This window comes from Lycium barbarum, chromosome 3 (assembly GCF_019175385.1).
Source record: "Lycium barbarum isolate Lr01 chromosome 3, ASM1917538v2, whole genome shotgun sequence".
NCBI classification, from domain to species: domain Eukaryota; kingdom Viridiplantae; phylum Streptophyta; class Magnoliopsida; order Solanales; family Solanaceae; genus Lycium; species Lycium barbarum.
Genome location: NC_083339.1, coordinates 91,995,625 through 92,139,803, shown reverse-complemented (window position 1 = coordinate 92,139,803; position 144,179 = coordinate 91,995,625).

Genomic DNA, 144,179 nt, shown 5'->3' with positions numbered 1-144,179 from the left:
ATAACCACCAGAAGTAGTAATATTTTCATAAGCTTGTTGTGATTACAACTGAAGATATGTTAGAGAAAAATTCTCTACATTATATGTGTGCCTCAATTTGCTCCTGAAGTAGCAATATTTTAAAAGAGATTCTAAACTATCATAATATAATATGCTTAAGGCACGTTCAAATGATTATGTTTCATTCTTGAAGAATGAACACTTAAATGTTAAAACTACAGATCAATTCCCTGAAGTGAATGTGACAATATTTAGTAAAATTTATAAATACGGGCACACTCTTGGTTGTGAAGAAATCACGATTCACCTCCAGAAGAGGTAGAATAATTGAGAAGAAATATTTCAAATATTCTATGCTTTACTCCCGAAGTAGTAAACTTATAAATCTGCTCCCGAAGTATCAAACTTTGAACTCTACGCCGAAAGTTGTAAACTCCGAGCTCTACTTCCGAAGCAATAAGACTCTAAATTCTACTCCCGATAGTAGAACTTTGAAGTCTACTCCCCAAGTAGTAGAACTCTGAAAGTTACTCCTAAAGTAGTAAATATTCTGAAATCTACTTCGAAGTAGTAGAACTTTGAAATTTACTCCTGAAATAGTAAGACCTTGAAATTTACTCTCGAAGTAGTAAAACTTTAAACTTTACTCCTAAAACAGAAAGAATTGGTAAAATACTTGAATTCTGAAGCAAAGTTTTATTGTCCTTGAACAAAATAATGAGCTATAGATTCGTATATCCAACACATTCAAATAATCTGGTTTCATTTCCCGAAGCGAATGAAGATATATCACAACCTATCTCCTGTAGAGATAAAACACAAGCAATATACATGTTATTTTAGTGGTATGAAATTAAGACATTGCAACATGTACCTTTCGTACATCAAAGCATATTAAAGTTTCATTCTATGGCAAAAGGAAGTAGAGTAGAATGTTTTCTACTATAACCACATTGATGCATTGTGAGTCCTTGTTATTGATTTCCTTGAAGGAAATAAACATAATGTATTACTTCCTGAAGGATGTGATTACTATGTGGTTGCTACTTTGATACAAAATATTTAGATGTTAATGGCTAATCTCCTTGAAGGAGATATTTAAGATACTGAAGTTTAGAGTTTAACGTTTACTTTTTGTAATTTATAGTTTAACATTGTCTTTAAACTCTCATTTGATTATTGTTTTCTTTCATGACACCAGTAGTGTCTAACCAAAACTTCTTTCGTGATACTAGAAGTATCTAAAAAATATATATATATTTGGTAGTAGAAATTAATGATCAAGGGCTCTAACAGAGTTAATTGTTTATCTACAAGTATCATGACACCAACGGTGTCCAAATAATATCTGATTATGATAAATAAATAGAAGTCTCACGAAGAGCTTATATATGATAGCACCATTCATCCTAAATTATAATTATTACGGTCAGAACAAAAATTGTAGTAAACCTGAATTTTACTGACAATAAAAATGGTTATCATATTGATACTATAAATGATTGGAATATTAAATATCTTCGAGTTACTACGGGTACGAAGTACGTATATGAAATGTTACCCGATCATGATAAGATCACATACCATGATAAACTAGAAGTTTATTAATATACAATCTCATGCAATAGTAAACCAGAAGTTTATTAAAATAATAGCACTATCATGGTAAAGTTGACGTTTACTAGTACATATAATTTTATCAAGTGACATGACCATTTCGACGGTCCTGATTTAAATCTGGTGTGCTAATTCAATATTCGAAATATATTGAAGAACAAGAAGATTCTTCAAAATTTCTTTTATTTTGCTTGTTCTCATGATAAGTTGATTACACCAGCTAATGTTGGGACTAAATCCCCTAAATTCTGGAAAATATAAAAGGTGAATGTGGGCCTGTTCACTTGCAATATGATGTCTTAAATAGATGCAACTATGAGACGGTCACATGTAAGTTTATTGTCGATTGGCAGTTTGACATTTACGAAATTGCTTGCTCAAAATAATTGAGTTCGAAGCATAATTTCCAGAATATGTAATCAAGACAATTCATCTTGATAATGCTGGTTTATATCTAAGCTAGTTTGGCATTGAATGCCTCCATAATATAGCTAAACCATTGCTTATGAGAACAGAGCTCCAGATTTTGATCTGAGATATGATATATTACATACAACGACACTTGTATGCTTCAGACCAATAAATTATGATAAATTCTCTCCTCATAGTTGGTTCAGGGTCATGAACTAGATATTTTCATCTTATAGCTTTTGATGTGCGGTATATGATTAATGGATATACCATGATGCACACAGATGGATTTCCCAAAGAAAATGGGATATGTGTTAGTTTTTCTAAATACAGTTGAGAAATGTATTATAAATTATCATCAGTATGATCCTCAGATAATTCAAGTCAAATGTTGGAAGCATTTGCTGACCAACTTGTCACGACCTATTTTGCCTAAGCCGTGCGGGCACTTACCTTCCCACCTCGGTAAGCGAACCCTCAATCCAACAATGAATAAATACATAAAAGAATGAAATTAAGCAACGGAATAGAATAAATACGTAAGTCTTACAATATATATATATATAAGTAGTAGAATATTGCGGAATAATAATAACACCTCCAGGGTCTAGTCTGAATAACACAAGAGCATCTAAAAGGGGAATAATACAAATCCGAAATACTAATACATAAAGTGTTTATGTCTCTGAATAGAATAAGACATAAAGATAGAAGTCTTCAAGGCAGCGGACGGACATGCTCACCCTGGAAACTCGAAGAGAAAGCTGAAGCGACTATCAGCCACACGTCACGGAAGTGGATCCGACCTGATACTCTGCATTCATAAAAGAATGCAGCAAGTGCAGGTCCGTACAAAACAAAAGTATTGATAGGCATCATCGGCCAACTAAGCACAGCTAACACAATCCAGATAATAAAGCAGATAAACCAACAAGTATAAGTCACAAGTAATCTAATTCAAGTACACGTCATCGCCTAAGTGAAGCTTCTAATCCCAAATGTGCCAAGTCTGAATATATCAAGTCTGAATCCAACATCACAAATACAACACTAAACATCTCAGAATCAAGCCATAATGCAATGCCATGCCAATGCTGTGTACATATGTACTCCGGACGGAAATATCGACGTCTCGGTAGCACAACCCAGTGTGACTCGCGAAGTCTAAGCGCCACCCTTCCCGGATCTTTGCCCAACAGATAGACGGGACCCCAGATCTTTGCCCAACAGATAGACGGGACCCCGGATCTTTGCCCACTGGGGGTCCTCACTGGCACCACTTTGGGGGACCCGCAGGGTTCATGCACTATCAACGATTTCGAAACTAAAATCGGATATCGGCCATGCAATCAACGATTCTGGAATTAATCATCGGACATCGGCCATCTCACGTCACTAAAGTAAAAGAGTTTTATCAAATATCAATTTCACTCCATCAACGATTCCGGAACTAACATCGGACATCGGCCATCTCACATTTTCATCAAGTATCAACAGTATCACAACAGTGTATTATGAAAATGAGAGTGCGTGCAATGCATGAATCAACATCAATAATCATGCTCAATATCACAAGTACCAACAGTGGGTACACCAACAATATATCTGAATCACAAGTACCAACAGTGGGGTACTTGTTTTTCAGCGATGCCTGTGAAGAGGAAAGCTACAGCAGCCCAGAAGGGCAAGACAGTGGCCGGAAGAAGGACTAAACGGGAACCACCGGCAGAGATAGAAGAGGGCGAGTCCTATAATGAGGTTCCATCTCGGACCACTCCTACTCCACCCATTTTAGAGGACGGGAAGGGGCCTCAGCTCCAGCCCCAATACCTCCAGTTCCTCCACCAGATGCGTCAGGCCGGGAGATGAGAGAGGCTATCCAATTGCTGACTCAATTAGTTGCCGCTCAGGCTCAGCGGCAGGGTACGGGCCATAGTGATAGAGCGGTCAGTGCAAGAGCTCGTGATTTTATTAGCTTGAACCCTCCAGAATTCTACGGATCAAAGCCGGATAAAGACCCGCAGGGCTTTATAAATGAAATGCTGAGAACGTTGCGGATAATACATGTTTCTGATACTAAGTCAGTAGAATTGGCTTCCTATAGATTGTGGGATGTGGCTGTCCATTGGTACAACACTTGGATGTCTTCGAGAGGGGTAAATACACTTCCCCTGGCATGGCAAGAGTTCGTAGATGCCTTCCTCCATCATTATTTGCCACCGAAGGTTCGACGGGCCCGAGCTGACAGATTCTTGAATCTCAGACAGGGGAGTGTGAGTGCTCGAGAGTATAGTCTTCGGTTTAATTCTTTGGCTAGGTATGCTTCAGCAATGGTAGCCGATATGAGGGACCGCATCCATCTATTTGTGAGTGGTTTAGGGCCACATTTGATTAAGGAATGCTTGACGGCCTCGCTTCAGGATGGGATGGATATTGCTCGTATTCAGGGCCATGCCTAGAATTTGGAGGAACAGCATCAGCCGCAAAGGGGTGAGCGTGATTTTGATAGAGGGTATAGTAAGAGGCCTAGATCTTCCAGTGCTACTAGCGAGTTCAGAGGGGGTCAAAGGCAGCGGTATTCCAGGCATTCAGGCCAATTAGTGGCTAGTGCACCTCCTCGATTTGCAAGCAAGAGATTTAATCGCCCTATTTATTCTGGACCAGGTCAGAGCTCCAGGGTTTTGGGGTCCCAGTATAGAGGCGATCCGAGCCAGATGAGACCACCGGTACCACGATGTAATCAGTGTGGTAGACTACATTCGGGACAATGCTGCCTGGGTACAGATGTTTGTTATGTTTTTGGTCAGCTAGGCCATGTGGTGTGAGACTGTCCATTTTGAGGTGGTAGGAGTGGGGTCCAGCCTACTGGATCGGCAGCTGGTTCTTCATCGTCCATGCACTCTGTCAGGAAAGGTTCGCAGGCACCATCAGGTCGCGATAGAGGCAGGGGAGGAGCATCAAGTTCGAGCGGTCCTCAGAACCGTATTTATGCACTAGCTGGGCGACAGGATATTGAGTCCTCCCCTTATGTTGTCACAGGTATATTATTAGTATTCTCTCATGATGTATATGTATTGATTGATCCGGGATCTACTTTATCATATATCACTCCTTATGTTGCTGACCGTATCGGGGTGAAACCTGAGCCGATCAAACCTTTTGAGGTGTCTACTCCTGTTGGTGACCCAATAATAGCTAGAGAGGTATATAAAAACTGTGTGGTTGTAGTTTGTGATCGACACACCATGGCTGATTTGATTGAACTGAAGATGGTAGACTTCGACGTCATTATGGGTATGGATTGGTTGGCTTCCTGTTATACTAATGTCGATTGCAGAACAAAAATGGTTCGTTTCCAGTTTTCAGGAGAACCGGTTCTAGAATGGAAAGGTAATATAGGGTCTCCGAGAGGTAGGTTTATTTCCTTTCTCAAGGCAAAGAAGATGATTGCTAAAGGATGTATATATCATTTAGTTCGGGTTCATGATACAGAAGCAAAGCCACCAACTCTTCAATCTGTTCCGGTAGTGAATGGGTTTCCGGATGTGTTCCCAGACGAGCTTTCAGGTCATCCACCAGAACGGGATATCGATTTTGCCATTGATGTGTTACCGAATACCAAACCTATATCTATTCCTTCTTACAGAATGGCTCCTGCAGAATTGAAAGAGCTAAAGGCACAATTGAAGGATTTGCTCGAGAAGGGATTTATTAGGCGTAGTTCATCACCGTGGGGAGCACCTGTGCTATTTGTAAGAAATAAAGAGGCTCTTTGCGGATGTGCATTGACTATAGACAGTTGAATAAGGTGACTATCAAGAATAAATATCCACTTCCAAGGATCGATGATTTGTTCGATCAGTTGTAGGGTGCCAAGTTGTTTTCAAAAATAGATCTAAGATCGGGGTACCACCAAGTGAGAGTTAAGGAAGAGGATATTTCGAAGACAGCTTTCAGAACTAGATATGGTCATTACAAGTTTCGGGTAATGTCGTTTGGATTGACTAACGCCCTGATGGTATTTATGAACTTGATGAATAATGTGTTCAGGCCTTTCCAAGATCTATTCGTGATTGTGTTTATCGATGATATTCTGGTATACTTTCGATCGGAGGCGGAGCATGCAGATCATCTACGTACTGTTCTTGGAATTTTTTGGACTCAGGAACTATATGCCAAGTTTTTTTTTTAAGCAAAGCCACCAGAAAGGTGGAAATTTATTGATAAAGAAAATATGTACATATCAATCCAAAAGTGATTGATCAAATAAATAAAAGCAACAGAAAGGAAAATCAACAAGTGGAAAAAGGAAATACAGATTTTAGTTTAAAACAGACTATTAACAACTATTGATCCAAGGGCCTTGACTTGATAACATCTATCACACCTTCAAAGTCTCACAGGTGGCATGTTTCAAATCAGTTGAATCATTCTTCAGGCCACTTAAATATAGTTGTGATCTTTTGTACAAACCAGCATCTGTATGGAAGCAAAAACCACTCTCAGCTTTGAACCATTGTCAAAAGAGCATGAATCCTAGCCTGGACATGTGTAGCATCCATAACAAGAAATGACACCTTAATATAGTTACTGTATCTGTCCATGCTAGTTCAGACAGCATTTGAATATGACTTTTCTACATATCTTGCTTATCAGCCTGGTGATCTTTCAAAAGCTGTACTTTTCTTTCAATGTTCAAACTGTCTAGCTTAATCCTTTGCATGAAGCCAGGTCTCTATGATACTTGATCCATAATTAGAACAGTCTGCTACTTAGATCATGAGCATCACACCATTTATATTAAGGAATGAGCATGCCAAGCACACTGATACCACCCTAATACAGATGTTGTGAATACTCACAATCAGTTGGCAAACTGTACTCAGTAATAGTTATAGTTCTGTTGTCAATCTGGTGCTTTGTCTTGAAGGGTTCTTATTCTCAAGTTTGGAATTCCTCTCTTCTCCATATTCAGACTTAGCTTGACTTGGAAATTCCTGAAAATTATGAAACTGAACTGAACCTGCAAAAACAAAAACCAAGTTAGTTAAAAAATCTGCAAGCCCATTTCCTTCTCTATGTATATGCTCCACATATACTCTTTGATCATCCATCATCCTCTTGATATCATCCACCAACATTGAAATGCTTCAAGGGACCTTCCATTCAACATTTAATATCTTCTTCATGTTCATGGAATCAGTCTCTATGATCAATGGAAAAAGCTGCTTTTCCATACAATATCTCTGTCCCATTCTAATAGCCTCAGCCTCAGCCACAATATTTGTTCCATCTATCAAAATTTTAGCAGCTGCATATACCAAATCTACCTTTTCATTTCTTATACAAAAAGCATCAGAACTTGGTCCTCGATTTCCTTTAGCAGCTCCATCAATATTACACTTATATGCTCCAGATGCAAGTCTCCTCTATTTAATAATTCTGCATATAACAGTAGGCTTATATCCTTCAAAGAACTGAACAATCTGATGCCATATAGTTGGAATATGCAGCCTAGGAAACTGAACTTTACATAACATATGAATGTTCATATTTATGTCATATAGCACTCTATTCAGATTCATAGTACCACCATGAAGCCTATTGTTTCTCCACTTCCATATTTGCCACACAATAAAAGCAGGCACTGCTTTGTATATAGTTTTCATTTTGAAATGGCATTTTGCTTCCCACCAACTTCTTATAGCATGTTTGACCTGAACACAATTCATGCTCAATCCAGCCCCCATATTGAAGTATCTACATACCTTTGTAGCCAAATCTCCATACAGAAACAAATGATTTATAGTCTCCATCTGAGCATTATGACAACAACAACACTTTGAAACTAATGGAATGCCAATACTTGCCACCACTTCATCAATTGGGACTTTAAATTTCCACAATCTCCACATGAAGAATGAAATTTTAAACGGCACACCTTTGATCCACATATTTTGAAATGGCACTGTTACATTAGCTTTTTGTCTCAGTAACTGCCATGCACTACTTACTGTAAACCAGCCTGTACTTGTCATCATCCACCAGGGTCTATCCCATTCATTTGATGCATATTTAATGTCAATTTCCTGTATTATATGCTGCACAATATCTTCAGGAAACAGCTACATGAGTTTGCTGATATTCCATCCTCCATCTGTCATAAGTTCAGAAACATCTTCAGCATGCTCATTAATTTGCCAGGACTGGGGAACCACATAGCTAAGAGCACCTAGCTTAGTCCAATTGTCAAACTAAATGTTTGAACTTCCAATCTTTGGCTCCCACCAGATTTCCTGTTCTATACTTTCCCTTGCTTCCAACATCATCTTCTAGACTTGTACCCCTCCCTTCCATTGAACCACTTGAGGAATTTGTTTTTTTTTTTTTTTGCAGTATTTATTCCACATGAAATTAGCCCAGAGAGAACTAGTGGTTCTAAACTTCCACCAGAGTTTAGCACATAAAGCTTTGGATATGTCATAGATAGACCTGAAACCCAAACCTCCTTCATGTTTGGGAATGCACATGTTAAGCCAAGCTGCCCAGTGTCTGCATCTTCCTTTCTCCTTATTATTCCAAAAGAACCTGGCAAAGATCCTGTGTAATTCCTTTATAACACATTTAGGAGGCCTTATAGTAGATAAAACATAAATTGGGATACTTTGAAGGACACTTGTAATCAACACTGCTTTTTCTCCATAAGACAGTAACTTGCCTTTCCAAGTTTGTAACCTGTCTTTGACTTTCTTCAATAATTCAGTATAATCCACTTTCCTTTTCCTGGCATGAGTAATTGGTACTCCAAGATATGTAAAAGGAAATTGTCCTCTCACAAATCCTATTACTGTTGCAACCTGCTGACTTAACTCATGTGATACTTTGCTGAACATATAAAAAGAACTTTTCCTCTTGTTTATCAGCTGTCCAGATATTTTCTCATATTCCTGAAGAGTATCCATGATCATCTGTAAAGATTGGTTATCTGCTGCATAAAAAATGATTGTATCATCTGCATATGCCAGATGATTCAACTCAGCACTCCACTTTGGGATCCCTTAACCAACAAAACCAGGCTGGTCAAACAAAGAATTTAGTGCCCTTGAAAGAACTTCTGCAGCTATAATGAAAAGAGTAGGAGAGAGTGGATCCCCTTGCTTGACACCCCTTGTAGAATGAAAGAAACCATGTGCCTGGCCATTTAGGAGAACAGAATACCAATTATTTGCCAACAGCCTCCATATAAGGTCGATGAAAAATGGAGAAAATCCCATCTTTCCCATCACTTTACAGAGGTACAACCATGAGACCCTATCATATGCTTTTGCCATATCCAACTTAATCACAACATTTGATGGTTTTCCTGTCTTCCTTATATCAGTTACAATTTCTTTTGTCAATAACACATTCTCAATTATATTCCTGCCCTTAACAAAACCAGATTGATTTGGAGAGATCACCCTTGTAAGTATCTTGTCTAGTCTGTCATGAACTACTCTTGATATGACCTTATTGATAAAGTTGCTAAGACTTATAGGTCTCATATCAGAAAATGCCTCAACAACATTCTTCTTTGGCAGCAAAACCAGATTAGTGTGAGTGATTGACTTGGGAAGAGTCTGCCCTTCAAAGAAAGCTTTAACAACACTATATACATCAGCCTTGATCACCTCCCAACACTTCTGATAAAATACACCAGAAAATCCATCAGGGCCACAGGCACTGTCCCCATTTAATTCAAATACAGCCTTCTGTACTTCCTCCATAGTTGGATGATCAACAAGTAGTATATTATCCTCCTCTCTGATCAGCTCTGGAATATGATTAAAAATTGGAGAATCTTCACTAACCTCCTCATGAGTAAATTGCTTATGGAAAAAGTTGACAGCTTCAGCAGCAACACTATCAATATCCTCAAGCCAATTACCAGCATCATCTTTAATCCTCCTAATCTGGATTCTTTTTCTTCTTCCTTTTACCAGACTATGGAAATATCTTGTATTCTTATCACCTTCAGAAAAACAGTCCATCCTGGCTTTTTGCCTCCAGAATTCCTCTTCATAGTGAAGATACAACTTAAGTTCTGCTTGTGCCCTTTGCATGACCATTCTATTTTCTTCAGATGGATTACCCTAAAAAAACTGCTCTTTAATCTTAACTATTTCCTCTCTGATTACAAGTTGTTTAAAAATGTCCCCAAAAAGTAGTCTTACTCCATGTACTTAAAGCAGTTTTCAGTTTCTTCATCTTGAGCTTAAATGACAGAAATACATCATCAGTTAAGACTGTTTCCCATTGCTGCTTAACAAAATCAAGAAAAGTATCATGTTCCACCCAGAATTTGAGAAATCTGAATGGTTTGATAAACTTTTGCACTTGATCTCCACATGATACAAGTAATGGTGCATGATCAGAACTAGTCCTTGACAAATGTTCCACTTCTAAGTGTCCAAACCAATTTTGAAATCTATCATTATGAACAATCCTGTCCAATCTCTTAAAGATGCAGTCATTACCAGCCCTACCATTCCACCAGGTGAAAGGACTCCCTTTGAAAGGCATCTCATACAACTCACAGGAATTCAGACAAAAGGCAAAATCTTCATATTCTTGTGGCAAAACTGGTAGACCTCCTATTTTTTCTTCTTCATTCAGTATAACATTGAAATCTCCACCAACTAGCCAAGGAGATGTCATATTACTAGCCAAGAGGTATAAACTATCCCACAACTGCATTCTCTCCACTTCAGAACATTTAGCATACACCATTGTAACCACCATATCTTTGTTGAAATCTTAAAACTGCAGCTTTACAGTAATAGATTGCTCAGTATCCAACAGAACCTCAACATCAACAATGTGTTGCACAAAGAACCAGATTTTTCCATTACAGTTGGAATTAGCATAAGGCATTCCAAGTCTCCTCCTATATTTCTGAATTTGTCTCTGATGCTGAAAAGGTTCCATCAGAGCTACCAAAAAGAACTTGTGATGCTTATTTAACATTTGAACTCTATGAAATGCTTGTTGGGACTTCACTGATCTTATGTTCCAGAATAAAGTTTTAACAATCATTTAACAGATTTCTTATTGTTACTCCTTGTTGAATACCTCACAGTTTGTGGAACCTCAGAATTTTGCTTTCTTTCTTTTCTTGGCCCTTTGCTTTGTGATTTTGGAGATAATCCTACTTCTACACACATCTGCTGTAGTTTCATATCAATAGCATCACCATCAACATTTTCCTTCTTATTGTTGACTAATATCAACTTATCATGTTCCTCCTGTAAGTTGTGAGAGACTACATTATGTAAAGCTTTGTTAGGTGATAACCTTACAGCAACATTCAGAGGCTGCATATCTCTAATATCAGGAATAATGGCCAAAGCTAAATTCCTTTGTTCTGCATCAGCAACTTTCCCGGAGAATTCTGGAGGATTACATGTCAAGAACTCACGAGCCCTGGAGCTTTCATACCTGTCCGAACGACCACCCCCAAATCCATGCCTACGAACCTGCTCCGTCATCAGTGTGGTCAATAACTGAACCGCATCTCGCATAGCCCTGTCCTCTGCCCCTGGCTGTGGAGCTGGAGGCTCGGGCACTGGAACCCTGGGAGCTCGCGGTGGAGCCGTCTCCTGATCAGCAGCTTCTGCTGCTCCGATCTCCTCCGGTAAAGGGGGTGTAACAGATCCGGCTGACGGGGGCTCATCCTCAAGTGCTAGCTGCGCAATGGCCCTGGTAACTCTCTGGTCCCGGCTGGTTTCTCCTACCTCAACCCCCGCTTTGCCCTTCTGGGCAGCTGTTGCTTTCCTCGGAGGCATCGCTGAAAACATAACAAATCGTCAGGAGGGGATCATCCTACTAATACAGTTCTATCGCACGATCTAAGATCCAAAGAAGGGTAACATCCTAGATGTCCTGTAGCCTCCTGTTTATAGATGTGGTGCACAACACACCGATAAACAAGACTCTACTAGACACGGCCTGTAGACATACGGAGGACTAACCGCTCTGATACCACTTCTGTCACGACCCAACCCCGTAGGCCGTGACTAGTACCCGATCTGGGCACCCAACCACATCTATCCAATGCTATCTCAAAGGTTATCGAACGCATTCAAGTATAAAGCAGAAGCCGTCAAGGCTATATTTCAAATTTGGATAATTTCCAGAAAGATTTTGGCAGAGTTTCCTTTGTTTTACAGACTATCCAAAATAACCCTGCGCACAGAAAATACCAACAAAGGCCACACCGGCCAACAAAGCAACATATAAACGTATGCGGACCGGCTGCCGCGGCGAATGGGGTCACCCCAAACACTACATATACACACATCCGTACAGAAAGACCCTAACCCACAAACATATCTACAGGCCTCTAACAGACATACAGAGTCATATGACGGGACAGGGCCCCGCCGTACCCGGAGTTGCCATACATACAGAATATACAGAAGACAGAAGATATATACCAAAAGTACACGCTCCGGATCAAAGGAGCTCTCCAAAATAGCAGAATCTAAGCCCTAGACTGGCGGCGTGTCTCCAAGTGCGTCTGTACCTGCGGGCATGTAGCGCAGCCCCCGAAGAACCGGGGGTCAGTACGAAAAATGTACCGAGTATGTAAAGCAGAAACATAACAAACATAATCATAGTCTGAAACGGAAGTACAGAAATATAGCAAACGGAATCGTAATCCAACGAACAGACAGAGATATACCGGACAAAGTCGTAGTCCAGGCAGACAGACGGAAGGATACCGGACAGAATCATAATCCATACGGACAGACAGAATCAGAATCCAATCAGACAGACATAATCATAATAGGGCACAAGAACGTGGTCGCCACTCCTGCCTTTGGCGCCACAACATATCATATTTCAGAAGATTTCACACCTTCGAACATCTCCGTCACATAACACATCATATCATAATCACGGTAACCCCGGGGACAGATCACACGCCGGGAAACCAGACACATCATACTTCGTAACATATACACGGTAACCGGGGCGACATATACCACCGTACCCCGGAACCGGACACATCATACTTCGGAATTCATACGTGGGACCCGGCCCCCGACAAGGGACTCGGCGGCCCATCCGCACGATATAAACCGGCCCGGGATCCGGTGAAAGGAATCATAGCACATGCACGAACTGATTAATGAGAAACCATATACATACGGATCATTATACATACCCAATCAAACTGAAGTAGGCCAAATGGCGAGTCAAATCAGAGTATTCGGATAGCATTCATAATATGCGCCTATATCCTACTTGGGAAGGCAGGACAAATTTTTACCAGAATTGGATTTCCAGATATCAAAGCCATTTTGTAAGATTTATATAAAAAGTAGTCATATCGTGATCAGAATGATAGTCCAGATGTTACTTGTGAAAATCGGACAGAAATGAGACAATTTAGATCATACAATAGGTATCGGGGCTCCGTGGGCCCACCTCGGACCAACTCGAGGCGACATACGTAAATTACTGATAATGGACCTTATGAGGTCATCCACAATCATATGGAAGTATTCCGACTCCGTTTAGGAAAGTTTCGTACAAAAGTTCACTTTGAAGGCATTTTATAAGGAAATGGTTACATTTGTACTGAAGGAATTGGAGCGGATTTCCATCTCGAATTCCGAGGAACGGAGTCGTATTTAAGGCTCGCGGCCGAGCCTATTACATCCAGAACATGCCTAAGAATAAAGGGGAGGGCTTTACATACCTCGATTGTGCCTTACGCTCGCTTGGCTTCCACTCCAATTTCGTCAAAAATCTAGAAATAGTCAAGTTTACCAATTGTTAATTTCAAACTTTTCAATAATCCAAACTTGTTACATACTTGCCTACCGAAATTTCGGCAGCATTTCCCATATATATATATATCATCCCCGAGACTTAGCTCGGCTTAACATATCAACACAGCAACCCAGAACAACATCAATAACAACAACAAGCATTAAAACACACAATATGGCATCACTAGCCATCTTTCCGGCATAGCATAACATCTTCCATTCCGACCTTACATTTTCAAACTAATCTTACTATTTTCATATTCATCACTTATTAAGATCATTACAACACGATTCGGAGGCATATCATATCGTTTTCACCAAATATACATACGATATACGCAATATACAAGTTTCCTACTAAGGGCAGATTTCGCCCACAACTTCCAATCTTTAACCTAAACATCCATAGCATATCCTTATCTTCCAATTCCATTTACAACCATAACAACTTGCATTCTTACAATTTCATTCTCATAATCACATAAACTATACTAACATCACCTATTTTCCGACAACCAATTAACAACACTTTTTCTCATTTTCATCACAAGATTACCACACAATTAACATACTAATTATAACAAATCCATGTTCCCTCCAACATATAGCACCACACGGCCACACACATAATTTTTCCAACTTCCACTAAATTCTTTCAACTTTCAATTCCAATACAAATTCCACCATAACCACAACTAGATTACAACATAAAAATTCAACTCATTATATCCATACATTAGCATACATACACGACCACTTTCATACAAACACACCCACTTTGCAAACTTCCATAATTTTACAAGTTCTTCTCATTTCTACATACTACAACATAAATCAAACTTCATAACATAAGAAAATGGATTGATTCTTACCTTTTCTTCAAGTTCTTCACTTGCTACAAAAGTTGTCCTCTTGGCAAGATAATTATACCAAGTTGTAGAGAATCTTGCACTTGGTAAGATTACAACAAAATTACAATTCTTGAATCAAGATTGAAGCTCCAAGAATTTTTTTCTTTTTTTTTTTTTCTTTCTTTCTCTCTAGGGCCGAATTGCTCTTCTTTTTTTCTTCTTGATTTTTCCTTTGTTTTCTTGAAGCTTCTAAGGCTTAAGCTCCCTTATATAATTAATCATGTGATTAATTATCATGGGTTTGGGCCAAGGCCACCATGTGGCCGGCCACCACCCCTCAATTTGGGCCTAAATTTTTCATTTTATCTTTTGAGCCCAATTGATCCAAATTCTTATTTCAAAATTCCCGAAACAAATTTTCGAAATTCCAATTTTTGCCCTTGGCCTTCTCCAACACTTCCACACCAACGTACTCATAACCTACACATTCATACCAAGCAAGGTCCAAATATGGCCTTATTCATTACAAGTCAAGTTATCTCAAATTTTTTGAATATGCCAAAAATGCCGGATGTAACACACATCTTCTTCAGTGACATGCTCCTCATGACTATTACTGAGCCTACTAACATCAACATCCTCTACTCCTTGGTTCAATACCTCAAATTTGTTTGATACCTTAACTTCTTTGTTTTCATCATCCCTCCCAGTTGAAATCACTTGTAATGCCCTTTGTTTCCACGGTAAGTTACCACAGTACCATTGTTGGTAAATATTGTTGCACTGGTTTTTTCCACCCCCTATTTCTTCTATATCTTCCTTGTTGGATCTGGCCTTGTTTACTTGTTCCAGGCTCATCTACTACAACTGCAGCCTTTACTTTGATCTGAGATCCTACCCCATTATCTGCCACCTTATTTTCCAACAGTTCTGGATGTAGCACCCAACATTCATCATTGGAATGGCTTTGTAAAAAGCACTTTGTGAAATATTTTGGTAAGTAGTCATATTGAATATTAACTTTAATCGACCTGATATCCTTTGTAACATCATCTTCAATCTCCATCCACACAGACTTAGGAAAATCTGCAAGCAAATCTACCTGCACTTTCACTCTAGCACAGTTTGGCATGGTTTTATTGATAGTAGCAGCATCTAGCTGGATTGGCTTGCCCACAGCAGAAGCCAATGTAAACAAAGATTCCTTGACAAAAAAGGTAGGAAGAATGTTTGGAAACGAAATCCAAGCAATAGCAATTGAAGTTTCCTTTTCCACATTGAATTTAGAATCATATATTAATGGTCTCTTTTGATAAGAATGACCATCTTTTGACTTCAACCAAAAGAAACTTTTTGATGATATATTAATAAAATCTTCCCTTAGATCACATCTTATCAAGACATGCCTATCTCTCAAAAAGCCTACACGACAGCTACCCTTTACTCCACACTGATGAGGTATAATAGATCACAACTCTTCTAGATTAGGCCATCCATACGAAAACTTACCAACAATGGCATATTGTAGGTTTTCAATCCTTTCCATTCGTAATACTTCAGAAGAGGACCATCTTACGACGTGTTTACCATCTATAATCTCAACCATCTTCATAGGAATGGATTCACACGCTTGCATGGAATTTTTACCAGTTTCATGCATTAGGGTTTGACGATAATTCTGTGCTGTGGACGTAGGGATTACTGTTTGTGACTACTGAGCATTGCTGGACGAAAAGAGAGGAGGGAGGAGGGAGAGGAGAGGGAAATCTTGAGGAGAGAAAGACTGACCAACCACCAGATGCGGCGGCTGGCCAGTGGCTGGAGTGGCCATAACACTGTTAGGGTTTCAAACTAGGGTTTGCATGGGAGGAGAGAGAAGAGAGCGTTTTTTGTACCGAAGTCCCTAGCCTTTACAAAAATTTGGAAAATAGTTATATGCCAAGTTTTTAAAATGTGAGTTTTGGCTAAATTCTGTAACTTTTCAGGCATAGTATTTCAGCTGATGGTATTCGAGTAGATACCCAGAAGATTGAAGCTGTGAAGACTTGGCCAAGGCCTACAACACCCATAGAAGTTCATAGTTTTCTGGGATTGTCCGGTTATTACAGAAGATTTGTAGAAGGATTCTTTTCTATTTCTGGAAAATTGACGAAGTTAACTCAGAAATCAACGAAATTCCAATGGATCGATGCTTGTGAACGCAACTTTCAGGAGCTGAAAGATAGATTGACTTCGGCTTCGGTCCTAACACTTCCAGATGGATCAGAGGGCTATGTTGTTTATTGTGATGCTTCCGGTGTTGGATTGGGTTATGTATTGATGCAATACGATAAGGTTATTGCTTATGCTTCAAGGCAGCTGCGGAAGCACGAGAAAAACCACCCGACCCATGATCTAGAGCTAGCTGCGGTGATTCATGCATTGAAGATGTGGAGACACAATTTTATGGTGTCCACGTTGATATTTACACAGACCACAAGAGCCTCCAATATATTTTCAAGCAGAAGGAGTTGAATCTACGGCAAAGGCAATGGTTAGAATCTGTGGCAAAGGCGGTAGTTAGAGCTATTGAAGGATTATGATGTGAGCATCTTATATTATCCTGGAAAAGCGAATGTAGTAGCTGATGCCCTTAGCCGTAAATCCATGGGCAGTCTATGCAGTGGTCAACCAGAGAAGAGGGAGTTAGCTCGTGAGCTTCAACAGCTATCCAGTCTACGAGTCCACTTGATGGACTCAGGCAATGCGGGAGTTACCGTTAAGAATTTATCTATTTCATCTTTAGTAGTAGAGGTAAAGAAACGCCAATATGAAGACCCTATATTAATTCATTTCAGAGACATTTCCTCAGAAGAAAAAGTCACCATTTGGGATTTCTGCAGATGGAGTTTTCAGGTATCAAGGCAGACTATGTGTCCCTAATGTTGCAGCGCTACGTCGACAGATTCTGGAGGAAGCCCAAAATTCTCATTATTCTGTTCATCTAGGAGCGACAAAGATGTACCATGATCTCAAATCTGTATATTGGTAGGATGGAATGAAGAAAGATATAGCCGAGTTTATGGTTCAATGTCCTAACTGTCAACAGGTGAAGATTGAGCATCAAAAGCCCGGTGGATTGTTGCAAGCTATGAAGATTCCAACTTGGAAATAGGAAGTGATTAATATGGATTTCATTACAGGTATGCCTCGTTCCCAGCGTAAGTATGACTCTATATGGGTAGTTATGGATAGACTTACGAAGTCAGCTCATTTTCTACCAGTCAAAACTATGTACTTAGTTGAAGATTATGCGAAGCTGTATGTTAAAGAAATAGTATGGCTCCATCGTGTTCCAGTATCCATTATTACTGATAGGGGAGCACAATTTACAGCTAATTTCTGGATGTCTTTCCAAGAAGGTTTGGGAACTCAGGTCAGACTTAGCACAACCTTTCACCCACAGACTGACGGGCAAGCTGAGCGCACTATTCAGACCCTTGAAGATATGTTACGGGCCTGTGTATTAGACTTTGGAGGTTGCTGGGATGATCATTTGTCACTCATTGAATTTGCATACAATAATAGTTATCACTCCAGTATTCAAATGACCCCGTATGAGGCTCTATATAGGAGAAAGTGTAGGTCACCAATCGGATGGTTCGAAGTAGGGGAGACAAAGTTAGTAGGCCCAGACTTGATCCAACAAGCGGTGGAGAAGATCAAGCTTATCCAGGACCGATTGTTAACAGCCCAGAGCCGACAGAAGTCTTGTGTGGACAATCGTCGCCGAGACCTAGAATTCCAAGTTAATGATTGGGTATTCTTGAAAGTATCTCCAATGAAAGGTGTAATGAGATTTGGAAAGAAGGGAAAGCTTAGTCCCGGTATATTAGGCCTTACAAGATTGTGCGTACGGTAGGTCAAGTGGCTTATGAGTTAGAGTTGCCTTCGGACTTGGAGTCAGTCCATCCAATTGTTCATGAGTCAATGCTTGGTAAGTGCGTTGGAGATCCTTCCAGAATTTTTCCTGCGGATGATGTCCAAGTTATTGAGAAGCTGTCCTATGAAGAAGTACCCATTGCAATCCTAGATGGACAAGTTCGGACACTAAGAACTAAAGACGTAGCTTCAGTTAAAGTTCTATGGAGAAACAATAACAGGGAAGAAATGACTTGGGAAGTTGAGGAAGATATGAAGTCCAGGTATCCATATTTGTTCCCATTCCCAGAAGAGGTTTAGGCAAAGACATCATTGTCCTCAGGTATATAATGCTTCTTTTGATGATTTCTTGGTCGTGTGTGGCCAATATTATTATTGTTGTTGTATCCCTGTGAGGCATTGTATATTTTGGGCTGTTGTGGTAGGATGGTAGTCATATAGTTATAGGGGAAACTCTGGCGAAATTTTTATGGAACTCATAAGAGTTTAACATTTGAGGATGAATGTTTCTAAGGGGGCAAGGATGTTATACATCGTGAATTTTCACATCGTCGTAAGCAAACTAACGTGAGTCCAGAGAGGTTATGATACCCCTATAAGGTTAAGGAAGACTTTTAATAAGTGTTAGACAAGTATTTAAAGGTTTCGGGATCAAGCGAATCGAAGAAATTACGTTCGTCGAAAATTTGGAAAAACTTGGCAGAATTTTGGACAGGAATTTTGGTCCAACCTCAAAGAGGCATATCTCCTAGAATATGAGGATTTACAGAATCCATAACCTATGTAAATTGAAGTTTAGCGAGTTTTCTTTCCAAAGCAACTGGCATATCGCATTTCTGTGAAGTACGGAGGAAAGTACGGCCCGTACATTGTAGGCGTATTTTGCAAAAATTTCCAGAAAGTTGAAATTTTTAACTCCAAAGTACGGGATGAACAGTAGCACCCACTTAGAAAGGTGCTTGCTCTTGTTTCTACATAGAGTTGTGGTGAACTTGGACTTGAAACAAGTTCTGTGAGTTGAAGTTCTTCAAATACAAGGTATGTTCTTCACCCTATTTGTATAGTTGAGTTGATGTAAAAGTTTAATACCCCTTAGAAATGAAAAGAATTAAAGTGGAGAAGTTATAAGCGTTGTAGTGAAGAAGATGACTATGGGGTGAACTGGAAAAGGGTATTTTGGTTAAATTTGAGACTAATTTGAATGTAACTTCTTAATTATGATATTATGGATGTTGTTATTGTTTTTTGGGAGCTGTTTTGCAATATGGTGGAAGTCGATAAAATAGGGGAAGTGCTGCCCAAATTCCGTTAGCCTTTTAGTTGCTCTAGTTTGAACTTAAGCATGCTTTCATGACTAACATTGTTACGAATCCTCTTGAATGTAGAGTTTGCGAGCTTGGGAGGAAAACGTTTAGTAGTTAAGAAGACGTGAAGGTATGTAAGGACAACCCTTTCCTTCAAAAGGCATGGTTCCTATGTTATGATCCCATATATGCTATCAATGTTACCCTTACTCCTAGAAATGCTAGAGGTCCTTAATTCTCAAGACTCTTATGATGACTCGATATTTAGTGGTACCAAAGCCTAAGTTCTAGATGTTTTTATGATATGATTGAGCTTACCATATAATTCTTGATTATATTCATGATAGTTGGCCTCATCTTATGTTGTTGTTCCCTCAAAGTGAGACATGATAGTGATGATGATTATGATGATGATTTTCATTCTAGAAAGGCCAAAGCTTAAGTTCTCAAATGTCTTCATGATATTATTGAGCTTGTCACATGATTACCAATTTTATTCATTATTGATGATCTCACCTTATGATATTTGTTCCTTCGAGGTGAGATATAGCGACGATGATTGTTCCACAACATAAATCGGAGGATACCGACCTTATGTCACTCCGACAGAGTTGTAGCTTTTATTTGGGCTCTCATGCATGCTTTATGTATATTTATGATATTACCGTGCCTATATAGCCGGGCAACACCACTAGTGGGCGGCGTGAGATGATTACCCCGGACGCGGGAGGCCCGGACTCGGGAGGCCCGGACTCGGGCAGTTTATATATATATATAGATATTGATAATGTTGTTTTAAAAGTGAAAGTTAGCATGCATGGTATCCGCCTTAAGAGGCAGTCAGATATACATGTTATCTCTTTATGTCATGTTTCCTTATGTCTTGATTATGTTGTTATTCATGCCTTACATACTCAGTACATTATTCGTACTGACGTCCTTTCTTGTGGACGCTGCGTTCATGCCCGCAGGTAGACAGGGAGACAAATCTAATCCCTAGGAGCTTCATCATCAGAGATTCAGGAGCGCTCCACTTACTTCGGAGCTGCAGTCTATTGGTATTTTCCTTTTGTGTATATATTTGGGGCATGGCGGGGTCCTGTCCCATCCTTATGATTTTCAGTACTCTATATAGAGGTTCATAGACATGTGTGGATAGTAGATGTTTCGTAACCTCACTAGTGCACACTTCGTATATCATTTTTTGTAGCCTTGCGGGCTTATATATATGTTTATGGGGCGGAGTTGATGATTATTGTGTAAATGAGTTTTTGTTTGAGAATTTATGCTCATTCAGGCTATGCTAATTATGAGTTAGATATGTGGTCCACCGAGATAATAGTGGAAGAAGCATGTTAGGTGGTGCTCGGTAGGCTAGCTCCAGGTACCCGTCATGGACCTTAGGTTGGGTTGTGACAGTAAGGTGCTAATCATCACCCCAATACAACATACATCCTGAATCACAACAATCAATCTTTTCAACCCGCAAACCCAAGCTATGCACTAGCTTCTTGGCCTGATAATAGTTTTCAACCACTTTGTTATCTTCAAGTAAAGCCTCTATTAGCAATTGCATCATTTGGTTATAACCTCTCTGTGATAAAATGTTCTCCATTTTAACAATTAGCATCCTAGAGACTACTGCGAGTTGAGAGAGGGAAGAATTGGGATATAATTCTGCATCTTTACCCTGTAGCAAATCATAAAATCTTTGGGACTCTGGATTGGGCTCCTCTTCCATTGAATTTTCATAAGGATGAGGCGGATCAGGTTCAATATTGCTATAAGGTTTCCAACTCGAACCTTGACCAAAGTAGGTTCAGCAGCATCCAAACCATTTGTCGGTATGAATTACGGAGTCCCAATTCAGGTTGAGTACCACCTTGCAAATCATTACCAAAAGATATCTCATCGACCACATCTTTTTCCCCTTGATACTTCCCAACAAAATAGTTCTCAACAAATACAGACTGAAAAAGTGACATTTAATCAACATCCAAGTATTTAATGTTGTGATACATGGACATCTAACCTTGTCATCACTCATGTGATTTTGTTGAGAACATACAAACTGGATAAAAGTATCCATACCGGTTACGAAACTAGAGTTTATACCCCCTCAGCCATCCAACCTCTCGTACATCCGACCACACTATAGATTATTCATGTTCCTATTGATGTTGAAATAAACAAAACAATCAAAGGTTCCTATTTTTATAATTAATACAACGAGGATGACCTCTGAAGGGAAAAATAAGTTCAAATACCTTAATGAAACAGAACATATCTTTCGTTTCTCATAAGGAAATAGAATATATTGACTTTTTTTTTTTGCTAAAAGAAATGAGAAACTGAAAACAAAACATATTGATCATTGTGCTTCATAATTAGGGTCAATAAAAGCTTTATCTGAAAACGAAATATAAACTTTGTGCTTTAATCACCTTAAATTCCATCCTTAAATTTCCCAAAACAAGACTTCAAAACAGTAGGCTTAAATAAACCCCAGGATGCAGCAAGTATAATCGAGCAAACAACTCATCACCTGTAACTTTCAATAAACTTGCTGCTTTTTGCCTCATCTTTATAAATGACTAATATCCGTGAGAAGAAATAGATACTACTTCATATCATTGTAAACAGGTTTAATAATGCTACAATAAGCAAGCTCAAGGATTGTCTGACAAAAGGTACAACATACAAGCGCTTTTGTTCCTCAAGAAATAGACACACACACACACACACACAGAGGGAGCTTACTTGACTTGATGTGTTTTTTCTTAGGGAAAACATGTTCATGAAGAAACAAAGCTCCACAAGCGACAATAACACCTTCTGGAAAAAGAACATAATTTAAGCTTGTCAAATTCAAAATTCACAATTTCAAAAATAGGGATAGAAAAATAGAACTCAAGAACTCAACAGACACAACTTAATAAAAAGGAGCAAATAGATGGCCTGGTGCAGACAAAGACTGATGTTATTCACTGGTTGACATTATTTATAGATAATAGCTGTGGATAGTTATAATAAAAAAAACATTATAACAAATACAAGAAATATCTATCCAATTTACATGGGGTTGAGAGCAGCTTATGATTTTCTCCTTGCAGAATGGGAGTTGTCTGAAACTAGAGGAACATAGGCTGATCGTAATCCACAAAAATAGAGAAAGGACTTGGATTTGATTAACTTAATATTGAAATCTCATTTTAAATTTACTAATTAGAAAATTTAGAAGAAATTTAAAGGAATAAATAAAATCGTAAGAAGACCAATAAGTGTTGTTGCAAGATCAATTATTCTCAAACAATGTTCTTCTCCTTCTACTTACTTTAGTCCAACCAATCCATCCATCACATGGAACTACTGTATCTAAAGTCAAATAGCACAAACAATGTTGATAAGGCTGAGTTTTGAAGAATCGAGTAAGAAATGCCAGTTCCCTAACATCGACTTCGAACATTGATATCAAAATTCTCAAATCACAAAAGTTTTTTCTCTCGACTTTCTGTAGATTAAAATAAACTTTAGGCTCCAAATAGTATTACCCTACTGGGTTAGCACAAGCAAAGGCAAATTCCCCTTTTCAGCAAATTTATGCTCCAAATAGAGATTCACAACACTTAACCTCCAAAGAAACTATAAATCCAACAGATTTCAAGACACCCAACTTTGATTTTAGCAATATAATAAGCAAAAAAAGATAAATTTATGCACAAAGAAGAAATACCCAAATTTCTCAACTCATATTTCAAATTTAACTTCAGAGACTAACAAGAAAGAGAAAAAGGAGAAAGAAATTGCCCATAAACATAGAAAGAAACTGAAACATACCTGTCCTTTAGATCAAAGATACAGTAGAAGATGAGTAAAGATGCAACAGAAGAAGAGGAAACACAGTAGAAGCCCTAGATTCACATTATTTTGATGTCTCTCACGATTTCTCCCTTGATGCGGTATTAGAAGCTCTTTCTCTCTCAGTGTTGTGGGGTTTGAAATGAGATGAAGTATAGATTTGTGCCCTAGGATTTATCACTCAATTTACATTTACTGACGGAATTAGCGATGAAATTTATATTATATTGCTAATTCCGTCTCTAAATATAATAACAACACGCACTAGTGTAGTCCCACAAGTGGGGTCTTGGGAGGGTAGAGTGTATGCAGGCCTTGCCCCTTCCTTGGGAGATAGAGAGGATATTTTTGATAGACCCTCGGCTCAGAATAAAGAAATAATAAAGTAGGCCAAATAAGATAAATAGACAATAACTGCAAAAAAATAGTATGTTAAGTGAAAAACAAGAGACAGTAAATAACAACAAAAATCGAAAGACAAGGAACTACAGGAGAAACACTATGATTACTAGTAAGGATGAATAAGCGAGACAACACTCTACTAACACTCTAATACCTACTAACCATCTACCCTAATCCGTGTCCTCCACAACCTCCTATCTGAGGTCATGTCCTTGGTAAGCTACGATTGCGCCATGTCCTATCTGATAAGCTCTCCCCAAAATACTTCTTGTGCCTACCTCTACCTCTCTTGAAGCAATCCATATCCAACCTCTCACACCTCCGCACTGGGCATTCACGCAGCTCTTCTTCACATGTCTGAACCATTTCAACCTCACTTCCCGCATCTTGTCTTTAATCGAGGCTATTCCCAGCTTGTCCTAAATATTTTACATTTCTAATCCTATCTCCCTAGTATAGCGACACATGTACCGCAACATCTTCATTTTTGCAACTTTCATCTTGTAAACATGAGAGTTCTTGACTGGCCAACACTCTACCCCATACAACATAGTTGGTTTAACCACCACTCTGTAGAACTTGCCTTTCAGTTTTGGTGGAACCTTCTAATGACACAAGACTCCTGATGCGAGCCTTCCTTTCATCTACCCCTCACCAATGCGATCTGTGATATCATTGTCAATCTCTCCATTTCTTTGGATAATAGAACCAAGATACTTGAAACTTCCTTTATTTTGGATGACATATGAGTCAAGCCTTACTTCAATGTCAGCCTCATGCATCATACCACTGAACTTACAATCCAAGTATTCTGTCTTGGTTCTGCTCAACCCGAATCCTTTGGACTCCAGGGTTTGTCTCCAAACCTCTAGCTTATCGTTTGCTCGTCTCATCAATCAACACTGTGTCATCCGTAAATAACATACACCATGGTACCTCTCTTTGGATATGTCACATCAAAGCATCTATCATAAGGAAAATAATAACCGACTAAGAGCTGATCCCTAGTGCAATCCCATCACAACTGAAAAGTGCTCTGAATATCCTCTCACTATCCTTATCGGGGTCTTGGATCTATCGTACAAGTCCTTGATCTCTCTAATGTATGCCACAACACACGTCTTGCCTCCAAGAACCTCCATAGAACCTCTCTAGGGACTTTGTCGTAAGCCTCTTCAAGGTCGATGAACAACATGTGAAGGTACTTCTTCCTCTCCCTGTATTGCTCCACCAGAATCCTCACATGATGAATGGATTCTGTTGTTGAGCGCCCCAGCGTGAACCTAAACTGAAATAGTCATGCCCCTCTTAACCCTCACCTCTACCACTCTCTCCCAAACTTTCATGGTGTCGCTTAGCAGTTTGACACCCTTATAGTTGTTGCAACTCTGAATGTCACCCTTGTTCTTGTACAATAGAATCATCGTAATTCACTCCATTCTTCGGGCACTTTTTCCATTTTAAAAATGACATTAAATAGCCTAGTAAGCCACTCCAAACCTAGCATTATTGCATTATTCAGAAATTCCACCGGGATCTCATCAGGCCCGGTTTCTCTTCACATATGTATCCTACGAATAGCACAATTAACCTCCTCAATCTTTATACACCTAAAATACCCAAAATCTTGACTCCTTTCTGAGTGCACCAAATCCCCCAATATAATGTCTTTGTCCCCCTCTTCGTTCAAGAGTTTATGAAAGTAGGACTGATATCTTCGTCTAATAAGGGCCTCCTCCCCCAGTACTTTGTCGCCGTTATCCTTGATGCACTTCACTTGATCCAGGTCATGGGTATTCCTCGCTCTCCTCTTTGCAAGCCTATACAACTGCTTATACCCTCCTTTTCCCTCTAGTTCTACATTTTTATGTTCGAAAGCTTTCGTTTTTGCTGCGTAATCGCTAACTTTGTGTTACATCTCAGGGATTTCGGACTTGTTGCGTTCTGAGTAGACTAACATGAGCTTAAGGTGAACATGAAGTCCCTATGAGATTAAGGAGAGTATTTGATAGCTTTAAGTGCGTACCCCAAGATCTTGATGTTATATGAATCGAAGGAACTAAGTTCGTCAAGGAAGTGAAATGCAAGTTATATTTGGAAAGGTTTTCACAATAATTGAGCTAATATTTATTTGGTAATGTCTAGAGGAGGAGCTATAAGGCTTCTTATATTGTTAATGAAGTGTTATATAAGTGTCAATAAGGTTCCATAAGGATTGGAGGTTGAACGAATCGACGAGAGAAGTTTTCAAAAACCTGTGGGTTGCACGACTACTTATACAGACTGTATAAGTTATACGGACCGTATAAATGGTCCGTATAACCATGGCAGAGAAGGGTTTTCCCATGGTGGGATTATACAATCCATTTATACGGACCGTATAAATGGCCGTATAATCGGTCAGGCAGTTTTTTTTTTCTTTCTTTTCTTTATATATATATGGACGACCCTTTGTCTTATTTTTTATTTCCACTTCTCCGAAACTCTTAAAAGCTATAGAACCTTCTCCCAAGCATATTCCACTCAAACCCAAGGGAAATCAAAGATCAAATTGCAAGAATCAAGGTATTCATGTGTTGGGAGGCTCACTAGGGTTAGTAGGCTTCAAGGGTTTCTTTGGTATTGAAGCTAGGGTTTTCGCACAAGTTGGTAACTTGATCCAAGGCTCATTCCTATGAGATAAAAGGTTAGTTTTCATGTTTATGTCATGATATCAAGCATGCTTAGTTGTTGAATAACTTGGGTGAGGGAAGAAAGTAGAAAATGAAGCTTAAATATAGATTTCATGATATTTTGAGTTGTAACTTAATTTGGGTTATCATTGTTAGAATATTATGAGCATAGTGTTGTTATGGAAGGCAATAATGATGATAAGGAAGTTTTGTATGCAATTGTGCAAAGGGTTGGTGGGAAGTAGTTAATATAAGTTGAATATGAGAATGAATTTAGAGACTTAATGGAACATGAATACTTGGTTCTGATATTATGAATGTTATTATAGTTGTTTGGCAGTTATTTTGCAGTAGGGTGGAAGTCGATGAAATAGGGGAGATGCTGCCCAATTTTCGTTAGCTCATGGGTTGTTCTAGTTTGAATTTAAGAATGACTTTAAGACCTAACCATGGTATGAATCCTTTTAAATGTAGATTTCTCAAGCTTGGAGATGAACTTTAAGTAGTTAAGGAGACGACTAGGTATGTAAGGCTAACCCTTCCTTCTTAAGGCATGACCCCATTATTGTATACCTTTATGTGAATTCCAAAATGTCTTCCAAGATGACTTCATTCCTAGAATCGCTAAGGCTCATGATTCGTGATATTCTCATGATACCATTGGTCTTATCCTATGATGGTTGATCCTCTAAGGAAGGATATAATGAAAGTGGTTATGATGATGTTGAAGATACGTATGTATATATATATATATATATATATATATATATATATATATATATATATATATATATATATATATATATATATATATATATATATATATATATTGTTATATCCCGTATTTTATACGTTTGGATATTTCAAGGTAGTCGCGGCAAAGCTAAGGGAATGACCATCTTCCAAAATTATTCTAATGTACAAGTTGGTTATGAATATTATTTATGAACATTGGTAGTATGGAAATATTGAGAAAGGTTAAGGGTAAAAAGAGAAATTCACAAAATGGTTCATGGTAATATCGTGGAAAGGCTAGGGGTAAAATGGGAATTTTATAAAAAAAATTGTCTTGAAATTTCTGGACCAAGCCAAGGCTTGGCCGTGTGTGTGTGCATGTGCATGTATATGTGGGCCCCACTCCTATATGGGTGAAGCTTATGGAGTAAGCCAAGTGGTCATCTTTGTTAATTAAAGGAAAATTCAAGAAAAGGAAAGAAAATTCTAGAGAAAAAAATGATGAAAGGAAGCATGTGCCCCTCACATGTTTGGAGGAGCTATATATATGACATATTAGTCATATTCTCCATAAAAGCTCTAGAAAATTGGAGAAAGAAATGAAACAAGAAGGAGGAGAAAAACTTAAGGAGACCATTCGGCCACCCCATGGAAAACTAAGCCATGGAAATCTGGCTCCAAAAATTTGTTTCTTCATGTACTTCCACTAATTGGAAGGTGCTAAACAACATGGAGTAATTGTTGTAGCAAGCAAACCATTCATCCTTACGATTTTCAATTCAAGTCATGTTGAAGAACTAAGTGAAGAAGGTAAATTCTAATCCTCTTTTCATGTGTTATAGATGGTTTATGTGTGTTGTTGTGTGTGAGAATGAATGAAAGTCATGAAATTTTGAATGTTGATGTTGGACCGTGTACCCCGGTTGTGTTGGAATGATGAACTAATTTTTATTTAATATTTTTGGTTGTTGTTGTGTGGATTCTATGATGATAATGAAGGTTTAATGATTTAAATTGAAGTTGGAACCGTTTGTAGGTTGTTGGAGAAGATAATTTAATTTTCATATAGTTCTTGTATTATTGTGGTTAATGTTGTCAATGTGTGGGATGTTGATGTAGTTTATAAATTTGGAAGAAAGAAATGTGTTGTCATTATTCTTGTTGAGTTTGGAAGATTGTAAGTTGGGTTGTTGTGATTAAATTTGGAAGAAGGAAATGGGTTGTCATTGGTTTTGTTAAATTTGGAAGATGTTGGATGGAGTAGTATGCTGATTGAATCGTTTTGAAAGTTATTGAATTGAATTGAATTGAATTGGATAGTGAAGTGTTGCTAGTATTGCTGTTGGTTTGGCCGAGTTGAATTCTCGGGTTTGTTGTTGATGATTTGGGCCAAGTCGTATTCTCAGGGATGGTATATTTACAGGGGAGATGCTGCCGAAATTTCGGCAGAATTATAAATGAATTCATTTGAAGGATTAAGACAAGTATATAGTGATGAATCTAATGATTGCGTCAATCTTCTTGAATGTAGACTAGCGGTAGCGAGCTTGGACAAATAAGCGTAGCTAATAGGACGCGGCACATGTATGTTAAGGCTCGTCCCTCTTCTTTCAAGGCATGATCCGATGTTATGATTTCATAAGCGTTTCCATATTTTCCTTGTTTTCAAAGGTTAGTTGCTTATGACTCTAGGGTATGACTCTTTTCCTAATAACTCGTACATGTTTTCTAAAATGTCTATACTTTTCCAAAATAAAGGTTATGGTTTTGTAAGCTTTTATGATAAAATAATGGATATGTTTTACGACGATACTGATGATATTAAGGATGAGAATATTTTTTAAGAAGACCATGACAAGAAGGATTTTCCAAAAATGGCTTCTGAAATGATCGTAGAAAGTTCTGTACTTTAAACGCTCATAACTTTCTTATACTAAATCGGATTGACCCGAAACTTGTTTTTGAGTCTTCAGAGTTGGTTTACGTATGCTGTTATTCATTGCTCGTCTCATCTTATAATAATTGTTCCTTCAAGGTGAGACAAACGACCATGGTTATTCCATAATGTAATCGGAGGTTACCGACCTTACGTCACTCCGATAGAGTTGTAGCTTTCGCTTGGGCTCTTATGCATGCTTTATAATTATATATGTATTTTTTTTATAACACCGTGCCTACATGGCCGGGCAGTATAACACCGTGTCGTCCATTGGGCGGCCGGGCAGACACACCACTATAGTGGGCAGCTTATACCCCGGACGCGGGCTTACACACCGATCCTATATGGACGGGCAGTTTACACACCGTTCCTACTTGGACGGGCAGTTTACTTACAGATTTTTATATGTTTTTTTGAAGAAAGCTAGCATGCATGGCATCAGATGTACAGATTACTCTTTTATCTCATGAATGTTGAGGCAGAAATACACCGTACCTATATGGTCGGGCAGTTTACTTGTAAATACTTATATGTTGTTTCAAAAGGTAAAGTTAGCTTACATGATATCTGCCTTAAGAGGAAAACAGAGGTACAGGTTATTTTTTTACCCTATGTTATGTTTTACGTCCCTTACCATGATCTTATGTTATTACTCTTGCCTTACATACTCAGTACATTGCTCGTACTGACCCCTCTTCTTCGGGGGCTGCGTTTCATGCCGCGCAGGTATACCCAGATGAGCTGAAGCTAGCATAGAAGATGTTCCAGCGGAGTTGGTAGGCTCCACTTATCCTGGAGTGCTGCCGAGTCAGAGTATATGTGCCATGATGTTGTGTTTGATGTTAGAGACTTTGCAGATAGAGTCATGGGTTGGGAGTCAGTCCGTCAGCGGCTCCATCAGCCGACGTGTCTTTATGTGTATACTATAAAGTTTCATATGATTACAGATTTTGAGATTAACAAAAAGAAAGTTTTTGAAAGTCTTATTATGTATTTCATGATTATTTGGTTTAGATTCTAGAGAGATTAAGTATGTGATAAGAGTCAGCGGGTTCGCTCGGCTCCGAATATGGGGTCGGGTGCCCATCACACCCTAGTAAGGTCGGGGTGTGACATATATATATATATATATATATATATATCAAAGTATGACTATTAAGAACACCGAGCTTATATGGCCGGACATGATATCTATCGCTCGCGCACCACTGCAGTTAGGTACAGATAACACTGAGCCTTGGTAGGGCCAGGTATGTATAACACCGGACCTTATCATGGTCGGGTATGTAAGACACCCGAACCTCTATGGTCGAGTATGATACTAATATATATATATATATAAGCGTATGAAATGGAAGGTTCCCTTTAGAAAAAGGGTAAGTGAATATGATGAACGTCGCTAGAGGTATAAGTGGCTCTATCATTCCATGACTCTTCTTTCTCATGTTATCGTTCATGCTTCTATTATGTTGTTGATTATGCCTTACATACTCAGTACATTATCTGTACTGATGTCCTTTTGTTTGTGGACGCTGCGTCATGCTGGCAGGTGGATTGGGAGATAGACTTGATCCTTAGGCTGCTTATCCAGAGATTGCTTAGAAAAGCTCCATTTGATTCGGGGCTGCAGCTGTTGGTACTATTCTTTTGTGTATATACATATGAGTATGGCGAGGCCCTTTGCCATCTATATTATGATGTTTCATACTCTTCTTAGAGGCTCGTAGACAGTTGTGTACAATTAGATGTCTTTTAGCCTTGTCGGCTCATATTTTGTATATCATTTTGTCAGCCTCGTTGGCTTGTATATATGTATATGGGCATATCTGTTGATGTTGATATAAAAAGTGCCTTATCCCAATGGCAATGGCATTATTGATGCGTAGAGATTGTTAGCAGGCCATGTGGCTCACCTAGATATGATTGTGAAAGTATGATTAGATGTGCTCGGTGGGTTAGCTCCAGGTGCCCGTCATGGCCCTATTATTTTGGGTCGTGCCCAAGTGGTATCAGAGAAGTTCCATCTTAGGGTGTGTCTACGAGCCATGTCCAATAGAGTCTTGTTTATGGGTGTGTTGTGAGCCACCCTTATAAACAGGAAGCTACGAGCATTTTAGGAATGAATGACCTTATTTCTTCATAAGATTGTGCGATAGAGCCATGATATAGGGATTTCTCTTCCTTTAATGGTGTGTTATGTATTTCAGAAATGCCTGTAAAGAGCAAAGCTACGGCAGCCCAAAAGGGCAAGACAGTGGCAGAAAAGTGGGCTGAAAGAGTACCACCAACGGATATAGAGGAAGGTGAGTCCCAGAATGCAGCTCAATCTCTGTCCTCTCACTCATGGCCTATTTCTGAGGAGCATGAGGGAGTCTCAGCCCCAGCTCTAGCACCACCAGCTCCTCCACCAGAGGTTTCGGGCTAAGAGATAAAATAGGCCATTCAATTGTTGACTCAATTGGTTGCCGCTCAGGCCCAGCGGCAAGGTATGGGTCATGGTGATAGTACAGTTAGTGCAAGAGCCCGTGATTTTATTAGCTTGAATCAAAGCCGGATGAGGACCCTGAAAACCTTATTGATGGAATGTTGAGGACACTTCTGGTCAAAGCCGGATGAGGACCCTGAAAACATTATTGATGGAATGTTGAGGACACTTCAGGTAATGCATGCTTTCGACGTTGAATCGATGGAGTTAGCATCATATAGATTGTGGGATATTGCGGTTCATTGGTATACTATTCGGTTGTCTTCTAGGGGAGTCAATGCACCTCTCCAGGTATGGAAAGAATTTGTTGATGCTTTCATTCGACATTACTTGCCCCCTGAGGTTCGCAGGGCTAGAGCCGATAAGTTCTTGAATCTTAGGCAAGGGAGTATGAGTGCCTAAGAGTATAGTATCCGCTTCAATTCTTTGGCTAGGTATACTCCGGCCATGGTAGCAATATGGGTAATCGAGTACACCGATTTATAAGTGGCTTAGGGCCACATTTGATGGATAAGTGCTTGACTGCGTCCCTTCAAGACAATATGGATATTTCTCACATTCAAGCCCATGCCCAGAATTTGGAGGAAAGCCAACAATCGCAAAGAAGTGAGCGTGAGTTTGACAGAGGTTATAACAAGAGGGCTAGATCTTCGGGTCCGACTAGTGAGTTTAGAGGAGGGCAAAGACAACAGTTTTCTTGGTATTCAGGCCTTTCCATGACTAGTGCGCCTCCACAATTTACGGGCCAGAGACTTGATAGATCTACTCACTCCGGGCCGAGTCAGTGTTTTAAAGCTTCAGGTTCTCATTACAGAGGTGACTCGGGTCAAGCAAGGCCACCTACGCCACGATGTTCTCAGTGCGGGAAGTTACATTGGGGCCATTGTCGATTAGGTTTAGATGTTTGCTATACATGCGGTCGGCCCGGCTATATCATGCGTTACTGCCCTTCGATTGGTGGTAGGGGTAGGGTCCAACCTTCAGGGTCGGCAGCGGGGTCTTCATCATTTATACGCCCTATGGGACAAGGTTCATAGGCGTAGTTCAGCTGTGGTAGAGGTAGAGGTAGAGGAGGCGCTCCTAGTTCTAGTGGTCCTCAGCACCGTATTTATGCTTTGGCAGGACGACATGATCTTGAGTCCTCCCCTGATGTTATTACAGGTATATTATCAGTATCTTCTCTTGATGTATATGCATTGATAGATCCAGGATCCACATTGTCATATGTTACTCCTTATACTGCTGGTTGATTTGGGGTAAAATTGGAGTCAATCAAACTTTTTGAGGTATCGACACCCATGGGTGAACCGGTAATAGCTAGCCGATGTATAAAAATTGTGTAGTTGTGATTTGTAATCATCTTACTATTGCTGATTTACATGAGTTAAAAATGGTGGACTTTGATGTTATTATGGGCATGGATTGGTTGGCTTCTTGCTATGCCAATGCCGATTGTAGAACGAAAATGGTTCGCTTCCAGTTTCCAGGAGAACAATGGAAATTAAATAAGTGTCTCCGAGAGGTGGGTTTATTTCCTATCTCAAGGCAAGGAAAATAATTGCTAAAGGATGTATTTACCATTTAGTCCAGGTTCAAGATATAAAAGCCGAATCGCCATCTCTTCAGTCTGTCTCCGTGGTGAATGAGTTTCCAGATGTATTCCCGGATGAGCTTTCAGGCCTTCCCCCAGAGCGGGAGATTGATTTTTGCTATTGATGTGCTACCGGATACTAAGCCCGTATCTATTCCTCCTTATGGAATGGCCCCGACAGAGTTGAAAGAGTTAAAAGAACTATTGAAGGACTCACTTGAAAAAGGCTTCATGAGGCCTAGTTCATCCTCGTGGGGAGCACTCGTGTTGTTTGTAAGAAAGAAAGATGGCTCCTTGCGAATGTGCATTGATTACAGACAACTGAATAAGGTGACAATCATGAAAAAATATCCGCTCCCAAGGATTGATGATCTATTTGATCAATTACAAGGTGGTTGATGTTTTTCAAAAATAGATCTGAGATCCGGGTATCATCAGGTGAGAGTTAGGGAGGAAGATATTCCTAAGACGGCCTTTAGAACAATATATGGTCATTTTGAACTCCGGGTAATGTCATTTGGGCTAACTAATGCACCGGCGGTATTCATGGATTTGATGAATAATGTGTTCAGGCCTTTATTTATTTTTGATTGTGTTCATTAATGACATCCTGGTATATTCTCGGTTCGACGCAGAACATGCAGATCATTTACTTACCGTCCTTAGAGTTCTCCAAGCTCAAGAGCTGTTTGCAAAATTTTCAAAGTGCGAGTTTTGGTTAAGCTCGGTAACCTTTTTGGGGCATATTATTTCAGCCGATGGTATTCGGGTGGATACCCAGAAGATTGAGGCCGTGAAGACTTGGCCAAGGCATACAACACCTACGGAGGTTCGTATTTTTTTGGGCTTAGCAGGTTATTACAGAAGATTTGTAGAGGGATTTTCTTCTATTTTTGTACCATTGACAGAGCTAACTCAGAGATCAGTTAAATTTCAATGGACGGATGCTTGTGAACGTAGTTTTCAGGAGTTAAAGAATAGATTAACTTTTGCCCCAGTCCTGACACTTCCTGAGGGGTCGGAAGGCTATGTTGTCTATTGTGATTCTTCAGGCATTGGGTTAGGCTGTGTGTTGATGCATCATGGTAAGGTGATTGCTTATGCTTCAAGGCAATTGCAAAAACATGAGAAAAACTATCCAACCTATGATCTTGAGTTAGCTGCAGTGATTCATGCACTGAAGACGTGGAGACATTATTTGTATGGTGTTCATGTGTATATCCATACGGATCACAAGAGTCTTCAGTATATTTTCAAGTAGAAAGAATTGAATTTACGACAACGGTGATGGTTGGAATTATTGATAGATTATGATGTTAATATCCTATATCATCCCGGGAAGGCGAACGTTGTGGCTGATGCTCTCAACCGTAGATCTATGGGAAGTTTATGTAATGTTCAGCCAGAGAAGAGAGAGTTAGCTCGTGAGCTCCAGCAGTTAGCTAGCCTAGGAGTTCGGGTAGTGGACTCGGGCAATATGGGAGCTACCATTCAGAATTCGGCTGTCTCGTTGCTAGTAGTTGAAGTGAAAGAGTGTCAATACGAGGATCCCATACTAGTTCATTATAGGAATACACTTTCTCAGAAAAAGAAGTCATCCTTTGAGATTTCTAGAGATGGAGTTCTTCGGTGTCGAGGCAGGTTGTGTGTTCCCGATGTTGCAGGATTACGTCAACAGATTTTGGAAGAAGCCCATTGTTCCCGTTATTCTGTTCACCTCGGAGCAACGAAAATATATCATGATCTTAAATCCATATATTGGTGGAATGGAATGAAGAAAGATATAGCGGAATTCATGGCCCAATGTCCTAATTGTCAACAAGTGAAAATTGAGCATCAAAATCCCGGTGGATTGTTGCAAGCTATGGAAATGGGAAGTGATTAATATGGACTTCATTGCAGGCTTACCCTGTTCTCAACGTAAGTATGATTCTATATGGGTAAGTGTGGATATATTTACAATGTCAGCTCATTTTCTACCTATCCGAACTACATATGTAGCGGAAGATTATGCAAAACTTTATGTCGAAGAAATAGTACGACTCCATGGTGTTCCAGTATCTATTATTTCTGATAGAGGGACACAGTTTACGGCCAATTTCTGGAAATCTTTTCAAGAAGGTTTGGGGACTCAGGTGAGTCTTAGTACAACATTTCATCCACAGACTGATAGACAAGCCGAACGTACCATCCAGACTCTTGAGGATATGCTACGGGCATGTGTATTGGATTTTGGAGGTAGTTGGGATGATCACTTACAGCTTATTGAATTTTCTTATAACAATAGTTATCATTCCAGCATCCAAATGGCCCCGTATGAGGCCATATATGGGCACAAGTGTAGATCGCCAATTGGGTGGTTCGAAGTAGGAGAGACTAAATTGATAGGGCCAGACTTGGTCCAGCAAGCTATAGAAAAGGTCAAGCGTATACAGGATCGACTATTAACAGCTCAGAGTCGCCAAAAATCCTATGCAGATAATCGTCGACGAGATTTAGAGTTTCAAGTGAAAGACTAGGTATTCTTGAAGGTGTCACCAATGACGGGCGTCATGAGATTTGGCAAAAAGGGGAAGCTTAGTCCCCGATATATTGGACGTTTTGAGATTGTACGCAAGGTGGGCCAAGTGGCTTATAAACTAGATCTACCTTCGGATTTGGAGTCAGTCCACCCGGTTTTCCATGTATCGATGCTTCGTAAGTGCATTGGAGACCCTTCCAAAATTTTACAAGTAGATGATGTCCAAGTCACTGAACAATTGTCTTATGAAGATGTTCGCATTGCCATTCTAGATAGGCAAGTACGAAGACTCAGAACCAAAGATGTAGCTTCAGTTAAAGTCTTATGGAGACATAATAATAGAGAGGAAATGACCTGGGAAGCAGAATAAGACATGAAGTGCAGGTACCCACACTTATTTCCACCCCCAGAGGAGACTCAGGCAGAGACGCCATTGTCCCCAGGTATGTAATGCTTTCCTTGATGTTTACTTGGTCGTGTGTGGCCATGGTTGTTAATGTTGTTGTTGTAGCCTTGTGAGGCGATATATTTTGGGTTGCTGTGACAGGATAGTAGTGCCATATTACAGGGAAACTCTGGCGAAATTTTTGTAGAATGCCCAAAAGTCTTAACATTCGAGGACGAATGTTTCTAAGGGGAGAAGAATGTTACATCTCGGGGATTTCGGACTTGTTGCGTTGCGAGTAGACTAACACGAGATTAAGGTGAACATGAAGTCCCTATGAGATTAAGGAGAGTATTTGATAGCTTTAAGTGCGTACCCCAAGATTTTGAAGTTATACGAATCGGAGGAACTAAGTTCGTCAAGGAAGTGAAATGCAATTTATGTTTGGAAAGGTTTTCACAATAATTGAGCTAATATTTATTTGGTAATGTCTAGAGGAGGATCTATAAGGATTCTTAGATGGTTAATGAGGTATTATATAAGTGTCAATAAGATTCCATAAGGATTGGAGGTTGAACGAATCGACAAGAGAAGTTTTCGGAAAACTGTGGGTTGTACGACCACTTATACGGACTGTATAAGTTATACGGCCCATATAAATGGTCCGTATAACCATGGTGGAGAAGGGTGTTTCCATGGTGGGATTATATGGTCCATTTATACGGACCGTATAATCGGTCAGGCAGTTTTTTTTTCTTTTCTTTATATATATATGGACGACCCTTGTCTTATTTTTTATTTCCACTTCTCCGAAACTCTTAAAAGCTATAGAACCTTCTCCCAAGCATATTCCACTCAAACCCAAGGGAAATCAAAGATCAAATAGCAAGAATCTAGGTATTCATGTGTTGGGAGGCTCACTAGGATTAGTAGACTTCAAGGGTTTCTTTGGTATTGAAGCTAGGGTTTTCATACAAGTTGGTAACATGATACAAGGCTCATTCCTATGTGATAAAAGGTTAGTTTTCATGTTTATTTCATGATATTAAGCATGCTTAGTTGTTGAATAACTTGGGTGAGGGAAGAAAGTAGAAAATGAAACTTAAATATAGATTTCATGATATTTTGTGTAGTAACTTAATTTGGGTTATCATTGTTAGAGTGTTATGAGCATAGTCTTGTTATGGAAGGTAATAATGACGATAAGGAAGTGTTGTATGCAATTGTGCAAAAGGTTGGTGAGAAGTTGTTAATATAAGGTGTATATGAGAATGAATTTTGAGACTTAATGGAGCATGACTACTTGGTTATGATATTATGGATGTTATTATAGTTGTTTGGGAGTTGTTTTGCAATATGGTGGAAGTCGATGAAATAGGGGAGATGCTGACCAATTTTCGTTAGCTCATGGGTTGTTCTAGTTTGAATTTAAGAATGTCTTTATGACCTAATCATGGTATAAATCCTTTTAAATGTAGATTTCTCAAGCTTGGAGATGAACATTAACTAGTTAAGGAGACGACGAGGTATGTAAGGTTAACTCTTCCTTCGTAAGGCATGATCCCATTGTTGTATACCTTCACGTGAATTCCAAAATGTCTTCCAAGATGACTTCATTCCTAGAATCGCTAAAGCTTATAATTCTTGATATTCTCACGATACCATTGGTCTCATCCTACGATGGTTGATCCTCTAAGGAAGGATATAATGAAAGTGATGATGATGATGATATTGAGGATACTTATATACTCCTATGTGTATATATATCAAAGTATGACTATTAAGAACACCGAGCTTATATGGCCAGGTATGATTGTTACACCTCGAAAATTTGGGTTGTCGTACTGTGAGTATACTAGAGTAAGTATAAGGTGAGCATGGAGCCCTTATGGCCATAAGAAGGATATTTGGTAGCTTTAAAGTGTATGCGATAGGAATTTGGAGTTATATGAATTGGTGAGACTAAGTTCGTCAGAGGAAAGTGAAGAATAAGTTGTGTTTGGGAAAGGTTCTGTAATTATCTAGCTAACGAGTATTTAGTAAGGTCTTGAGGATGAGTTATAAGGTTCCTTGAATTTTTAATGAAGTGTTAAACAAGTGTTAAGAAGGTTCTATAAGGATCGAGATCAAACGAATCGACGAGAGCATTTTTGAAAAAGGGAGAGTTATACGACCAACTATACGGTCCGTATAACTTTATACAGCCCGTATAGTGGTCCGTATAACAGTCACAGAATGCACCAGTCTTTGATGGACTTATACGGACCGTATAAGTGTCCGTATAAAATCATTACGGGTCATATTTTAGCAACTATAAATATAAGTCCCAAGTTCTTATTTTCCATTTCTCTCTCTTTCTCCACACCTATTGAAGCCTCTAGAATATTCTATACACCATACCAACACAAATTGAAGAGAGATTGAAGATCCAACACCAATAATCAAGGGAAATCAAGTGAAAGAATGTTCACTAGGGTTGATAGAAGCCAAGAACCTCTTGGGTGGTGAAGTTGGGCTTTTCTCAAGTGGAGTATTTTCATCCAAAGACCATTCCTATGTGATCAAAGGTTATTTTCACATCTAAATTCATGTTACTAAGAATATTGAGTAGTTGAAAGACTTGGATTATGGAAGAAAGTAGAGTATGAAGTTCAAATATGGAAATAGTGGGATTCTTGAATGGTAACTTGACTTGAGTCATAGTTCTTGACATACCATGAGTGTAATCTTGTTGTGAATGATGCAAATGATGTTAAAGGAGTGTTATATGAGAATGAATATGAAGTTGTGTTGCAATTATGATTATGAGTGACTTTGAAAGGGAATGTTGGGAATTGAATAATGTTTAACTTGATGAAGTTTATCGATTGTAATACCGTGGGTGTTATTATTGACGTTTGGGAGTTGTTTATTATATGGAGAAGGTTTTTGAAACAAAGGAAATGCTGCCCAATTTTCGTTAGCCCTTAGTTTTTTAGTTGAGGCCTAAGTATGTTTCGGTTATCTAATCATCGTACAAATTCTCTTGAATGTAGAATCGTAAGCTTGGAAGGAGAAAGTTAGTTGTTGAGGAGACGTGAAGGTATGTAAGGCTAGTCCCTTCTTTTCTAAGGAATGATTCCTATAACATGATTCCCTCTATCTTTTTTCTTACATTCCGGAAATTACGAGTCCATGATTACTAAGAGCTTCTCACGAGATAAAGCTAAGGGATGTGTTATGAATATGATAATGATAATGATGAATCTATGTCCAGAGATTTTAAAGCTCATGATATGATGCTATTACGATGCTCATGATTTTTACATGAATCCTTGATGTTATTCATTGTTGGTAGTCTCTCATTATAATGCTAGTTCCTCTAAGGTGAGACATGACGATTATGATTATTCCATAACATAATCGGAGGTTACCAACCTTACGTCACTTCGATAGAGTTACAACTTTTACTTGAGCTCTTATGCATGCTTCATGTTAAGTAAATGATGATGATTACACTGTGTCTCTATGGCACGGGCAGCACCGCTAAGGCGGGCGACTTATGGATGATGATGGCAGCACTACTAGTGGGCGGCGTGAGATGATTCCTCCGGACGCGGGCTAAGAATATTATTGATTCAAACAATTATGTACGTATGTTTGATTTGCTTTAAAGGTAAAAGTGAGCATGCATGATTTCGCCTCAAGAGGAAAGCAGTTACAGTTATCCTTTATTCTTTGCAATTACAGTTATCCTCTCTTCTTGTGCATTCTATACTTCCTTATTATGTTATCATATATGCTTTACATACTCAGTACATTGTTCATACTGACGCCCTTTTCTTTTATGGATGATGTGTTCATGCCCACAGGAAGACGGTGCGGATCCTTAGGAGTCATATCAGCATACCCAGGAGCACTCCACTACTCCGAAGTTGCCGCTATCGTTATATTGTTTTGTGTATATATTTGGGCATGGCGGGGTCTTGTCTCATCCTTATGTCTCAGTACTCCAGTAGAGGCTCATAGATACATATGTGGGGTAGTAGATGTCTCATGATCACCTCAGTGCATATTTTGTATATTATTTGGTAGCCTTGTGGGCTTATATGTATGTATATATATATATATATATATATATATATATATATATATATATGTTTTGGGAGATTCGGAGATTGGTTTATGACAAGTCCTATGTTGAAAATGATATATGTCCAGGTTGGGTATGATAGATAGCATTGTGAGTGGTGCTCGGTAGCCAGCTCCGGGTACCCGTCATGGCCCACTAGTTAGGTCGTGACAAAAGTGGTATCAGAGCCGTTCCGTGCTAGGGTGTGTCTACGAGCCGTGTCCAGTAGAGTCCTGTTTATGGGCGTGAAGCACGCCACACTTATAAACAGGAGGCTGCGGGGCATTTAGGAATGATGACCGTCTTTCCTTTTCATAGATCGTGCGATAGAGCTATATTATAAGAATTCCCTTTTCCCTAACCGTGCGTTATGTTTTCAGCAAAGTTGATGAAAGGAAAAGCTACAGCAGCCCAGAAGGGCAAGATAGTGGTTGAAGAGGGGACTGAACGGGAGCCGCTTATGGATATGGAGGAGGCCGAACCGCAGAGTAAGGCCCTATTTTGGTTTTCCTATACTTCGCTCACTTTAGAGGAGCAAAGGGGAGTCTCAAAATTAGCCCAGCACCCCTAGTCCCTCCGCTAGATACCTCAAGCCAGGAGATGAGGCAGGCCATCCTTTTGCTAACCCAGTTAGTAGCCGCTCAAGTTTAGCGGCAGGGTGTGGGCCATGGTGAAAGGAGTTTGAAGAAGAGGGTCAGGTCTTCAGGGTTTGATCATGAGTCTAGAGGAAGCAATTCTCTAGGCACTCAGCTCGTTCAATAACTAGTGCGCCTCCACAGCTTCCTGGACCCAGGGTTGATAGATATGCTTGCTTAGGGCTAGTTCAGAGTTTTAGAGTTTCTAGTTCCCAGAACAGGGGTGATTCAAGCCAGACGAGATTACCCGTACCACGATGTACTCAGTGTGGTAGACTACATTCCGAACCATGCCGCTTGGGTTTGAATGTTTGTTATGCTTGCGCTCAGCTAGGCCATTTCAAGCGCGACTATCCATCGCTACGTGGTAAAAATAAGGTTCGGCTTATGGGATTGACAGTTGGTTCTTCATTATCGATACGCCCTCCGAGGCAAAGCTTGTAGACACTAGCAGGCTATGGCAGAGGTAGATGAGGAGCATCCGGTTCGATTAGTCGTCAGCACCGTCCCTATGCACTAACGGGACCACGGGATCTTGAGTCTGCCCCTGATGCTATCACATGTATATTATCGGTGTCCTCTTATGACACTTATGCATTGATTGATTCGGGGTTTACTTTATTACATACTTTATTACATATATTACTCCTGATGTTACCGACCGTATTGGGGTGAAACCTGAGACAATTAAACATTTTGAGGTTTCTAGACCTGTTGGTGACCCAGTGATAGCCAGAATTATGATTTATAAGTAAGCAAACCTCCACGAAGTGAGAGTTGATTGACATAATATGTACAATGGAATTCTAGAAGGAGTGTGCAGGTACAACTTATGAGGCAAGCTGTCATAACCCAAACCCATGGACTGTGATGAGAGCCCGATCACTACTGACCAAGCACCCCTAAACTCATACTTGCCATATGCTGAATAACCTGGTGGCCCATTTCTAACTCATTTATGAGCGATAGCATCTGTTGCAAAATTTATGCAATAAATTCTGTCTCGAAAAACTCATAATTTATACAGGTGGATGTGTATACATAGGCATACATGCAACGGATGACAACACAGTCCGACATGGCCACTACATGCGCTGTACGTAAAATAGGAGACCACAAAGCTACATGATATTCCCACTATGTACAACTGTCTACAAACCTCTATGGAGTCTAGCTGTAGAAAGACAGGACAAGGCCCTGTCATACTCACATCTGTACACCTCATAAATAGTATACCAAAAGCTGCAGCTCCGGATCAAGTGGAGCGCACAGACTGCGACTGAGGAGATCCTACTGGTCTGGCTCATCCGAATGACTAGCTAAACCTTCGGGCATAAACGCAGCGTCCACAAGAAGGGACGTCAGTACGAACAGTGTACTGAGTATGTAAAGGCATGAATAGTAATATAGTAAGAGATACCGAACATGGAAAATAGCATAATGAAAAATATAGAGCATAACATGAGATAAGGGAATAACCTGTACATCTGATTGCCTCTTAAGGCGGATACCATGCAAGCTTAGCTTTCCTTGGAAAACATTTCTCATACATGCATACATAAAATAGAATTGCTGCGGAACGTGCAGCCCGATCCAAAAGCATATCATTTTTTCGCGGAACGAACGACCCGATCCATAAATATAATGTATATATAATAGTGCCGAGGAACGAACAGCCCGATCCATTTAACCATATATCCCGCGTCCGGGATGATATCATAATATACCAACTGATCAGGTGGCTATGCGTATATAACGCCTCGCCCTTTTTCCTTTCCCCATAAAATCATATATATACATATAAGCATATATAATATAAGGAGCATGCATGAGAGCCTAAAGAAAGCTATAACTCTATCGGAGGGACGTAAAGTCGGTAACCTCCGATTATATTATGGAATAATCCTCATCGCTATATCTCACCTTGAAGGAACAATTATTATAAGGTGAGATCAACAACAATGAATAAAATTGAGAAAATCATGAAATAACTCAACATTCTCATAATAACATTAAAATCATAAACTTGGAACCTTTAAACATAAAATCATCATTATCATTATAATCATCATAGAATTATTCTCATCTTTAACATCATGAGAAGCTTTAAGAATCATGAACTTCTAGCTTTTGAAAACAAGGAGGTTATGGAAACATTTATGTAATCATAACATAGGAATCGTGCTATCACGTCCCAACCAGGGGCCGCGACGGGTATCCGGGGATAACCACCGAGCACCCCTCATTCTACTGCTTATCATACTCATTAAACGTTTCTTTTATCAAAATTATACTCAAAGCAGAATGAAATTCATCTTTCATTTCAAAACATAAATACTTTTATATGCACAAGCCTTTTGGTCATTGAAATAATATATACATATATATACATGGTAGCAACCTCGTGAGACCATACTACCCACACTGCGTATCTACGAGCCTCTACTAGAGTACTAGACATATGGACGGGACAGGACCCGTCGTGCCCAAACATACGTGTACATAAAAGGATAACCATAAGAACCTCCGGAACAGCTAGCAGCTCCTACAAGTCTGGATCAAGATCACCTCCCTGTCTACCTGTGGGCATGAACACAACGTCCAAAGAAAACGGACGTCAGTACGAACATTGTACTTAGTATGAGAGGCATAAACAAATAATATCACATCAATGAAATAAAGGAAGCATCAATAAGGAACATCTGTATCTGACTGTCAAATAGAAAGGAAGTGATGCATGCTGGCTTACTCACAATCATCATCATATCATATATGCATAAATATATAAACTGCCCATCCGTATCGGATCGGTGTAATAATCATTATCCTGCGTCCAGGCCTCCCACGTCCGGGGTATCATCTCGTGCCGCCCACTAGTGGTGTCTGCCCATGTCATCTGGCCATGGTGTATAGCTGCTCGCCTTAGCGGTGACTGCCCGGCCAAATAAGCGCCGTGTTATATCATCATCATAATATGCTCATCATAGTGCATGCATAAAGACTCAAGGATAACTATTCTTTATCGAGGTGATGTAAGGTCGTGATCCCCCGATTTCCTTATGGAGCACTCATTAACATCCTGCCTCACCTTGAAGGGAATAGTATATGAGGTGAGTGTAAGCAATAAATAACATCATTGACTCTTTAGGAACATCATAGCATGAACATCTAGAACTCCTATACTTTAACTCATTACCTTGTGAAGCTATTTAGGGATATAGGCTCATATCTTCCCGGAACGTAAGAGATTCATAGAGAAGAAAGAAAGTCATGCTATAGGATTCATGCCATAGAAAGAAAGGACTAGTGTCACATACCTTTTGCGCTTAACTAATATATCGTTCGCTTGGTTTCCTTTGGTGCCCACGTTTCTACCTTCAAGAGGAATCACATTAACATTAGTTACTCGGCAATAAGAACATTTCACTATTTCTAGGGAAAATTGGGCAGCACTTCCTTTGTTTATGCTACTTTTCCCACATTCTATATCAACTCCCAACGTTAATAGCAACATTCGCAATATAGAAACAACAATCATCATTTATCTACACTTACCACAATTCACCATTTCTCTTTGATTTCTCCACAATTATGATTATAACTCGTTATCGCGTTTTCTCATATATAATACTTATTCCATGGTCTAAATGTCACTTATAACATATTCACTGTCACGACCCAACACCGTGGGCCGCGACTAGTGCCCTAGCTGGGTACCTATACGTACCCGATACCCAAATTAGCATTTTAACAAAATAATATAATAATAATATTAGTGGACGCTACAGAATTTAGCATAAAAAGCAAACTTGGCACACATAGGCTGATAAGGCCATCATAGAACAAAGTATCCCAAACATATGTACAGAACCCACACAGATATATCCACAGACCTCTACAGAACATAACATAATCATAAGACGGGACAGGGCCCCGTCATACCCAGAACAATGTACATATCCAGATAGCAGTGACAGACTGTACCAAAAGATGGGCTCTGAAGAAGAGAGCGCCCCAAAATAGCAGAAATGGGATCCTAAACGTGTGGATCAGCGAACCTGTCGTCTGTACCTGCGCGGCATGAAAACGCAGCCCCCGAAGAAAGGGGGTCAGTACGAAATATGTACTGAATATATAAAGCGGAATCACAGAAGTCAAATCATAACGGTTACAGAAAATGAGTACAAAATCCAGAGTGTCAGATGTATATTTCCAAAATAAACAGAATGTGTACAGAAACATATGTCATATCATATCCGGCCCCTTCCACGGGACTCGACAGACAGAACGTGGCCACCCTCCCGACACTGGTGCCACAATACAGAGGAATCAGAAAAAGGGGCGTGGCCCCGTATCATAAAATGTCATATCAAAATGGCCATAACAGATCATATCAGAATAGGCGGACATGGCACATCATACTCCACAGACCCATGTACGCGTATACCTGCCCCCTCACATCGGGACGCGGCGAACAATGCAGAGAATCACGCTTGACAACATATCCTGGCCCGGGCTCAGTGTGGGAAACATTGGGACATCCACGAATGGAGTAGTGAGAAACTAATGCAATTTAAAAATATCATAATGTTTTCAAAGACTCGATGAAGCGTATCAAAGCCAAACAGATCCAATGGAGTCGGACGGGATCATAATAAATGCATTTCGGATATCATAATAAATTACAGAAATATAACCTTCCCGAAGTCATTCCGAGTGTCAAAATAATTTATATGATTTAGTAGAATATTTAAAACAATATTCGTTAGGCGATTAGTAGGGTAATCAAAACATTTCTTTCAAAAATCGCTTTAAAAGGAAGCTTTAGCACATTAAGGGCAAAACCGGGAATAGTGGGCCCGCCTCGGGACAAATAAGGCGACAGGCTCAAATTATGCCCTCTAAGCTTATGGTATCACCTAAGAAGGTTCTACAAGCATTCTATGACTTTCCAAGTAATTTGGAGCAAAGTTGCATTATTTCAAGAAAAGTGTATCAAAGTAGTTCAATTCTACTGAAGGAAAAACTGAAAATTTCTCTTGCGGATTCCGAGGGCCAAGAGGTCCTTCGAGGCCCGGATCCGACCCTAACACAGTAAGGGCATGCCAAGGGAAGAATTAGGGTTGCTTTACATACCTTTCACGCTCCTTACGCCTTTCCAAACTCACTTCCCGTTTCGTCGAAAAACTGCAATTGGTCAAGTTTACCAATTGTAAGCTATGAATACCAAAGTTTCAACTTAAGGCATAATTGTCTACCGAAATTTCGGCAGCACTTCCCCTATACATATAGCAGCCCGAGAATTCAACTCGGCTATAAATCATCAACAACAACCCAAACGACAACATCAATATCAACAATGAATCATTAAAAACACAAATATCCTTCAACTAGTCATTTTTCTCACAAGTTGACATAACCTTCATTCTAACCCAAACTTTCACTAATATCAATAATTTCACATTCAACAACAATCAAGATCATCACCATATAGTTCTAGAAACATTTCATATCGTTTTCCTCAAGTTATACATTCGATATACATAATATACAACTTTCCGTCCAAGTCATAACTTATGCAAAACATCAAATCTTTGGCATACAACTTCATAACAAGTTTCCAACTTCCAAATTCATCAATGATCATCATAATTCACAACCCAACAACTTCAGTTCCTTAATGACGGAAAATCATACTAAAACGACATAAGTTTCTACATTCCAATTCAATACAAACTTATATCATTCTAACTTCATTTACATTACAAACATCACAACAACACTCTAACACACTAAACAACTTAATTCATTTCTATCCCAAATCAAGCACACCCTACGGCCATATGCTTATTTTTCCATATCAACTAAATTCATCCAACTTTCAATTCCCATATGCATTTCATCACAATCACAACTAGAATGTAACATAAATTCAACACATTATCACCACACAACACCATACACACCCACGGCTACAAGCCATATTCCAAATCCACTTTGCAAACTTCCATTTTTCCATACAATCAACACATTTCTATATACTACAACACAATCAAAACTTCATAACACAATAAAAAGGTAGAAATTCTTACCTTTTCCTCAAGTCTTCTTCACTTGGAGATAAGATCACTTTGGTGATTCTAATGCTTCCCACTCCAAAACAACTATACCAAGTTACAAAGTAACCTTGACTTAGTAGGAAATCAACAAGAAATAAATTTTTGAAGCAAGATTTTTGCTAGCCAAATTTCCATGGCAAACCCGAAACCTCCCTCTCTCTAGCTCTTGTTCTTGATTTTTTTGTTCTATGCTTATCCTAAGTGTTCATCTTCTAGATATATAATTTAAGTGCTTGGTCACATGACCAAGCACATGACCAACTAAAATGGGCTTGGATCAAGGCCTTAAGTGGCCGGCCAAGGTCCCTAATTTGGGCCTCAATTTCAATTCAATTTTTGAGCCCAATAGCTTATGAATCATATTTTGTAATTCCCGAAACTAATTTCCAAAATTCCAAAATTGCCCTTAGCCTTGTCCCACACTTCCATGACTCTATTCTTTCATGCATAACTCCTATGTTCAACCAACTATCAAATTTGACTTTATATCTCAAGAATCCAATATAATTCAAGTTTTTCCAAACGTGTGAAAACACGGGATATAACATCCTCCCCTCCTTTAGAACATTCGTCCTCGAATGTAAAATTAATCTTATAGGGTTGGAAAATACTTTGGGGGAGTTTCTGATTATAGGCAACACATAGGACATACGATTGATATTGAAATAAATTTAAGCAGGGATTTAAGGTTACCTGTGGGCATAGGGAACAAATGAGGATATTTCTTCTTCATTTACTCTTCGGCCTCCCATGTCATTTCCTCCCTATTATCGTTCCGCCACAGTACCTTAACAGAGGCTACATCTTTATTCCGGAGCCTCCTTACCTGACGATCCAAAATAGATACGGGCTGCTGCTCGTATGATAGTTGCTCCGTCACCTGAATATCATCTGCAGGAAATATTCTGGAAGGGTCACCAATGCATTTGCGGAGCATAGAGACATGGAATACCGGATGTACCGCTTCCAAATCAGATGGCAAATCTAACTCATAGGCGACATTTCCAACTTTCCGAACAATCTGATAAGGCCCAATATAACGCGGACTGAGCTTACCCTTTCTGCCGAACCGCATCACGCCTTTCATAGGCGATACCTTCAGGAATACCCAATCGCCTACCTGAAACTCCAACGGTCGGCGCCGTCTATCCGCGTATGACTTCTGTCGACTCTGGGCTGCCAACAGTCGCTCTCGAATAAGTTTCACCTTGTCCACGGCCTGCTGGACCATATCCGGGCCAATCAACTCTGTCTCGCCAATATCAAACCAGCCGATCGGCGATCTGCATTTCCTGCCATATAAAGCCTCGTACGGAGCCATCTGGATGCTGGAATGGTAACTGTTATTATATGCAAACTCAATCAACGGCAAGTGATCATCCCAGCTGCCTCTGAAATCAATAATGCAGGCCCGCAACATATCCTCCAGCGTCTGTATAGTGCGCTCGGCCTGTCCGTCACTCTGAGGATGAAAGGCTGTACTCAGGCTCACCTGAGTCCCTAGACCCTCCTGAAAAGACCTCCAGAAATGCGCCGTAAACTGGGCGCCTCTGTCAGAAATAATAGATAGAGGAACTCCGTGAAGCTTCACAATCTCCTTAATATAGAGCCTGGCATAATCCTCGGCGGAATAAGTAGTCCTGACGGGAAGAAAATGGGCTGATTTCGTCAGCCTATCAACAACGACCCAGATGGAATCATACTTCCGTGGAGTGCGAGGCAAACCTGTAATGAAGTCCATATTAATAACCTCCCACTTCCAAGTCGGGAGCTCTATCTCCTGCAACAGTCCACCCGGCTTCTGATGCTCAATCTTGACCTGCTGACAATTAGGGCACTGGGCGACGAACTCTGCAATATCCCGCTTCATACCGTCCCACCAGTATAAGCATCGGAGATCATGATACATCTTTGTAGACCCAGGATGGATCGAATAGCGAGCATAATGTGCCTCGCTCATAACCTGCCGCCGAAGGCCTGCAATATTAGGTACACATAACCTGCCTCTGTATAACAAAGTGCCGTCCGGTGAAAACTCGAACGGAGTCCTCTCCTTATCATAGGCTGTGTCCCTGTACCGAGCTAAGACAGGATCTTCGTATTGACGCCTTTTAATTTCGTTCCTGATGGACGACTCAGAAACCCCTCGAACAGAAATCCGGGTGTCTCCAGAATCGGCCAGACGAACCCCGAGACTAGCCAACTGCTGAATATCACAGGCTATCTCTCTCCTGTCTGGCTGTAAATCGGCCAAACTGCCCATAGACTTCCGACTGAGCGCATCTGCAACAACATTAGCCTTACCCGGATGATACAGAATATCTACATCATAATCTTTCAGAAGCTCCAGCCACCTCCGCTGCCGCAAATTAAGCTCTCTCTGTCTGAAAATATACTGGAGACTCTTATGATCAGTATAGATATCCACATGAACGCCATATAAATAGTGTCTCCATATCTTCAGAGCATGAATCACCGCTGCGAGCTCCAGATCGTGGGTAGGATAATTCTTTTCATGCTTTTTGAGCTGCCGGGAAGCATACGCTATAACTCTGCCGTGCTGCATCAATACACAGCCTAACCCCATACCAGAAGCGTCACAATAAATAACATACCCGTCCGGTCCCTCTGGAAGAGTCAGAACTGGGGCTGAAGTCAGCTTCTCCTTCAGCAACTGGAAGCTCCGTTCACAAGCGTCAGACCACTGGAACTTAGCTCCTTTCTGAGTCAGCCTTGTCAAAGGCGCTGAAATCGAAGCAAACTTCTCCACAAACCTCCTGTAATAACCTGCTAGCCCCAGGAAACTGCGTACCTCTGTGGGCGTCGTAGGTCTGGGCCAATTCTTCACGGCCTCAATCTTCTGTGTGTCCACCCGGACACCATCAGCTGCAATAATATGCCCCAAGAAAGCCACTGAAGACAGCCAGAATTCACACTTAGAAAATTTTGCATATAATTTCTGATGCCGGAGTACCCCTAATACCAATCTCAGATGATCTGCGTGCTCTGCCTCAGACCGAGAATAAACCAGGATATCATCAATGAATACAATTACAAACATATCCAAGAATGGCCTGAATACCTGGTTCATCAAATCCATGAATACTGCGGGGGCATTAGTAAGCCCAAAAGACATAACCCTGAATTCATAATGCCCATATCGGGTCCGGAAAGCTGTCTTAGGGATATCGGCCTCTCGTACTCGTACCTGGTGGTAGCCGGATCGAAGATCTATCTTCGAAAAACACTTAGCGCCCTGCAGCTGATCAAACAAATCATCAATCCTGGGGAGGGGGTATTTATTCTTTATAGTTACCTTATTCAGCTGCCGATAATCAATACACATACGCAGCGACCCGTCCTTCTTATGCACAAATAGTACCGGAGCTCTCCAAGGCGAAGTACTGGGTCTGATGAAGCCCTTATCCAACAAATCTTTCAGCTGCTCTTTCAACTCCTTTAATTCTGCAGGCACCATTCTGTACGGAGGAATCGAGATAGGCTGAGTGTCTGGGAGTAAATCAATAGAGAAATCTATCTCCCACTCTGGAGGAAGACCTGGAAGCTCGTCGGGGAAAACATCTGGAAACTCATTAATCACGGGGACTGACTGAAGTGTCGGCGTCTCTGCTTTCAAGTCCTGCACCCGTACCAGATGATAGATTTATCCTTTCTGATCATTTTCTTCGCCTTAAGGTACGAAATAAACTTACCCTTCGGCGATGCTGTATTACCAGCCCATTCTATAACTGGCTCCCCGGGAAATTGGAAGCGAACCACCTTATTCTGGCAGTCAACATTAGCGTAACAGGAAGCTAGCCAATCCATACCCATAATAACATCAAATTCAGTCATATCTAACTCTACCAGATCTGCCTTAGTGTCACGGTCACAAACAATTACGGAACAATCTTTATATACCTGTTTCGCTACAATAAAGTCCCCGATCGGTGTGGCTACCTCAAATGGCTCTATAGGTTCAGACATAATACCAATTTTACCAGCAACAAGGGGTGAAATATATGATAAAGTCGAACCTGGATCAATTAGTGCATACACAGACCGAGAGAAGACCAATAAAGTACCTGTAACGACATTAGGAGATGCCTCCTGATCCTGGCGGCTGGCTAAAGCATAAATGCGGTTCAAAGGACCGCTAATACCAGAAGCTCCACCACGGCCTCTGCCGCGACCCACTGGTGCTGGAAAACCCTGCCCCGTAGGGCGCATAGCCACTGACGAAGATGACGACCCAGCGGCTGATCCGGTAGGCTGCGCTGCACCACCCGAACTACCCTTATACGGGCAATCTCTCACAGAATGGCCCTGACGACCGCAAGAAAATCATGCACCGGTGGCTCTGTAGCACTCCCCCGGATGATACCTGCCACAAAGAGAACACTGAACCCTGGGTGGCCTCATCTTACCAGAACCCCTATCTGTCCGCGAACCTGAAGCCCTGGAGCTCTAGCCTGCTCCTGAATACCCTGGGCTATCGAACCTGCGACCTGTAGGATGGGGAGGCCCGCTCTGCGTCGGCTGAGATGAAAATCTGCTAGGCTGCTGCGGCTGTTGGGGCTGTCTGCCCCGAAAATTTCCAGATGACCTGGCCCTCTTGGGCTGTCTCCGATCCTGGCCCCTGTCAGGCTGGTGTCCTCCTCTGCCCCGATCCTCTATGCCCTGGGCGTGGGCCTGAATACGGGCAATGTCCATACCGGGCTGAGCAGCCAATACTAAACAGCTATCAACAAAATACCGATCCAGCCCCATAATATATCTGTGCATCTGGTCCGCCATAATAGCCACCACAGTAGGTGCATATCGGGCCAAGGAATCAAACTCCAAACTATAGTCCCGGACACTGCGGCCCTTGTGCCTCAATAATAAGAATCTATCAGCTCTGGCTCGTCGTAACTCTGGGGGCAGAAAATGTCCAAGAAATGCCTGTGAAAAATCGCCCCAAACTGCTGGGGGAGCGCCGTCCCCTCTGGATAGCCCCCATGACTCGTACCAGTTTGCCGCCACATCATATAACCGGTACGAAGCTAACGCGACTGACTCTGTCTCGGAAGCATTAATCAAATCTAGAGTGCGTCGCATCTTCCTGATAAACTCCTCAGGATCCTCCTCGGGCTTTGTCCCGAAGAACTCTGGAGGACTACAAGTCAAAAACTCACGAGCTCTCGAACTATCACGTCTAACTGCCCGGTCACCTCCCAGTCCATGCCCCTGAACCTGCCCTGCCACAAGTCTAGTCAGTAACTGGACTGCCTCCCTCATAGACTGATCCTCAGTGCCTGGCCGTGGAGCTGGAGGCTCAGGTACTGGAACTGCGGGAGCTGGCGGTGGAGCCGCCCCCCGATCTGCGGCTGCGGCCGCCCTAATCTCCTCCACGAGTGGCGGTGTAGAAGAACCCTCTGTCTGGGGCAAAGTCTCCGGAGCAATATGTGCCTGGGCCCTGGTAATCCTCTGGACCCGACTAGTCTCTCCCAAGGCTGCTGACTTGGCCTTTTGGGCCGCTGTTGCCTTTTTTTGAGGCATATCTGCAAATATAGCCACTCGTTAGGGAGGGGTCATCCTGATAACAAAGATCTATCGCACGATCTAAGACAGAAAGAAGGGTAGTATCCTAAATGTCCTGTAGCCTCCTGTTTATAGGTGTGGTGCACAACACACCGATAAACAAGACTCTACTAGACACGGTCTGTGGACATTCCGAGGACGAACCGCTCTGATACCACTTTTGTCATAACCCAACCCCGTGGGCCGCGACCAGTGCCCTAGCTGGGCACCTATACGTACCCGATACCCAAATTAGCATTTTAACAAAATAATATAATAATAATATTAGTGGACGCTACAGAATTTAGCATAAAAAGCAAACTTGGCACACATAGGCTGATAAGGCCATCATAGAACAAAGTATCCCAAACATATGTACAGAACCCACACAGATATATCCACAGACCTCTACAGAACATAACATAATCATAAGACGGGACAGGGCCCCGTCATACCCAGAACAATGTACATATCCAGATAGCAGTGACAGACTGTACCAAAAGATGGGCTCTGAAGAAGAGAGCGCCCCAAAATAGCAGAAATGGGATCCTAAACGTGTGGATCAGCGAACCTGTCGTCTGTACCTGCGCGGCATGAAAACGCAGGCCCCGAAGAAAGGGGGTCAGTACGAAATATGTACTGAATATATAAAGCGGAATCACAGAAGTCAAATCATAACGGTTACAGAAAATGAGTACAAAATCCAGAGTGTCAGATGCATATTTCCAAAATAAACAGAATGTGTACAGAAACATATGTCATATCATATCCGGCCCCTTCCACGGGACTCGACAGACAGAACGTGGCCACCCTCCCGACACTGGTGCCACAATACAGAGGAATCAGAAAAAGGGGCGTGGCCCCGTATCATAAAATGTCATATCAAAATGGCCATAACAGATCAGATCAGAATAGGCGGACATGGCACATCATACTCCACAGACCCATGTACGCGTATACCTGCCCCCTCACATCGGGACGCGGCGAACAATGCAGAGAATCACGCTTGACAACATATCCTGGCCCGGGCTCAGTGTGGGAAACATTGGGACATCCACGAATGGAGTAGTGAGAAACTAATGCAATTTAAAAATATCATAATGTTTTCAAAGACTCGATGAAGCGTATCAAAGCCAAACAGATCCAATGGAGTCGGACGGGATCATAATAAATGCATTTCGGATATCATAATAAATTACAGAAATATAACCTTCCCGAAGTCATTCCGAGTGTCAAAATAATTTATATGATTTAATAGAATATTTAAAACAATATTCGTTAGGCGATTAGTAGGGTAATCAAAACATTTCTTTCAAAAATCGCTTTAAAAGGAAGCTTTAGCACATTAAGGGCAAAACCGGGAATAGTGGGCCCGCCTCGGGACAAATAAGGCGACAGGCTCAAATTATGCCCTCTAAGCTTATGGTATCACCTAAGAAGGTTCTACAAGCATTCTATGACTTTCCAAGTAATTTGGAGCAAAGTTGCATTATTTCAAGAAAAGTGTATCAAAGTAGTTCAATTCTACTGAAGGAAAAACTGAAAATTTCTCTTGCGGATTCCGAGGGCCAAGAGGTCCTTCGAGGCCCGGATCCGACCCTAACACAGTAAGGGCATGCCAAGGGAAGAATTAGGGTTGCTTTACATACCTTTCACGCTCCTTACGCCTTTCCAAACTCACTTCCCGTTTCGTCGAAAAACTGCAATTGGTCAAGTTTACCAATTGTAAGCTATGAATACCAAAGTTTCAACTTAAGGCATAATTGTCTACCGAAATTTCAGCAGCACTTCCCCTATACATATAGCAGCCCGAGAATTCAACTCGGCTATAAATCATCAACAACAACCCAAACGACAACATCAATATCAACAATGAATCATTAAAAACACAAATATCCTTCAACTAGTCATTTTTCTCACAAGTTGACATAACCTTCATTCTAACCCAAACTTTCACTAATATCAATAATTTCACATTCAACAACAATCAAGATCATCACCATATAGTTCTAGAAACATTTCATATCGTTTTCCTCAAGTTATACATTCGATATACATAATATACAACTTTCCGTCCAAGTCATAACTTATGCAAAACATCAAATCTTTGGCATACAACTTCATAACAAGTTTCCAACTTCCAAATTCATCAATGATCATCATAATTCACAACCCAACAACTTCAGTTCCTTAATGACGGAAAATCATACTAAAACGACATAAGTTTCTACATTCCAATTCAATACAAACTTATATCATTCTAACTTCATTTACATTACAAACATCACAACAACACTCTAACACACTAAACAACTTAATTCATTTCAATCCCAAATCAAGCACACCCTACGGCCATATGCTTATTTTTCCATATCAACTAAATTCATCCAACTTTCAATTCCCATATGCATTTCATCACAATCACAACTAGAATGTAACATAAATTCAACACATTATCACCACACAACACCATACACACCCACGGCTACAAGCCATATTCCAAACCCACTTTGCAAACTTCCATTTTTCCATACAATCAACACATTTCTATATACTACAACACAATCAAAACTTCATAACACAATAAAAAGGTAGAAATTCTTACCTTTTCCTCAAGTCTTCTTCACTTGGAGATAAGATCACTTTGGTGATTCTAATGCTTCCCACTCCAAAACAACTATACCAAGTTACAAAGGAACCTTGACTTAGTAGGAAATCAACAAGAAATAAATTTTTGAAGCAAGATTTTTGCTAGCCAAATTTCCATGGCAAACCCGAAACCTCCCTCTCTCTAGCTCTTGTTCTTGATTTTTTTGTTCTATGCTTATCCTAAGTGTTCATCTTCTAGATATATAATTGAAGTGCTTGGTCACATGACCAAGCACATGACCAACTAAAATGGGCTTGGATCAAGGCCTTAAGTGGCCGGCCAAGGTCCCTAATTTGGGCCTCAATTTCAATTCAATTTTTGAGCCCAATAGCTTATGAATCATATTTTGTAATTCCCGAAACTAATTTCCAAAATTCCAAAATTGCCCTTAGCCTTGTCCCACACTTCCATGACTCTATTCTTTCATGCATAACTCCTATGTTCAACCAACTATCAAATTTGACTTTATATCTCAAGAATCCAATATAATTCAAGTTTTTCCAAACGTGTGAAAACACGGGATATAACATCCTCCCCTCCTTTAGAACATTCGTCCTCGAATGTAAAATTAATCTTATAGGGTTGGAAAATACTTTGGGGGAGTTTCTGATTATAGGCAACACATAGGACATACGATTGATATTGAAATAAATTTAAGCAGGGATTTAAGGTTACCTGTGGGCATAGGGAACAAATGAGGATATTTCTTCTTCATTTACTCTTCGGCCTCCCATGTCATTTCCTCCCTATTATCGTTCCGCCACAGTACCTTAACAGAGGCTACATCTTTATTCCGGAGCCTCCTTACCTGACGATCCAAAATAGATACGGGCTGCTGCTCGTATGATAGTTGCTCCGTCACCTGAATATCATCTGCAGGAAATATTCTGGAAGGGTCACCAATGCATTTGCGGAGCATAGAGACATGGAATACCGGATGTACCGCTTCCAAATCAGATGGCAAATCTAACTCATAGGCGACATTTCCAACTTTCCGAACAATCTGATAAGGCCCAATATAACGCGGACTGAGCTTACCCTTTCTGCCGAACCGCATCACGCCTTTCATAGGCGATACCTTCAGGAATACCCAATCGCCTACCTGAAACTCCAACGGTCGGCGCCGTCTATCCGCGTATGACTTCTGTCGACTCTGGGCTGCCAACAGTCGCTCTCGAATAAGTTTCACCTTGTCCACGGCCTGCTGGACCATATCCGGGCCAATCAACTCTGTCTCGCCAATATCAAACCAGCCGATCGGCGATCTGCATTTCCTGCCATATAAAGCCTCGTACGGAGCCATCTGGATGCTGGAATGGTAACTGTTATTATATGCAAACTCAATCAACGGCAAGTGATCATCCCAGCTGCCTCTGAAATCAATAATGCAGGCCCGCAACATATCCTCCAGCGTCTGTATAGTGCGCTCGGCCTGTCCGTCACTCTGAGGATGAAAGGCTGTACTCAGGCTCACCTGAGTCCCTAGACCCTCCTGAAAAGACCTCCAGAAATGCGCCGTAAACTGGGCGCCTCTGTCAGAAATAATAGATAGAGGAACTCCGTGAAGCTTCACAATCTCCTTAATATAGAGCCTGGCATAATCCTCGGCGGAATAAGTAGTCCTGACGGGAAGAAAATGGGCTGATTTCGTCAGCCTATCAACAACGACCCAGATGGAATCATACTTCCGTGGAGTGCGAGGCAAACCTGTAATGAAGTCCATATTAATAACCTCCCACTTCCAAGTCGGGAGCTCTATCTCCTGCAACAGTCCACCCGGCTTCTGATGCTCAATCTTGACCTGCTGACAATTAGGGCACTGGGCGACGAACTCTGCAATATCCCGCTTCATACCGTCCCACCAGTATAAGCATCGGAGATCATGATACATCTTTGTAGACCCAGGATGGATCGAATAGCGAGCATAATGTGCCTCGCTCATAACCTGCCGCCGAAGGCCTGCAATATTAGGTACACACAACCTGCCTCTGTATAACAAAGTGCCGTCCGGTGAAAACTCGAACGGAGTCCTCTCCTTATCATAGGCTGTGTCCCTGTACCGAGCTAAGACAGGATCTTCGTATTGACGCCTTTTAATTTCGTTCCTGATGGACGACTCAGAAACCCCTCGAACAGAAATCCGGGTGTCTCCAGAATCGGCCAGACGAACCCCGAGACTAGCCAACTGCTGAATATCACAGGCTATCTCTCTCCTGTCTGGCTGTAAATCGGCCAAACTGCCCATAGACTTCCGACTGAGCGCATCTGCAACAACATTAGCCTTACCCGGATGATACAAAATATCTACATCATAATCTTTCAGAAGCTCCAGCCACCTCCGCTGCCGCAAATTAAGCTCTCTCTGTCTGAAAATATACTGGAGACTCTTATGATCAGTATAGATATCCACATGAACGCCATATAAATAGTGTCTCCATATCTTCAGAGCATGAATCACCGCTGCGAGCTCCAGATCGTGGGTAGGATAATTCTTTTCATGCTTTTTGAGCTGCCGGGAAGCATACGCTATAACTCTGCCGTGCTGCATCAATACACAGCCTAACCCCATACCAGAAGCGTCACAATAAATAACATACCCGTCCGGTCCCTCTGGAAGAGTCAGAACTGGGGCTGAAGTCAGCTTCTCCTTCAGCAACTGGAAGCTCCGTTCACAAGCGTCAGACCACTGGAACTTAGCTCCTTTCTGAGTCAGCCTTGTCAAAGGCGCTGAAATCGAAGCAAACTTCTCCACAAACCTCCTGTAATAACCTGCTAGCCCCAGGAAATTGCGTACCTCTGTGGGCGTCGTAGGTCTGGGCCAATTCTTCACGGCCTCAATCTTCTGTGTGTCCACCCGGACACCATCAGCTGCAATAATATGCCCCAAGAAAGCCACTGAAGACAGCCAGAATTCACACTTAGAAAATTTTGCATATAATTTCTGATGCCGGAGTACCCCTAATACCAATCTCAGATGATCTGCGTGCTCTGCCTCAGACCGAGAATAAACCAGGATATCATCAATGAATACAATTACAAACATATCCAAGAATGGCCTGAATACCTGGTTCATCAAATCCATGAATACTGCGGGGGCATTAGTAAGCCCAAAAGACATAACCCTGAATTCATAATGCCCATATCGGGTCCGGAAAGCTGTCTTAGGGATATCGGCCTCTCGTACTCGTACCTGGTGGTAGCCGGATCGAAGATCTATCTTCGAAAAACACTTAGCGCCCTGCAGCTGATCAAACAAATCATCAATCCTGGGGAGGGGGTATTTATTCTTTATAGTTACCTTATTCAGCTGCCGATAATCAATACACATACGCAGCGACCCGTCCTTCTTACGCACAAATAGTACCGGAGCTCTCCAAGGCGAAGTACTGGGTCTGATGAAGCCCTTATCCAACAAATCTTTCAGCTGCTCTTTCAACTCCTTTAATTCTGCAGGCACCATTCTGTACGGAGGAATCGAGATAGGCTGAGTGTCTGGGAGTAAATCAATAGAGAAATTTATCTCCCACTCTGGAGGAAGACCTGGAAGCTCGTCGGGGAAAACATCTGGAAACTCATTAATCACGGGGACTGACTGAAGTGTCGGCGTCTCTGCTTTCAAGTCCTGCACCCGTACCAGATGATAGATTTATCCTTTCTGATCATTTTCTTCGCCTTAAGGTACGAAATAAACTTACCCTTCGGCGATGCTGTATTACCAGCCCATTCTATAACTGGCTCCCCGGGAAATTGGAAGCGAACCACCTTATTCTGGCAGTCAACATTAGCGTAACAGGAAGCTAGCCAATCCATACCCATAATAACATCAAATTCAGTCATATCTAACTCTACCAGATCTGCCTTAGTGTCACGGTCACAAACAATTACGGAACAATCTTTATATACCTGTTTCGCTACAATAAAGTCCCCGATCGGTGTGGCTACCTCAAATGGCTCTATAGGTTCAGACATAATACCAATTTTACCAACAACAAGGGGTGAAATATATGATAAAGTCGAACCTGGATCAATTAGTGCATACACAGACCGAGAGAAGACCAATAAAGTACCTGTAACGACATTAGGAGATGCCTCCTGATCCTGGCGGCTGGCTAAAGCATAAATGCGGTTCAAAGGACCGCTAATACCAGAAGCTCCACCACGGCCTCTGCCGCGACCCACTGGTGCTGGAAAACCCTGCCCCGTAGGGCGCATAGCCACTGACGAAGATGACGACCCAGCGGCTGATCCGGTAGGCTGCGCTGCACCACCCGAACTACCCTTATACGGGCAATCTCTCACAGAATGGCCCTGACGACCGCAAGAAAATCATGCACCGGTGGCTCTGTAGCACTCCCCCGGATGATACCTGCCACAAAGAGAACACTGAACCCTGGGTGGCCTCATCTTACCAGAACCCCTATCTGTCCGCGAACCTGAAGCCCTGGAGCTCTAGCCTGCTCCTGAATACCCTGGGCTATCGAACCTGCGACCTGTAGGATGGGGAGGCCCGCTCTGCGTCGGCTGAGATGAAAATCTGCTAGGCTGCTGCGGCTGTTGGGGCTGTCTGCCCCGAAAATTTCCAGATGACCTGGCCCTCTTGGGCTGTCTCCGATCCTGGCCCCTGTCAGGCTGGTGTCCTCCTCTGCCCCGATCCTCTATGCCCTGGGCGTGGGCCTGAATACGGGCAATGTCCATACCGGGCTGAGCAGCCAATACTAAACAGCTATCAACAAAATACCGATCCAGCCCCATAATATATCTGTGCATCTGGTCCGCCATAATAGCCACCACAGTAGGTGCATATCGGGCCAAGGAATCAAACTCCAAACTATAGTCCCGGACACTGCGGCCCTTGTGCCTCAATAATAAGAATCTATCAGCTCTGGCTCGTCGTAACTCTGGGGGCAGAAAATGTCCAAGAAATGCCTGTGAAAAATCGCCCCAAACTGCTGGGGGAGCGCCGTCCCCTCTGGATAGCCCCCATGACTCGTACCAGTTTGCCGCCACATCATATAACCGGTACGAAGCTAACGCGACTGACTCTGTCTCGGAAGCATTAATCAAATCTAGAGTGCGTCGCATCTTCCTGATAAACTCCTCAGGATCCTCCTCGGGCTTTGTCCCGAAGAACTCTGGAGGACTACAAGTCAAAAACTCACGAGCTCTCGAACTATCACGTCTGACTGCCCGGTCACCTCCCAGTCCATGCCCCTGAACCTGCCCTGCCACAAGTCTAGTCAGTAACTGGACTGCCTCCCTCATAGACTGATCCTCAGTGCCTGGCCGTGGAGCTGGAGGCTCAGGTACTGGAACTGCGGGAGCTGGCGGTGGAGCCGCCCCCCGATCTGCGGCTGCGGCCGCCCTAATCTCCTCCACGAGTGGCGGTGTAGAAGAACCCTCTGTCTGGGGCAAAGTCTCCGGAGCAATATGTGCCTGGGCCCTGGTAATCCTCTGGACCCGACTAGTCTCTCCCAAGGCTGCTGACTTGGCCTTTTGGGCCGCTGTTGCCTTTTTTTGAGGCATATCTGCAAATATAGCCACTCGTTAGGGAGGGGTCATCCTGATAACAAAGATCTATCGCACGATCTAAGACAGAAAGAAGGGTAGTATCCTAAATGTCCTGTAGCCTCCTGTTTATAGGTGTGGTGCACAACACACCGATAAACAAGACTCTACTAGACACGGTCTGTGGACATTCCGAGGACGAACCGCTCTGATACCACTTTTGTCATAACCCAACCCCGTGGGCCGCGACCAGTGCCCTAGCTGGGCACCTATACGTACCCGATACCCAAATTAGCATTTTAACAAAATAATATAATAATAATATTAGTGGACGCTACAGAATTTAGCATAAAAAGCAAACTTGGCACACATAGGCTGATAAGGCCATCATAGAACAAAGTATCCCAAACATATGTACAGAACCCACACAGATATATCCACAGACCTCTACAGAACATAACATAATCATAAGACGGGACAGGGCCCCGTCATACCCAGAACAATGTACATATCCAGATAGCAGTGACAGACTGTACCAAAAGATGGGCTCTGAAGAAGAGAGCGCCCCAAAATAGCAGAAATGGGATCCTAAACGTGTGGATCAGCGAACCTGTCGTCTGTACCTGCGCGGCATGAAAACGCAGGCCCCGAAGAAAGGGGGTCAGTACGAAATATGTACTGAATATATAAAGCGGAATCACAGAAGTCAAATCATAACGGTTACAGAAAATGAGTACAAAATCCAGAGTGTCAGATGCATATTTCCAAAATAAACAGAATGTGTACAGAAACATATGTCATATCATATCCGGCCCCTTCCACGGGACTCGACAGACAGAACGTGGCCACCCTCCCGACACTGGTGCCACAATACAGAGGAATCAGAAAAAGGGGCGTGGCCCCGTATCATAAAATGTCATATCAAAATGGCCATAACAGATCAGATCAGAATAGGCGGACATGGCACATCATACTCCACAGACCCATGTACGCGTATACCTGCCCCCTCACATCGGGACGCGGCGAACAATGCAGAGAATCACGCTTGACAACATATCCTGGCCCGGGCTCAGTGTGGGAAACATTGGGACATCCACGAATGGAGTAGTGAGAAACTAATGCAATTTAAAAATATCATAATGTTTTCAAAGACTCGATGAAGCGTATCAAAGCCAAACAGATCCAATGGAGTCGGACGGGATCATAATAAATGCATTTCGGATATCATAATAAATTACAGAAATATAACCTTCCCGAAGTCATTCCGAGTGTCAAAATAATTTATATGATTTAGTAGAATATTTAAAACAATATTTGTTAGGCGATTAGTAGGGTAATCAAAACATTTCTTTCAAAAATCGCTTTAAAAGGAAGCTTTAGCACATTAAGGGCAAAACCGGGAATAGTGGGCCCGCCTCGGGACAAATAAGGCGACGGGCTCAAATTATGCCCTCTAAGATTATGGTATCACCTAAGAAGGTTCTACAAGCATTCTATGACTTTCCAAGTAATTTGGAGCAAAGTTGCATTATTTCAAGAAAAGTGTATTAAAGTAGTTCAATTCTACTGAAGGAAAAACTGAAATTTTCTCTTGCGGATTCCGAGGGCCAAGAGGTCCTTCGAGGCCCGGATCCGACCCTAACACAGTAAGGGCATGCCAAGGGAAGAATTGGGGTTGCTTTACATACCTTTCACGCTCCTTACGCCTTTCCAAACTCACTTCCCGTTTCGTCGAAAAACTGCAATTGGTCAAGTTTACCAATTGTAAGCTATGAATACCAAAGTTTCAACTTAAGGCATAATTGTCTACCGAAATTTCGGCAGCACTTCCCCTATACATATAGCAGCCCGAGAATTCAACTCGGCTATAAAACATCAACAACAACCCAAACGACAACATCAATAGCAACAATGAATCATTAAAAACACAAATATCCTTCAACTAGTCATTTTTCTCACAAGTTGACATAACCTTCATTCTAACCCAAACTTTCACTAATATCAATAATTTCACATTCAACAACAATCAAGATCATCACCATATAGTTCTAGAAACATTTCATATCGTTTTCCTCAAGTTATACATTCGATATACATAATATACAACTTTCCGTCCAAGTCATAACTTATGCAAAACATCAAATCTTTGGCATACAACTTCATAACAAGTTTCCAACTTCCAAATTCATCAATGATCATCATAATTCACAACCCAACAACTTCAGTTCCTTAATGATGGAAAATCATACTAAAACGACATAAGTTTCTACATTCCAATTCAATACAAACTTATATCATTCTAACTTCATTTACATTACAAACATCACAACAACACTCTAACACACTAAACAACTTAATTCATTTCTATCCCAAATCAAGCACACCCTACGGCCATATGCTTATTTTTCCATATCAACTAAATTCATCCAACTTTCAATTCCCATATGCATTTCATCACAATCACAACTAGAATGTAACATAAATTAAACACATTATCACCACACAACACCACACACACCCACGGCTACAAGCCATATTCCAAACCCACTTTGCAAACTTCCATTTTTCCATACAATCAACACATTTCTATATACTACAACACAATCAAAACTTCATAACACAATAAAAAGGTAGAAATTCTTACCTTTTCCTCAAGTCTTCTTCACTTGGAGATAAGATCACTTTGGTGATTCTAATGCTTCCCACTCCAAAACAACTATACCAAGTTACAAAGGAACCTTGACTTAGTAGGAAATCAACAAGAAATAAATTTTTGAAGCAAGATTTTTGCTAGCCAAATTTCCATGGCAAACCTGAAACCTCCCTCTCTCTAGCTCTTGTTCTTGATTTTTTTGTTCTATGCTTATCCTAAGTGTTCATCTTCTAGATATATAATTGAAGTGCTTGGTCACATGACCAAGCACATGACCAACTAAAATGGGCTTGGATCAAGGCCTTAAGTGGCCGGCCAAGGTCCCTAATTTGGGCCTCAATTTCAATTCAATTTTTGAGCCCAATAGCTTATGAATCATATTTTATAATTCCCGAAACTAATTTCCAAAATTCCAAAATTGCCCTTAGCCTTGTCCCACACTTCCATGACTCTATTCTTTCATGCATAACTCCTATGTTCAACCAACTATCAAATTTGACTTTATATCTCAAGAATACAATATAATTCAAGTTTTTCCAAACGTGTGAAAACACGGGATATAATATTCACAATCACAGCATACCAACATTCATGATTCATCCCAATCACTATTCAACAATGACACTATTTACACATTCGTGACCCAATTGCTATGTCTTTCCACAATCCAAGTGTTTCAACTTTTAACCACTCAAACCATATGAAAGGGTCATAAAACTCACCTTAGATGATGGACGAACAACACTCAAGTGGAGCTTCTCTTCTTGCACCAAAACCCTAACTCACTTCTCTTGAGTTTTCTTGGCTTAGATGAACTTTTAATGGGTTTCATACACTTGATTTCATGGATTTGGTGTAATTGACCATGGTTTTCCTTTGATTTCTTGTGGATGAATGATGAAGAAGGTTCTAGAGGGTTCTTGGAGAGAGGAGAATGAAAATGAAATGAAATAAAAAATGAGGGAGGGTCCTTATATTAATTCATGAAATCAGTCCCGACCGAAATGTACGGTGCGATCGACGGAGCGTCGATCGGATCGATGGAGCGTCTATCTGGTCGTCGAAGTCATCAAATTTCCAGTGAGAAATCTGTCGTTTCTTTTCATTCGATGGTGAGAAGAATGGTCCGTCAAACTGATCGACGGAGCGTCGACCTATTCGTCGATTGGTCTTCGCTCCAGCTCAATTTTACGGCACGATCGATGAAGCGTCGACTCGTCCGACGGTACAAAGAACGACTGTCGAACCCCCTTTCGCAGAACTGCGGTGAAGTTCCATTTAACGAGCTTTTATCCCTTGCCTTTAACTTCTTTGGAATCTTAATTAGAATTATTAAGTATCCCTTCTTACTTGTAGGGACATCATGTTCTCCTTAACTTACGTTAGTCCCTTCACCGCTCAGGAACTCAAAGTTCCGAGGTGTAACATTCTTCCCCCCTTTTGGAACATTCGTCCTCGAATGTTAAGTACTCTGGAATTCTACAAAAATTTCGCTAGAGTTTCCCCTGTAATATGGCGCTACCATCCTGTCACAACAACCCATAATAATTTGCCTCACAGGGCTACAACACAATAAAACTCTAAGAAAGACTTACGAAAGCTCCCGAAGATTGGGGATATAATATCTGAGTAGTGATGGAAATAGGGGTGTTCAGATACTTTAATTATTACACTTCATTTACTGCATACATACCTTATTGTCGGAGTTTCATCTTGAACCTCTCCTGGGGGTTGGAATAAGTGTGGATATTTGGATTTCATTCCCTCTTCCGCTTCCCAAGTCATCTCTTCTCGATTGTTATTCCGCCATAAGACCTTAACTGAAGCCAGTTCCTTGTTTCGAAGTATTCGTACTTGCCTGTCTAAGATGGCAATGGGTACTTCTTCATATGCTAACTTTTCTGTCACATGTACATCATCTATTGGAACAATTTTCTTGGGATCTTTAACACACTTGCGGAGCATTGAGACATGAAAAACTGGGTGAACTGATGCAATCTTCGAAGGAAAGTCTAATTCATAGGATACTTGGCCCACCTTACGGATAATTTTATAGGGTTTAATGTAGCAGGGAGTCAATTTCCCTTTCTTGCCAAATCTCATCACCCCTTTCATTGGCGACACCTTCAAAAATACCCAATTATCAACCTGAAATTCCAAGTCTCGCCAGCGATTATCCGCGTAAGATTTTTGGCGGCTTTGGGCTGTCAACAATCGATCCCGGATCACTTTGAAGTTTTCTACCGCTTGCTGAATCAATTCCGGGCCTATTAGCTGCGCCTCTCCTATTTCAAACCATCCAATTGGGGACCTACATTTCCTTCCATATAGGGCTTCATACGGAGCCATTTGGATACTGGAATGGTAGTTATTGTTGTAAGAAAACTCAATAAGGGTTAAGTGATCATCCCAGCTACCACCAAAATCTAATACACATGCCCATAGTATATCTTTCAAAGTTTGAATAGTACGCTCGACCTGTCCATCGGTCTGTGGATGAAATGTCGTTCTAAGCTTCACCTGGGTACCTAGACCTTCTTGAAAGGACTTCCAGAATTTGGCTGTAAACTGCTGTCCCCTATCTGTAATAATGGATAGCGGAATACCATGAAGTCGCACAATTTCTTTGAGATATAACCTCGCATAATCTTCTGCTGAGTATATGGTCCTGACTGGAAGAAAATGAGATGCCTTTGTTAATCTGTCCACGATTACCCATATAGAATCATACTTGCCTCGGGAACGGGGCAATCCTATAATAAAATCCATATTGATAATTTCCCATTTCCACGTAGGAATTTCCATCGCTTGCAATAACCCTCCTGGCTTCTGATGTTCGATCTTTACTTGCTGGTAATTTGGACATTGGGCTACAAATTCTGCCATATCTCTCTTCATGCCATTCCACCAATATATCAATTTGAGATCGTGGTACATTTTTGTTGCACCTGGGTGAATAGAATACCCAGAATAATGGGCTTCTTCTAGAATTTGTCGGCGCAACTCTGCAACATTCGGAACACATAGCCTGCCTTAGTATCTAAGAATCTTATCCATCGAAGTTTTAAATGGAGATCTCTCTTTTTCATGAAGTGTGTCTCTATACTGGCTCAGCTGAGGATCTTCATACTGACGCTCTTTCACTTCCACATTCAGGGACGAAACTGTGGAATCATTAATACCAATCCCTGCACTACCTGAATCAATTACGCGCACTCCAAGATTGGCTAGCTGGTAAAGGTCGTGAATCATTTCTTTTCTTTATGGAGGAACTTCACATAAACTACCTATTAATCGGCGGCTAAGCGCATCGGCTACTACATTTGCTTTTCCGGGGTGGTATAAAATATTCACATCATAATCTTTCAGCAATTCTAACCACCGCCTTTGTCGTAGATTTAACTCCTTCTGTTTCAAAATGTACTGAAGGCTTTTATGATCGGTATAGATGTCAACATGTACACCATACAAGTAATGTCTCCATATCTATAATGCATGAATAACTGCAGCTAATTCGAGGTCATGCGTTGGATAGTTCTTTTCATGCTTCCTTAGCTGTCTCGAAGCATAAGCAATAACTCTACCATGCTGCATTAACACACATCCTAACCCAACACCGGAAGCATCAAAGTATACCACATAACCATCTGACCCTTCTGGAAGCGTTAAGACTGGAGCTGAGGTCAATCTGTCCTTCAAATCTTGGAAACTGCTCTCAAAAGAGTTATTCCATTGAAATTTAGCTGACTTCTGGGTTAGCTTCGTTAATGGGGCTGAAATAGATGAAAATCCCTCTACGAATCTTCTATAACAACCTGCCAATCCCAGAAAACTACGAACTTCTATAGGTGTCGTAGGCTTTGGCCAAGTCTTTACCGCTTCAATTTTCTGAGTATCAACTCGAATACCGTCATCTGAAATAACATGGCCCAGAAATGTTACGGAATTTAGCCAAAACTCGCACTTTGAAAATTTTGCATATAATTCTCGAGCACAAAGAATTCCAAGTACGATACGTTAGTGATCTGCATGTTCTGGTTCTGTGCGAGAATACACCAGAATATCATCAATGAATACTATCACAAACAAGTCCAAGAGTGGCCTGAACACATTATTCATCAAATTCATAAACACGGCCGGAGCATTGGTCCGCCCAAACGACATCACCCGGAATTCATAGTGGCCATATCTTGTTCTGAAGGCTGTTTTGGGAATATCTTCTTCTCTAACCCTTACTTGATGATAACCTGACCTCAAGTCTATTTTAGAAAACCACTTGGCACCCTGTAGTTGATCAAATAAATCATCAATCCTGGGGAGAGGATATTTGTTCTTTATCGTCACCATGTTCAACTGCCTATAATCGATGCACATTCGTAGGGAACCATCTTTCTTTCTCACGAACAAAACTAGTGCTCCCTACGGCGATGAACTGGGTCTAATAAACCCCTTTTCAAGCAAATCTTTTAATTGCGCCTTTAGCTCTTTCAATTCTGCCGGAGCCATTCGATAAGGAGGAATAGAGATAGGCTTGGTGTCCGGCAACACATCAATGGCGAAGTCAATTTCTCTTTCTGGAAGAAGACCTGGAAGTTCATCTGGAAATACATCCGGAAATTCACTTACAACCGGAACAGATTGGAAAGTTGGCGACTTTGCTTCGGTATCATGAACTCGGACTAGATGATAAATGTAGCCTTTTGCTATCATCTTTCTTACCTTGAGGTAGGAAATAAACCTACCCTTTGGAGATGCTGTATTACCCTTCCATTCAAGCATGGGTTCTCCCGGAAATTGAAATCGAACTACTTTTATCCAGCAATCAACATTAGCATAGCATGAGGCCAACCAGTCCATACCCATAATCAGATCGAATTCTAACATTTCAAGCTCAACTAAATCAGCTTTAGTTTGGCGATCACATATCACTATCACATAATTTTTATACACTTGCCTAGCTATCACGGGATCACCAACCGGAGTAGATACCTCAAAAGGTTTGATTGGATCAGGTTTCACCCCAATACTACCAGCAACATACGGGGTAATATAGGAAAAAGTAGAACCCGGATCTATAGAGGCATATACATCATAGGAAAATATGCATAATGTACCTGTAACCACATCTGGGGAGGACTCAAGATCCTGTCGTCCGGCTAAAGAATATATACGGGGCTGAGTGGCACCTGAAGTAGGTAATCCTCCTCAGCCTCTACCTCGGTCCGCTGGAATCTGAGGAGTCTGCCCTATCGGGCGCATTGAAGAGGCGCCAGCTGCTGATCCTATGGGCTAAATCCCCACTCTACCGCTCGTCGACGGGCAATCTCGCATCATATGCCCAACCTGGCCACAGGCATAGCAAGCATCCGAACCTTGGCGACACTGTCTGGAATGTAGTCTACCGCACTGGCTGCATCGCGGTACTGAGGGTCTCCTCTGACTATAATCTTCCCTGAACTGAGAATCTGAGGATCTCGAACTCTGACCCGGTCCTGAACGAAAGGAGTAATCAAATCTCCTACCTGTGAATCGAGGAGGTGCACTAGTCACCGACTGGCCTGAATGCTGGGAATAAGTCTTCCTCGATCCCCCTCTATAATCACTGCCTGCCCCCATAGATCTGGCCCTCTTGCTTTACCTTCTATCAATATCACGATCACCTCTTGGTGGTGGCTGTCGTCCCTCTAAGTTCTGGGCATGGGCTTGTATTCGGGAAATATCCATCCCTTCTTGTAGCGAAGCCGTCAAACAAACCTTGAACAAATGTGGCCCCAAACCACTCACAAACCTGTGCACCCTATCTCCCATATCGGCCACCATAATCGGGGCATACCTAGCGAAGGAATTAAATTGCAGGCTATACTCCCGGGCGCTCATATTTCCTTACTTCAAATTTAGAAATCAATCCGCTTTAGCTCGGCGGACCTCGGGTGGCAAATAATGGCAAATGAAGGCATCGACGAATTCCTGCCAAACAGGAGGAGGCACATTCTCTTTTCACAATGCTATCTAATTATTATACCATAATACCGCCACATCTCGGAGTCTATAAGATGCCATCTCCACGGATTCAGTCTCGGAGGCATGAATAATTCTCAATGTTCTCAACATCTCATCAATAAAACCTTGCGGGTCTTCATTTGGCTTTGACCCGAAAAACTCCGGAGGATTCAAACTGATAAAATCGCGGGCTCGGGTACTAGCTGACCGATCACTTAGGCCTGCATTTTGCCGCTGTACCTGTGTGGCAACCAATTGTGTCAATAAATGGATGGCCTCGGTCACTTGTTGACCTGAAACAACCGGTGGAGGAACTGGAGCTGAAGCTCCTTCTGGTTCTTCTACATTGAGCGGGGTGGAGGAAGTATTAGATAGGGCCTCATTATGTGACTCGCCCTCTTCTACATCCGTTGGCGGCTCTCTTACTACTCGCCTGTTTGTCGTAGTCTTGCCCTTCTTTGTGGCTGTAGCTTTTCCCTTTGGCGGCATTCTGAAATCACAACACACTATTAGGGAGGGTAAAATATTATACACGGCTCTATCGCACGATCTCATAAGAAGAAAGATGGTCATTTTCCTAAATGCCCTGTAGCCTCTTGTTTATTAGCGTGGCGCGCAACACACCATAAACAAGACTCTACTAGACACGGCTCGTAGACACTTCCTAGCACTGAACTGCTTTGATACTACTTCTGTCACGACCCAACCAGAGGCCGCGACGGGTACCCGGGGCTAACCACCGAGCACCCCTCATTCTACTGCTTATCATACTCATTAAACATTTCTTTTATCAAAATTATACTCAAAGCAGAATGAAATTCATCTTTCATTTCAAAACATAAATACTTTTATATGCACAAGCCTTTTGGTCATTGAAATAATATATACATATATATACATGGTAGCAACCTCGTGAGACCATACCACCCACACTGCGCATCTACGAGCCTCTACTAGAGTACTACACATATGGACAGGACAGGACCCGTCGTGCCCAAACATACATGTACATAAAAGGACAACTATAAGCACCTCCGGAACAATGAAGTGCTCTCAAAACAGCTAGCAGCTCCTACGAGTCTGGATCAAGATCACCTCCCTGTCTACTTGTAGGCATGAACACAACGTCCAAAGAAAACGGACGTCAATACAAACATTATACTGAGTATGAGAGGCATAAACAAATAATATCACATCAATGAAATAAAGGAAGCATCAATAAGGAACATCTATATCTGACTGTCAAATAGAAAGGAAGTGATGCATGCTGGCTTACTCACAATCATCATCATATCATATATGCATAAATATATAAACTGCCCGTCCGTATCGGATCGGTGTAATAATCATTAGCCTGCGTCCAGGCTGCCCGCGTCAGGGGTATCATCTCGTGCCGCCCACTAGTGGTGTCTGCCCATGCCATCTGGCCATAGTGTATAGCTGCCCGCCCTAGCGGTGACTTCCCGGCCAAATAGGCGCGGTTTTATATCATCATCATAATATGCTCATCATAGTGCATGCATAAAGACTCAAGGACAACTATGCTTTATCGGGGTGACGTAAGGTCGTGATCCCCCGATTTCCTTATGGAGCACTCATTAACATCCTGCCTCACCTTGAAGGGAATAGTATATGAGGTGCGTGTAAGCAATAAATGTCATCATTGACTCTTTAGGAACATCATAGCATGAACATCTAGAACTCCTATACTTTAACTCATTACCTTGTGAAGCTATTTAGGGATATAGGCTCATATCTTCCCGGAACGTAAGAGATTCATGGAGAAGAAAGAAAGTCATGCTATAGGATTCATGCCATAGAAAGAAAGGAATAGCCTCACATACCTTTTGCGCTTAACTAATCTATCGTTCGCTTGGTTTCCTTTGGTGCCCACGTTTCTACCTTCAAGAATAATCGCATTAACATTAGTTACTCGGCTATAAGAACATTTCACTATTTCTAGGGAAAATTGGGCAGCACTTCCTTTGTTTATGCTACTTTTCCCACATTCTATATCAACTCCCAACGTTAATAACAACATTCGCAATATAGCAACAACAATCATCATTTATCTACACTTACCACAATTCACCATTTCTCTTTGATTTCTCCACAATTATGATTATAACTCGTTATCGTATTTTCTCATATATAATAGTTATTCCATGGTCTAAATGTCACTTATAACATATACACAATCACAGCATACCAACATTCATGATTCATCCCAATCACTATTCAACAATGACACTATTCACACATTCATGACCCAATTTCTATGTCTTTCCACAATCCAAGTGTTTCAACTTTTAACCACTCAAACCATATAAAAGGGTCATAAAACTCACCTTACATGATGGACGAACAACACTCAAGTGGAGCTTCTCTTCTTGCACCAAAACACTAACTCACTTCTCTTGAGTTTTCTTGGCTTAGATGCACTTTTAATAGGTTTCATACACTTGATTTCATGGATTTGGTGTAATTGACCATGGTTTTCCTTTGATTTCTTGTGGATGAATGATGAAGAAGGTTCTAGAGGGTTCTTGGAGAGAGGAGAATGAAAATGAAATGAAATAAAAAATGAGGGAGGGTCCTTATATTAATTCATGAAATCAGTCCCGACCGAGATGTACGGTGCGATCGACGGAGCGTCGATCTGGTCATCGAATTCGTTAAATTTCCAGTGAGCAATTTGTCATTTCTTTTCATTCGACGGTGAGAAGAACGGTCCATCGAACTGATCGACGGAGCGTCAACCTGTTCGTCGAATGGTCTTCGCTCCAGCTCAATTTTACGGCACGATCAACGAAGCGTCAACTTGTCCGACGGTACAAAGAACGACCGTCGAACCCCCTTTTGTAGAACTGCGGTGAAGTTCCATTTAACGAGCTTTTCTCCCTTGCCTTTAACTTCTTTGGAATCTTAATTAGAATTATTAAGTATCCATTCTTACTTGTAGGGACAGCATGTTCTCCTGAACTTACGTTAGTCCCTTCACCGCTCAGCAACCCAAAGTTCCGAGGTGTAACACGTGCCTTTGAAAGAAAGGGACGAGCCTTAACATACCTGTGCGGCCTCCTATTATCTACACTTATCTGTACGTACTCGTAAATCTACGTTCAAGAGGATTTGCACTATCATTAGACTCATTGTTATATGCTTATGCTAGGTCTTCATATTAAACTATTCTATATTCTGTCGAAAATCGGGCAGCATCTCCCCTGTTTATATGCCTAACCCGAAATCTTAATTCAACAACCAATAATACCAACATCAATCATAATATTCTCAATACCAAAATACTCCATAAACATTCCATATGGGTTTTATCCCATATTTCCACCAACAAAACTATTATACAGCTATCTGACAGTTCTAGCTCCGTAAATAAACCAAGATTAACATTAATAATAAGAGATTCATACCTTATTCTAACTAAAACAGTGATATCCTCAATATTCACCTCGAATCCAAGCAAAATTCCATTGCAAAACGATACTATAATCACAACTATGCGCTTCCCGAGCCTCGATTAGCTAAAATCACTCAATTCTCTCAACTTTTTATGACAAAACTACCCTTATATGTGCTGAGCTCTAAAATCTGATTTTAAAAATGGGGTTTCGCCCCTTTTATAAAGTGCCAAAGTTGGGTTGGGTCACTATAACAGTTACTGTAACTATAGCAGTTACTGTAGCACGCGTTTCTGCTCTGTCAGCCTAACTTGTAACATCCATAATTCTCTACTCCTATGTTGTATTGACAAGAGGTTGGAAACTAGACTCGATGAAATTCATTTTAGGCTTTTGAAACACCTTAAAACTCCTAATATACTAGGAGATATACCCCTCCAAATTTGACTAAAAATCTGCCCAAAATCCTGTTAATTTTTTCCAATTTTTCGTCAAAGTTATTTTCTTCGATTTGCTTGATCCCAGAACCTTTAGATACTTGATTAACATTTGTTAGGAATATTCATTAGCCTTATAAGGGTTCCATGACCTTTCCGATCTTTCGTTAGTTTACTTACAACGCAAATGGCGCAATATTTTTTTTTGAGGTGTAACATTCCTCCCCCATTAGGAACATTCGTCCTCGAATGTTAAGCTCTTAGGGATTTGTACAAAAAATTTTGCCAGAGCTTCCCCTATAATTGTACCACTACCATCCTGTCACAACCACCCAAAATATGCAATGCCTCACAGGGCTACAACATCAATACCCATATTGGCCACACACGACCAAGAAATCATTCAAAGAAGCATCACATACCTGAGGATAATGGTGTCTCTGGCTGGAGCTCTTTTATTCTCATGTACGTAATCAGAAATCAACTAGTATCCCGGTCTCGTTCTGTCCCCGTTATAGTAATCTTGCCTTATTATGTCACGGCTACTCACCATCCTGCGAATACTCTATTTTTCTCGCTCTTTATTTCCCTATTAGTGGGCAACTCCCTTGTTTACTCCTTCGATGCTGCCTCGAGCTATCCCTTCTTATACTCGTTGATCTTTTATACACACTATATTGTATCTTGTAATTCATTGGTTAGGCTCTCTGATCCTTTACAACTTCATCGTAATCCCACTTACACTGACTCCCCACAGTACTTTATTACTAATAAGTCTCTACTCTTAACGACTATGTTTCTCAAGCTATCCATCCCAATTCTTTTCCAAGATCAGCTATAACAATATCCTCAACACAATCTCTTAAGTACGTACATACGTAACGCTTCCTCACCATCTTTATTATTCCTTGTAGTAGGGTTATGCTTATAATAAGCTAATAATCATAGTTCAACTAATTCATAACCCAGAACATCTTCGAGCTCCTATCAAAACTCTTCCTTCAATTTCCTTTCTTCAAATCCCACAGCATAAATTTATAATTATAGAGCTAGGGCAAGTTCTTACATTACCACAACTTCCTCCCAACATCAGTATACTTATCTTTGACTCCCTTATACTGGTGATTAGTTAGCTAGTTGTTATTCTTCGTTGGCTTTCCATTGTTACCTCTATACCATTTTGTTGGACATAACCTCACGTTGATGGTTCATATAGTTCCATAATATACACTCTCATATTCGGTATGGTTAGCGACTCGTGAGATACTTTCCAATCTCCGGCAATACTGCTATCTTTATATTATAAAACATCACTCCCCCTCTCTTGGAGATCGCCAAGCCGCCTATCATTATTCCTTTTGTTGGATTCTTACTCCTTCCGACACTATGATTCCTTTTTGTTGTAACCTAAAGTGTCCTTTGTATTCATCATCCTTTTCACCATCCTCTCGGTAATTAACTTGGAGACCGTTCTTACTATCCTTGTCACTCTTTAGGACATGTCACTTCGTATCTAGGTACGGTACAATTTTCTCGGTATGAGGGATTTGAATCACGGTCTAGAAACATCATATCTCACATCATTTTCTTTGACTCGTTAATTCCCCTTATTTTCCTATCATACTTTCTTTCTTATACCTACCCCATAATATACTTAATTTCAATCCATTTTTTTTCCTGATACATTCTCGAACTTTGGATTTTTCAAACTAACACATTTCTTTCTGTGGAAATTTTGGGAAGGTCATAATTCATTTCAGGACTAAATCTGCTCTTCCCCCCTTTTTAAGGATGTTCTTATACACCAGTAACCTTTGAATATTAAGCATTTTTGATAATCACCTGGCCGACCTAAACAATCCTTCTACCCCTCGGTTCCTTATAATGCCGGAGTTCCTTTCATCACATGGTTTGACTTATTTCCCTTTCTGCTAGCTGAAGCCTTGTATCAGATCAAAATGCTCATACATATCAGATCTAACGCGGGTGCCTCCTTTATCGTCTTTTCACTTCTGCCTTTCATGACTAGTAATTCCCTTGGCTAATGAATTAAGGGGACATCGAAATTCGTCAGGCTCCTTATGAAGTGTCCGGCTATACCCCGCTCCTTTAGCCCTAGTCTTTTTCCCACGACTATCTTCTTAACTCCCTTGAAATTCTTCTTGCTCTGGGTTCCCAATTCCGATTTACATCTATATTATACCATTAAAAGCTAATATTCCATACCATCCATTCCAACGTGTCATCCTTTCATTCGCTTAGCTCATTTGTCCTGTAATTCTCCTCAACTACTTGTTTACATTACAGCTATGCATCATAATTCTTCCAGTGTTCTACCATTTCTTGTTCCTATCATGAAATCCTTACAAAGTACACCCTTTTTTTTTCTTCTTTCGTTGAGTCTTCATCTTCCTTTCTGACACTATAGCTGGTTCATATTCATACATATCCCCCGATATCACTCTATTTCCTTTATAATCGAATCTTTATATTACTTATCAAGGTTCTTATCCCATGTTACTGATGTTTTGCCTCTTGGCCAAACTTGTTTACTTATTATCCTTTCTCCTGTCCTTGGTGATTGTTTGATTTTCTTTAATCAATCCATTAGCGTACTTTTCTTACTTTCGTCCTCAGGACCTTCCTTGAGTCCCTTTCCTCCGAAGCACTCTTCTCCACTTGCTATTTTTATGGTATTGTCCCTGAAATTCATAAAATATCCTTTTCGAATGCAAATCCACTCTATTGTTAAATCATCTTTTAGGAAGGCTTTCCTGTTTCCGAGGTAATCGTGTCCGTATAGTTGCACATTTATCTCTTCGACTGCCCCCTAGAGCCGGAAATCCCTTGGATTTTTTTTTTTTTTGCAAAACCTGCTTATTTTCTCCCAGTTCACATCCTTATTCATTGTTACTGCCCTTCAGTCCCACTTATCAGAATCTGATTTCGAACCCTTTACATTCGTCTTCCGTTCCATACTACATACTCCATTCTTTCCGTATACTTACTTTCGAGATTCATTTGAATTGTTCTTTGCCGCTGTACTTACCTTCAAGATTCCCATCTTGAGGCTTGAGTTAACCCTTTTTAACAACATACCTCCGTTGCTTACACCTCTCCCTTTTCTCAGGGCATCCTAAACTTCTTACTCTTGTATACTCACTCTCTCCTTTTTCCCTGATGTAATTGCATCAGGACTATCCAACTTTACCTTTAGAGAGACTAATGTCACCTCGACCTGTAACACTTACCACTTGAACTTCGATACCTTGTTCAATTAGCACCTTTAACACATCACAACGTCGATTAGCGGGGCACGCAACTTGATTGACCACAGATAGAATATCGTATATACCTCTCCTAACACCTTACTTACAAAATATTGCCAATACTATTTTAAACTCGTCCTAGTTCTGCAGCTGTAATACGTCTTCTCTCTCTTTGCCAAGCCGGTCCGCCTTATCTGTCACAATCAACTGGAGTTTCCAACCGTGAGTTTCACACACTTCTAATTTCCCTCAAGCTATTCTAGTCCCTCATCCTTCTCTTATATCCAAATTTGTATGACTCTTAGTACACTTTCCAGGGGGTCACCCATCCTAGTATTACTCTCACCCCATCACGCTTAACTTTGGAGTCCTGATTGGACCCAGTGCGTTAATGCTGGTACGATCGCATCCACCCTGCTGTGTGACCTTTATCGCATGACCTAGAACAAGTTGAAGTTCTAACGGATCCCAAAAAAATTCATGTAATGCATCTCCCTCCAGATTGGAAAGATCCCTTACTTTCCTGACTGAGCAAATGCTAGTTTAGCCTTCAGAACTCTCAATAATAACCATCGATCAACAGACGGCTGTTTTCTATTCCTATATTTAAGATTCCTAGTTGTGGCCAAAACATCATAGTCGCAGTTATCCCTAAGTACTTAGGTTATCGATTCCTCTAAAACTCTCATTTGTCACCTGTTAATATTATCCTACAATAATTGTAGCTAAGGCTCCTCCTGCTCGGTCCCCGAGCCTGTGGCCCTGAATCTACTCTAGGGGCCTTCTTAGCACCCTCACTGTCTGAGGCTGATCTTTTCATCTTTATCAATCTGTGCTTACCTACAGGAAAAGGTCAGAAATAGTCTTTCCTAGACTCTGGCTCTATCGCACGATCTAAGATAGAAGGAAAGGTCAATAATTCCTAAATGCCCTGCAGCCTCCTATTTATAAGTGTGGCCGGCTTCATACCCATAAACAGGACTCTACCGGACACGGTCTGTAGACAATCCCTAGGACGAACTGCTCTGATACCACTTTTGTCACGACCCAAACCCATGGACCGTGACGAGTGCTCGATCACTGCAGACCAAGCACCCCTAAACTTGTACTTGCCATATACTGAATAACCTGGTGGCCCATTTCTAACTCATATATGAGCCATAACATCTGCTGCAAAATTTATGCAATAAACTCTGTCTCGAAAAACTCATAATTTATACACGTGGATGTGTATATATAGGCATACGTGCAATGGATGACAACACAGTCCGACATGGCCACTACATGCGCTGTACGAAAAATAGGAGACCACAAAGCTATGTGATATTCCCACTATATACAACTGTCTACAGACCTCTATGGAGTCTAGCTGTAGAAGCATAGGACAAGGCCTTGTCATACCCACATCTGTACACCCCATAAATAGCATACCCAAAGCTGTAGCTCCGGATCAAGTGGAGTGCACTGACTGCGGCTGTGGAGATCCTACTGGTCTGGTTCATCCGAATTAATATCTAAACCTGCGGGCATGAACGCAGCGTCCACAAAAAGGGACGTCAGTACGAACAGTGTACTGAGTATGTAAGGCATGAATAGTAACATAGTAAGAGATATCGAACATGGAAAATAACTTAATGAAAAATATAGAGTATAACATGAGATAAGGGAATAACCTGTACATCTGATTGCCTCTTAAGGCGGATACCATGTATGCTTGGCTTTCCTTGAAAAACATTTCTCATACATGTATACATAAAATAGAATTGCTGCCGTGCAACCCGATCCAAAAGCATATCATTTTGCCGCGGAACGAACGGCCCGATCCATAAATATAATGTATATATAATAGTGCCGAGGAACGAACAACCCGATCCATTTAACCATATATCCCGTGTCCGGGATGCTATCATAATCTACCAACTGATCAAGTGGCTATGCGTATATAACGCCTCGCCCTTTTTCCTTTCCCCATAAAATTATATAGATACATATAAGCATATATATTATAACTAGCATGCATGAGAGCTCAAAGAAAGCTATAACTCTATCGGAGTGACGTAAGGTCGGTAACCGCCGATTATATTAAGGAATAATCCTCATCGTTCTATCTCACCTTGAAGGAATAATTATTATAAGGTGAGATCAACAACAAATAAAATTGAGAAAATCACGAAATAACTAAACATTCTCATAATAACATTAAAATCATAAACTTGGAACCTTTAAACATAAAATCATCATTATCATTGTAATCAACATAGAATCATTCTCATCTTTAACATCATGAGAAACTTTAAGAATCATGAACTTCTAGCTTTTGAAAACAAGGAGGTTATGGAAATATTTATGGAGTCATAACATATGAATCATGCCTTTGAAAGAAAGGGACGAGCCTTAACATACATGTGCGGCCTCCTATTATCTACGCTTATCTGTACGTACTCGTAAATCTACATTCAGGAGGATTCACACTATCGTTAGACTCATTGTTATATGCTTATGCTAGGTCTTCATATTAAACTATTCTATATCCTGCCGAAAATCGGGCAGCATCTCCCTTGTTTATATGCCTAGCCCGAAATCTCAATTCAACAACCAACAATACCAACATCAATCCTAATATTCTCAATACCAAAATACTCCATAAACATTCCATATGGGGTTTATCCCATATTTCCACCAACAAAACTATTATACGGCTATCTGACAGTTCTATCTCCGTTAATAAACCAAGATTAACATTAATAATAAGAGATTCATACCTTATTCTCACTAAAACAGCGATATCCTCAATATTCACCTCGAATCCAAGCCAAATTCCATCGCAAAACGATACTATAATCACAACTATGCGCTTCTCGAGCCTCGATTAGCTAAAATCACTCAATTCTCTCAACTTTTTATGACCAAAATACCCCTATATGTGCTGAGCTCTAAAATCTGATTTTTGGTGTAAAAATGGGGTTTCGCCCGTTTTATAAAGTTCCAAAGTCGGGTCGGGGTCACTGTAGAAGTACTGTTGCAACTCGGTTACTGTAGCAGTTACTGTAACACGCGTTTCTGCTCTGTCAGCCTAACTTGTGACGTCCATAATTCTCTACTCCGATGTCGTATCGACGAACAGTTTGTTGTGTTGGAAGTTAGACTCGATGAAATTCATTTTAGGCTTTTGAAACACCTTAAAACTCCTAATATACTAGGAGATATACCCCTCTAAAGTTGACTAAAAATCTGACCAAAATCCTACCAATTTCTTTTTTTCAATTTTTCGTCAAACTTATTTTCTTCGATTTTCTTGATCCCGAAACCTTTAGATACTTGCTTAACACTTGTTAGGAGTATTAATTAGCCTTATAAGGGTTCCATGACCTCTCCGAGCTTACGTTAGTTTACTTACAACGCAAACGACGCAATATTTGTTTTCGATGTGTAACACAAGCCCTATTACTTATATTCTTTTATAGTAGTCAGCCTTGTGCTGTTGAGTTGTATATTATATGTGTTTCTATATGTGGCCTTTTAAGGCATGGGATGTGTTTTCTAGGCTGTGGTCCGGTTTGGGATTGTTATGTTTATAAAGGAAACTTTGCCGAAATTCTTCCAAGAATCTAAAGGAAGTTGTGGGAACGGTAGGCAGGATTGTTGCGAGAAGCAAGAAAAGGGCCTAGCAATGAGTGATTAAGGACGGAGTTAGTAGTTAAATGCGGGATAAACATAGTAAGTACGTATTAAGCTAAGGGAATAATGAATAGGTTAGGATGGAATAATGAACATGAGAAGGGGAAATCGATGTGCTTGGAATAGAAAGAAGTTTTATACCCTAAGGAGAATTAAAGGGATAAGCACTCTAGGAGAAGTTGTAAGTTAGAAAATTTGGCTAACCCTCTTCATTTTGGGGAACGTTAAGTTATGAGATGAACTTGATGTATCCGTACAAGCCGATGCATGATACGCCGAATCAGATTGTTAAGCTAGGTTTCACCTGATGATTGTAGTGGGAGGAAAACTTTCATATCACTATAAGCCAACCTTATTGACCTCGGTGAGACCTTCTGACCGCCATTTTGTTCTGTGTTATATTTTAGGTTATATATTTAGGAATTTACTCGAACTATTATATGACAGGGATTGTTACTACAGATATGAGGGAAAGCGAAAACAAGATGAGGCTGATCAACGAAACAAAAGGAACGATAAGTGATGAATATTCAGTATGTGTTGGAAGCAGAGAAGGAAGGACGAAAGTGGGGAAAATAGAAGCAAGGTCTACTAGAGCAGTAATCCGATAAGCAAAGGGCAGAAAAGAATCAAACCCTGCGGATCTTTTAACACTAAGTGGGAATGTTAATAGTTGTCGTGAAGCGATTGAAATTTTGCATTAGGCTGTGAGAATGGTGTGGCTAATTAAACGATGACGAGGAATACAGGATCCTTTGTTGAGTAAGGTATCTTATGCATGAAGAGCGAGTTTACACGACACCTATAAAAGAATTCTAAGAGGACCATGTGTTACCCCGTTATTAATATCTTGGGATAATAGAGTACAATACTCCTATAGCAGTGTGAACTGATCGGAGAAGAGTGTAGCGGGATTGACGTTGAACCTTAAGTTACAGTTTTATCAAAAGATGGTGTTCTGAGAGAAAAGAGAAGGAAGGAAAGAGAAGCCTGTGGTACTTTGAAATAGGTTTAGGGTTATTTTCCTATGAATGAAATCATTTGAGGAAATAACGAGGGTTAAGACGAAAGGAGGAACAAGGTTTGGTTGTGAATGATCAATGGACTGACTTTATACGTATGTCAGGACAACAACAAATGGAATTGCATCCCCGGTGGGTTACACGGTGAAGGTACCAGGGAGAGGTTATTGAGGAAAGGTGAGCTAAGAGAGAGCGAGCTTGGGTATGATTTGGCATAGGGAGTACAGAGCGGTTATGAGCTACAGCTGTTACACCTCAGAAAATTTCATGTCGTCATGTGGTAGATAGACCAACGCGGGATAAGAAGTATATGATGTTTTTACAAGTAATAAGTAGTACTTAACAGTTCTAATTAAGATTCCAAAGATGTTTGAAGCAAAAGAACAAAGTTCGTTGAAGAATGTCAACTATAAGTCGTGTTTTGAAAGGGGTTTGCAAGTACCGAGCTAATGTTGATTTAATAATGTCTTGAGGAAAAGTTATAACGCTCCTTAGGTTGTTGGTGAAGTGCTAAAAAGTATCCATAAGGATTGGAGATCAAACAAAACGACAGAAATAATTTCAGAAAAGTGGAGTTATACGACAACTTATACGGTCCGTATAGCTTTATACGGTCCGTACAAGGGTCCGTATAACCCAAAAGAAGAAGGAATTTCCCTGATGGTGAAATACGGTCACTTATAAAGACCGTATAAGTCCCGACGGGCTGAATGTTTTCCAAGTATATAAATGTGTTTTCACTTCTAATTTTTCATTCTTTCAACTCCTCGACTTCTCTCAAGACCTCTAGAAGGTTCTACATGTTTCACTAACATAAATCCAAGGCAAATCAAAGATCAACATCATTAATCCAAGGAAATCAAGTGCAAGGAAGCTCTTTAGGGTTGCTAGAAGTCAAGAATCTCTTTGAAGTTGAAGCTAGGGTTTTCTCCAAGTGAAGCATTTCCATCCAAAAACCTTTCCTTCATAATCAAAGGTGAGTTTTATGATCATTTCATGTTATTTAGAATATTGAAGGGTTGAAAGACTTGGATTATGGAAGAAAGAAAAAGATGGAGCTCAAATGTGAAAATAATGGTATTCTTGAATAGTAGCTTGACGTGAATCATGACTCTTGATATATTATGAGTAAAATCTTGTTGTAGATGATACAAATGACGTTAAGGAAGTATAATATGAGAACGAATACAGTGCTATGCTATAGTTATGGTTGTGAATCATTTTGGTAAGAAATTGTGGGAATTGAATAACGTCGAACTTGTAGAAGTTGTTGATTACGATATTATAAATGTTGTTATGGATGTTTGGGAGTTGTTATATCATATGGAGGAAGTTGTAGAAACAAAGGAGATGCTGCACAATTTTCATTAGCTTAGCTTAGCTTCAAGTATGTTTCCGATTATCTAATCTTAGTACAAATTCCCTTGAATGTAGAATTACAAACTGGGAAGGAAACGTTTAGTCGGCAAGTTAGGAGGGAAAAAAGGTATGTGAGGCTAGTCCCTTCTTCTTCTAAGGCATGATCCTTACAATGTGACTTCCTTACCTTTCCATGAACTTCTTGCATTTCAGAAACTATGAGTCTATGTTATAAAGAGCTTCTTATGAGATAAAGATAAGAGATATGTTACGAATATGGCAATGATGATGATGAATCTAAGTCTAGAGATTCTAAAGCTCATGATATGATATTCTTATGAAGCTAATGGTACCTTGATGTTATTCATTGTTGCTAGACTCACCTTAAAATGCTAGCTCCTTCAAGGTGAGGTATGATGATCATGACTACTCCATAATGGAATCGAGGGTTCTCGACCTTACGTCACCCTGATAGACTTATAGTTGTATTTGAGTTCTAATAAACGCTTTATAATAAGCATATGATGATGAGATTACACCGTGCCTATATGGTCGGGCAGACACCGCTAAGGTGGGCGGCATATACACCATGTTCGGATGGCATAGGCAAACACAACTAGTGGGCGACATGAGATGGTTACCCCGGACGCGGGAGGCCTAGACGCGGGCTAATGATTATTACACCGTACCTATATGGTCAGGCAGCTTATATATACAAACTTGATATGATGTTGTTTATGATGTAAGATAGCATGCATTATTCCGAATTAAGTGATATTCAGTTACAGGTTGTTTCTCTACTTGATGTTTCTTTATTTCTTCAATATGCATTATTGTTCATGCCTTACATACTCAATAAAATGTTCATACTGATGTCCTTTCTTTTTGGACGCTGTGTTCATGCCCACAGGTAGACAGGGAGGTGGCCCAGATTCATAAGAGTCTATCAGCAGCAACAAAGTAGCACCCCACTATTCCGGAGGTGCCAGTTATTGATGTATTCTTTTGTGTACAAATATGGGCACGACGGGGTCCTGTCCCGTCCTTATGTCTCAGTATTCTAGTAGAGGCTCGTAGATACGGATGTGTGGGTAGTAGTTGTCTCATGGATACATTAGTGTATATTTTTGTATATCATTTTTGCAGCCGAGAGGGCTTATGTCTATTTATGCATTGCCTTGAAGATTATATATGTTCAGGTTGGGTATGACGATTAGCATAATGAGTGGTGCTCGGTAGTCAGCTCCGGGTACCCGTCATGGCCCCTAGTCGGGTCGCGACAACATCGATGGAAATGGTGACCATACGAGACGGTTTATGTGTATTAATAGAAGTAATGAAACAAACATTGGGGTAAAGATAATTCCCTTATGGTTTGATAGTCGTGGCAACTAAACGGTAACCTAAAGAGACCACCAAAGAGGTAGTCCTCGACTTTCCAAGGCAACGTGGCCGCCGGAGTCATAAGAATAAGATAATACGATATATGGGCCGTAGAATGGAAGACGGGCGGAGAATCCAACATGGCAGTTATACAACAATAAGGTGGGTTATGAGGTAGAGTTAAAGGATGGGCATGTGACGGAAGAGCGGTATTAATCTCCAGAAGATATATCACGTGAGTATTGCGGCTTCAGTTTAAGCGCAAGATAGATAAGAATGAAACAGTATTTCAATACAAAAAGGGCTCATGCGAATGATTTCATAGTGAGGAGATACATGTTATATCCCGTGTTTTCGCATAATTGGAAATCGTGAAAATAATTAAGACTTGTGGGTTACAAGGCAATAAATTGATTTTAGTTAATATGCCTATGTCATTTGTGAAATTATTGGTGTAAATACATTGGGGAAGGCCGAGGGTAAATTTGGAATTTCGGAAATTAGTTTCGGGAATTTGCAAAACGGAATTTCAACAAATTGGGCCAAGAAAAATTTAACAAAAGTTTAGGCCCAAGTCCTTGGGGTGGCCGGCCAAGAGTCCTAGGCCCAAGCCCCTTTAATGGTCATGTGAGTTCCATGTGCTCACTAATTGACCAAGTATTTATCCATGTATATCTATAGAAGAATCAAGAAGCAAGACAAAACTCAACTTTGAGCTTATACTCCCTCTCTCGGCCGAACCCCTACTTAGAGAAAGAAAAAATTTTTGCAAGCTTGTTTCCAATCTTAAAAATCTTGTTCTTCTTGTATTGTAGTAAGTTCAAGACGCGCTTCGACGGGATACAGTTAGTTTAGCGAGAGAGCGACGTTTGCGGCAAGTCGGAACTTCTAGAAAAAGGTAAGATTTCTATGTTTTTATGTTATGGAATGGATATATATGCTATAGTGATTAGAGTGGCATGAATATTTTGGAATTGTGTTGTGGTTGAGCATGGCCGTGTGTGTGTGAAGGGTGTGTTTGGCCGTGAGCCATGTTGGTGTGGAAGGGGAGTGAATTGGATTTTGTTTAGTTTGTTAGTTGCCTCGTTGTGACCTTTATAACATAAATGAATGTTTAACGAATTGAGTTGGTGTTGAAAATGATTACGGATTATTATGGGAAAGTATATAATTTCGGTATATTTGTGTATATCGTTGTATAATTATGATATTAAAACTTCAAATGTGACTTATGGTTGTTGTGAATGAAGTTGGAATGAAACAATGCGAGTTAGTACGTTCGTCGTAAGTGTTGATGTTTTGGATGAAATATGGAAAGTAAGGAACTTCTTGAAATTATGTATAGTGTTTGGAACATAATTGGGATGTGATTGAATAATCTTGAATGATTGAATGAATACAATAATGTGGACATAAGTTTGGAATTGTGAAGTTTGAATGAAGGTTGCCAACTTTTATAGTCAAGAAGAATATTGAAGTTAGAATGATTTAGTTGTGGTTTATGTTGTTTGTGACGTTTGGGTTGTTGTTGTTGATGTTTATTGAGCCGAGCTAAGTCTCGGGGGTGTTAGATATATAGGGGAAATGCTGCCAAAATTTCGGTAGACAAAAATGAAGTTAATGGAATTTTTAAGCTTAAGAATCTCTAATAGGTAACTTTGACCATTTGCAGATTCTGGACGAAACGGGATTTGATTTTGGGGTGAGCATAAGACGTTTCTAAGGTATGTAAAGCTTCCCACTCCTTCGTTTGGCATGTCTTAGTATGTTAGGTTGATATCGGAACCCCCGGAGTAATTCTGCTCCTCGAAATCCGATCTATAGAACGGCTACTATTCATTCAATCCGATTGAAGCCCTATGACCTTATTTTAGCTAGAAAGGAACCTTTCATCCGAAACTTATGCAAATGCAATCAGATTACTTTGAAATCTTTATGTATGATCTTATAGACCCAAAATGTTCATAAATTATGTTCGCCACCTCAACTTGACCCGAGGTGGGCCCGCTAACCCCGAGATGCCTTATTTGTCCTACTAGGCTCTCTTTTTGGATAAGCTTCGACAAAGAATCTTCGATTTTGAAATTGTCCTCTATGAAATAATGTTCGGAACACTATGATGTAACAAACTATGTTTTGGAGCCATACGTACCACTTTGGAAACATTTTGTGAAATGAACTTTCGTACCAACTAATTATTTGACTATTTTGGTTAATGAACTGACTTATGAAGTAATCAAGTTTTGAAAGGCTATTTTGATATACAAATTGCATTGTTTACTCACGACTCCGCTCGTGCCTTATTATGATTTCGTTCACCGGTTCCCGGGCCGGTTATGACTCGTGCGCTCTATGATGATTCGGCCGTATGCTGTGTTACGGTTCCCCGAGGCCTCGCCATAGGGCCGGGTTCCGTTTAGAGTTATGCTGTGATATGGCTGTGATGTGATACGCTCATATGTGTGTGTTCGGGGATGTACGGAGATTTGAACCTTCTGGTGTTATGCTGTGTGTGGCACCAGCGTCGGAGTGGTGACCACGTTCCTGAGCTTTGCATGATTTTGTTTGCATGATGTATATATGTTTTTGATAAACATTTGATATACTGTTTGGCATTTCTCTCTTTTGTATTCTGTTTGCTTTCAGTCGTGGCCTACATTTTTGTACTCCATGCTTTACATACTCAGTACATCTTTCGTGCTGACCCCCTTTCTTCGGGGGGCTGCGTTTCATGCCCGCAGGTACAGACGCCGGTGATCCACCACTGTAGGCTCCACTTCTGCTATTTCGGAGTACTCCTTTGATTCGGAGTCCACTTTTGGTATATATATATCTTTCGCCATGTATATATATTTCTGCACATCTGACTATTTGGGTACGGCAGGGCCCTGTCCCGTCATATGGTTCTGTCGGTCAGTTTAGAGGTCTGTGGACATGTTTGTGGGTTATGGTCAGTCTGTATGCTTATGTGTATATGTTGTTTGGGCGATCCCATACGCCGAGGCGGCCGGTCCGCATATGTTTGTGCATTGCTTTGATTAGCCCTGTGTGGCCTCTGTTGGTGTTTGCTGTGTACAGGGTTATTCTGGTTAGTCCGAAAAACAAAGGAAACTCTGCCGAAATTTTTCTGGAAATTATCTGTATTTGGAATATAGCCTTCTCGGCTTCTGTTGTACATTTGAATACGTTTGATAGATGGGTTTGGGTGCCCAGATCGGGCACTAGTCACGGCCTACGGGGTTGGGTCGTGACAATACAGGCGATGAGAGTAAGATTTGGAGTAGAGGAAGAAGTGAATGATGGACTAAGATGGGAAGTTAAGTGAAATAGCCCCCGCAAACAAGTCACACGGATGCGAAGTTCCAATGTCGCATGACGATTGGGGAAGCATTGTACAGGGAAAGCCTTGAAGAAAAAAAAATACTTGACTCAGAAATTGGTAATGCCTTTGCTAGCGGAAGGACGCAGAGTTAACAATAGAAGTGGATTGAAATAGAAGTGAACTAGTGGAAAGCATGCGAATACTTGACGGCAGCGACCTACAATGCAAAGGAATAAGTGGGTACGATCGTTTAGGAGATAAAGTGTACGGGTGATACGGGAATTTCAAGCTTAGAGTACTCAAACATGAAGGGATTAAGGCCGCATCATGAATTAAATGCAATAAGATGGATTTAAATGAGAAACTGAAAGCGAAAGGTGGTGGTGAGGAAAATAATAAGGAGTAAACTTGTGTAAGACAATTTCATGGTACTAATTAAGAATAAAGATGAATCTAGAGCTGAAATAGGTGATGCAATTATAAAGAATCATATGAGCTATTTATGAAAATTTGTCAAACTAAAATGCTTGGTTCTCTACTAGTGCCTGAAGATCGATACATTTTGAGAGACCTGGGAAAGTAGGTCATCCTAGTAAACCTCCATTTTGGAATAAATAAGCGGATAGAGCTCGTTTTCTAACTTCCCAAGGAATGCTAAGAACACATACGTTAGACCTTTAAGAAAGATGAAAAGACCTGTCAAGATGGCTTGGAATTGATATATACAGGTGGTCGCATAAAACTTGCAAGAATGAGAGGGTATGAAATCATTGGAGTGCGGAAATTTTATTTCGAAGAGATTTGGGAAGATTATTAAAAGATTCGATGAGAATTTCTTGCTGCCCTCTCAAATGGTTTTGGAATAGTGAAGGAAGAACTAAAAATATAAGCTCGATGAAGGTATTATGAAGGGACGAGGAAGTAAAAGAGGTGTATTGGGAAGCGTAAGAAGATATACTGTCCAAATACTAGTACTTATCCCCCCAGTAGAAGTACAAGATAAAACGCTGGTGCTCCCAGATATGTAATGCGTTCTCTTAATGATTTTGGTCGTGTGTGGCCATGTTTTCGTGCTATTGTTGTTGTAGCCCTGTGAGGCGATGTTATTTTGGGTTGTTGTGACAGGATGGTAGTACAGGGGAAACTCTGGCAAATTGTTTGTAGAATCCCCGAGAACTTAACATTCGAGGACGAATGTTCCTAAAAGGGGGGGGGGGGGGGAGTGTTACACCTCAGAAATTTGGGTTGTCGTACTGTGAGTAGACTAGAGTAAGCATAAGGTGAGCATGGAGCCCTTATTACCATAAGAAGGATATTTGGTAGCTTTAAAGTGTATGCGATAAGAATTTGGAAGTTCGTCAGAGGAAAGTGAAGTATAAGTTGTGTTTGGGAAAGGTTCTGTAATTATCGAGCTAACAATTATTTTGTAAGGTCTTGAGGATGAGTTATAAGGTTCCTTGAATTGTTAATGAAGTGTTATCGAGCTAACAATTATTTAGTGGCCCGTATAAGTTAGTGGCCCGTATAATAGTCACAGAATGGACCAGTCTTTGATGGACTTATACGGACCGTATAAAATTATACAGACCATATAAGTGTCCACATAAAATCATTACGGGTCAGATTTTTACAACTATAAATATAAGTCCCAAGTTCTTATTTTTCATTTTTCTCACTTTCTCCACACCTCTTGAAGCCTCTAGAATATTCTATACACCATACCAACACAAATTGAAGAGAGATTAAAGATCCAACACCAATAATCAAGGGAAATCAAGTGAAAGAATGTTCACTAGGGTTGATAGAAGCCAAGAACGTCTTGGGTGGTGAAGTTGGGCTTTTTTCAAGTGGAGTATTTTCATCCAGAGACCATTCCTATGTGATCAAAGGTGAGTTTCACATCTAAATTCATGTTACTAAGAATATTGAGTAGTTGAAAGACTTGGATTATGGAAGAAAGTAGAGTATGAAGTCCAAATATGGAAATAGTGGGATTCTTGAATGGTAACTTGAATTGAGACATAGTTCTTGACATACCATGAGTGTAATGTTGTTGTGAATGATGCAAATGATGTTAAAGGAGTGTTATATGAGAATGAATATGAAGTTGCGTTGCAATTATGATTATGGGTGACTTTGAAAGGGAATGTTGGGAATTGAATAATATTTAACTTGATGAAGTTTATCGATTGTAATATCATGGGTGTTATTATTGACATTTGGGAGTTATTTATTATATGGAGAAGGTTGTTGAAACAAAGGAAACGCTGCCCAATTTTCGTTAGCCCTTAGTTTTTTAGTTGAGGCCTAAGTATGTTCCGGTTATCTAATCATCGTACAAATTCTCTTAAATGTAGAATCGTAAGCTTGGAAGGAGAACGTTAGTTTTTGAGGAGACGTGAAGGTATGTAAGGCTAGTCCCTTCTTTTCTAAGGCTTGATTCATATAACATGATTCCCTCTATCTCTTTTCTTATATTCCGGAAATTACGAGTCCATGATTACTAAGAGCTTCTCATGAGATAAAGCTAAGGGATGTGTTATGAATATGATAATGATGAATCTATATCCAGAGTTTTAAAGATCATGATATGATGCTATTATGATGTTCAGGATTTTTACATGACTCCTTGATGTTGTTCATTGTTGGTAGTCTCTCCTTATAATGCTAGTTCCTTCAAGGTGAGACATGACGATTATGATTATTCCATAATAATCGGAGGTTACCGACCTTACGTCACTCCGATAGAGTTACAGCTTTTACTTGAGATCTTATGCATGCTTCATGTTAAGTAAATGATGATGATTACACTGTGTCTATATGGCATGGGCAGCACTGCTAAGGCGGGCGGCTTATGGATGATGATGGCAGCACCACTAGTGGGCGTGGTGAGATGATTCCCCCTGATGCGGGCTAATGATATTATTGATTCAGACAGTTATGTACGTATGTGTGATTTGCTTTAAACGTAAAAGTGAGCATGCATGATTCCGCCTTAAGAGGCAAGCGCAGTTACAGTTATCCTTTCTTCTTTGCAGTTACAGTTATCCTCTCTTCTTGTGCTTTCTATACTTCCTTATTATGTTTTCATATATGCCTTACATACTCAGTATATTGTTCGTACTGACGCCCTTTTCTTTTATAGATGCTGTATTCATGCCCACAGGTAGACAGAGAGACGGTGCGGATCCTTAGGAGTCATATCAGTATACCCAGGAGCACTCCACTACTCCGGAGTCGCCGCTATCGGTATATTCTGTTGTGTATATATTTGGGCATGGCGGGGTCCTGTCCCGTCCTTATGTCTCAGTACTCCAGTAGAGGCTCGTAGATACATATGTGGGGTAGTAGATGTCTCATGATCACCTCAGTGTATATTTTGTATATTATTTTGTAGCCTTGTGGGCTTATATATATATATATATATATACACATGTTTTGGGAGATTCGGAGATTGGTTTATGACAAGTCCTATGTTGAAAATGATATATGTCCAGGTTGGGTATGATAAATAGCATTGTGAGTGGTGCTCGGTAGCCAGCTCCGGGTATCCGTCATGGCCCACTAGTTGGGTCGTGACAATGATAACTATCGCGTGCGCACCACTACAGTTAGGTACGAATAACACTGAGCCTTGGTAGGGCCAGGTATGCATAACACTGAACCTTATCATGGTCGGGTATGTAAGACACCAAGCCTCTATGGTCGGGTATGATACTAATATATATATATATATATATATATATATATATATATATATATATATATATATATATATATATATATATATATATATATATAAGCATATGAAATGGAAGGTTCCCATTAAAAAAAGGGTAAGTGAATATGATGAACGTCGCTAGAGGTATAAGTGGCTCTATCATTCCATGACTCTTCTTTCTCGTGTTATCGTTCATGCTTCTACTATGTTGTTGATTATGCCTTACATACTCAGTACATTATCCGTACTGATGTCCTTTTGTTTATGGACGCTGCGTCATACCCACAGGTGGGCAGGGAGATAGACTTGATCCTTAGGCTGCTTATCCAGAGATTGCTTAGAGGAGCTCCATTTGATCCGAGGCTGCAGCTGTTAGTACTATTCTTTTATGTATATACATATGAGCATGGCGTGGCCCTGTCCCGTCTATATGATGATGTTTCATACTCTTCTTAGAGGCTCGTAGACAGATGTGTACAGTTAGTTGTCTTTTAGCCTTGTCGGCTCATATTTTGTATATCATTTTGTCAGCCTCGTCAGGTTGCATATATGTATATGGGCATATTTTTTGATGTTGATATAAAAAGTGCCTTAGTCCAATGGAAATGGCATTATTGATACGTAGAGATTGTTAGCAGCTTATATGGCTCACCTAGATATGATTGTGAAAGTATGATGAGAGGTGCCTGGTGGGTTAGCTCCGGGTAACCGTCATGGCCCTATCAGTTTGGGCCGTGACACTTTGGATTCTATTACAAGCTTATATCTTATCTTCTTTGGATTCTAGGAAAATTTCGGCAGAGTTTCCTCTATATTTCTTACTATCCCACAACTTGCACGCAGCAAATACCAACAATGTCTCACAGGGCCAATATATATATATATATATATATATATATATATGACATATCTCAGCCACACATGGCTCCCACTTTCAAGTAAAAGCACAAATATGTCGAAACTTACCTCATATATCGCACTTCGAGATGTACCTGATCCTGTAGTGATCTGCCCTGTTACCTCTTCCTATTTACTTTCTCTTTCATCCTTTAGCTTCACATTTCAATCATATATCAACATTCTTACTTTATTCGACACATATCTTTCGTACCGTTGCTTACCTTTGTTTTGATTTATTCAATTTGCTTAGTTCTCAACTTATAGTTGAACTTATCATCAAGAGACACATTTAATCAATTTCTCTGTCATATGAGCACTGACTTACTTTCATGACAATCAATTTATCATCATATAATTACATATTTCGATAAGGTAGCCTCAACGAAGGGGCTTACCTCCGTAGCTTTCAATGTCATCTATCACTTTCTTCTATCATTACCATTCTTCTGCGGTAATCAGGGTTAGTATAAGGAATCTCATTTCCTATGGCTTAGCTCTATCGCACGATCTTAGAGATTAAAGAAGAGTAACCCTCCTAAATGCCCTGTAGCCTCCTGTTTATAGATGTGGCGCGCAACACACCATAAACAAGACTCTACTAGACATGGCTCGTAGACACTTCCTAGGACTGAACAGCTCTGATACCACTTTTGTCACGACCCGACTAGGGGCCATGACGGGTACCCGGGGCTATCCACCGAGCACCGCTCATTCTGCTAGTTATCATGATACCACTTTTGTCACGACCCGACTAGGGGCCATGACGGGTACCCGGGGCTATCCACCGATCACCGCTCATTCTTCTAGTTATCATTACTCGTTAAGCGTTCATTAATCAAATTCATACATACATATATATCATAACACCGCATCTGCTCATACATATTAAACGTTATCCGTATACGGCCACGTAGTGGCTCAACAATATCACCTACATATTTTTCGGGCTTTTCATACACATATCATATATATAATCATAGCATATACATATTTATATCATATACATACCTGGCCAACCAAGGCTTCAGGGTTATGTCTACCTGGCCCTACCAAGGCTCAGTATTATATCTACCTGGCCCTACCAGGGCTCAGTGTTATCCGTACCTGGCCCTACCAAGGCTCAGTGTTATCCGTACCTGGCCCTACCAAGGCTTAGTGTTATCCGTACCTGGCCCTACCAAGGCTCAGTGTTATCCGTACCCAACTGCAGAGGTGTGCGTGCGTTACATAAATATATACATATTCTACCCGGCCTTATAAGCTCGGGGTTTCATAATAGTCATACATAGGCACATATATATATACATAAAAGCCCATAAATATCTTTAGCGTCATCACTATCAACATCGTCATCATTATCATCACATATGTCTCATAAACTTATCATAACCTTTCATGGAGCATACATTTGGATTTAAAGACAATCTATGAGAATCGCATCGTATTCGTAGCACGAGCTTTGTAATAATATCGCATAATAGCCTTTATAATCTCTAACTTAGGCTCATCGTTACCATAGTCGTATCTATAGCACATCTCTTACCTTTATCTCATGCGAAATCCTCTATGGACATAGACTCGCAACTTTTCGGCACATTGGTTATAGCACATGTATTAGAGCTTATGGGCAATCTATAACAATGTCGGGGTGACATAAGGTCGAGAGCCCCCGCTTCCATTATGGAGCATTCATAAGCATTATGCCTTACCTTGAAGGAATTAGCATATAAGGTGAGTGTAGTCAATGAACAACATCAACGGATCGTAATATGGATCATTAGCCTTGTAGAATCATAATATTATGGGCCTTAGAATCTTTAGACTTAGACTCATCATCATCATTACTGCATTCGTAACAGACCTCTTATCTTATCCTATATGGCTATTCATGAACATAGGCTCTTAGTTTTCCGGAAGGTAGGAAAGTCATGGAAAGGTAAGGAAAATACTATCATAGGAATCGTATAAGGATCATTAGCTTCGTAGGAATATTATATCATGAGCTTTATGACTTCTAGACTTAGATTCATCATCGGTATCGTCGTATTCGTAACATATCTCTTTTCTTTATCTCATATGAAGTTCTTTATACTCGTAGATTCATAGTTCCCAATATGTAGGAAAATCATAGAGAGATAGGAGGATTCATACCATATGATTCATGCCTTAGAAAGAAAGGACTAGCCTTACATACCTCTTTCGCTTAACAATTTCCATCGCTTGATTGTTCTCCTTCAATGATCACGTTTCTACCTTCAAGAGAATTCGCATTCACATTAGCTAATCGATTACATGAATGTGCTTACTAAAGCTAGAGAAAATTGGGCAGAATTTCCTTTGTTTATACAACTTTTCCCATATTGTATATCAACTCCCAAACATTTATAATAACGTTCACAATATCATAACCATCAATCGTCATTCATCTACATTACCCTCGTTTCACAATTCCACTTCAATTCATCCATAATAATGGTCATAGTATACTCGTGCGTTTTCTCACATATAATGCTTATCCCATGTCATTATTATCATTTATAACATAACCATACCACAACACATCAATAATCGTGACTCAATTCAAATTATCACTCAAAATGACACTATTCACACTTTCATGACCCATTTTCTATATCCTTTCACAATCCAAGTGTTTCAACTTTCAAATACCTTAAACAACATGTAAATACCATAAAACTTACCTTAGACGGTGTAGGAATGAACCTTGAGTGCAAACACTTCACTTGAGCAAAACCCTAGTTTCACCTTCACTTGGATTCCTTGTCTTGGATGAACTTTAATGAGTTTCTTACACTTGATTTCCTTGGTTTGATGTAATTGATCACAAATACCCCTTGAATTCTTAGTGGAGAAGTGTAGAGATATGTTTTAGATAGAAGAGGAGTGAAGGGAAAATGAAATGAAATGAACTTGGATCCCCTTTTTAATACACAAAATCAGTCCCGACCCATTTATACGGACACACATACGGTCCGTACAATTTATACGGTCCGTATGCGTGACCGTATAATGGTTCTAGTGGAGTATCTTCTCTGGACAAGTTATACGGCCAGATCTACGGTCCATATCTTTTTTACGGTCCGTATAATGGACCGTACAATTCACAGTTTTCTGAAAATCATTTTCGTCGACTCGTTTGATCTCCAATCCTTATGGAACCTTCTTTACACTTGTTTATCACTTCATTAACAATCTAGGGGTCATTATAACTCTTCTCCAAAGCATCATTAAGTCATCGTTAATTAGTTATTCGTAAATCCTTTCCGATACATCTCGTATGTCTTGCCTCCTCTTGGCAACTTTCTTCTCTTACTTCGAATGTCTTTGAAATCTCATTTAGATTCATCGAATGTTATTTCTTACTCATCAAAACATCGCATACGTCGTACCCTTCGTCAGTCTATTCACTGTGCATGAACGAATTCTTTTTCGAGGTGTAACACCTATCCAACATAGTGTTCGCATCTCCACTCTTCCCCAAGCCCCCATATCCATCAACTTCTCCCTCATCTCCTGTGCATTGGCTGCCATCAAGCTACCCATTTGTTCTTAGGCTGGTCATCCACACCCCTTCCTCCTCATCCTCCTGCTCCTCCTCCTGCTCCTCCTCCTTCTCCTCCTGCTCGTCCTCCTTCTCTTCCTCCTTCTCCTTCTTCTTCTTTTCCTTCTTACTCTTCTCCTTCTTCTTCTTCTCCTTCTTCTTCTCCTTCTCCTTCTTCTTCTCCTTCTCCTTCTTCTCCTCCTTCTCCTTCTCCTTCTTCTTCTCCTTCTCCTTCTTCTCCTCCTTCTCCTTCTTCTTCTCCTTCTTCTCCTGCTTCTTCTCCTTCTTCTTCTCCTTCTTCTTCTCCTTCTTCTTCTCCTTCTTCTTCTCCTTCTTCTTCTCCTTCTTCTTCTGCTTCTTCTTCTTCTTCTTCTTCTTCTTCTTCTTCTTCTTCTTCTTCTTCTTCTTCTTCTTCTTCTTCTTCTTCTTCTTCTTCTTCTTCTTCTCCTTCTTCTTCTCCTCCTTCTTCTCCTCCTTCTTCTCCTTCTTCTTCTCCTTCTCCTTCTCCTTCTCCTTCTCCTTCTTCTCCTTCTTCTTCTTCTTCTCCTTCTTCTTCTTCTTCTCTAAATCAATTGCCAAGAGCTTATGTTGGGTCGTAAGATTCTCACTCGGAATAACCTTGCAATCTCTACAAAACCTCTTATCATCCTTCATGAGGAGCAAATATTCTATTTGAGTCTTATCCATCGAACTACGAAAAGCTACTAAGTGCTCCTCCCTCTTCGAGAAACTCGAGTTGACTACTACCAACCAACACTCATGCAATGTCCGAAATTGAGACTACTCCTACATTCCTGTCCCCCAAACCAAAGCCTCCACGCACATCATTACACCCTTGCGGGGTTAATCTGATGTGCCCATTAAAATCTCCTCATGTGAAAAGATTCTCAGGGAGCGAGATAGCCCTCACCACCTCCTCCAAATCCTCCTAAAATCGTTTGTTGCCCTCCTCGTCCAAGCCTTTTTGCAGTGCGTAAGCAGAGTGGACCCTTCAATGGCTAACTTAATTTCCATTATTCTGTCGTTGACACTACGAATCTTTACCACTCGATACCTTAGCTCTAAATCTACTAAAATAATACCGCAATTTTCTTATAATTAAAATTAACTACGGAATTTTTCATCGCTGAAGATATAAAATTTTCAAAAATAACTTAAAAGACCTAACAACATATCTTCCATTTCTAAACCCGTTGCTTCGAATTATTTTTTAAGGCCCCAAAAGTTTGCGCTAATATATAGCGACGAAATTCAGTTTTCGTCGCTAATCTGTCGATATATAATTGAAAAAAATTAATTATCATTCTCGCAATGAAATGATTATTTCGTATCTGATCCGTCTTTCATTAGCGAAGGAATGTTGTCTGTCTTTGAAATTCAATTGCTAAATGTTGTTTTTTTTATTAGTGTTATCCTTCTCCTACTCCAATGCTAATTCCATGTGTTGAGTTTATGGTAACATTTCCATAACATGAAATCCACCCTTTTGTCGAATAGGAACGAGTCAATAATTCCAATTCTCCCAGTTGGCACGACATAACTTTCCTTTGACAGTCTCAGGTGTTCTTTCTAAGGAATAGTTCCGTTGAGAAGATCCTCTATTATTGCGACTGCTTCACTTGTTCCTTTGGAGATCTGTATGGACTTTTGGTTCTTCAACATCTTCTTTGTAATTGATTGTCTTTTGGATACATAGTTTGTCAATCATCAAAACTTCATTTTAAGCTCATCACTATTATTATTAAGACAACAACATCTCAACAATTTCTCCCTTTTTGATTATGAAAAACACATAGCATCTTCATATGTCTTCATGTCACCTTGGTCTGGTTCCTTAATATTTTTGAGCTCTTGATCACATCTTCCCCGTTGGGCACAACTCTTATATTGACAATCTTCCCCCTTAGAACTAGCTCCAATGTTGTTCAACACTACATTTTCATGTTGATACAACTAAGGCTCAATAAACAAGGTTTGTAAGCTTGCAATAGTTCATCCTCGAACATAGAAAGGTTTGGAAGCTCACTGAGTCAGATTTTACACAATAAGGTTTGTAAGCTCACTGAGTCAGATTTTACACAACAAGGTTTGTAAGCTCACTGAGTCGGATGCTAGTACATAACCTTCCATTCATTGTAGCCTACTAGATGGCTAGGTTTCTCGACTAAGCAAGTTTTGTGGGCTTGCTTAATCTTGCTGAAAGACTTACCTTCCACTCTTTGCAACCCCATAGGCGGCTAGGTATGTAGAGCCTAATCATGTCCAATATTTCTTCTCTGATAAGTATAAGGACCAGGTTCTTTCATCATACCTTTAGGAAAAATTGTCTCCCCCATTATCTATCCTTTCCAATGCCTTCTAAATGGGACCAATTTCTTTTATAAGTAAGAACCAGCTCCTTTACAATGTAACCATCATTGCACCTTTCTTCTTCTCACAACTTGGACCACCTCCAATGTGTTATGTGGTCATTTAATGTCCGTGCCTGATATATATGATGTGGCACATTAACTCTATGCATATGAACTGATCTTCCCCCTTTTGACATCATCAAAAATCAAGTCTATCAACAAGATCAAGTACATTCTTTCAATATTAACGCATTGCCACTCGGTCTACACTAACATGAACATAATACAAGAGCTCCAGCAACTTTATCAAGTTAAAAAATTTAGGAGTAATTTTTTACATGCACCACATTAACTCATAAGACCCAAACCAAAGGATTTCTACATATCATTCTAATACTGCGTAGATAAATATAGAAATCAGGTTGTCTTTGGTTTGATTTAGGCTGGTTTTGGCTAGGAGGGGATGGGGACCATGTTCTTTATTTTATCCCAGTTGGTTTATATAAGTCCCAATAACTTTTTTTTTAAAAGTAAGTACATATATCCTCCTCTACTGTGTATTCTCAACCTCAAAGATCATGTGTTCCCTTTCTCAACCATCCTTATTTGATTCTTTCTTCATACCTCCTAACATTAGTTGGAAGTTAGCCTTGTTTCCTTTCTGTTACAATCTTGATGGTGAACTTCTCTCTTGTCAATCCCTTTAGTTATCAACAACTAAGGAACAATTTCCTTAACAAGATCAATTCCCCTAGTCACTAACTACTCCAATGTTTCCTCATGTTCAACATCTTCCTCTTCTTTTTTCAAAATTTCATTGCACCATTCCACCCGAGTTATAGTTTGTGTTCATTTGAAGCAGATATTTCAATTTTTAGCTATTTATGACTTTGAGAGTCTTCTATTAGTGATCTTCTGAGGTGGGTGAGATGTCTGCAAACCAATATATATGGACTTGCAAAAAAGGGAGGGGATTTATGAGGTTGTGTTTTTGGTATATGGCCAACGATATATAGATTGACTTAAGTTGGTTTCTTTTAGGAAAAGGATTATAGGACTGACTTGGTTGAGCTTGTAGCATAGACATATCTATGCAAATTTATATTGGAAGGAGGTGCATACCTGATAGTCGTAAGAACCGGGTTTTTTTAAACTAATTTCCTCTTTTGTATGTGTCGTCTGAGCTCAACTGATCATGCCATGAGTGCATACCAGTTAAGGTATAAGACTGAGTTAGACATCGCTTTACTTAGATCTATTTCAAACACTCCCTTCTCATAGTCAAATTTGTAGAGAAATCCAGTATGCTTAGTTCATCCTCAAATTTTACGCCTTCAAATTACTTCTGTCAACAACTGCAGGTTTGCTCTTTTCCTGCTTCTTCAACACCCTTTTCTTCTACATTTCCCTATACATCAATGATTCTTTCTTTGGCTGAGGTATCAGTTTTTTGTTGCTCTGACTTGATATGTTGTGCTGTCTTCTGCACTTCTTCAATCTTTTTAAGAGAACCAGTTCATTCATTTGGTTTATCTCGATTTTCTTGATTATCATAAGTTTGTATGGGGTTGCTTCTTGCTTGTTCTTCTATAGTTACTCTCTCGTTTCTACACAATGTAATGACTATATGGTTGATTCTTCTCAGCTCATCAGTTTGCTCCTTCTCTTCTTCTAAAAACCAGGTTCCTACTGATGATATTTGGGATGACATATCCTAATTTTTTCTATTGTGATTTCTGTAGTATATCTTTAACAGGATTAGTCTTCTTTTTTCTTCTTCATAGGAGTGGGTTTGGCACAGATTCCCAATTCCCTTTATGATAGGCCTTTAGTGAGAGAAATTATTCTCCTTTTCTAATACCATATGTATAGATCATCCCACGTGTTCCTGTATCCTCTCATTTAAGCCTATTTATCCGAATCATGGATTGCTTCTAGGAAGTCAGTTTTCCTTGGGTCCTTTTCTTCTGGAGCGAAGGTAATTTTGACACTCTTCAATCAATTATTTACCCTTTGATGAGGAAATGGGTTCATTGTGTCTCTTCTTCCCAGGGTGCTACCTCTATTTGAGTTACCTTGACCTTTGTGAGGTATGTGCCTTGAGAGATTTTGCAGTTGTGTGAGATGGAAATACACAAGTTCTTGTGTTCTGAGCACTTATTCCCCTATGAGCTTCTATATTCCTTTATCTCGTCTGGTTCTTCTTTGAGAATCTTATTTTTATCATTCTTAGTCGGCATCTCCATTTTTAACGCCTTAAGTGAACTTCTTTGATCCTTTCAAGATCATTTAGCCTGATCTTTTTATATCAGAGAGTGTAACATTGAACTCTTCCTTCTCAAGTTCCAGTGTCTACTTCTCGTGAATTAGAGTGAGAACCTATTCCTTCAGGGCATCAATTATCTCTCCCAGATTCTCTTGCTCTTCTTCTTGGATTATTGTCACGACCCAAAATCCCAAAGGGGCCGCGAGGGCACCTACCCTAACCCGTAGGCGAACCCAAGTAAAAGCTAAAGTCTCTCAACAATCATAAAAACAAAAATAAAGTAAGAACATCCATAAGTCAATAATAAGGTCTCATAACTCATAAGATATGGATATCTAAGTCATACACCTCCCAAAACCTGAAGTCATAGGTACAAAAGCCATTAAATACGGACTAAATGTCTGAAGATCTACAATAAATGTCCGAAAAGTAAAGACTAAAAAGTAAGATAGATTTTGGAGTCCAGTGCCGCAGAACATCCATCAGCTCTCCTTCTAGCCAAATGGTATACCTCAATGATAGGTGATGACTCATCCACTACTAGAACTCAGAACATAACCTGAACACAGAAAAGATGTAGCAGGTGTAGAGTGAGTACGAGTAAACACATGTACTCAACAACTTCGTTGACCGACCCCAAATTGAAGAGATGGAAAGGGTTGGTCTTTTCAATACTTACCTCCACATTTTGTTAGTAACAAATTCTATATGTTATAATCACTTAAGCAATTAAAGAGTAGAAACTCTAGAATCAAGTAAACTACCAAAGATAGATTCTTGCCAATAATCCATATAGAAGTCAAGTAACGCGAATACAAGCATATGAGAATGATATTCAATGAAAATGCAATCGCCAATATGCACCAGTATGCACACTCTCCTGTAATAGGTTTCACGTGACCCATCGGGGACTTATGAGGTCCATATACTCACCCAGAATTCAACATCTTCGAGATCACATTAGGCATCCAGCAGATAGGCTATATTATCATCATCACTCCATCTAGAATCATATCCAAACGGGCCACTCCATACCATCTTATATGATTCACAAAAAATATGTGTAACGAAAAGTTTGGTCGTAATAGTATTTTGACCCTTTTACCCCATTGGCCTATCTTCGAGCCCTATTAGTACGATTTGGACCCGCAGGTATGGGTGGTACGGTTCCTGAGATGATCAAGTAAGGTTTGTGATGACTTGTGCGAATTAGAGCTTTAAAGTGAAAAACATTTGACCAACAGTTGACTTTAGGGTAAACAGACCTTTTTTGGGAATCCGTCGATTCTGAAAGGTCCGGATGGTTGATTGTGAGTTGGTGGGATGTTTGGTTCCTAAGGCATTTGGGTTATTGGTTAGAAAGGTTGTATTTGGCTATTGGGTGTTGACCCATTCAAATAGACCTCCGTTGGGAATTCCAAGACCACGAGTGAGTCCGTAGCGTGTTTTTATGTGTGAATGCATGTCTGGTTTATGTCTGGGAGGTCTCGGGCGATTGTCAAATGTTGGTATTGGATTGGTGAAAAAAGCAGAAAATTCTGGTGTCTGGTGTCCACTGTAGCGGCACCAGATCCGCCATAGCAGTGTCTAGTCTGCTATAGCGGGAAGTTGATATTCGATTGGGGTGCCAGAGCAGACAGGAATCTGCTGTGGCGGATGCGCAGTAGCTAGCCCGCTGTAGCAGACTCGTGACCACTGCAACAGGGTAGCGTGTTTCTAGAAACATTAAATGCTAGGATAAAAGTCCTTAACTCTCTATCACTTCATTCATTACTTACTTAGCATATTTGGGTCAAATTGAAGAGTTCTTGGCTGATTCTTCTTGGTGATAAGTCTGCTAACCTAGCATTAATTATTTTAACCTTCCTAAGCTTGAATCCATGCTAGAAATCCATTAGAATTATTTTAACCTTCCTAAGCTTGAATCCATGCTAGAAATTGACCCATTCTTGAGTTATTTTAGCAATTGATTAGTAGGATTGAACTCCTAGAACATTGAATTGTATATTTCACTTTCAAAATGACCGTTTTACCCTTATGGGCCCGTTTTACCAGTTCTCTATAGTTGAATTTGATTTGAAAGATAAGTATAACAATATGGGTGTTATTCTTCATCATTTCTAACTTATAATTCAAATATGATTAGACTTTGAGTATTTGGAGGCGCTACGAAAGGGCAAAGCAAAGGAGTGATTGTTCGTGGCTCCTGCTCGGCTACCAGGTAGGTTACGGTTTACCTTATGGTTAGACTTCGGTTAGCGAAGCATATGTAGAGTTAGTGATTATTGGAGAAAGCATGTACACCTTCGGGTGTAGAGTTGGGATGGATTTCTAGGTTGGTATCGGTGTTGAATATGGCTTGTTGTGATCTATTGGCTTTTTGCCACGTGTGTGATACTAGACTTGATGATTAGTTGTGTTATTATGAATGTGAAACTGTATCTCTCATATGTTGGGTATTTTCTTGTAAAGAGGAAGGATATGATATTGAGAGGGTTATTGTGATATGTGTTGAATTGGGCATTGATATACTCTTGTTGACATTGATATCATACATACATTCATACTTATATACTGGGATCGGGTTGTGCGCCGCAACACATATTTGGATCGGGTTGCACGTTCTACAACATATATTGGACTGGGTTGCACATTTCGCAAAATATATTGGACCGGGTTGCACGTTCTGCAACAGATATTGGATCGGGCTGTGTGCAACAGTAGGTACATGGACTTCGTGGGTCCCCTATGGTTTATGACTATCGAGGCATGGAGATATTCCTCCCAAAGCGTGTGTGTATCATTGCATTGCATTGCATTCATATTTACATATTCGTACTGTTGGATTTGGACTTGGTACTTGTACTTGTGGTGATATTCGGACTTGGTGATCTGTACTTGTGGAGGTATTTGGACTTGGTATTCTGTACTTGTGGTGACATTCAGACTTGGTATTTTGTGATTATCATTCAGACCTTGGACAATGTTGGTTGTACTTGTTTGTGAGCATGTCTATCTTTCAGTCTCTCACTTTTATATATGTTAGCTAACTGTTGTCGGCCTATGATGCCTACTCAGTACGTGTTGTTGTATTGATTCTACCTTGCTGCATTCTTTTATGAGTGCAGAGTACGTGGCTGGATAGATTTCTTCTCCTCGAGACTGACTCTCGAGGCATCATTGACGAGCATCTAGGGTCAGCACATGGCCACATCCACAGCCCGGATGACTCCTCTTATTTTACTTGTCTTATTCGCTATTTCTGAGACAGTATTTCATTTTAAGACTATGTATTCAGAATTTAGTTATATAGTGGCTCTTGTACGACCTAGACCAGATTTTGGGATTATGTATTATTTCCGCACTATTTTTACTTATTTACGGCAGACCTGTTAGATATTTATGTTAGTTGGGTTACTTTATTGTTAGTCGAATGTTGGTTAAGGGACGGGTTCGACTACCAGGTGGGGAAAAAGTAGGTGCCCGCACGTTCCTCAATTTGGGACGTGACAGGGTGGTATCATAGCCCTAGGTTACCCGGTCTATAAGTACAAGAGCATGTCTAGTGGAGTTTTGTGTAGACGTCCTAAGTCTTGCCTAAAGCGAATAACGAACTTTAAATTAAACATATAAGAAAAAAGTAATTAAATATCCCCGCCCAAACATTAAAGTGAAGTTTTCACCACTTTGAGTTTATGTTTTGTACAATTTTAAATAACGCGCGAAAGTAAAGACAAACAAGGATTCGATGAAATCTTCGGGTTCCTTCCGAGTATCGTCTTCGGGATGTATCTCCTGGTACCTGTATAATAACTTTGTAAAAGTGTTAGTAAGAGAATATGAATTAAAGAAATAACGAATAAACTTAAAATAAAAACCCATCTTTTGTACAGGGGAGGCCTTGGAAATCAATGGAAATTTCTTCATCCGCCATTTGGGTTTAGTGTTCACCCAAATGAATTTAAGTAAATGCGATAAAAAGGGTAACAGTACCGTTGGCCGCCAGAAGTATTTATCGAGCACAAAACCAACATTTATTTAGCCAAAAGATATGTTAAAAAAAAATCTGAAAATAGCACAATGGTTGTAACATTAGTGGATACTACTACTGTAATAGCTGAAGCAGTTGCAATTGAAGATGGAATACAATGTTGTTTAGATCATCAACTATTACCTTTGATAGTAGAAAATGATTATTTAACAATCCCTAAGATATTAGATGGAATATGGGAAGTGCCATGGAGGATATCATTGGTAGTTAAAAGAATTCAAAGGTTGAGAGAAGGAAAGCAGATTGGTGTGTCTCATGTGCTAAGAGAAGGAAACAGCTTGGCAGATTTTTTCACTAACTTTGTTTTTGATTTTGCAGGTACCATGCAGTTTCATAATTTTCAAGAAGTTCCATCAACAGATAGAAGGATAATCAGCATGGAAAAAACTCAAACTCCAAACATTAGAATAAGAACAAAGGATCAGTTTTGAAAACTTAGGGAGGGAATAAACTGAATATAGTGCAGTCTCAGTGTGTGGTATTAATGTTATGTTCAATCTACTGAAGGATGTACTATATCTAGTTGGTTTTTTATTAGACTGATATTGCATTGATTTGGAGTTTCAAGGCTGGATCAGTACTATTACAATGTATACAAGAAGTGCTAGATAGAAGGTGCATTACTAGACAAGGTGCAAGCACTTTGATGGATCAGCATGCAGGAGGAATTTCAGCAGTCTATGCAGACCTGTGCTGATCTGTGAGCTTGGTTTATATGGTGAAGCTGTGCAAGTCCTATAAAAACTCAACTGGAAGAGGATTATTATAACCAAAAGACTGAAGTTCTACTTCATGAGTTCTTGATTCATTCCATCTGTGAGACTTGTAGATGTGAAAAATGGATGCAAGACAAGGCCTCGAAACTAGTTAGTTTTTCTTCTTGTGGTGTTATTAGGATTAGCATAGTTTTAGCATTTCTATTTTCTTAGATTTTTTTCTTTTTCTTCTTTCTTTGGTTATATAGTTTGATTTTATTAATAAATTTTCAACTCTTATGGTGGCTTTTAAAAAAAAAAGGTAGTAACATTAGTGACAGTAACAATTCACCAGAAAAAGTGTAAAATACAATCAGTCCAAACAGTAGCCAAAATGGAGCTAACAGTGTTACACCTTCTGTTTGGTTGTAAGGAGATTTTGGGCTTATTGGTGGTGTGTACCTTTGGTTCGGTAAATCCGCACCAGAGTTTTGGACATGAGATATTTTACCTTTTATGTGTACAGGAGTATAAGTATGCATTCTTAACATTACGAGGGAATTAGAAGTGCAACGAATCGAATCGGAGCAAAATGGAGCAGTTCAGAAAAACTACTGAAACCAGTCAGCGTCGACGACACAAAAGACGACCGTCGACACGTCGACGAGCCGTCATCTGGCACCGTCGACAGGGTTCTGCAATCAGACATCTCAAGAGGTAGTTCGACGGGGCATGTCGACGGACCGTTGACCCGCGGATCTGGAACTTTCCAGCCCTGATTCTAAACATAAGATCCCATGTTTTTATTCTATTATTTCTCCCAAAAACAGATCCTATATCTCTCTAGAACTCTAAAAAACCCTCCCTCTATTTCTACATCAAATCTATACCAAGAAACTAAGATCAAAAGCAAAGATTAAGAGATTCATGTACTAGGAAGCCTATTAGGGTTTGGGAAGAGTAAGAATTTCTTTGGTATACAAGTGGGGGATTTCATTCCAATGGAGTAGATTGACTCAAGGCTTATTCCTAAGTGATTAAGGTTAGTTTTAAGTTTATTTCATGTTATTAAAAGTATTGAGAGGTTAAAAGACTTGGATTATGGAAGGGAGGAGGATATGGAGTACAAGCATGAAATTAGTAATATTATTGAATCATGACTTGACTTGGATCATAGTTCTTGATATGTAATGAGTATAATCTCGCTATGAATAGTATTAAAGATGTTGTAGAGACCTTGTATGAGGATGGATACGGTATTTGCCATAGCTAGAGTTATGAAGGATTTTGATAGGGAATGTTGATGATTTAATAATGTCTAGCTTGATGAAGCTATTGATTAAAATATCATGGGTGTTGTTACTGATGTTGGGAGTTTCTTATTACGTGGAAGAAGTCATCAAAATAAAGCAGATGTTGCCCAATTTTCGTTAGTTTTAGCTTAAGCTGAAGTATGTTTTCGATTATCTAACTTTAGTACGGACTCTCTTGAATGTAGAAACATGAATATTGGAGGGAAGCGTTCAAGTGATAAAGTTAGCATAACGTAAAGGTATGTAAGGCTAGTCCCAACTTTTCTAAGGCATGATTCCTATGACATGACTTCCTTTATCTTTCCATGACCTCCTTATATTTCCGGAAAATATGTATCAATGTTTATAAAGAGCTTTGCTATGAGATAAAGATAAGAGATATGTTATGAAATTGATAATGATGATGATTACACCGTGCCTAGATGGCCGGACATGCCACCGCGATGGCGGGTTGCATATGATTACACCGTGCCTAGATGGTCGGACATGTCACCGCGAAGGCGGGCTGCATATGGTTACACCGTGCCTATATAACCGGAAATGACACCACTAGTGGGCGGCGTGCGATGGTTACCCGGACGCGGGTTAATGATGATGGTATATGTGAAATGCATAACATGTGTTTTCTTTTAAAGGTTAAGCAGGTTATATCTTCGCCTTATGTTTCATGATTTCCTTACATTGTTAGTATTATTCATGCCTTACATACTCAGTACTTTATTCGTACTGGCGTCCTTTATTTTGGACGCTGTGTTCATGCCCACAGGTAGATATGGAGGTGGCCCAGATTCCTAGGAGCTATTCAGCAGGCTTAATGGAGCACCCCACTATTTCGGAGGTGCCATTTTTGGAGATATTACTTTGGTGCATATATTTGGGCACGACAGGGTTCTGTCCCGTCTTTATGTCTAGTACTCTGGTAGAGGCTCGTAGATACATACGTGTGGGTAGTTGATGTCCCATGATGATCGCATTATATATTTGTATATTATTTTTATAGCCCGAGGGCCTTATGCACTTGATTATAGATATGTTTTGGAGGTGATGAAGGTTTCGTTATGGCTAGTTGTGTTGAGAACACTAAATGCATTCAAGATGAGTATGATGATTAGTATAAGGAGTGGTGCTCGGTAGTCAGCTCCGGGTACCCGTCATGGCCCCCTAGTCGGCTCGTGACAAAAATGGTATCAGAGGAGTTCCGTCCTAGGGTGTGTCTACAAGCCGTGTCCAGCAGAGTCTTGTTTATGGATGTGAAGCGCGCCACATTTATAAACAAGAGGCGGCGGGGCATTTAGGAAAAAAATGACCATTCTTCTTCCTATTAGATCGTGCCATAGAGACTCCATCCAATACCTCTCACTCTCCGCCTAATTTAGAAGAACAAGAGGGGGCTTCAGCTCCGGATCCTATGCCTCCAGTTCCTCCACCGAGTGCTTGGGGCCAACAAATGACTGAAGCTATTCAGCTATTGACACAGTTAGTTACCGCTCAGGCACAGTGGTAGATTACAGGTCCAGGTGACAGGGCGACTAGTGTTAGAGCCCGTGATTTCATGTGTTTGAATCCTCCAGAATTTTTCGGGTCAAAGCCGGATAAAGACCCGCAAGGTTTTATTAATGAGATGCTGAGAACGTTGAAAATTATTCTAACCTCCGATACTGAATCTGTGGAGTTGGCATCTTATAGACTCCGGGATGTGGCGGTTTTTTGGTATAATAACTGGATATCTTGAAGAAAGGAAAATACACCTCCCTCGATTTAGCAAGAATTTTTAGATGCTTTCCTTCGCCATTATTTGCCACCTGAGGTTAGAAGGTCCCGAGCTGACAGGTTTCTGAATCTAAAGCAAGGGAACATGAGTGCTCGGGAGTATAGCCTTCACTTTAATTCATTGGCTAGATATGCTCCGACTATGGTGGCCAATATGGGAGATAGAGTGCATAGATTTATGAGTGGCTTAGGGCCACATTTGTTTAAAGACTGCTTGACAGCTTCATTGCAAGAGGGAATGGATATTTTCCGTATTCAGGCCTATGCCCAGAATTTAGAAAAGCAGCAATATCCGCAAAGGGGTGAGTGCGATATTGATAGAGGGCAGAGTAAGAGGGCCAGATCTTTGGGTGCCAGTAGAGATTATAGAGGGGCATCGAGGCAGTCATATTCCAGACATTCAGGCCAGTCGGTGACTAGTGCACCCCCTCAGTTTGCAGGCAGAAGATTTGACCGCTCCATTCATTCAGGATAGGATTAGAGCTTGAGAGCTTCGGGTTCCTAGTTTGGAGGCGATGATAGCCAGAGGAGACCACCGGTCCCATGATGTAGTCAGTGCAAAAAGTTACATTCGGACCTGTGTCGCCAAGGTTCATATGCTTGTTATGTTTGTGGAAAGACTGGGCACTTGATGTGTGATTGTCCCTCGAGGTACGGTAGAGGTAGGGCTCAGCCCATAGGATCAACAGCTGGTTCTTCCTCATCTATGCGCCCAATGAGGTAGACTCCCCAGACTCCAGCAGGCCGTGGTAGGGGCAGAGGAGGAGCGTCCAGTTCAGGTGGTACTCAACCTTGTATTTATGCTTTAGCCGGACGTCAGCATCTTGAGTCTTCTCCAGATGTGGTTACAAGTATATTGACTATATCCTCTCGTGATGTTTATGCGTTGATTGATCCAGGTTCCACGTTGTCTTATATCAATCCGTATATTGCTGATCGTATTGGGGTGAAACCCGAGCCAATAAAACCTTTTGAGGTATCTACTCCTGTTGATGACCCGGTAATAGCTAGACAAGTGTATAAAAATTGTATAATTGTGGTATGTGATCATCAGACTAAAGCTGATTTAGTTGAGCTGGAAATGTTCGATTTTGTTGTGTTAATGGGCATGGATTTGTTGGCCTCTTGTTATTACAATGTCGATTGCAGAATGAAAGTAATTCGGTTCCAATTCCCGGGAGAGCCCGTGCTTGAATGTAAAGGTAATACAGCATCTCCCAGAGGTAGGTTTATTTCCTACCTTAAGTCAAGGAAGATGATAGCAAAAGGCTACATTTATCACCTAGTCCGAGTTCATGACACCGAAGCAAAGCCACCAACTTTTCAATCCATCCTGGTAGTGAATGAATTTCCGGATGTATTTCCAAATGAACTTCCAGGCCTTCCCCCGGAGAGATATATTGACTTTGCCATTGATGTGTTACTAAATACTAAACCAATATCCATTCCTCCTTACCGAATGGCTCCTGCAGAATTGAAAGAGCTAAAGGCACAACTGAAATATTTGCTTGAGAAGGGGTTCATTATGCCCAGTTCATCACCGTGGGGAGCACCTGTCCTATTTGTGAGAAAGAAAGATGGTTCCTTACGGATGTGCATTGATTATAAACAGCTGAATAAGGTAACAATAAAGAATAAATATTCTCTCTCGACGATCGATGATTTGTTTGACCAATTACAGGGTGTCAAATGGTTCTCAAAAATTGATCTAATGTCGGGGTATCATCAAGTGAGAGTCATAGAATAAGATATTCCTAAAACAGCTTTCAGAACGAGATATGGCCACTATGAATTTCGGGTGATGTCATTTGGGTTGACTAATGCTCCAGCAGTGTTTATGAATTTGATGAATAATGTATTCAGGCCCCTCTTAGATCTGTTCGTGATCGTGTTCATTGATGATATTCTAGTATACTCATGGACAGAAGCAGAGCATGCAGACTATTTGCGTATTGTCCTTGGAATTCTTCGGGCTCGAGAGTTGTATGCAAAATTTTCAAAATGCGAGTTTTGGCTAAATTTTGTGACTTTTCTAGGCCATATCATTTTAGCTAATGGAATTCGAGTTGATACTCAAAAAATTGAGGCTGTGAAGACTTGGCCAAGGCCTACAACGCCTACAGAAGTCCGTAGTTTTCTGGGATTAGCAAGCTACTATAGAAGATTTGTGGAAGGATTTTCTTCTATTTCAGCACCATTGACGAAGCTCACTCAGAAATTAGCGAAATTTCAATGGGCTGATGCTTGTGAACACATTTTTCAGGAATTGAAAGATAGACTAACTTCAGCCCCAGTCTTGACACTTCCAGAAGGGCCAAATGGTTATGTCATGTATTGTGATGCCTCTAGTGTTGGGTTAGGTTGTGTGTTGATGCAGCATGGGAAAGTCATTGCCTATGCTTCCCGGCAGTTGCGAAAACATGAGAAGATCTATCCGACCCATGATATTGAATTGGTCACGGTTATTCATGCACTAAAAATGTGGTGACATTACTTGTATGGTGTACATGTTGATATTTACACAGATCACAAGAGTCTCCAATATATATTTTCAAGCAGAAGGAGTTGAATCTTCGGCAGAAGCGGTGGTTAGAGTTACTGAAAGATTATGATGCGAGTATTTTAGACCACCCCGAAAAGGCGAATGTAGTAGCTGATGCACTTAGCCGCAAATCAATGGGTAGCCTATGTGAGGCTCCTCCGGAGAAGAAATAATTAATTCATGAGCTTCACCAACTAGCCAGCCTTGGAGTTCGCCTAATTGATTCAGGCAATGCAGGACTTGGTATCCACGACCCAACTGTTTCGTCCCTAGATATGGAGGTGAGAGAGCACCAATATGAAGATCCCCAGTTGAGTCACTATAGAGATACAGTTCATGAGAAAAAGAAGTCACCTTTTGAATTTTCTACGGATGGAGTCCTTAGGTACCGACATAAGCTACGTGTTTCGAATGTTGCCGAACTACGTCGTCGGATTCTAGAAGAAGCTCATTACTCTCGGTACTCTATTCATCCAGGGGAAACAAAGATGTATCATGATCTTAAGCTGATGTATTAGTGGGATTGAATGAAGAAAGACATAGCAGAATTTGTAGCCCAATGTCCAAATTGCCAACAAGTGAAGATCGAGCATCAAAAGCCAGGAGGATTGTTACAAGCCATGGAAATTCCATCCTAGAAATGGGAAGTGATCAACATAGACTTTATTGTGGGGTTGCCCCGTTCCCGAAGCAAGTATGACTCTATATGGGTGATCGTGGACAGACTCACGAAATCAACCCATTTCTTCCAGTCAAAACCACATATTCGGTAGAAGATTATGCAAGGTTGTATCTTAAAGAGATCGTGTGACTTCACGGCGTCCGGTTGTCCATTATTACTGACAGAGGAGCACAATTTACAGCTAAATTTTGGAAATCTTTCCAAGAAGGTTTGGGTACTCAGGAAAGGTTTAGTACAGCGTTTCATCCACAAACTGATGGACAAGACGAACGCAATTTCATACCTTGGAAGACATGTTACGGGCATATGTGCTAGATTTCAGTGGTAGCTGGGATGACCATTTACCTCTCATTGAGTTCGCAGACAATAACAACTATCATTCCAGTGTTCAAACGGCCCCGTATGAAGCTCTATATGGATGAAAGTGTAGATCCCCAATTGGGTGGTTTGAAGTAGGAGAGGTACAGCTAATAGGCCCTGAGTTGATTTAATAAGCGATGGAAAAGGTCAAGGTTATCCGAGATCAACTATTGACAGCCCAAAGTCATCAGAAATCTTATGCGGACAACCGTTGACGAGACTTAGAATTCCAAGTTGCTGATTAGGTATTCTTGAAGGTATCACCAATGAAAGGCGCGATGAGATTTGGTTAGAAGGTAAAGTTAAGTCCTCGATACAAGGACCTTATAAGATTGTCTACAAGATAGGCCAAGTAGCTTATGAACTAGACTTACCTCCAGAACTTGACTTAGTCTATCTAGTCTTTCACGTGTCAATCTTCCGTAAGTATGTCAGAGATCCTACTAGGGTCGTGCCGGTAGATGATGTTCAAGTGAAGTAAAAGTTGACTTATGAGGAGGTATCATTGCCATACTAGATAGACAAGTACGGAGGCTTAGAAGCAAAGAGGTAGCCTCACTTAACGTCTTGTGGCAGAACAATAATCGAGAGGAAATTACTTGGGAAGCGGAAGAAAACATGAAGTCCAAGTACCCGCACTTATTTCAACCCCCGGAAGAGATCCAAGATGAGATATTAGTATTTTGAGGTATGTATGCTTTCTTTTTATGCTTTTGGTCGTGTGTGGCCATAATTCCTTGCTATTGTGTTGTGACCCTGTGAGGCAATATTATTATGAGTTGTTGTAATAGGATGGTAGCGTCATATTACAGGGGAAACTCTGAAAAAATTTCTGTAGGATTCCCAAGAACTTAACATTCGAGGACGAATGTTCTTAAGGGGGGAAGAATGTTACGCCTTCCGTTTGGTTGTAAGGAGATTTTGGGCTTATTGGAGGTGGGTGCCTTTGGTTCGATAAATTCGCACCAGAGTTCTGGACATGAGATATTTTACCTTGTATGTGTACAGGATTATAAGTATGCATTCTTAACATTACGAGGGAATTAGAAGTGAAACGAATCGAATCGGAGCAAAACGGAGGAGTTCAGAAAAACTGCTGAAACTAATCAGCGTCGACGGCCCAAAAGACGACCGTCGACACGTCGACGAGCCATCATCTGGCACCGTCGATAGGGTTCTGCAATCAAACATCTCAGGCGGCAGTTTAACGGGGCATGTCGACGGATCGTCAACACGTCGACGACCGTCGACCCTGCTAGTCGACCCGCGAATCTGGAACTTTCTAGCCCTGATTATAAACATAAGATCCCATGTTTTTATTCTATTATTTCTCCCAAAAACAGATCCTACATCTCTATAGAACTCTCCAAAACCCTCCCTCTATTTCTACATCAAATCTATACCAAGAAACTAAGATCAAAAGAAAGATTAAGAGATTCATGTACTAGGAAGCCAATTAGGGTTTGGGAAGAGTAAGAATTTCTTTGGTATACAAGTGGGGGATTTCATTCCAATGGAGTAGATTGACTCAAGGCTTATTCCTAAGTGATTAAGGTGAGTTTTATGTTTATTTCATGTTATTAAAAGTATTGAGAGGTTGAAATACTTGGATTATGGAAGGGAGGAGGATATGGAGTAGAAACATGAAATTAGTAATATTCTTGAATCATAGTTCTTGATATGTAATGAGTATAATCTCACTATGAATAGTATTAAAAATGTTTTAGAGGCCTTGTATGAGGATGGATACGGTATGGTGCCATAGCTAGAGTTATGAAGGATTTTGATAGGGAATGTTGAGGATTTAATAATGTCTAGCTTGATGAAGCTATTGATTAAAATATTGTGGGTATTGTTATTGATGTTGGGAGTTTCTTATTACGTGGAAGAAGTCATCAAAATAAAGCAGATGTTGCCCAATTTGCGTTAGCTTTAGCTTAAGCTTAAGTATGTTTTCGATTATCTAATTTTAGTAAACTCTCTTGAATGTAGAAACGTGAATATTGGAGGGAAGTGTTCAAGTGATAAAGTTAGCAAAACGTAAAGGTATGTAAGGCTAGCCCCTTCTTTTCTAAGGCATGATTCCTATGACATGACTTCCTTTATCTTTCCAAGAACTCCTTACATTTCCGAAAAATATGAGTCAATGTTTATAAAGAGCTTCCTATGAGATAGAGATAAGAGATATGTTATGAAATTGATAATGAAGACGATTACACTGTGCCTAGATGGCCGGACATGTCACCGCAGAGGCGGGCTGTATATGATTACATCGTGTATAGATTGCCGGACATATCACCGCGAAGGTGGGTTGCATATGATTACATCGTGCCTATATGGCCGCACATGACACCACTAGTGGGCGGCGTGCGATGGTTACCCGGGACGCGGGTTAGCGATGATGGTATATGTGACATGCATAACATGTGTTTTCTTTTAAAGGTTAAGCAGGTTATATCTTCGCCTCATGTTTCATGATTTCCTTACATTGTTAGTATTATTCATGCCTTACATACTCAGTACTTTATTCGTAGTGACGTCCTTTATTTTGGACGCTGTGTTCATGCCCACAGGTAGACAGGGAGGTGGCCCAGATTCCTAGGAGCTATTCAGCAGGCTTACAGGAGCACCCCACTATTTCGGAGGTGCCATTTTTGGAGATATTATTTTGGTGCATATATTTAAGCACGATGAGGTCCTGTCCCGTCTTTATGTCTAGTACTCTGGTAGGGGCTCGTAGATACGTACGTGTGGGTATTTGATGTCCCATTATGATCGCATTGTATATTTGTATATTATTTTGATAGCCCGATGGCCTTATGCACATGATTGTAGATATGTTTTGGACGTGATGACGGTTTCCTTATGGCTAGTTGTGTTGAGATTACTAAATGCTTTCAAGATGAGTATGATGATTAGCATAAGGAGTGGTGCTCGGTAGTCAGCTGTGGGTACCCGTCATGGCCCCGTAGTCTGGTCGTGGCAAACAGTGAACAAGACAAACGACACAATGGTTGCTAGAGAAGGCTAAGAATAGTGCAAAAACCAGTCCGCCAGCAAATGTTATTTAGCCTAAACATAAATAGCGAAATACAGAACAATAGTAATAGAAAAAACACTGGTGGCCTGTCATGGATGTTCTCCGGCTAGATTTAACAACAAATAGAGCAAAAATGGGTCATAAACACTACTTCGATGGTGACGAATTGCCGGAGCAACACCTTACCATCACCACAACACAAGAATAGACGGATCTGGATGTTAATCAGTGGGTCGCTGGTGAACAACAACAGAAAAAGAAAAAGATAAGTTAAAATTCAAGAAGAGAAGAAGTAGGTCGGGGTTGTTGTGGTGAATGGCATCGTTGGTGGTGCTCGTCGGTGTGAAGGAGAAAAAGAAAAGAAAAAAAAAAGGAAAGAGGAGGAGGGTGGCGGTGTGGTTGGCTGTTTCGTGGTGGTTGCCCGCGGCTGGAGCTTCGGCAAACCCGTTGGAGAAGACGAACGACTTAGGTCGACTAAAGAGAGGATACCAATGGAGAAGATGAAGTCTTTTGGGGTGTTGAGAAATTGTGAAGGTTAAGAGAGAAAAAGAAATCTAAAAAATTATGTGTGTAGTGTGTGTAAATGAAGACAAAGGATGAAAAATAAAATTAAACCCCCAACTTATTTTATAAAATAAAGCGACCCTTCTTATTGTCCAAAAAATATAAAGACATACCTCCTTGTCCCCTCAATGCTCATTTTAATCTTTGGGTTATTGTCCAATGGGGATTTCACTCTTTTAACCAATGTATAAAAAAATATTAACCAATGGATGAAGAACCCAATCCATCAATTCAAATGTCACCTTTTAAAAAGTGACAAGACCTTGACTTGATCGAATTCTTGCTCTGCGTTTAAGAATTAATTGCTCCGATTTTATCTACATTGACGGACTGTGCTAAAATATAGTTTATTAATACATGTATAAATAATAATGTAAGTATAAAATTTAAATATTAATGTATAAGATACAAAAATGTATTCCTATAAAATAAAGAAACAATTATTAATTGCATAAAATGGTAGTATTACGCTGTACATGTGCAAAAATAATGATTCTTAAAAATGACCATAAATTGATAAAATTCCTAAAATAAGAATAATCATCAATAAATTTTCAAAAAATGCGAAAATGTGTAAAAAGCTATTTCACGCTCTTTAACGAATCAGGACAACCAGAAGCGTTAATTTTAAGCACGTTGAGCAAAAATTAGGTGTCAACAGCTTGTCCCTCTTCGACCGGAGATGATGGAAGAGTTTTTGGATGAAGACGTTGACTTGTAGCCTATTTTGGCTCGGCAAAGAATTACTAAACGTATATGTAGATGTTGGTAGAGATTTGACAATACTCTGTGTCCGTCGGTGGAACTAAAAAGAAAAAAGAAAACTGATAAAGGTGAAGAATTGTTCGAGGACGAAAAAAATCACGTACCTTCGGCATCACTTCCACAATTTTCCCAGTGTTGAGCTACAGGCCACACTGGGGGTACAAGGTTGTATACCTGCTAGGGAAAGAATGATTCTCGCCCCGCTGTGACCGAACCCTGCTTAGAGTTTCCTACATATCTCGTGCATCACGAGAATGAGGTCAATGTAATTCAAAAAATGATAACTAATGGATGTTGTGGCAAATTTTAATCGTCCGATTAAAATTTTGCCCCGGTGTTGTTAGAATGGTCCTAGCAACTGCAGGACGAAGAACGGTCATGCTCGAATTCGAGTTACCGACATATCCCTGAGATGGGAGTCAGACGATTGTGGTTCGGGAAAATGATTTGGGGAGGAAAATGATGTATTGCTGTAGGGGTGACCAAACTCAGAGCCATGGATTAAAATGGACTACAGAGTTGTGTGCCGGGATCCTGATGAAAACTTCAGGTTGTGTGCCGAAGCTTTGAATGGGGAGGGGTGTTGGATTACGTGTGAGGACCTTGATGCATACTCCGATTTATGTGCCAGAGCTTTGAAATGAAGTGAAATCTCGTGTTGTGTGCCGAGATCTTGATGCATACTCTGTTTTGTGTGCCAGAGCTTTGAAATGGAATACCCGTATTTGAAGGTGGTCGCCTGTAAAAAAAATTAAAATACCCGTATTTGAAGGTGGGTGCCTGACTGAAAGTAAAATACCCGCATTAGAAGGTGGGTGCCTGACTGAAGTTAAAATGCCCGCATTAGAAGGTGGGTGCCTGACTTAAATAAAAATAGTCGCATTAGAAGGTGGACGCCTGACTGGAATTAAAATACCCGCATTCAAAGGTGGGTGCCTGACTGAAATTAAGATACCCGCATTAGAAGGTGGGGGCCTGACTGAAATTAATACCCGCGTTATAAGGTGGGCGGCTGACTGAAATTTAAATTACTCGCATTAGAAGGTGGGTGCCTGAACTGAAATTAAAATACCCTCATTAGAAGGTGGGCGCCTAACATATATTAAAATACCCGCATTAGAAAGTGGGCGCCTGATTGAGATTAAAATACCCGCATTAGAAGGTGGGCGCCTGATTGAAATTAAAATACCCGCATTAAAAGGTGGGCGCCTGGACTGAAAATTAAATACCCGCAGTAGAAGGTGGGCACCTGATGAAATTAAAATACCCGCATTAGAAGGTGGACGCCTGGCTGAAATTAAATTACCCGCATTAGAAGGTGGGTGCCTGAACTGGAATTGAAATACCCGCATTAGAAGGTGGGCGCCTGACTGAAATTAAATTACCCGCATTAGAAGGTGGGTGCCTGAATTGGAATTGAAATATCTGCATTAGAAGGTGGGCGCCTGAAATGAAATTAAAATACCCACATTGGAAGGTGCGCGCCTGTACTTGAAATGAAATACCCGCATTAGAAGGTGGGCGCCTATAATTTTATTTTTATTTTTTTGATGCATTTTTCGTTGTTTTTGTTGTAAAGAATACTGGAAAATGAAGAGTGAAGAGAATCGTGTCTTGACTTCAGTTGGTACCAACAATCAGTTTTGTGCATAAGAATTCCATCAATTTCTTCCTAGCTAACCGAGATTGACTTTGGGATAATTCCTATAGCTTCAAGTGGTACCTCAGACATACCTAAGTATCGACAAGATTTGTTCATCTTGCTTCAAGCAAAGGTTTTGAACTATACCTATCCTCATGCTTCAAGTGCCCTTACCAGAAAGAAAGTCCCTTTTTCACACATATTCGGTATTTTTGAACTTTGGGACTTCTAGAGAAGTACACTCATAATCAGAAAGATGTTCAATGCATGCAATTGTGATACCATAAGATTGGTCGTCATGTAAGTATCCACTAATGTGAGAACCCTTGGTATGGGATCATGTAGGGCTTGTTATGGGTTTGTAATGTAGGCTTGGGAAAAGGGTAGGATATCATTTGGATAAGGAGTGACTAATCCTTCCCTGAGCATTGCACTATGTCTGTGTGTTGGTATTTGTGTGCTCTAACGCTAATTTGCTTCATTTTGTTGTCCCTTTCTTTTGTACTTGTGTTACTTCTTTTGCAAGTTGGAGATTTGTTTTTTTGGAGTTCGAGGTTGCATGCCCGAGACTCTGTGGGGATTAAGAGAATTGACCTAGGTTGTATGCCCAAAGTCTTGATGCTAATTCCGAGTTGTATGCCGGAGTGTGAAAAATAAAAAGGAATAACGAGTTGTATGTCCGAGATCCCGAATGACTGATTTTTTTTATGGTCTCCTTCTTTCTTTAGAGGTCGTTCTTCGTCTATGTTTTTCTAGGACTGTTGAATCTTTTTTCTTTTGGAAGCTTCAGCTTGGATCTCTATCCGCGGTTGCACATTTGTAATGCGCTCAGGGAGGATGGGCCAAGAGAGGGATAGTGCGTGTAAGCACTCAGAAATGGTATAGTCTTATGATGTGGTTGTCAAAGAAAAGGCTTGAGGCTCAAAGGGGAAATACTAGGGATAATGTCATTTGGTAAGCTAGAAAGGCTCAAACGGGTCAAAGAAGGCCTACGGTCCTTTCCCATACCAAATGTTACTCATAATTTCGCATCAACAGACATTCAGGCCAAGTTTTAGATCACAATGCAATGCAATTGAACGCTGTCTAAAGCTCACCACACAATGCACATGAAACAATGAGGTTTGTTTTGTTCTTATCTTACAAGCATGCAAGAGAATTTTTCAAGTGTCACTTAAGGTGTGAATGAGAGGTACCAAAAGAATATATAGTTTACCATGAAGTCAGTCTTCTCCATCATATCGATTGTTACTTGTTTCTTTCCCATGCACATTATTAACTGTGTTGGTACCAACCAAGTCGAAGATATGAATCTAACAAATATTTTTGTATTTTTTTAATAAGGGGTACCGAACCCAAGAAGGGTTGCCTACGTTTCTCATCTTTGATGAGAATCAGGTGCAGGTAGTTCGTTCAGATAGGATAGAAAGAAATAAAATATTTTTGTGATTTTTCAAAATAAAGGATTTTATTTTTATGATTTTTGAACAGGGAATACCGAACACAAAAGGGCTGCCTACGTATCTCATCAAATAAGAGAATCAGTTGAACGTAGTTGGTTCAGATAGGTAAGAAGAAAGAAAATATTTTTGTGATTTTTCAAATAAAGGATTTTCTACTTTTTTTTTTGTGATTTTTGAATAATGAATATCGAACCCAAAAAGGCTGCCTACGTATCTCATCAAAGAACAGAATCAGGTGTGCGTAGTTCTTGCAGATAAGATATAAGAAGAGGTGCCAATTGAAGGCTAACTTTTGCAAGTACTCCGATAGACGGCAGAAGGGTGTGTCGATTGTAGGCACGAGGCTTTGAAAATTATCCAGGAAGGGACCAATCGTAAGCTCAGAGCTTTGACTATACTATGGCCAGGCGGCCGAAAGGGGTACCGATTGTACCCAAGCTTTAAAAATGCCTTGACAGGCGGTCAGAAAAAATGAGCCGATCGCAACTAGAGCTTTGAAAATACTCTAACAAGCGGCCGAGAAGAAGGATGTCAACCGTAGATAGAGCCTTGACATTACTCCAGTACACTGACAAGATTGTTATGGAGGAGAAGGTCGGACGTTGGCAGAGCTTTGACACTACTCTAAATCCATTGGCATGGTTTCCTATGAGGAAATGTCAACATCGGTGGAGCTTTAAAAATAATCCGCGTCTGCTGGAAAGGTGATAAGAGGGGATGCCAACCTATACGGAGTTTCTAAAAATACTCCGCGTTCATCCGTAAGATTACAATGATTGGGTGTAAAATTGTTTGTGGAGCTTTGACATTACTCCTCGTCAGTTGGCATGATTATTGTACAGTTGAGAGGGGAAGGATTTACTTGTCTTGAACCCTTGGGGTTGAAAAATAAAGGCCGAGACACCAAACTTCCATGGCCTACGATGCTTGGTAGAAGAAGAAAAGCTTATATCCCAGATTTTGGGTCCAAAGCCAGGTGATGGTTGGGGTAAGGCTGGTATTGGTGTTGTTGGGTTTTGGATTTCAAGGGGTTGATTGACGCTCTTGGAAGCCTTTTTGGAGAGCTTCTTTGAACTACTCCTAAATAATTGTCCCAGTTTTTATTCTGGTGAATTACTTGGAAATAGTGGGGAGACCAAACCCTTATGTAGGGTTGCCTACGTATCTTGCCAGGACAAGAATCAGGTCAGGCGTAGTTCAGATAGATATTGTGTTGCATGTAATTTATATGATTTCTATGAATTGGTGGTTGTATTGAAAAGAAGTAAGGCTATGAACAAGAATTCAGACCTAAAAAAGTCTGTTCTGGAGATGGAAAGAATGTACATGGCTGTTTTGTATCAAAAAAGAATGGTAAAGTCAAAATGATGGTAGCAAAGAACGGAAATGGCTATGAAAAATAATATGGCTGTGAGGGTGGTCATAAAGACCAAAAAATGGGTGTGAGGGTTTGAAAAGGTTCAAAGCTCAACACAATTCAACAAAAATTGTTCGATAAAGCAGACGAGGTGAAAGAAGGTATGTCTAGTATATATGTACAACTAAAGAATGTCTAATAAATACAGTATGTGAAACAAATAAAGAATATGTAATATACAAAAAGTATGTAGCAAATAAAGAATGTGTGACAAATAAAGAATGAAATTAATCCGGCTAGAGCAGTGATTAAATTTATACGTACAACGGCCTAAGAATTCTAAGAGTAGATTAACCTAAGGTGATAAAGAATATTCGGACAATTGTGAGATGGCAAGTAGTAAAACTAGCCCACCAATCTCTGAAATAAGGAGTTTGAAGAAGATTCGGAGGAGCGCAAAGCACAACTCGCGTGCACAATATGTGTATGTGTACGGCCAAAGACTCAATTGAAAGTGTGATGACAGTATAAGAAAGCAGTTCCATGTAGTGTCTTCAAACAAATAAGGAACACAAGTTTGGCTTTGCTCACTTCCTTTCGAAAGATAATATTGTAGCAGTTCACGATCTATACTACAAGTAATAATAATAAAAAAAGATAAATAATCACATATCCCTCAAGTGCTCACTTAAACTATGTTTGTTAAGGTTAAAACCTAGATTATCTCCAGTAGAGTCGCCATTCTGTTACGCCCTATTTTGAACGTGTCCAAGATAGTTTGTAACTTCCCGGGTCTTCTAACTGGCTTAAAAAGGATTAGATTCGCCACCTTATTTTTAAGAAAAAATAGGAAACCTATATGTATTTGTGTGTTTACTCCATTTTTAGTCCACGAAACCTATGAGGTTCTAAATATGGGTTTTATTTACCTTGAGGGGAAGGTTTTAAGCATCACTCAGAGCCTGTCTGAAGACAGTCCTTAAACTTGGTTTAACTGAACACTAGAGGGAGATTATCTATCTGTTTATCAGTATTATTACCTGTTTTCAAAACGTTGTGATTTCATTAAAAGCTACACTAGGTGATTATATGCTAAGTATATACGGTGTATAAAATATGTATTTATACCAAGTATCAAGTATTTATAAAGAATGTATATCGATAGGAATGTAGAAAGGAGTGTAAAGAAAATATACCTCATTTGATAATAATGTATTTGTTAGTAAAATGAGTATATATCTATTGGCACCAAAAGGTATATTAGTTGGTGTAAATAATGTATACAACAATACAGGAGATGTATAAAAAATATAAGAGTATGTAAAATAGGTACATAAAGTATATAAAGAATGTGTGTCTATGTATATTAAAAGAATGTATGTATATTAAACATATAAAGAACATATTTCAAGTATAAAAGAGTGTATATCAAACATTAAATGTTTAAAGAATTGTATAACTAGGTATATTAGTGCATAAAGAATGTAAAAATAATCTACGAATATTCATTGGTGTAAAGAGTTTATATAACAAAATCACTACGAAAAGTGAAGTTGATTTGACTTGTTTCTACTGTTTAGTTAAAAAGAGTGTTCATTTAATGAATATCCTATCAAAAGAATAAGGAACAAAAGGATAGTAAAAATTTGTTTTGGTAAAAATAAGTATAAGGAATTATGTATTAAAAAAATTAGTGAAAAATATATAATGCCTTTAAAGAATGAAAGATTTGTAAATGGACGGCCTAGTATTTACCTAGCGTCAAATATGAATTTAACTTAACTAAAATATGTTTTAGTGCATACGAAACAATATAAAATGTGTGTTGCATTAAAGGTGTGTAAAGTATATAAAATAAAGGATGGACTGGTATTTTTGCCTAAACACCAAAAGTGTGAATTTAATTAGCAAAGTATTTATATCGAGTCAATCTAATCAATTTATAAAAGTGTAGACGGCCTAAGTCTTGCCTAAAGCGAATAACGAACTTTAAATTAAACATATAAGTGACAAGTAATTAAATATCCCCGCCCAAACATTAAATAGAAGTTTTCACTACTCCGAGTTTATGTTTTGTACAATTTTGAATAACGCGCGAAAGTAAATACAAACAAGGATTCGATGAAATCTTCGGGTTCCTTTCGAGTGTCGTCTTGGGGATGTGTCTCAAGGTACCTGTATAAACACTTAGTAAAAGTGTTAGTAAGAGAATAAATAACTATCGAATGAATTAAAGAAATAATGAATAAACATAAAATAAAAACCCGTCTTTTGTACAGGGGAGGCCTTGGAAATTGACGGAAATTTCTTCATCGGCCATTTGGGTTTGGTGCTCACCCAAATGAATTTAAGTAAATGCGATAAAAAGGATAACAGTACCATTGGCCGCTAGAAGTATTTTCCGGGCACAAAATCGACATTTATTTAGCCAAAAGATATGTTAACAAAAACAAAGGTAGTGACATTAGTGATAGTAACTATTCACCAGAAAAAGTGTAAATTACAATCAGTCCAAACGGTAGCCAAAATGGAGCTAACAGTGAACAAGAAAAACGACACAATGGTTGCCAGAGAAGGCTAAGAATAGTGCGAAAACTAGTCCGCCAGCAAATGTTATTTAGCCTAAACATAAATAGCTAAATAAAGAACAATAGTAATAGAAAAAACACAGGTCTCCTGTCATGGAAGTTTTTCGGCTAGATTTGACAACAAACAGAGCAAAAATGGGTCATAAACACTACTTCGACCGTGACGACATGCCGGAGCAACACCTCACCATCACCACAACACAAGAATACACCGAAAAACCCATAAAATGGACGGATCTGGATGTTAATCAGTGGGTCGCCGGTGAACACCAACAGGAAAAGAAAAAGACATGACGAAATTCAAGAACAGAAGAAGGAGGTCGGGGTTGTTGTGGTGAATGGCGTCGTTGGTGGTGCTCGTCGGTGTGAAGGAGAAATAGAAAAAAAAAGGAAAGAGGAGGAGGGTGGCGGTGTGGTTGGCTGTTTCGTGGTGGTTGCTCGCGGCCGGAGCTCTGGCAAACCCATCGAATAAGAGGAACGACTTGGGTCGGCTAAAGAGAGGAGACCAATGGACAAGATGAAGTCTTTTGGGGTGTTGAGAAATTGTGAAGGCTAAGAGAGAAAAAGAAATCTGAAAAATTATGTGTGTAGTGTGTGTAAATGAAGACGAAGGATGAAAAATAAAATTAAACCCCCAACTTCTTTTATAAAATAAAGTGACCCTTCTTATTGTCCAAAAAATATAAAGCCATACCCTCTTGTCCCCTTAATGCTCATTTTAATCTTTGGGTTATTGTCCAATGGGGATTTCACCCTTTTAACCAATGTATAAATAATATTAACCAATGGATGATCAACCCAATCATCACTTCAAATGTCATCTTTTAAAAAGTGACAAGAACTTGACTTGATCGAATTCTTGCTCTGCGTTTAAGAATTAATTGCTCCGATTTTCTCTACATTGATGGACTGTACTAAAATATAGTTTATTAATATATGTATAAATAATAATGTAGGTATAAAATTTAAAAACTAATGTATAAGATACAAAAATGTACTGCTATAAAATAAAGAAAAAATTATTAATTGCATAAAATGGTAGTATTACGCTGTACATGTGCAAAAATAATGATTCTTAAAAATGTCTATAAATTGATAAAATTCCTAAAATAAGTATAATCATCAATAAATCATCAAAAAATGTGTAAAAAGCTATTTCGTGCTCTTTAATGAATCAGGACAACTCGAAGCATTAATTTTAAGCACGTCGAGTCAAAATTAGGTGTCAACAATACTTATCTGCGAGAAGCTATAGGACATTTAGGAAACTTCACATTCTTTCATTCGTTCGTGCTATTTTATTCAAATTGGTGTCTAGAATTTTCAAATCGGTATATGATTCTCTGCTGTTCTCTCACAGATGGTGAGGACACGCACTATTATTGCGAGGGACGAGGTGCCTGAGCCCGTTACTGGGGCAGGCACTAGAGGACGAGGACAGGCGAGAGGCCGCAGAGCTACACCTGCCAGGGGTGAGACCCTGTGGCTGGATAGAGACTTGCATGATCAGCTTCTCCGGAGCCTTTGCAAGTACATCAGCCAGAGCGCCAGCCTGAGAGAGCACAGGCAGTCAGGGGAGGTGTGGGGCTAGCCTAGACCCATCCCGAGGTCATGTCAAACCCAGTCTTCTAGGATACCATGGCCCGTATACTTTTTCGTCTCGATGGGCAGCATGCTGTAGGCGGTGCCACTACACGTAGTGGTGGTTCTCAGACTAGAGCAGGGATACGGACTCCCGAGAAGGGCCAAACTATGGGGATGTAGCCTGCTGCTGCCATGGCCCTACATATAGATTGTATCCCAGCCCTTGAGAGTGCTTCCAGACCAGTAGCAGCTTAGACTCTGACAGTTGGGGATCAGGACCTCGTCAGCATGTTTTTGAAGATGGAGCCGCCTATATTCTTCAGCACACGCAACGAGGAAGCATACGAGTTCATAATGGAGATGCATGAGAGGATTTACAAGATGGGAATTGTGGAGTCTCATGGTGTGGATTATGTGTCCTTTCAGTTTCGCGGTGATGCGAATACTTGGTGGAGGTATTATATTGAGGGCAGAACCATTGGTGCACCTCCACTCACCTGGACCCAGTTCCATCAGGCCTTCTTGGATAAGTACGTGCTACATACTTTGAAGGAGGAGTGCAGAGATGAGTTCTCTTATTTGTAGCATAGAGGTATGTCCGTGTTAGAGTATAAGGCCAGACTCCTATTTTTGGCTAGGTATGCGACCTAGTTGATTCCCACAGAGGCAGGGAGGGTTCGTAGATTTGTTGGTGGACTTGTGCTTCCACTCCATATTGCATTCCTCCAACTTTTGGACATGGGTTCTTCTTTCCAGGCAGTCATTGATCATGCCGTGAGTGTTGAGTCTACCAAGGCTCGATCTTTGGGAGGGTTAGTGAGAAAAGGCCATGTCAGCATAGTGGGTTTAGTGGTTCCAGTTATAGAAGCGAGGGTCAGTCTTTAATGCCCTATCTGTCAGGCCCCAACTGCCCCATTTAGTCCGCATTGCAAGCATCTTATAGTGATTCTAGGCCCAGTGGTTATGGGGCCGGACAGTCTCATGGTGGTTCTTACTCCCGACCAGCTGATCGAGGTGGTCCTTCTAGTGAATCAGCTTTTTTATACTAGCCTCCAGCTCCCACGACTTGTTATGTATGTGGTGACCCTAGTCACATTATTGAGCCAGACCTAGACAGAGGGGTCCCAGCAGGGTTCTCGATTTTAGACCCCAAGGACTCCGGCACCATCTAGTAGCTGGGATGGTTCTTCAACGAGAGGCGGTGGTTCTCATTTGTCTAAGGGTGGACACTAGTCAAGCAGGGGTGGTTCCCAGATCTCCCTAGGGGGAGCGCAATTTAGCCTAAGTGGCCGTGGTGGGGTACATTACTATGCTATTTCGGGTAGGCCCGAGGTCGAGGGTTCTGATGTTGTGATCTCTGGTACTATTTTTGTTCGTCATCGGCCGACTTCAGTCTTGTTTTTTCCCAGGTCGACTTTCTCTTATGTGTCTACTTATCATTCTCTTGGTTGGGATTTGACTAGTGATCGTCTTGATATGCCTATTCATGTGTCTACTCTAGTTGGAGATTCAATTTTGGTTGATTGAGTCTATCGGTCTTTTTTAGTTACTTTTATGGGGTACGACACGTGGGTATACTTGATGATTTTGATACAGTAGATTTTGATATTATCTTGGGTATGACTTGGTTGTCACCACATCACGCAATCTTGGACTGCCATGCCCAGACAGTCATCTTAGCTCTGCCTAGGATTCCTAGACTTGGGTGGAGGGGTACTCCGAGTCCCGCTCCGAAGAAGGTCATCTCTTATCACCGCGTGAAGAACTTGGTTGACAAGGTGTGTTTGGCCTACTTGGCCCATGTTCGTAATACTAGTGTTTCTTCTCCGCCTCTTGAATCTATGCCAATTGTGAGTGAGTTTGCGGAGGTCTTTCCTTCTGATTTACCGGGTATGCCACCTAACAGTGACATTGATTTCTGTATCGACTTGGAGCAGGGCACGTACCCTATTTCTATTCCTCCTTATACAATGGCACCAGCTGAGTTGCGAGAGTTGAAAGAGCAATTTCTGGATCTTCTGAGCAAGGAGTTCATCAGACTGAGCGTCTCCCCTTGAGGCGCTCCTGTATTGTTTGTAAAGAAGAAAGATGGTACGATGAGGATGTGCATAGATTACTGTTAGTTGAACAAGGTCACCATTCATAATAAGTATCCGATTCCTCGTATTGATAACTTGTTCGACCAACTTCAGGGTGGTTCGGTATTTTCGAAGATTGATTTGAGGTTAGGCTACCATCAGCTGAAGATTCATGCCGAGGATATCCCGAAGATGGCCTTCAAGACTTGTTATTGTCATTACGAGTTCCTTGTAATGTCATTTGGGCTTACGAATGCCCTAGCAACTTTCATGGACTTGATGAATGGCATTTTCAAGCCATATTTGGACTGGGCTGTTGTTGTTGTATTTGGACTCCTTTGTCATAGTGTTTATTAGTGATATCTTGGTTTATTCCAAGAGTAGAGAGGAGCATAAGCATTATTTGAGAATTTTCCTTGGGTTGTTCAGAGAGAAAGAGCTTTATGCCAAGTTTTTGAAGTACGAGTTCTGGCTTGACTCGGTGGCGTTCTTGGGCCACGTCGTGTCAAAGGACGTGATCATGGTGATCCCAAGAAGATCGAGGCTGTTAGAGATTGGGCGAGGCCTAATATTATGACTGAGATTCGTAGCTTCGTGGGTTTGGCCAGTTACTACCTTCGGTTCGTGAAGGGGTTTGCTTCTATTGCTCCTCACTTGACCAGATCAACTCAAAAAGAGGTTACCTTTCAGTGGTCCGATGCTTGTGAAGAGAGCTTTCAAAAGCTCAAGACCCTGTTGACTACAACTCTGATATTGGCATTACCCGTGGAGGGTAAGGATTTTTCAGTTTATTGTGTCGCGTCCTGTGTTGGTTTAGGTGCTATGTTGATGCAGGATGGCAAAGTGATTGGCTATGCTTCCCGACAGTTGAAGATCCATGAGAAGAACTGCCCTACTCATGATTTGCAGTTGGCAACGGTAGTCTTTGCTTTGAAGATTTGGAGGCATTATCTATATGGGGGCCATTGAGAGGTGTTTACCGATCATCGCAGCCTTCAGCACGTGTTCTGTTAGAGGGATCTCAATTCTGGGCAGCGTAGGTGGATGGAGTTTCTGAAGGAGTATGATATCACTATACATTACCATCCGGGTAAAGCTAATATGGTAGCCGATGCCTTGAGTCACAAGGCAATGAGTATGGTAGTCTAGCTCGATTGGTTGCTTCTGAGCGTCCTATAGCCACGGAAGTTCAGACTCTGGCTAACACTTTTGTACGTCTTGATATTTCAGATCCGGGCAGAGTTTTAGCATGTGTTGAGGTGAGGTCGTCTCTCTTGGAGTAGATTAGGGCCCAACAATTTGAGGATGTTTAGTTATGTAAAATTCGTGATAAGGTTTTGAGAGGTGAGGCCAAGGAGGCCATGCTTGATAGTGAGGGGATTATGTGGATCAAGGGATGCGTGTGCATTCTTCGTGTGGGTGGTCTGATTCGATAGATATTGGAGGAGGCTCATAGCTCCAAGTATTCTATTCATCCAGGAGCGACGAAGATGTACCGTGATTTGAGACAACACTACTGGTGGGGTCGGATGAAGAGAGATATTGCAGATTTTGTTGCTAAGTGTGGGAATTTCCAGCAAGTCAAGCAGGGACACTAGTGATCTGGTGGTGTGCTTCAGAGGATGCCCATTCCTGAGTGAAATTAGGAGAGGATTTCCATGGGTTTTGTTTTGGGTCTTCCAAAGACCTCGGACAAGTTTGATTCAGTTTGGGTTATTGTTGATCGGTTGACTATTGATCGGTTGACTAAGTCTGCTCATTTCATCCTCGTTCAGGTTACTTATAATGCAGAGAAGTTGGCCAGGATTTACATCCGTGAGATTGTGCGATTGCATGGGGTTCCTATTCCTATCATCTTAGATCGAGTTCCCCATTTTACTTCCAACTTCTGGAGGTCATTGCATGCAGAGTTGGGTACTCATCTGGACCTTCGTACCACATTTCATCCACAGACTGATGGTTAGTCTGAGTGGACTATGCAGGTGCTCGAGGATATTTTGAGAGCATGTGTTATTGAATTTGGTGGTCATTGGGACCAGTTCTAACCTTTGGCGTACAACAATAGCTACCATTCCAGTATTGATATGGCACTGTTCGAGGCTTTATATGGTAGGAGGTGTTGTTCTCCTATTGGGTGGTTTGATGCTTTTGAGGTTCGACTTTGCGATACAGATTTGCTTAGAGAGTCTTTGGACAAGATGAAGCTTATTCAGGAAAAGCTTCTGGCAGCTCAGAGTCGGCAAAAGATGTATGTGGACCAGAAGGTCCGAGATTTAGAGTTTATGGAGGGCGAGCAGGTTCATCTGAAGATTTCACCTATGAAGGGTGTTATGAGATTTGGGAAGAGGAACAAGTTGAGCCCGAGGTATTTTGGTCTGTTTGAGATTCTCCATCGTATGGGTGATGTTTCTTATGAGTTAGCTTTGACACCAGGCCTGTCCGGTGTTCATCCGATTTTCTATGTTTCAATGCTGAAGAGGTATCATTCAGACGGGTCTTATATCGTTCGTTAGGATTCTGCGTTGTTTGATGAGAATTTGTCCTACGAGGAGGAGCCTGTAGCGATTCTAGATAGGACGGTTAGAAGGTTGAGGTCTAAGGAGATAGCTTCTGTTATGGTGAAATGGAAGCATCGTCCGGTTGAGGAGGCCACATGGGAGACCGAGTCAGATATGCTTGCACTACACGAAAAAATATATTTGGCAACAAATTTTTTTTGTTGCCATAGATTGAATATTGTTGCAAAAAGTACTTTTGGCAATAATTTTTTTTATTGCATAAACTTTTCCCAACGGCTGTTATGGCAACAAAGTGCAACAACTTTTATTTTTTGTTGCCAAAAGTAATTTTTGCAATAATAATCAATACTATGGCAACAAAATTAAATTCTTTGAAAACAAAAAAGTTCATTTGCCAACAATAAAACTAAGTTGCTAAATATAAAATTTTTTGTTGCCGTTTCTATACTTTCTTATAGTGATGCCAGATATCCTCAGTTTTTTTCTGACTCAGGTACTTCCCTAATTTCTTTCCTTGTCGCTCGAGGACTAGCGATTGTTTAATTCGTATATGATGTAACGACCTGTTTGGTCGTTATAGCGTTTTGACCCTTTTACCCCGTTGACCCTTCCCCAAGCCCTATGAGTACGATTTGGACCCACGGAGATGGGTGGTACAGTACCTGAGATGATCGGGCGAGGTTTATGATGACTTGTGCAAATTAGAGATTTAAAGTGAAAAATGTTTGACCAATAGTTGGCAATTGGTGAACGGACCTTTTTCGGGTATCCCTCGATTCTGAGAGGTCCATATGGTTGATTGTTACTTGGTGGGATGTTCGGTTCAGTTCCTAAGGCATTTGAAAGCATTTTGGGTTATTGGTTGGGAAGGTCGTATTTGGCCATTGGGTGTTGACCAAGTCAAATAGACCTCTATTGGGTATTCCGAGACCACGAGTGAGTCCGTAACGTATTTTTATGTGTGAATGCATGTCTGGTTCGTATCTGGGAGGTCTCGGGTCATTGTCGGATTTCGGGATTGGATTGGTGAAAAAACTAGAAAATTCTGGTGTCTGTTGTCCGCTATAGCGGTACCAGATCCGCCATAGCGGGCCCGCTATAGCGGTTTCTTGGTCCGCTATAGGGGGAAGTTGATATTCTATTTGGCCGCCACAACGGATAGGAATCCGCTGTGGCAGATGCGCAGTAGCGCGCCGGCTCTCGCTAGTGTGAGCCCGCTGTAGCGGACTCGTTACTGCTGCAGCAGAGTAGTGTGTTTCCAGAATCATTAAATGCTAGAATAAAAACCCTTAACTCTCTATCACTTCATTCATTACTTACTTGGCATATTTGGGGCAAATTGAAGAGTTCTTGGCTGATTCTTCTTTGTGGTAAGTCTCCTAACCTCGCACTAATTATTTTAACCTTCCTAAGCTGAATCCGTGCTAGAAATCCATTGGAATCTAAGAGGAATAATGGTTTTTGATGATAACTTCTTGAAATGTGTTCTAGTGTTTCTAAATGGAAATTGTTGGTGGGTTTGACTAATTTAACCATAGAATTTGATGATTTCATAGCTAATAGGTTTGAATCTTCCATTTATGTTGACGAATTTTTAATGTTGGAAAATTAGGGTTCATATCCAAATTGGGGGTTTTCACTAGAATATCGAAATTGACCCATTCTTGAGTTACTTAGCAGTCGATTAGTAGGATTGAACTCCTAGAACGTTGAATTGTATATTTCACTTTCAAAATGACCGTTTTACACTTGTGGGCCTGTTTCCCCCTTTCTCCGTAGTTGAATTTGATTCGAAAGATAAGTATAACAATATGGGTATTGTTCTTCATCATTTCTAATATAGAATTCGAATATGACTTTGAGTATTTGGAGGCGCTATGAAAGGGCAAAGCAAATGTGTGATTGTTCGTGGCTCCTGCTTGGCTACCAGGTAGGTTACGATTTACCTTATGGTTAGACTTTGATTACCGAAGAATATGTAGAGTTAGTAATTGTTGGAGAAATCATGTACGCCTTCGGGTATGGAGTTAGGATGGACTTCTAGGTTGGTATTGTTGTTGAGTGTGGCTTTTAGCCTTGTTGTGATCTATTGGCTTGTTGCTACGTATGTGATACTAGACTTGATTAGTTATGTTATCATGATTGTGAAACCGTATCTCTCATGTGTTGGGTATTGTCTTGTAAAGAGGAAGGATATGATCTTGAGATGGTTATTGTGATATGTGTATATGTGTGGCACGAATTGCACATTGATATACTCTTGTTTGCATTGATATCTTGCATATGTTCTTACTTATATATTGGGATTGGGTTGCGAGCCGCAACACATATATTTGGATCGGGTTGCACGTTCTGCAACATATATTGGACCGGGTTGCACGTTCCGCAACATATATTGGATTGGGTTGCATGTTTCACAACAGATATTAGATCGGCCTGTGCGCCACAACTGGTATATGGACTTTGCGGGTCCCCCATGGGTCATAGCTATCGAGGCTTAGAGGTATTCCACCCGGAGCGTACGTGTATCATTGCATTGCATTATATTCATATTTACATATTCGTACTGTTGGATTTGGACTTGGTACTTGTACTTGTGGTGATATTCGGACTTGGTGATCTGTACTTGTGGAGGTATTTGGACTTGGCATTCTATACTTTTGGTGACATTTGGACTTGGTATTTTTTTATTATGATTCCGACCTTGGATAGTGTTAGTTGTACTTGTTTGTAAGCATGTCTATCTTTCAGTCTCTTTTATATATGTTAGATAATTGTTGTCGGCCTATGATGCCTACTCAGTACATGTTGTTGTACTGATTCTACATTGCTGCATTCTTTTATGAGTGCAGAGTACGTGGTTGGATCGACTTCTTCTCCTCGAGACCGACTCTCGAGGTAGCACTGACAAGCATCTAGGGTGAGCACATGACCAGATCCGCAGCCCGAATGACTCCTCTCATGTTACTTGTCTTATTCGCTATTTCTGAGACTGTATTCCATTTTGAGACTATGTATTCAAGCTTTTAGTTATGTAGTGGCTCTTGTACGGCCTGGACTAGATTTTGGGATTACGTATTACTTCCGCACTCTTTTTACTTATTTATGTCAGACTTGTTAGATATTTATGTTGGTTGGATTACTTTATTGTTATTCGAATGTTGGTTAAGGGACGGGTTTGCCTACCAGGTGGAGAAAAGGTAGGTGCCCGCACGTTCCTCGATTTGGAACGTGACAATATGCCCATGATATAATAAAAAGTATGAAATAAATATGCTTACAAGGAAATAAGGGAGATCCAAGTCAAACAAGGATTGATTTTCTGACATAATTATGAAACAAATACTTTGTTGGACATAAACAAGACAACACGGCAACTACTCTATATAAAGAGCATGAACCGGCTTTGGAGCTTAAACACAATTACAATCACAATATACGTCCAACGTGAGACATCAAGAGTGAGTGGAGTCAACACCCGAGTCTCTATAGAGCCAACTACATATCGATGAAGAATCGAAGCATATCAATATTTATTTAAGTTCTTTTGTTGTAATACTTAGGTTCGTGTTGTGATTCCATCTATTTTACTATTCCTAGAATTGTGTAATAAGTGTTTGTTATCGAGTTGTAAGGGACGTCCTTGACTAGGCAGAGTCATTGAAGTTGAGCTAGCAGTTTGAAACTGTTAAGCATTAGGTAGAGGTGGGACTATTTGGAATAGTTCCTTAGATATTACCTTAAAATCATTGGAGCTCATTTTAGTGAAGAGTTGGGGAAAAGTCCTATTCAGTAGGTCGCGATTTTTCCTCCCTTGAGCAAGGAGTGTTTCCATGCTAAGTACTTGCGTTTGTATACTTTCCGTAATTTACTTTCTTGCAGAACTTGCTCAAAGAACCTGGTTCTTTACGTGCTTAGGTCGTAGCTGCAAATTAAATTCTTTCTTACATAGACTTTTCATATTACATATCCAAAATCATAGTATGTGCATGCAAGATAAGACATTAATGAGAAAGCCAATGCCTTAACGATATTCAGTATATCTATAGAACCTCTAAAATAATAAACATGAAGTAAATGCTAGTGACAGAGCCCCAACTATACCCAACTGAAACCACAAAAGTTAAATACATCTATATATCACCTCGAACTATAAGGGGCTCACTAAAATATTGTAGAAGGAGGGAGATGTCTAGCGGTAGTCCATGTCGTCTTGAGAATCAGTACCTGCATCCTAAAAATGATATAGCACCCCTACTGAAAAGCACGTGAGTACATATGGAATACTACTCACATCTATCATAAGCTACCTCACATAGAATGGGACAAGATAGTAAGAAAAAAACATGACATAGAAAGATAATATGCAATCTAAAAACATAAACAAAGTTATTACCACGTGTACATACATGGAAGTCGAACACCTTTCCCGCATTGACTAGGGCGTCTCATCTTAAATGCCGTACTGTTTCGATAATTTTCTAGCAATCTTAAATCCCAACCAAAGGACACTATCTAGTCCCCGCTACCAATATTACGATCATAGTCCTACACTAGCAAGTGTAGCTTCGGGTATTGGAGCACCATCGGTCAATACCTTTTTAGTTTCTAAGAGTGCTCCCAAAACATATATATCGTATAGTTGACACCTTTGGCCTTTTACAAAGTTGACACCTTTGGCCTTTCATAAAGTTGGCATCTTTAACCTTTATTATAAAATTTGGCACCTTTTTCCCCTTTTTATTAAATTATTTCACTAGGCTCATAAACACATAATATGTTTTTACATTTCGAAATCATTTAGCATCTTCGTTAAAAAGTCATAAAACCATGTAAACATACTTTGAAAAACGCAATAGCATAAGTCATTAGAATTTGAAACATTTACAATTTTCATGAACACAATGAAAGACTTAACTCAATTCTTAACATGAGGAATAAAGCAATGCAATGGATAGCGTATAGCCGCTTGTCACTCACAATTATCTCCTATCATTTGGAAAACTAGAAAAGACATATAACACATTGGGAAGACATAGAATTTTGATAAATGATCCTATGGAAGAGAGTTTAGCCAGCACACAACGAACGCTTTCCTAGCTAACGGTAATCTCATGAGTCCTAAAGGGCTCTACAAAAATTGATCTACAACATATAGATTTTCATCGCGAAAAATTGAAGAATCACATCACTAGGGAATTTTATGAAACACCTGTCAGGCACTATTCATTCTTATTCTCATTTCAAAGGATTTATATGTATACCCGCCAACCCACAAGTTAATCAATCAACCACGAGATCCACGGGTCATTGTCAACCTTTGACAACACCTTTTTACCATTGGACACCCTCAATTTATTAAAATATAACAAATTTCATTCCTTTTTCAACTCAAAATAACCCTACAAGTTCAAGATTTACAACCTTGTGGCAAATATTCACCAATCCAAACCTGCCAAAATTAGCATTAACAACTCATGCAAACAATTAAAAAAGGTTTAGAACTTACCGTCTTGAAGAACCCTAAAAATTTGTCCTTTTGTGTTCTTGAATTGGTTTTTTGAAATCTATAATTTTCATGGTCATTTGATGTTAGTACATGTGTTAAAGACCTGTATTTAACAAAAAAACATGGATAAATCTACCATTAGAAGTTGGGTTGAATCCTAGGTGAAGTGGAGTGAGCTTAAGAGAATCGAACAAAAATTTGGTCCACAAAGTGAGCTGCCCAAAATTGTCTTTATATAGATGCTGTAGCTTGGCCATCACACTTTTCTCTAGAAAGTTTTGACAAAAAATGTGGCCGCACTTTAAAGGCAGGCCACACTTTTCGGCATTCTACCTCCACACTTTACCCACTCTTTTCACAACGAACTACCAGGTCTTTTGTCCGGAAGTTTAAAGAACTGTTTGGTCATTTCAAACTTTTGGACTTGTTTTTCCCAAAATACTTGTCCTATAGATTCATGTTGGTGTTTAAGACTTGCGGAATAGATAACACGATTCCCGAGGTAATCGGGTTAATTTCTGATCAGATTTAGTGAATTAGAAGTTCTTAAATTAGGTAAATGGGAAAGTTTGACCAAAGTCAACATCAATGGTAAATGGGTCCATGTTAGAGTATCATCAATTATATTAAGTTCAGAATGTGATTTATGACTTAATCGAGCCGTTAGTTGGGGTCTCGGGAGGTTCGAGTGTGGTTTGGGTCATTGAAAAAGTAGTTGAGTTAAGGATTTGGAGTTCACCACGGTAGATATCAGGTCAAGATGAGATATTTTTGGTGTTTTGAATGAGCGATCAGGTTCGTAGCATATTTTATGATTGAAATGCATATTTGTTTTGTATCCGAGGGCTCCCGAATGAGTTTCAGGTGTTGGAGCGGAATTTGGGAGACACCAGAATTTTCTGATGCCTGGTTTCCTTCCACGCAATCCCGTAGAAGGTATTACGACAATGATGAGTCAGGGTTCGCGGTGTCGCTGTCACGGTGGGGCTGATTGCGACCGGGATAAAGGGAAGATAGGCGATGTCCGGCTGCTGCTTTGCGATCGCGATGATGGGCTTCATGATTGTGGAGAGTGAATGATGCTTGGACATAATTAAATCCCAACTTCGAACTTCATTGTTCATAAATCAATTTAAGGAGTTTGGGAACTCGAATTTGGGTAATTTCAAAGTCAATCTTCAAGTTTTGGCTCGGTGGTTAAGTTTCTAATCCTAATCTAAGTATTTTCTCGTGATTCTATCTTTTATTTAGCGATTTCATCCACTATTTGATCTTAGAAATTGGGGTTTTTCATGGAATTGGGTTTTCGGTTAATTATTAAATTGAAGGTCGATTTTTGATTGAAATTCCTCCATCTTCGAGATTCATTACCTTTAGGTTATGCATAAACTAATTTTGCGAAGAAATTATAGTTTTGACCTTCGGGGCTGGGGATTGGTTTTTGGACCCAAAATATTAGTATAGCAATATGGGTGTCTAGGGAGTCATATATAGATTCCATTTTTAAACAGATTGGACTTGTTCAGAAGCTCGAAGAAAGTTCAAGGTCGTGGATTGATCGTTTGGGCTTCGAAATTAAGGCAAGTTAAGACTTACTAGTCTCTTTATGAAGTTTGTGATGGTTTAATTTAATTAAGTGGAATAATGGGGAACTGGGGGTCCCATACTCACGAGGTGACGAGCACTTATACCGATATCGGTGCCATGTTATGTGTATATTAATGAAAAGAAATAATTGTGTGAAGTAGAGAATGCCAAAGCATATCAGCATTAACTGGCAGTTGTTAAATCTACTTGTTTGACTTGTTTATTTGGGTGAAATGGGCTTATGATGGCCATACTTTCTTAATCTTTGTGATTCATTTATTGTGCATTCATTGCTCTACTTCTCGTTTAAATTATGAAATAAACTATCTTTTGGCATTGACTTGATATCATGTGGTTACATGTTGTACACATATTCATTTCATACTTCATATGATATCACTGTCATATTTATTGATGAATCATACGGGACGGTCTGTGGTGGCCCGATTGGAGATGGTACTAGATGGAGTGGTGATTAAAATATAGCCTATCAGCTGGATACCCGATATGATCTGGAGGATCTAGAATTTCGGGTTAATATATGGACCTCATGAGTCCTACATGGGTCGCGTGAAACATACTACAGGAGCGTGTGTGTACTTGTACATATTGGCCATTGCATTGTACCTCATTTGCATTGCGTACCATTCTTATTTGATCGCATTCTCATTATTTGACTTTTATATCAGTTCTTGGCAATAACCGAGTTTTGTGACTTACTTGATTTATGGACTTTATACTCTTATTTGCTTAACTGATTAGGAATTGTTGAATTGGTTACTAACGAAGTGTGGAGGTGATTATCAGAAAGACCAACCCTCGCCATCTCTTCAGTTTAGGGATTTAATGCTACTGAGTACACATGTTTCCCCGTACCCAATCTACACTTACTGAACCTCTTGTGTGCAGGTTCTATTTCGAGTTTGAGTAGTGAAGGAGTTCCCGCCTACCGTTTAGGTATTTCTTTTAGAGTTTTCAGGGTGAGCTACTGGCTGTTCCACGGTATTTGACTCCATTTCTATCTTCCTTTCATGTCTTAATTTCGGACAGTATTTGTAGTATTCAGACTTGTACTCTGTACTTAGTGGCTCTTGTACTTATGACTTCCAGGTTTTGGGGAGATGTATGACTGATATTTCTAATGTGGTATTAAGGGAGAGTGCCAAATAGGGTTCATTAGGAATTGACATGTGCTCATACGATTGTCATTGATGGAGGATTTTGTGAATATCACATCTAAGGATTCATATTTTATCAACTCAAAGGATGTATATTACTACTAGATGATAACCCTAATATATAATGCTAAGTTCAAAGTTGAGGAAGAAACAACAATGGCTATGGCGTGGACCTTATTCCCTATTTTGCTTCCTACTTTCTTAGTGAAGCAATCTTTGTTTTCATTGGCTTCTGTAGTTGGAAAACCACTACATTTGGATGTTGCTATAGTCAACAAAACTCATCCTAGTTGTGCTAGGGTGATGGTATTAGTGGATCTGCGCACAGAATTAACAAAACGTGTGTGCATGGATATTGAGGATGAGAAGATTAGGGCTATAATGACTGAAATAGTGAAGATTAGGTATGATCCATCTTCACAAATATTGTTTTGAATGCAAGTTACAGGGAAACATTGAGGAGGAATGTCGTATTCTCAATCCTAAACTCAAGGTGCATGAAGGTGAAATAAACAACAACAAAAGACTTATGACAAAGGAACTCAACAACAAGGTGGATGAAGCTAGTACAAGTAGAGATTGTCGCTAACCCTTTGGGAGGATGCCACTTATGAAACAAAAGCTAATTTAATACGTTCAGAAGAAATTAATTCAGAAAGATATTCGTAATAATTTAGTAGCAGAAATAAGCCCATGCGAAAAAGGTTTAAAAGTGCAACACTTTTTTTTTTCTTAACACAGTTCGTAAAATCCCTTAAATCAAATAAAATAACAGATTATCAATTTAATGTGGTAGCACCCTTCTTAAATTGTCAACATGTTGAAGCAACTCCCTAATGAAATTATATTTTTATTCAACACCACTGTAGGTTCATATTATACATGAATGCCAAACTTGCTATTCTCAAAAGGAAAACTAGTCTCCTCCATTGGACATAATTACAAAACAAAATGTAAATTTAGCACATTACAAGACTTGAGTTGTTGCCACACACTAAAACAGCAAAACAAGTCACCAAATTCAAGTTACAAACTTATGGTCTTGTGATCCAACAAGCCTCCAAAATTAATTACTGTCACAACCCATTTCACGAGTCATGATGGCACCCATGCTATCCCCCCTAGTGGGCGAACCATCCCCTTAATCACATTCATTTTGTTGAAAGACATGCGTAGGTAGATACCAAATTATGCTAAATAGTCTTGATAGATATATATAAAATAAGTGCGGAAGTACTAATACAGTTACAACCCCAAGACCTTGTCTGAACTCATATAAGAGCTTCTAATACTTAATACAACATCTGAATTACTTGGATACAAGTCTCAAAATATGACAGAAAATAGTCTGTGGATTCAGAAATAGACAGATAATCACAAGAATAAATCCAGGGCTGCAGAGGTCCGGGTAATAGCCCACCCTAAAATCTCCTAATGGAAAGCCTTGGAATCAATCTCAAGGTCGCGAGCTGAATCCAGGATCAAACTCTGCACTCAACGAAACGTGCATCAAGAGTAGTATGAGTACAGCACTAGTACTCGTTAGCATCATAGACCGACAACGATTAGATAACACATATAAGATGAAGAAATTAACAAGTAAGGTAGATAAGGAAATCATGTATAGTCACGAAACAATCTTCAGTTACAGTTTTAGAACGAGCAGGTAATTCATCGTTAAGCAGTCATGAGTCAATGAATGAATGTAATTTAATGCAATGCAGTGCCCCATAGGCCAACTCTTTACTATTGTACAAACATGCTAAAGGCTATGCCTCAAAGCCATGACCCTTGAGGGACTTGGGAATTCCATGTGCCAATTGCCATACAGGCCATCACTCTCACTCTCTGGGAAAGACCTCGGAAGCTAGCAATCACTTTCTCACCATCATAATCAATCATGTACGTAATAGAAGGCATGTCATGCATGGAATCAATTTCAACAACAACGCATATCATGGAATCAATAAATGTATGATATGGATACGAATGACAACTCAAGTCAATAATATTACCTTTCCCTGTAATGACCCATTTCATCGTTACCATGATTTTGAGAAATTCGCGTCCTTGACCTCTTAAAACACCTTCGGCTCGATATGCTCTTAAAAATTGCTAACTTGATTGGACCTGTCATACAAATTGTGTGTAAAATATTAGATTTGGGCCACTGAGCCCAGTTAGACTATTATAGCAACAGTCTTGCCGCCTCAGCACTTGCGCAACAGCGCCAGTATGAACCGCTGAAATTGAGATATGCAATTAATTAAAAGACCACCCCAGTAGTGCAGTTACCGCTAAAGCAGTGCCACCTTAGCGACTGCTAGACTGCCAGAGCGGTTGACGAGCATTATATCCCTATTTAAAAGCTTATTTTGGGATTTGACCCCATTTTCCTCAAACCCTAATGTTCAGCCGCCACAGAGAGGGAATTTCAGCTTCTTGAGAGTGAAATGTTGGGAAGGTAACCTTCTTAAATCCCTCATTTTATCTTCCTTTAATTCCCTCTTTCTTCTTACACTATTTATGATTATGGTAAAGTATTAAATGAGGGTTCTTTCTCAAAATTCTTAAGATACTATTGGGTAAAAATGTTAATGTTGACCTAGAGGAATTAGTAACTCGAGGATATATATAGTTGATCTCTCTCATCCTATTCCCATGCAAACCATAATCTAAACCTACTTTCACAATATGGCCACTCTGGCCACTGGTCAGCTGTCAACGGCAGCTGTCCAGCCTCCATCAACGTCCAACTTAGTGCACTACCCTTCCCTTACCGACACGAAAATACCCGCTTCTCACCCTATTTTCCCGCTTCTATCAGTTGAAGATACAAACCTTACAACCTGCATGCAGACTCTTATGCATGAATGTACCCCTACTACCACCCCCATTGTTGATCCTATACTTATCAAGGAGGTTCAATATGCTGATGGTATCCCAGTGGTGCGTTGGACTACATCATAAGTATTAAGAATGGAGCAAATAGAGAATTTAAAGCATGCTATTGTAGGTAAGTTCTCATAAGGCTGACCAGAAATGGATGAGTTGAGAGATATTGTTCCAAGTCAATGTGGTGCTAAGGGAAAGTGTCAAGTTAGATTCCTAAGAGATCGATATATTTTGATTAGATGTTCTTTAATGGAAGATTTCATAAACATCTCCTCTAAGAGTGTATTTTGGTTGATGTCTAAGGATGGTAAGTCTTATCAGATGAGACCTCTCATATATGATTCCCATTTTAGGGTTGATGAAGAGACTTCAATTGCAATGGCATGGATATCTTTCCTTTATTTACTACCTACTTACTTTGTTAAGGAATCCTTGTTTACCTTAGCATCGATAGTTGGGAAACCATTGTTATTGGACATGGCTACTATTAATAAAACCAGGCCTAATTGTGCTAGGGTAAAGGTGCAACTCGATTTATTATCTGATCTTCCTAAGTTTGTTATGATGGAGATTGAAGATGACCAGACCAAGGAAGTGATTGTTATGAAAGTAAAGATTCAGTATGATCATTTGCCTAAGTATTGTACTGAATGTAAGTTACAAGGCCATTCAAAGGAAGAATGTAGAGTGGTAAATCCTGAGTTGAAGGCAGAAAAAAAGAGGATGTCTATGAAGGAGAGGCAGAAGTGAAGATGAGTGAGGAAGTAAAAACTGAGAAACAAACAATGGCAACAACATCTAAGGGATTTCAATATCCAGGAAGGTATAATAGGTATAATAGATGGAGATATCCTGTATAGCAATTTTTGCCAAAGGTGTTGTCTAGTGGAAAAGTTGTTACTTATCCAAATGCTACTAACATGGGAAAGAAGTGTTATATCCCGCATTTTTGCACATTTGGGAAATTTGAAATAATTGTGACAAGTTAAAGATTAGACTATATTTGATCTTGTTTGTTATATAAGTTGTTCATGAGAAATATTGATGTGAAAAATCTCGAGGGATGCTAAGGGCAAAATTGGAATTTTGAAAAAAATTTGTTCCATGAATTACAAATGCTAGCCAACTAATTGGGCTAAAAAAAAAGGGAAAAAGAGGCCCAAGTCTAAGAGGTGTCCGGCCAAGCCTTGGCCCTAGCCCATGGATTAATTAATCCATGTGGTTAATAATAAAAAGGGCCATGTATTCATCATTTTCATTCTAGAAAATTCAAGACAACAAAAAAAAAAAAAAAAAAAAAAGAGAGCAAGAACAAAGGGGAGGCCATTCGGCCAACCCCATGGAAATTTGGCCATGGGAAATCTTGTTCCAAAAATTTATTTCTTCATGTATTCCTACTAATTTGAAGGCCCTCTTTAACATGGTATAGTTGTTGAAGCAAGAATCTTCCTCTTTGTTGCAAGTTCACAACTTTAGTCAAGTGAGGAAGTTGAAGGAAAAGGTAAGAATTTCTCTTCTTCTATATGTTATGGATGTTTGTGAATGTTGTAGTATGCGAAGATGGATGAAATTCATGAAGAATATTGAATGTGTGTGTGTCCGTGTGGTGTAGGGTGAAGGGGAGATGAACAAATATTATTTAGTATGTTAATTGTGTTGATTTTAGCTTTGTGAAGTAAATGGAAGAATAATGGCTTAAGTTAGCATGAAAAATTTATTGTTGAGTTGTTGTCGGAAAGTATGTGATTTTATTATAAATTATGTAATTGAGAAAATGAAGTTGTAGGATGCAAATGGTGATTGTTGTAAGTGAAATTGGAAGATAAAAATGTGTTGTGAATGTTTATGTTGAAAATTGGAGGTTTTGGGTGGATTATGGTTTGGTGGAATTTTTGTGCATTTTGTAGAATAATGTGAAATGCTTTCGAATTGTGTTTGAATGGTCTTGGATTAGTGAATGAATATGAAAGCGTTGACATTAGTTTGAAAGTGTGAAGTTGGAGTAGAAGTTGTTGCATTATGTAGAAAGGAGGGTTATTTATGTTGGAATGTGTTTTGTAGTGATTGTGAATGTTGTTGGTATTGCTGTTGGTATTGTTGTTGTATTTTTGGCCAAGTTAAATTCTCGGGGATGGCGCATTTACAGGGGAAATGCTGCCGAATTTTCCGTAGACAAGTGTTACTTTAAGATTTATCTTCTAAAGGCTCCTAATTAATGTTTGGTAAATGTGACCATTTGTAGATTTTGGAGAGTTTGAGACTTGAATTTGGAGTAGTTTAAGAAGCGGAAAAGGTATGTAAAGCTTTACCCTTCCTTCTTTTGGCATGTCTTAGACCTATTAGGTTTGGATACGAGCCTCGGGGCGATTCCATTCCTAGCAATCCGAGTTTGAATTTGACCCTTTTTCATTCAGTAGAATTGAATCAAATTCTTCATGTCTTGTTAAGAATAAGTGTTGAAATATCTATAACTTGCCCAAATGGAACCGAATGACACTAAGACCTTCATAAGTGGACCCATAAAGTTCAATGTACGTAATTTGTGTACGATACCTCGACTTGACCCAAGGTGGGCCCACAGTCCCCGAGACCTACTTGTGTTATCTTATTTGATTCATTTCCGTACAATAATCAAGGAAAACTTTTGACTACTATTCCGAGTTGTTGTGATCCGTATGCATCCTCTGAAATAAGCATCTAGGAACTCCGATATAATTATTCTAATTTGACTATTCTGATACAACTAGTCCGATACAAGTGATTTGATATGAGTGCTCCCAACTCTGATATAAGTATCCTGATATGAACATTTTGATACGAATATTTCGATATGAATATTTTGATATGAGTATCTTGATATAAGTGCTCTAATATGAATATTCTAATATGAGTATGTAATCTGATATAAATAATCCGTTATGAGTATTTTGATATAAGTATTCTGACATAAGTATTTTGATACAAGTATTCTGACATAAGTATTTTGCTGCAAGTATTCTGATATAAGTATTGAGATAAAAGCATTCTGATATGAATATTCTGATATAAGTATTCTGATAAAAGTATTCCGATAAAAGTATTCTGATCTCGGTATGTAATCTGATATATGAATTATGATATGAGTAATCTGTTATGAATAATTTGCTACGAGCCTTCTGATAGGAATATCTTCTGTAAACTCTGATGTTTTTGTTGTCAGACGACAGCACGTACGATTATTCTATTGAATCTTCTGATGTCGGTTAGTGTGTATATGTACTGAGTCTTGGTTCGTGTGCATATGGTTTCGCACTACTCTGTTCGTGCAAGTCTGGATATGTCTATTCACTGAGCCCGGGCTAGGACATGTTCTCGTGCGTACTCCTCTGCATTGTTCACCGCGTCCCTCTCACTTGCGGACCGGGGCATGTAATACCGCGTCCCTCACCGAGGGCCGGGGCACGTTATATTCATGATATGATGATGGGGCGGTGGCCAGTATGTCACATGATTTGTTCACCGCGTTCCGCAAAAGAGGGCCGGGGCACGTTACATGCATACATGATACATCACATTGGCATGCACG